The sequence below is a fragment of the Ascidia mentula genome, chromosome 8 (assembly GCF_947561715.1).
Source record: "Ascidia mentula chromosome 8, kaAscMent1.1, whole genome shotgun sequence".
In the NCBI taxonomy this organism is placed as follows: Eukaryota; Metazoa; Chordata; class Ascidiacea; order Phlebobranchia; family Ascidiidae; genus Ascidia; species Ascidia mentula.
The window spans coordinates 11,157,517-11,261,126 of record NC_138573.1 but is presented as its reverse complement, the minus strand read 5'-3'; the positions used below and the strand labels follow the sequence as shown (position 1 = coordinate 11,261,126).

At 35.0% G+C, this 103,610-nt stretch overlaps 8 protein-coding genes and 1 pseudogene across 10 annotated transcripts; 5 read left to right on the top strand and 4 right to left on the bottom strand.

Moving 5' to 3' along the window:
- The first annotated feature begins 1,926 nt into the window (after positions 1-1,926).
- LOC145910170 (uncharacterized) lies at positions 1,927-11,890 on the top strand. Its single transcript, XM_082997196.1, has 25 exons — positions 1,927-2,573; positions 2,647-2,789; positions 3,694-3,813; positions 3,902-4,039; positions 4,111-4,183; positions 4,271-4,381; positions 4,461-4,570; positions 4,645-4,671; positions 4,739-4,805; positions 4,866-5,023; positions 5,091-5,205; positions 5,926-6,132; positions 6,805-6,851; positions 6,912-7,109; positions 7,168-7,395; positions 7,458-7,618; positions 7,676-7,839; positions 7,895-8,178; positions 8,430-8,617; positions 8,745-8,924; positions 8,983-9,053; positions 9,700-9,837; positions 10,131-10,210; positions 10,447-10,580; positions 11,168-11,890. The coding sequence occupies exons 1-25, from the start codon at positions 1,962-1,964 to the stop codon at positions 11,326-11,328; spliced, it is 3,915 nt and encodes a 1,304-aa protein (XP_082853322.1). The 5' UTR covers positions 1,927-1,961; the 3' UTR covers positions 11,329-11,890.
- A 738-nt stretch (positions 11,891-12,628) lies between these two features.
- On the top strand, positions 12,629-18,173 carry LOC145912463 (glutamate--cysteine ligase catalytic subunit-like). The gene is made up of 15 exons (XM_082999930.1): positions 12,629-12,878; positions 13,175-13,287; positions 13,342-13,458; positions 13,519-13,584; positions 13,646-13,762; positions 14,061-14,119; positions 14,174-14,379; positions 14,446-14,579; positions 16,105-16,226; positions 16,292-16,404; positions 16,463-16,660; positions 16,720-16,867; positions 17,117-17,202; positions 17,362-17,482; positions 17,544-18,173. Exons 1-15 carry the CDS (start codon positions 12,726-12,728, stop codon positions 17,732-17,734), a joined length of 1,944 nt encoding a protein of 647 aa, XP_082856056.1. The 5' UTR covers positions 12,629-12,725; the 3' UTR covers positions 17,735-18,173.
- A 685-nt stretch (positions 18,174-18,858) lies between these two features.
- LOC145912750 (ankyrin repeat and FYVE domain-containing protein 1-like) lies at positions 18,859-27,882 on the bottom strand. The gene is made up of 24 exons (XM_083000332.1): positions 27,786-27,882; positions 27,112-27,331; positions 26,107-26,239; positions 25,922-26,046; positions 24,866-24,989; positions 24,333-24,482; positions 24,049-24,214; positions 23,837-23,967; positions 23,632-23,771; positions 23,137-23,330; positions 22,971-23,068; positions 22,823-22,892; positions 22,630-22,761; positions 22,418-22,571; positions 22,261-22,359; positions 22,061-22,203; positions 21,594-21,738; positions 21,101-21,254; positions 20,574-20,774; positions 20,336-20,512; positions 20,131-20,278; positions 19,592-19,816; positions 19,376-19,536; positions 18,859-19,320 (listed from the first exon to the last, which is right to left on the bottom strand). The coding sequence occupies exons 1-24, from the start codon at positions 27,808-27,810 to the stop codon at positions 19,117-19,119; spliced, it is 3,519 nt and encodes a 1,172-aa protein (XP_082856458.1). The 5' UTR covers positions 27,811-27,882; the 3' UTR covers positions 18,859-19,116.
- Positions 27,883-35,441: 7,559 nt separating this feature from the next.
- LOC145910577 (sorting nexin-17-like) lies at positions 35,442-41,193 on the bottom strand. The gene is made up of 14 exons (XM_082997758.1): positions 41,058-41,193; positions 40,384-40,458; positions 38,382-38,499; positions 38,251-38,315; positions 37,895-38,005; positions 37,094-37,184; positions 36,861-37,021; positions 36,703-36,795; positions 36,515-36,639; positions 36,265-36,448; positions 36,131-36,208; positions 35,986-36,072; positions 35,862-35,921; positions 35,442-35,803 (listed from the first exon to the last, which is right to left on the bottom strand). Exons 1-14 carry the CDS (start codon positions 41,112-41,114, stop codon positions 35,699-35,701), a joined length of 1,410 nt encoding a protein of 469 aa, XP_082853884.1. The 5' UTR covers positions 41,115-41,193; the 3' UTR covers positions 35,442-35,698.
- Positions 41,194-43,841: 2,648 nt separating this feature from the next.
- Positions 43,842-47,346, top strand: LOC145911591 (wee1-like protein kinase 1-A). 2 transcript variants are annotated; one of them, XM_082998987.1, is made up of 11 exons: positions 43,842-43,995; positions 44,289-45,117; positions 45,186-45,234; positions 45,309-45,478; positions 45,770-45,891; positions 46,068-46,214; positions 46,295-46,384; positions 46,511-46,593; positions 46,717-46,887; positions 46,949-47,094; positions 47,160-47,346. In XM_082998987.1, exons 1-11 carry the CDS (start codon positions 43,911-43,913, stop codon positions 47,335-47,337), a joined length of 2,070 nt encoding a protein of 689 aa, XP_082855113.1. In that variant the 5' UTR covers positions 43,842-43,910; the 3' UTR covers positions 47,338-47,346. The 2 variants fall into 2 exon arrangements, with proteins under 2 accessions (XP_082855113.1, XP_082855112.1); XM_082998986.1 differs by having other exon boundaries at positions 44,283-45,117.
- On the bottom strand, positions 47,346-77,794 carry LOC145911590 (uncharacterized). The gene is made up of 91 exons (XM_082998985.1): positions 77,683-77,794; positions 76,590-76,715; positions 75,995-76,383; positions 75,860-75,926; positions 75,312-75,429; positions 75,111-75,237; positions 74,739-74,916; positions 74,451-74,520; positions 74,059-74,266; positions 73,891-74,007; positions 73,380-73,524; positions 73,111-73,324; positions 72,934-73,039; positions 72,773-72,881; positions 72,206-72,386; positions 71,952-72,112; positions 71,775-71,898; positions 71,550-71,710; positions 70,477-70,652; positions 70,338-70,403; positions 70,163-70,278; positions 69,962-70,103; positions 69,789-69,903; positions 69,618-69,719; positions 69,402-69,551; positions 69,230-69,339; positions 68,955-69,133; positions 68,698-68,885; positions 68,395-68,553; positions 68,226-68,335; positions 67,981-68,153; positions 67,725-67,918; positions 67,437-67,606; positions 66,862-66,963; positions 66,686-66,810; positions 65,419-65,529; positions 65,221-65,363; positions 65,034-65,155; positions 64,385-64,457; positions 64,131-64,259; positions 63,921-64,050; positions 63,705-63,869; positions 63,488-63,616; positions 63,028-63,176; positions 62,767-62,970; positions 62,540-62,705; positions 61,970-62,167; positions 61,697-61,901; positions 61,386-61,551; positions 61,163-61,309; positions 60,193-60,363; positions 59,895-60,139; positions 59,666-59,833; positions 59,505-59,601; positions 57,367-57,449; positions 57,136-57,312; positions 56,880-57,056; positions 56,592-56,768; positions 56,354-56,524; positions 56,204-56,289; positions 56,045-56,135; positions 55,796-55,981; positions 55,646-55,739; positions 55,449-55,588; positions 55,283-55,396; positions 54,691-54,874; positions 54,451-54,623; positions 54,277-54,377; positions 54,051-54,214; positions 53,822-53,995; positions 53,600-53,751; positions 53,281-53,441; positions 53,058-53,184; positions 52,751-52,924; positions 52,517-52,690; positions 52,113-52,292; positions 51,938-52,039; positions 51,696-51,873; positions 51,537-51,637; positions 51,251-51,469; positions 50,647-50,877; positions 50,136-50,361; positions 49,943-50,070; positions 49,663-49,849; positions 49,451-49,598; positions 48,970-49,161; positions 48,697-48,911; positions 48,467-48,642; positions 48,014-48,151; positions 47,806-47,959; positions 47,346-47,749 (listed from the first exon to the last, which is right to left on the bottom strand). The coding sequence occupies exons 1-91, from the start codon at positions 77,714-77,716 to the stop codon at positions 47,523-47,525; spliced, it is 13,812 nt and encodes a 4,603-aa protein (XP_082855111.1). The 5' UTR covers positions 77,717-77,794; the 3' UTR covers positions 47,346-47,522.
- Positions 77,795-79,310: 1,516 nt separating this feature from the next.
- On the top strand, positions 79,311-83,195 carry LOC145910431 (sodium-dependent phosphate transport protein 2B-like). Its single transcript, XM_082997556.1, has 9 exons — positions 79,311-79,464; positions 80,500-80,649; positions 80,710-80,856; positions 80,912-81,023; positions 81,231-81,390; positions 81,453-81,557; positions 81,631-81,700; positions 81,761-81,967; positions 82,247-83,195. The coding sequence occupies exons 1-9, from the start codon at positions 79,407-79,409 to the stop codon at positions 82,924-82,926; spliced, it is 1,689 nt and encodes a 562-aa protein (XP_082853682.1). The 5' UTR covers positions 79,311-79,406; the 3' UTR covers positions 82,927-83,195.
- A 767-nt stretch (positions 83,196-83,962) lies between these two features.
- Positions 83,963-87,479, top strand: LOC145911943 (sodium-dependent phosphate transport protein 2A-like; annotated as a pseudogene). The gene is made up of 9 exons (XR_014403269.1): positions 83,963-84,008; positions 84,791-84,937; positions 85,000-85,105; positions 85,278-85,458; positions 85,519-85,623; positions 85,696-85,765; positions 85,826-86,032; positions 86,312-86,551; positions 87,018-87,479. The product of XR_014403269.1 is annotated as a sodium-dependent phosphate transport protein 2A-like (transcript).
- Positions 87,480-87,793: 314 nt separating this feature from the next.
- LOC145911942 (inactive peptidyl-prolyl cis-trans isomerase FKBP6-like) lies at positions 87,794-96,893 on the bottom strand. Its single transcript, XM_082999372.1, has 11 exons — positions 96,793-96,893; positions 92,435-92,553; positions 91,494-91,667; positions 90,936-91,111; positions 90,764-90,861; positions 90,588-90,648; positions 90,366-90,442; positions 90,044-90,214; positions 89,896-89,976; positions 89,345-89,587; positions 87,794-87,935 (listed from the first exon to the last, which is right to left on the bottom strand). The coding sequence occupies exons 1-11, from the start codon at positions 96,891-96,893 to the stop codon at positions 87,794-87,796; spliced, it is 1,443 nt and encodes a 480-aa protein (XP_082855498.1).
- Positions 96,894-103,610: the final 6,717 nt, after the last annotated feature.

Here is a 103,610-nt window from a genome sequence, read left to right as displayed (position 1 = left end):
AGGTGATATGGCAAGTTTCTTGTAGGTTTCGTTGTCCGAGAGCATGGTGATAACTTTATTGTCATAATCTTCTTTGTCCATGACCACAGTGCAATTTCCTTTGTCAGCCTTGGATATGATGATGTTGGTGTCGTTCCTCACACGCGTGGTTGCTTCCCATTCTTCTTTAGACAAGTTTGAAGGTGGCAATTTGGCTTCTTTCAAAATCTTAGAAATTTTGCTGCGGGCATGATCGGCTTCCGCTAGTTTATCTGTGCCGAAGCGTTGAAGAGCTGCTTCAGAGGCACTGTTCAAATCAATGGTGGGTAATGTGCGTGGAGTGATGACGAAAGTTTGTCCCTTTTTTAAAACTGTTTTTTTCTGCTTTAGTTAAGGATGTAACTTGAGCCCGTAGGTTATGCTACTGCCAAATAAACAGCGGTGCTATGACAGGAGTTTTGTTGGTTTAACGGTTTTTTTGACGGTCATTGCCAGCCTCAAAAATTAATTATGCCTACATCTTTTGTCGGGAGTGGACGAAACGACAATGCTTCAATAAATACTAATTGACGCGCTAGATATACCAATACCGGTTTGTCTTTTTCCTTCTACATGCAACTAAATACAACCTATTATGTTGAAACAATAACAATACTTTTGTTGCACTTGCACTTGTTCACTAGTTGCGATCCTGGTTAAAGCATGTTTCGCACTGCTTTCCATTCCTACACATAAGGCTCGCTGGCAGCTCCTGGTCGACTGGATCGCATTCAATGACGTCACGCAACAATTATCTCACTTTCACACAATCATGTTTGCAACGGTTCAAACGTAATTTTGATCAGCTGAATTTTGGAAACTTGTGGCTGTTTGAAGCTACTTTTTTCGCCAGAAATTGTTGAAAATTATGACCATTCTATAGTGTAATTATATTTTATTTCAAATTAGCATGTCACATATAGCACTTTATGTCAAGAAACATGTGTGCTGCAGGTTCACCTATCGCAAGTTGCGATTGGTTTGACTTGCAACAGAAAGTAGAACTCTTATTTTGAGTTTTGCACAATTTTTTTTGTATTGTTGATATATGATTAAAGTGTAAATTTTGAATATGGGCAAATATCATTTTTAAGCACTCCCAACCGTTCGTGCGCACTAGGGTCAAACCTCTTCGTTCTGGACTGACTTTTCTTTTCTTGCTGCTGTGTGTGTGTGTATCCAATGTAAACACGCCGTTTTGGGAAAACATATTTTAGTTGACAGGCCTTTTGTGACCGGTTGATTTATTAGAATGCATCGTTTTAGCAATCATGCAGCTTGAGGAACATTTTTCTATTGACTAGTATACTCGGATTACTTTAGCGTGCTGTGCAAATTTAAACGCGGATAACTCGGCCGTCGTACGAAATGGCAATGTGACTTTTGTACACTTAATAGTTGATCGGCGAAATTATGAAAAAAATACATAGGCTATTGCTATTTGAGTATGAATATGATGTCCACCACTACTCATAACTCTGTCTGTTTATTTTCGAGATTGCCTTGGTTGTTTACCCAACAAAAAGATATATATATATCACAAATCCTGAATCAAAAGGCGTAATAGTGAAATCTCTGTAGGACTACAGATTTGGTTTCATAGATTTATTGTGGCAGTTTTACAGATTAGGTCGGTTTTGTACATAAGTATGTTTGGGGGTGAAACTGCCATGAACAAAGTAGAACAAACAGCAATTTACTTTTTGGCAACAGATGTTGTTAAAGTTTTTATGTCAACATATTTGATAATCACATGGTGCAGTTGAAATAAGTTGTCATGTATATTTTTAAATCACATGTTTATCAACAAAAAAGTTTATGCCTCATTTTCTTTGATTGTATATAGGCCTATCTGTTTTTTTTTGGTAAATTTATGTGGAAACATCTATATGTCTTGCTTACAGTTAGTTTATTATGTTTAGAATTTTGGCAAAGTAATATAAATGTCTAATGAAACAAATAAAAGTGAGAAGATATCCAGTGCTGCAGGTAGTCAAATATCATTGATACCTTTAGAAAAGGAGGTTGATGAAAGCATCACAAAAACACCACATGACATAAAAGAGAAGTCTATGTTGGCCACCATAAGACACAAGCTGAGCCATGGAAAGCGTCCCTTGCCAAAAGTTGCTGATAAAAAAAAGCGAAGAAAAATTGGTGTTGTTGCTATGGCTACAACGCCTGCGGCTCAAACAGTTTCAAACAGTTTCAATGACAATACAAATATTAAAGAAACGAACACTTTGCCAAATGAAGACATTCCAAACAAAATGGATGAATTACCCCAATTTGGTACATTGGACTCAACACCCTGTGCAAGTGGAAAAATTTTGTTACAAAATGGCTTTACAGAGTTATCACCTGACAAAAATAAGGAAGTGTCTTCTCCAAGTGAACAATGGTGCTTTCATCTCCCACAAATAAATAAAAACCATGTTTTTAAAAGCAAAGGTGATGCAAACAAATTCAAGTTGTCACACCAAAGCTCTTTACAAAAGTTTGGCCACCTGAGTCTCCTTACCCCTGCTTTGGTGTTGGATCCAACTTTGCATGGTGTGAGTAAAATTTACAATAAAAAACTGGATATACTATCACAAATATTTAAATAGTTGTTTGTAAATATTTCAGAAAGATGTGTTTACAAAACAGTTTTCAAAATCACTTGATGAGGATTTTCTTCAATTAGCTGCATCCCATATACAAGATGCGATTAATGGATATGGAAAATTTGGTGAAGCTAGAGCTATATTTAAACCAAAATCAGTACAAAGGTATAATTTTTATATTACACGAAACAAAGATAATTCTAAATCTGGAATACTTTCTGTACGAACTTAACATCGAAAAGTTAATTGTTTTTCTGCTGGTAAATACATAAAAACATAAATTAAATAAAAAACAATTTACTTTACTCTTAGTGAAATTATGCCTCAATTTAAGTACAATGCAGGATTGTGAATATTACAAACATGTTTTACTGGTTTTTAGTTGGTTTATATTGTTTACACGAAACAATATGTCAGCAAAGCTAATGTGTGAAAATTTATCAAAGAGTACTAAACACAGGCACCTGTGACTATAGACGATCTTGTGACTATACAATCGCTGTCATCTTTTGGGTACTAAACTAGGTGCAAAGATCCGGAGAATTACCTTGTAACTCCCCTAACAACAAAAGAAAAACAAACCTGTAATTTTAGTATTGTATAAATGTGCAACAAAGGCCTATTGAGGGCATGATTAAGCATGTCAAGATATGTCAAAATACCCTACATAGGCAATCATTAGTTTTTTAATTTTTTGTTTCTTAAAAATGTAGTCAGCGATATTGGTATTGTAATTATGTTCAATTATCTGCTGAAGTTTGAGCATTGCAGTAAAGAAGAAGCTTTGTTTGACTAAAAAAAACAAAAGTATCATTACCTAAAAATCTATGTACCATGGGGCAAAGTGATCGCCAACAATATTTGACATTGTACAAAACAATTATAGTGTATTAAAAGTTACCGGCAGATCCTTAGAAAATCATAATTTTATTCTTTTCTGAGTGATATTTCTGTGCCTCAGAATAAAATGTTTTTTAGACTATTTATCTAACTAAAATTTATGATTATGTAATTCCAAAAACGCTTGGAAATATACAATCTTGAAATATAATATTTGGAACTAATTCAGATGCTTCAAAATTATATCTAGCAAGTTATGGGCTGCTTTATTGTACCTGACAATTGCAGTCCACAGTCTAATATTGTTTTGGGAACAGCCAACTCAGCCTGTCGGTATTGGAGAAAAATGGTGCGTACTTATGTCATCCCAACTTTGGCCGGGGTTAATGTATAATTCTGGCATGGTATACTGTTAAACTGCTTGTTGTTTTTAATAGGTCGTCATGGGCCTTGCAGCCAGTGGTTCTTTGCATTAATGGTGTGTGCTTACTAATTTACACTACAGATTTAATCTTGCATACTGTGTTTCTAACTCCGCACAATGTCTTGCATGCAAAAGAGAAGGTGTGGGTCAGGTCTGCAAGTATTTCATGTGCATTGTGTCACAACTTACAACCCATTGGTCTATCCTTGCGTTTTATTTCAGACTTGAGTTTGTATTTACTGTTTTCTTTTTGATTGATTTTTTTGTTCTTGTGATTGAGGCAGTTACTAACACAGTAAGTAATTGCTATATTTAGTTTTTAAGTTTCAATGATATTTAGTACTTGGGTTTTTATAGCAAGTGCATTTTAATTTTTTTACAGAGATTATTGTGCCCTTTTCGATGTTTTCGTGCATCAATGTTGCTTTGCAAGTCAAGGAATGTTGCTCATATATTTAACGTCCTTTTAAGCATCATTAGTAAGTTGGGCAAGGTATATACATGAATTATTTGTCTATTAACAAAATTTTGTAAGGTAAACCTATAAATTATGAATGGTGTTTCATTGATAGGTATTGTTGATTATTGCAATATTTATTGTAACATTTGCATCAATTGGATTACATATCTTTATGAATGATTACCATAATCTTCCAACAACATGTTGCAATGACACCACAAGGTAGGATCTAACTGGATTTAGATTAAAAGTCAACACATTCCAGAATTTACTTAAATACCATATTTTGTTTTCAGCTGGAATTGTACAAACATTTATTCTGGGTTAGTTTTTTTAATTTTGTTATTTTATTTATTTTATCATTATAATTTTGTTATTCTTTTTAAACAGGGCATTTGATCAAGTAGCTAGTGCAGCCATGCATATGTTTGTTTTAATGTCAACAGAAAATTACCCGGTGTGTACAAAATTTTACTACTGTTAATTTCACAATTTGATGAACTTCAATGTTTTGCAGGAGTTTATTATTCCAGCATTTAATAAGAGTTGGGCAAATTTTTTCTATTTTGGATTGTATCTCTATGCTGGTGTATTTTTTCTAACAGCCATATTGCTTGCAATTATTGTTGAAAGTTATTGGGATTATAGCAAACGCCATGTCAAACAAGAAAGAAGGCAAAAAGCATAAACTTTAACTTAACAAAATATTGTTTACATTGATGTTTATATTAATGGCATATAGGCAACAACGCGAGGAGCTGGCAAAGGCTTGGAATTTGATGGATCCACTTGGAAACGGTCAACTGTCCGTTGAAGATCCAAAATTACTGAAATTATTTAAAATTCTTAAACCACAGGTAAGTGCACAAGTAAGTAAGTATTTTGAAACTGCACTTATTGTTTCATAAATCTGCAGAAGTGACTAGGCCTTGTGTTTGGTAAGTGCTCTATACAACCAAGCTAAATCATTACCGTGTTTACCTAACACTTCTGAGTTGGATCAGGGTTTTTAAACACAACTGTATAATGTGATGCACACGACTTGCCAGTCAATCTTGGCATGAATGCATGTGAAAGCCATGATATGCAAAAACAGTTGATAAAATATTGGTGCAGATAATTTAACATTGAAATGTCAACAATTTTTGACAAACTTTTGATTAACTGCAATAAAAATTAAAATACTTTTATATATTGCTAAATGTGTTGTTTCCGTAAAAGTGTCTGCATAATACTTGGAGAAATTCATTCTATCAGAAACAGGAGAATTCATTCTAACAATAGCAAAATTTTGAAGAACATTCTTCAAAAAATGCCACTAAAACTAGGTTGAAAGGTGGCACACTAACTCATTAGCTACTTTGAACGTTCAGTACATTAAAGTGGTTGGTGATAGAATTAAGGTTGGGAACCAGTGGTGTTGGGGGTCACCTTCATTATACGAAAATCTTAATCCAGCTTGACTACAAAGCCACTGTAACTTAATGATATATTTGTTAGCTGAGATTGTTAAGCAACTGCTGCCATATAAAAGCATAATTAATTTTTGTAATATATGTTTATTGGGTTTATTTCAGAATACAGATGAAGAGAACAAAGAACTTATTAATTATGTTAGCATGTATGGTGATGGGGTAATCGATTCCTATGACTGGACAACCAAACTTATTGAAACTCTGAGTTATGTTTTCGAGGAAGAGCCAGAGTCCAAAAATAACAACAGTAAAGATAAAAACTTTGCAGTGTGGAAGTTTGTTGAACATCACAGCAAACAGATTATACATGTATGTATTATTGTTATTTTTATGTAGTCTAAAGCAGTGGTTCTCAGCCAACCTTTTACAATTGAATGTGGACTGTCGCAATTTCTAACGACTTTTACATCCTGGTGATTTTATGAAATCTAAACTAAACTGTAATGAACAGAACATAAAAAAAGAAAATTGAATAGAAATGCTCCATAAGAAATTTATTTAATGTGAAAAGAATGTATACTGGGTCATTGGTAATAACAATTAAAACAGCCTGCGGTTGAGAAACACTGGTTTAATGGTATTTTTAAACAAAATTTGCCACTGTAAACTTAAGAAGAATTTAAATAGTAGTAATCACCAACATCGATAAAGAGTTTTGACACCTCTAAGTATTCCCTTTAGTCACTATGGTTTTAAGCTGTTAGCTATTGTTGTGAAAACCATTGTTATTTGGTTTAATAGTCTCTTTTGTTGAAAACAATTAAATTTTAGTCATTTTGTAAATATTGACAATCTGGATTTGTGGTTTGTTCCAGCCATATAGTGAACTGTAAATTCTTTCAGTTTGTTTCGTATTAAATTGCAATTGTCTTTTTCTTTGAAGCAAAGTATAAGAATTTTCATGATAGACATAAATTTATTAGATTAAACTTCATTTTGGTTTATTCATTTAGTTTTTGATGAAACACTATTATTTTTTAGGCCAAAGGTTCATCAGTTGTCGTGCTCTCATTGATATTTATTCACAGGTAACCTTAACCGAGCACTTTCTATGCTTTTTCCTTACACAATTATTGTTTTTGTATTAGCATCTTGTTTTCTTTAACTTGGTATGGAATACCAGATGCTGTCCAATTAGGAATTCAGTCCACAAAGACAGCTATTGTGACAGTGTTTGTTGTGGAATTTATTTTGCGCATAATAGCAGATGGAAAAAATTTATTGAATATTTTTGATGGTTTGGATATGACCATGGTTGTATTTGCTGTAGCTGGTTCAGTTACATGGTATAACATACTTTATTTTATTGACAATCTCCAGCTGATGTGTGTTTATATTGCTTAGGCATGTACTTTTCACTATCAAACCTAAGGTTGATGAGGTATATCTGGGTGCCTGTGCTGTTGTATCTGGTCTTGCAGTTCTAATCCGTGCTGTGTTTAACTCTCAACATGCAAGAACTGCTGTTGCTGTTTTGAGAAATATATATCCTGTTATGTTTGATCTTATCTTACTTGTTATTACCATCATATTCTTTTATGCAGTCCTTGGCTTGGAAATTTTTCAAAATCAGTAAGTTTGGTTGGAAGATGGAGATGGGCTGTCTGCTACTATCACACATAATTTTTTTTTAGAACACTGGCAAACAGCAGTAGTCAAGGTTATGTTGGGAGTTATGTTGAGTATGGTTGTGGAGTAGGTTTTGAAACTTTTGGATGTTCATTGCTGATCGTTTTCCAAATCGTGACAACAAATGATTGGCATGAAATCATGTTGGGAGCAATACTTGATTCAGGTGAAAACAAAAAGCTACATTTAACAAAAATAAAAAAGTATATTTATATGTGTTTAGGATGGCCTTCAGTTTTTTATTTTATATCTTGCTATTTGATTGTTGATATGATTGTAATGAATTTATTTGTGGCTATATCCATTGAAGCTTACAAGAAACTTGCGATTGATAAAAATGGGCTTGGTAGTATAAATGGTATTGATGAGCATCAAGATGACAACAAGGTAACATGTAGCAATTGTGACAAAAATGGTGTTATTTTTACATTTTCAATGGCAGGACAATACATCATTAAAGTCTGCTGCTAAAAAAACTCTGAAGGAAATATTTGCAAGTTCAAGAAATCCAAGGCTCAGTGTCGGGTCTGGCACCCTTACTGATTTTGCAAGCAGTCCTTACTCTGTAAGAAGAGGCACACTTGGTTCTCTGGGTGCCCGTACACCAACACCTACTCCACGCTTAGAAAATGAAACAATGGGGAATGATGAATCTAAAGTCAGTGTACATGAAAACAGATTATCTCCAAGAAGAAGAAGACCCAGGTACCAAATTAGAGTAGATCAGTGAACATACCAGTTTACATACAAAAAAGGTTAACGTTATACGATGTACTTTTTGTGAAATCTTCGAATAGAAAGAACCATCTCTGTGAATTTTTTATTCAGGCTATTTTTAGGTCATGTGTATTTCGTGACTTATATTTACATTGTGAAAATTTGATGTCATAAATCAAGATTTAAGAGTCTTTCTGTCTGTGTTGTTCTTCCAATTAGTAGATTAGAGTGTAATGTTCCTATATGTTTTTTCGTTATAGCCCTACATTTGAAGATACAAATAGCAACAGTGGCATTGCTGCCATAAATATTGCTGGCCTGGACAAAAGACAAATGGCTTTAAAGAAACGACAAGACAAGCGGAGGAAAGAGCGCAGACGTACCAAGCAAGAAGAAAAAAAAATGGCAGAGGCTTTTAAAAAAGAAGAAAACAGCCTGCAAATAGATGGTAACTTAATGATTTGGTACTACACAGATGTTTGGGGTGGCAATGTGTGATAATTCAACGGTTGAAATTTACTCAATTATTTGTAGCTTGTTAACATCTAGGTTATAAAAATCATTCTCATTTCTAGGTGTTGTAAGACTAAAAAAGGCAGTTCAAGTCATAAAGGCATTTCATGCACGCAACATCCAAGAAATGAGCATTCATGAAGGTGATGTTGTTTCAGTCACAGAAGAAGCACAAGATATGTATCGTGGGCCAAATGGATGGTTTCCATCAAATCATGTGGTACCTATTACTTCCTCGAATGGTTAGTGAATTTAATAAGATTTAGGCAGAATTAGTTTGTTGTTTCATGTTATTTTCAGAACAAGAGCCATCTATTACGGCAACTGTGTCTGAGACAGATAACAACAAGCAGAATCATGTTAAGTTTAATGTAAGGTCATGTTTTGACATAGTCTATGCTTTGTAATCTATGCTTTCGCATAGCAAGGCAGGATCGCCCATTGCGCAGGTCCTTTATATTTGGCGATCACAGCTCTTATATTCTGATCATAAGGTTCACAGGCAGTGCAGCCAAGCTGGATCAGCCACTTTTCCCGACAAGTCGGAGCGAGATCTGAAAAATCAAGCTCCCGGTGAGGTTTGAACTCACGACCCTGGGCTAACCAGGCCCAACGCTCTACCAACTGAGCTACAGGAGCTCAGTGGCTTCACGGGGTATATTGTGGCCAAGTGGGGCGATCCTGCCTTGCTATGCGAAAGCATGCCATTACTTCTGCGTTGTCTGATTACGGTGGTGGAGATCCTCTACGCATGTGAAGGTCGCCTGACAAGTTGTGCGCTTGCGCACCAGTGTACTTTGGCCACAATATACCCCATGAAGCAACTGAGCTCCTGTAGCTCAGTTGGTAGAGCGTTGGGCCTGGTTGGCCCAGGGTCGTGAGTTCAAACCTCACCGGGAGCTTGATTTTTCAGATCTCGCTCCGACTTGTCGGGAAAAGTGGCTGATCCAGCTTGGCTGCAATGCCTTGACTGCGCAGCCTGTGAACTTTATAATCTATCTTGGAACTCTCAAATAGGTTGCTGCCAGTGAAATTAAAAAGCATCCACCATCTCCTCACCATAGAATTTCACAAACTAGAATGAAAAAGAGAACAGATGTTGGTGATTGGAGGCGTCAAATTCTGGGAGATATAACTATTATGAATCAAGATGAGGCAAGTAGAAGAAAAAAAGCATACATATTATTACAGTTGTCCTCAATAAACCAATTCTGTGCATTTTAACACAATTTTGTAAGTGGCAAACGGTATGAACTAATTACAAGCTCTATCAAATATAATTAACCCAAATAAAGAGCATTTTTGCATTGGTGTCACAAGTATCAGGTCTGTTTGCCAGAAAAATATACATTTTTGTGCCTACTTTTTATCCACTCAAAAATAGAAGTGGATTATTTTTATTTTCCTTAAAATTTTGCTGCTTTTTAATTTTACTGGTAACATTGCAGTTGAATGCGTTGAGTGGAAAATTTAAAGGGGGACTTGGTCGCAGACATACCCGCAATTCGACCTACCAACTTCCTAACATGTAAGTTAAACTGCAAAATAAGTTATTTGATTAAATCTTATTGCTTCCTTTTTGGATGTTTCTAAATATTGGTTTTCTGTAACTCACACTTTATTGAGGTGATACGTAGTATAATTTTTCAAAAAACATTTTACACAGAAATTGTTTAGATCTGTTAAGCACATTTGAATATGGAATTTTATATGTATTCCACAATTACCTTTTGGTAATGAGTAAAGTGTGTATTTTATTTTCAGAATTAGTGAAGAATTGTCCGAGGAAGATGAAGAAGTTCAACAATCACTTCCTAATCTTCCACAATTAACCGTATCAGAGGTTAATGAAGATGTGGAGAGTCAGTATGACGAACCTGATACTCAAACAGACACAAGTAATATAATACATTGATTGGACATTTATCATTCAAAACATGTCAAAATGATTGCAACTTACTGTTCTCTGAGATAAGCACAGGCTACTTTTAGTACACCGTAATAATTGTTTAGGCAATAAAACAGTGCATTCTAATTTTAATCTCCTTAATATAGGTTCATGGTATCTAGTGAAGTGCATATTATATGTTGTTTTTATAAAATTCCTGTCAGAAGTAATTAACTATCAATTATCACTTATATACCTGATACAATAATATTCTCAAATTGAAAATACTGAATCGAAAACAGAGAATATACTGATTGGAACTTGTAAACATTGTATAGATTGTAATTTTGTAGAAGTTACTCTCGTATAAAAAAAAAATTATCCCTATAATTAAACCTTATGTGGAAGATTTAGGTGCATATTATTTAAAAACAGTTGCTTTTGACTTTAATTCTACAAAGAATATATTTTTTACTGTGAACGCAATACTAAAATTTCTAGTTACGTCAAACAAAAAATAGCTTCGTTTTGTACATCATTGGTCAAGAGTGGCTATTCTTTAATCTGTCCTATAACAACTTCATTTTATATTTACAGATACCCTCACTCTTCCACACTCGAAACCTTTTTCATCAGTTACACCAAGAAAAACCAAATTTAGGCAAAATGGAAAGGGGCAAAATCCCCCAGACTGGGTTGAAAATTTTGCAAACAAAAACAAAGTAATTCTTGATAAGGATGTTAAATTGAAGGAGTAGATCATTAAAATGAAGGACTCGTTTGTAAATATGTAATTATTATATGTAATAGTGTTGTAAAATGCGCATCAAATACACCATTTCTATTGACTTTGTTGGGCCAACAGAAACTGCTATAATAATCATGTGTTTGAAAAGTTGCAGCGAGTCCTATTTGCACATGTGTGTGTTTTGTTCTATTTAAATTATGTATATTGCACTGGTGTTAAAAAAGTTTCATGACATTTTTTATATTGGTTTAAATCCTGACATAGTATGCACAGCTAAAATGTTTCAATTATTTTTTATGTATATTTTGTGTGTTTGAAATTCTTTTTTTAATGAATGTTTACTTTTTTTGTAAATGCAGGCAAAATTTTATTGTCTGATCTATGCTGACTTTGTCAAAGAAATTGCAGTTGCTGATTTATGGCCTGTCGTCATGGTGTTTTGTGATATCATTATGTATTAGTTTTGTCACTGTACTTTAGATTTATCACCTCACTGCACATTCCTCTCACTATGCTGTCCGTATGTTGATCAGTCTCTTAAACTTTATGCAGTAAACATGTATGAAACAGTCGTTGGGTCTTATTGTACTTTCACCAGAAATTTCAAGTCTCAGAAGTTCATTGAGTTTGCATAGTTTTAAAAGGTTAGCCATAAAATATATCCAGTAATCGATTGTTGCAACTTCATGTAGTCTCCTAACTGTCTATCACATGTAGTCGACATTTGTTAGTGTTGACATACGTCTTCGACAAACTAAAAATTCAAATTGTTTTTCTGAACGATAGGAAACCGTTACATATGTTTTATCCGTATTTTCCTAATACACAATAAATCTACTGTTCTACATAAAAAGCGAAAAGTAATTTAAAATTGGACAACATCAAAAATCGGACAGAATTCCAAAACAGTCTTCGCCACATTGAACAAAATGCGATTACTCGATGGTTGGAAGAATGGTATTGCCAGCAAGGCCTTTGCCATGTCACTCTTTAGAAGGCCATAAACTCAATCGGTTCTTTGAACACGGTGCGTGTCAATTGCCTGTGATTTGCCAATTAATGCTGAACTGTGTTTAAAAATTTGCAAAACCATTTGGCCGATTTCATAACATGAGTCCTCTGTCAGTACAACGTCATAAAAATTATAAAATTTGCTGTCGTAGTTATCTTTTACACCTTTCATAACATGAACCAAATCACCTGAAACTATTTTAATCGACGAGGTTACATAATATTTTTTTTTAAACTTTGACATGCTTGAAATTGCACAGTAACAATGACGAAGCAGTTTTGTAAAACCCACGGATCCCGCCGTGTTTTGGAACAAACTCTTTGAAGCTACTCTTGCTGCTTTTGTTAAGCTCAAGTTTAAGGGTGCACTTGATAATCCTATAAGCAATAGGTCTAATGGGTTTGCTAGACTTCGACGGCGAACCTCTTGATTGGAAAGATATTGAACCGCACGTGGAGTATGTTAAGCATCATGGAATTGTTCAGTTTCTGAACAACTATGAAAGACTAATGAAACGACCAGAGGACAGTTTAAAATGGGGCGATGAGGTGGGATATTCTTGGTACAATTTACTAAACTCTTTCAGTGCTAGTTTAAAGTAATTTCATAAAAGTTTTTTGTCATGGCCTTGGCCATACATGCATAACATTTTTGAGGTGTTGTTGAAAGGTAATTTTTCAACAAACAAATTAAAAATGTAATATTTTAACATTTGTTGTAAATCGAAGGCCATAAGTGAAAAAAATCGATTTTCTGATGAAATCTGATTTATTGTTCACGCATTTTGTGAAACTTAGTTTACCATAAATTTACTTTGTATTACTGTATAAGTATTTGATTTCAGGTGGAATATATGATTGTTCAATTTGATCATGCCAACAGACAAGTTCAACTTTCTCTCAGGGGAGAAGAAATATGCAATAAGTTGCAAGAAAAAGAACGGAATAGCATCAAAAAGTAGTTTTTGTGCATTAATAAAATCAGTACTTACTCTATTTTAAAATTGTACAGTCTTACTTCTCTATGGAGACAAGAGTATGCTAGCTACATGGTTGAAGGAACGCCTGGGGTTCCTTACCTTGGTTACATGGCACAGTTTAATGTTGTGGAGGCAAACATGAGAATGAGGTGATCTCATGCAAATATTACATTACTTCTGGTTTCAACAAAGTTAATTTTTTTTTTTAGACGAAAAGAGGTGCAAGAACATCTGAAACCTAATGAACAAATAATGAGCTTGACTGTATTTCCAAGGTTTCTGAGTTTGGTAGATAACTTATTCTGTCAACAATTCTTAAAAACTTGGATATTGTAGATTAGGATGCTTTGATTTTACAAACCCAAAATACAACATAGCCGGTCCCAACTCCAATCCTGTTTCAAGATCCCTATTTTTTCCAGACCAGGCAATTGGAAGCCACCCAAGATTTCCGTAAGTTTACAGGAATGTGTTTAATAAAGTATTTACTTTCCCAGTTTCGTTGGTATGAAATTATTTTTAGTAATGTCTGTGTGTATATGTACCTGCAGTTATTTTGTGCTTGACAAAATAATGCCCAATTCTGGGCTAATCCTTGACTTGCCTAATTGGGTTACATTATCAAAACACTCCAATGCATAATTTGTGTTTATTTAGCCACCAAAACAGTCAATGTATTTCTCAAAAAAGAAGATATTGGGACACCCCTAGATATGTTCGTATATCTAACCAGCCTGCTGTTTCTACTTAGATTTTTGACCCAGAACATTCGAAAGAGAAAGGGTGAAAAGGTTGCCATTAATGTCCCAAGTAAGTAGATTTACTTAAAAGTAAGCTTCCACATTTGCAACTGGTTATTTTTAGTTTTCAGAGATAGCAAAACACCATCTCCTTTTCTTGAAACCTTTGATGACCCAGAAGCTAATGCTGCTGCGAAACCAGACCACATATATATGGATTGTATGGGTTTTGGAATGGGAAACTGTTGTCTGCAAATGACTTTCCAAGCATGCAATATTGAAGAAGCTAAATTGTTGTATGATCAACTGGCTCCTGTTTGTCCCATTATGGTAATAATGCATTCAATGGTGATTCTTTAAAAAGAACTAATTCAGCAAAAATTGTATGTATTGTAGCTTGCTTTAAGTGCAGCTTCTCCAATATATCGTGGCTACCTTTCTGATATTGACACTAGATGGCAGGTGATTGCTGGTAGTGTAGATGATAGAACTGAAGAGGAACGGGGCCTCAAGCCATTGCACAAAAACAAGCAAGTGTTTTTCTATTTATTTAACCAGTAACAGAAGTGTGACTTATCACTACGGCAAGAATGAAAATGGCTTTTTTAAATTGCCCATTTTTACCAAAACCTACAAAACTAAAAGATTTTTGAAGTTCCTTGTACTTTTTGAAACAATTTCCTAAATTAATTGGTGTTTTACAACATAACACACCTAATATCTAATATATTAATATCTAAAAAAAAATTACAGAATGTTTTTAGTACGAAAATCAAATCTAGTGTATTTTGCATAAAAAAGAATTAAATGGTTATTTACAAATGTTTTTTCCTTCCTATTTCTTTACTAAGGAATGCTGATAAGAGGAAATAGGTCTATTACAGGGTTTCCCAAACTTTTTCACTCTCAAGCATTCTTAACAGGTTAAAATTCACCACCACCCCTTCTGTTTAACAGTAATATTTGGGTATTTTATTACAACAGTTCATTGTGATACTATAGGTGTATCAAGGGGGGGAGGGGGGGGGGCGGATTGTGAAATATTTTTGTCTGTTCTAAATAAAAGCACTGTACAGTTTTTGTCAAAATCCCGTGAAAACGAGAAACTTTCTTCAACGTAAACAACGCATCGTGCTTGCACTAGCAATTGTTTCCAAACAGAGAGCGTTGTTACGGATCACTGGTCATCCTTTAAAAACATGTTGCATTGTTACGAAACAAGTGTCATTTTTCGTCAGTCTAAGGACGAAATGTCTTTTTTTAGTGGTCATGTTGTTGCAATGACAAACGGTTTTCCTTTGTGTCAAGCCAATTAGTTTAGCTGTTTCACACGTTGCCAATATTATGCATGTTGAAAAAACTGTTAGCGCTCGCTAATATGCAAGGAGAAATATAAGGCCACCGCATACAAAATAGTTTTTATTTTCATGATTTTTTGATAACGAAAGTCCACATTTGATCCCTTTTGGTTACAAATACATTCAAGCCTTAAAGTAATAGTAACAAAACTACGACTCAAGATCTCGCATGGAGTGTTCCATAGCGTTGCGCAATTGCGCAAGCCAGGAAGCCACCGTTTATGTGACGATTTGCGCCAACACGAGCGTTCGTATTTTGCAATGCTTGACCACAATTAACCTTAGATTACAGCGAAAAATCGGGGAATTTCCCCAAAAAATCAACTAAAATGTTGACATAAACATGAAGGTAACAACATTTAATATTTTCTTCCTGAACCCAACTTTTTCCAATGCCATTTGTTGTGCATGACACAGGTAGAAACTCCACATTTCAAATTATAACATGACCTGGTGTTAAAACGCAATTCTATTTCAAAGAAAACATGTTTCGCTAAACAGCATCATCAGTGCTAATATAAATTCGGAAAAGTAAAGATTGCATGAAATGTTGCTGTGTTACCAATAGTGGTGCCACAAAGTGGAAATCTGTGTGCCTGCTACTTTAAAAGCTAGTCCGTCTATGAGACCTTATAGGTGAAAACAGTGTGCACACCTGCCTACTGCTCTCAATGACTTGTCTGCATTTTGAATTTAGACTAAGAATTCGAAAATCAAGGTATGATTCAATTGACAGCTACCTATCCAAAAATTCAGAAGTATTTAATGATGTACAGTTGGAGATTGATGAAGGTGCAAAGAAAATGCTTATAGAAGCAGGTAAGTTGTACTGTTCTATATATCATCTTGGCACAATTGTGCTATTATATTTTTGGGAAAACTAGGACTTGATGAGCTTTTATCAAACCACATTGCTCATCTGTGGATCAGAGATCCTTTGTCATTGTTTTCAAGGAAGATTGAGCTTAATGATGAAATTGAGACAGATCACTTTGAAGTTGGTTTGTGTTTAATTTTGGAGAAACTAGTAAAATCTAACTTTAAAATCTTTCAAGAACATACAGTCAACAAACTGGCAATCTATGCGATTCAAACCTCCCCCACCAGGATCATCAATAGGTTGGAGGGTGGAATTTCGGGTCATGGAAGCACAGCTTACAGATTTCGAAAATGCTGCATTTGTCGTTTTCATTGTCTTGCTGACAAGAGTGATTCTTACATACAAGTTAGATTTTCTAATGCCTATATCACATGTAGGTACTGCAATTGTTACATCAGATAGCTTTTATGGTCAACCACTGTTCATTTGTAGGTTGACCAAAACATGGCTTGGGCACAGGAAAACAATGCTGTTAAAAAGCAAAACTTCTTCTTTCGAAAAAATGTAATAACCAGTGGAACACCATCCTGTTGCACACAGTTATGCTCTAACAATATTGAATGTTCTGAAAATGGTGAAGGTAAACCTTTAGGGAGTAGCATATTGTTTCATACCACATATATAAAAAAAAACTACATATAATATTGTGACCGTATTTAAAAAAAATACACATTTTTTAAAACTACGTAAAGTGGTGGTTATGACCCTGAGATAAACATTTTGATTTATGGAAAGGGGGTGGAAAGAGCAAAAAAGTTTGGGAATGCTGTTAAGGCTTTGGACAATAATTATTATGAAATAAACTTTAAATTACTTCAAAACAATTCAGATTTTTTATCTCAACCTGCTGAAAATGTGGAAACTAAACCGGCTATATGCGAAAAAATGTCAATTGACACCATCATCAATGGCAAGGTAAAGCGCTGAGTGTTAAATTTTGTTTATTTATTCATGTGTAAATAGTTTGTTTTTACACAATCCATAAATTGCAAAAGTTGGTTGTATTACAGCTAGTGTCATTTTACATAGCCCATTTTAAAAGTAGAAACTACCATTGGTTTATGTTTGGATCAGGCAAATGTGTTTCCTGGATTTATTCCACTTATTCGTCGCTATTTGGACAGTGTTGAGATTGAAGTTAATGCTCGTTGTAGTATCACTGAATACCTGAATTTAATCAGCAAGCGTGCTGCAGGTTAGTTTGAATACTTCCATAGGATTTATGTTTGTTGTATTAAAATATATTCTTTCATAAGGTGAGTACATGACTGCGGCACAGTGGATGAGACACTTTGTATTATCTCACCCTGACTATCAACAAGACTCCAGAGTTAACGACTCAATAGCATATGACTTGCTAGTGAGGTGTGACCAAATTGAGAAGGGGGTTGTCAAATGCCATCAACTATTTGGTATTCCTCAACACAAAAGTGAATATGTCAATTGAAGATGAACGACAGTGTTCCTATTTTATTGCTGGAAATTTTACATTAAAAATGTTCATAGTTGCTTTAATGTTTTGCATAGGCTAATCTTTTGCTACATTTACTGCAGTCAAAGAATGCTAAAAATATAGTATATTTCTTTGCATTAGCACTTAACAGGTTTTATTCTGTGTTTAACAGTAAAAGTAAATTGAGCATGCAATTTTGAAATAGGAGGTAATTGGGGAATTGAAATGAGGCATGACTAACATGTGTTTTAATTGTTTACTGACTTGCAATTTGTGATTCAACAACCGTGTGATTTAATCTCATTTTGGGTTATTTGTCAGCATTTAAGTATAAAAGCTTTTGACAAATTTAATGGTGTAAAATTTCCAGAACACTTCATCATTACTGCTTGTAACAGTTGTGCCATTCTCACTAAGAGTCCAAATACAATGCAATTTTATGTATGTGCATATAATCTTTTTGTTTAATTAGACTAGCATGACTTCTAGCTCTATTTAAAGAAGATGTTGGTAAATAACTGCTTTAGACAGGTTTTGTTGAGTCTGTTTGAAAATAGACATAAAATTAAAGGTTCAACTAAAGTAATTATTCCATTGTACAGAGAAAAGATGGACCTATCAATACATTGTGCACTGCCTGCAGATCACAAATGAGTGTGCATTTTAATAATTCCTTTTTTTAGAATATCAGCTGGAAATCTATATTAATTTGAAATGGGTGTAACAGAACTAGTTTGCTTTTTTTTCTGCGAAATCATTTTCAACACATTTTGTTTCCCTGGGATAATGTTTCGCTGAAAAAACATGTGTATCACAAGGTCCTAAACTTCCAATTCCAGTTTAAAAAAAACGGTGATGGATCCTGTTTCTAAGGTTGCAATAATGCACCTGATGGCTGCTTTGCTTGTTTGCCAATAACCATTGTTGCACTGGGGTCTTATATAGGGACCTAATATTCTTCAAAGTTAAAAAAATATTGCATCTGGATGGGGCAGTGCATAGCAAGGATTTGTAGAGCCTCCTGGAAGATCTTGTGACCAATAAAACTTACTTTAATAGACATACATATGTGGCGTGAAGGTAGACTCTGTAACTGACCAATAAAAAAAGTTGGCAAATAACAGTATCACAAATGTATTTTAAAATTGCATGCAGTTTAGACCCATTGTTGGATATTGCACAAAACCATAGATGTAACAATTGCAAATGAAAAATTATGACAAATCATTGAAAAGCAACTAGTAATACTAGCTTTAAAATCGACTGGTAATACTTTGTGTTGGTTTGTATGGACACAGTACATAAAAGATGTTATTATTACAGTGATTGCAATCACAGTCTATAAAAAAATAATTCTGATTATACTTGTGAAGATGTTAGCCACCAAGAGTTAATACATCGTAGCATAAATTACATACTCTGGTTGGTTTGGCAATATCAAACTTAATTATTGGCATGACTTTTGCTGAACATTTGGAACAAAGGAGTCTGCCACAATGTCTACAATGATGCCTTCTAGTTGCCACACCAAACTTAACATCGCATTCCAAGCAGTTGGTACCTTCAACCCATGGGGGTTCCTGCATTAAAAACCCTTAATCAGAAAATGAAGCCTAACACAAAAATTATCAAAACCTGATTTAATGTATCCAAAATTCGGAAAAGCAGTTGTTTCGTGGCAACTGGATAATTAAAAATGTTCACTCCATTGTGATTTGAGGTAGCAAGGGTTGCACCGGAACGCACAAGTGATCGACACAAGGCACCATGCCCATTCATATATGCCAGCAAAAGCCCTATTTTAAAAACCAAATTATCTTGCAGCAAATAAAACTTTAAATTTGGACAAACCAGTGTTTCCATTTTCATCCTGCATATCTAAAGGGTAGTCTGGTACAGCAGCAAAAAGGCATTCAAACATAGATGCTGCATTGTTTTTTGCATTAGTTGCTAGTAAATGAAAAGGGTTTTGTGTTTTGTTGTTGTTAGCAGTTGAGGTTTTCTGGATGCTTGGCACCATTTGGGAGAGCATTTGCATGCATTCCAAACAGGCATGAAGAGCAGCAAGGTGGAACACTAGGATGGAAAAACTCATATAATAACGACATTTCCATAAACATGTAGAACATATCACAGTAAACTGAATTTTTCCAGGACATTTCGGCCATACCGTTTCTTTGTTTCGGACACAACAGTGTGGACTTTAAATAAAAGTACAGAGATTATCACAAATCACTTAATAATGCCCCAGTAACCCCAATAGTACAACATTTTTAAGGTACTACTGCGGTTGGCCAAATAGTAAAATGCGACTATGGTTTAAATAAGGATCTACTAAAGCAAATAGCAACAAAATATTAAAAAACACATTTCATAATAGTTATCGTTACCATTGTTTCCTGCACCATCAACTGCATGTACTTCAGCACCATTTTCCAACAACACAGATACAATTGAAGCTTCATTTCTAATTACCGCAATGTGCAGAGGTGTTTGTTGATGTTTGTTTATTGCATTTATGTTGCTTCCAGCTAAAAGCTAACAACAAATTATTTTGTTCAAAAATAATAGTTTTTGCGTAAAAGCCAAACATACTAAGTTTCGCAAAATGAGTACGTCGCTGACTTCAACTGCTAGATGCAGTGGGGAAGACAAGTTACTGTCATTAGTTATGGAATTAATATCTGACCCAACCGAAATCAAAAATAAAACACTGTCTAAATCTTTTGATAGTATCGCTGAATGTAAGAAATTTTTTCCATTCTTGTCTTTCTGAAAAAAAAAAGGATATGCACTTACACTAACAGTTAAACAATCAGCTGATAAACAATACCTGTTCAGCTGTACCAGGTTCCCGAGATAATATCACTTCAGCACATTTGTTATACTTATATTGCATGGCACTGGCAAATGGTGATTTTCCTAATTTATCACACAAGGTCAAGTTTATTGATGGATCTTGCAATAAAACTTTTACAATTTCAAGCCTGTCTTCCTTCACAGCAATATGAAGGGGAGTATTTAGTTCATGATCCTACAAACCATCAGTCAGCTTTTTATTCCCAGTAAGTATTTTTGAAAAGTAAACTATTTTCATAAATTCAACAGCAAACACCAAAAAGCATATTTACACAGTGGGTATCCATAGAAATTAGGCAAAAGTGAAGTACTACTTTGAAATTGTTACTGATCAAACACTCCTAAACAATATGCAACTGATTTCAAATTATGGTAGCATTATTTTAGAAGACAAATACTTTTCTGTTTTAAGTTTCCAAGAATCATAGAACCACAAGAACAATACAATAAATGCCTGGCAGCATCAGTAATTGGTTATATCATAAAACTTCTTTCATTTACCTGTATATTTATGGAAGCATTTTGTTTAAGCAAAGCTTTAACAACCTTGACAAGTCCATGTGAGGCAGCCATGTGCAAAGGAGTTTGCCCATCAATAATAGGTGTGGCAATTTTGGAAGGACCAACTTTTCTTGGACTGTTGCAATCACAACCACTAAAACAATAGTTATAAAAACACATTTTTTTGCAGTACTAAATTTCAACACCTATAAGGCCAACCAAATAAATTGCATTTATAGGCAAAAGATAGATGGACAAAACAACAACTATTTTATGTAATTGTCGGCAGTTTTTGTGAAGAAACATATCCGAAATTGATTTTACAAAAGGCCAACAAGCTAATTTTGACATTAAACGAAGGGTTATTAGAAACGAACCAATTTTACTGTCTGTGTTTTTAATCTGTTACCTGTACTGCAATGTGATTATGTCTGATAACCTTCACATTGACTTAGAATAATCAACATTGTTGTTTCATAAATTGATTTCATACCTTTTGATAATATAGCATGCAATATTTTCTTTATTTTCACTCAAGGCTTGATGAAGTAATGTTTGCATACAATTTTCTGGACCTGGAGACCAAAATGTTGTATCACATCCATATCGGACCAATGCAGAAGCAATTTCATCATCACCTTCACAAACACTATTTTTGTACCAAATATTAAAAAAACTTTAAACCACAACAAAACAAGTATGCAACTTTTTTAATATTGGATGAATATTTTAAACTCTACACATGATTTCTGTTTTTATTTTACCACCCATCACATTAGTACAAGTGTACAGTCCTGCCAATTATTTGACAATATGTTCTTTTTTCATATTCTTTATTTTTGTTTTGCTGCAGTGTATTAGGTGATAAGCGAAAAGTAGTCGAACACCCAGCATAGTTTTTTAAAATACTTATTTACAAAGTCAGTTTATTAAAACTATTTATCAATATGCTTTATGTACCTGCAGTTAATGCATGCCACAATGCACATTCACCATTGCTAAAAGGAATATTCATATTAGCACCACGGAGACATACTGCATCAACAATTACAGACAAGCTGTTTTCAACAGCAAGGTGAAGCGCAGTTATTCCAATATCAGTTCTAAAATAAAACATTCGTATCTTAAAACAGTTGAAGATTCCACTCACTTTCTTTTACAGAATGTTAATATCAGCTTGATGCTCCAGAAGAAATAAAGTTGATGATATATCTTTCTTCTCAATGGCCATATGTAGTAAAGTTCTGCCACCATTTCCTCTAAAATTTATGTATTTCAATGTTTTTGAAAAAAATGATAGGTTTGACCAAAACTCACTGATAATTTATATCTGCTCCAGAACTAAGTAACTGTCCAGCAATCTTGTAAAACCCTGACCAAACTGCCAAAGCAAGAACTGTCTGATTTTTGCTATCTTTCATGTTAAAATCAGGTACACATTCTGTGGCATTTTGAACATGATACAAATCAGCTGGAACATTTTAAACAATGATTTATTTCTTAGTTTAGCACAACAAAAACAAATCCACCTCTTCTTTCCAAAAAAAGCTGAACAACATCGTAGTGCTGACATCTGATTGCTACATGTAATGGTGTTTCCATGAAAATGTTGTGAGTTGAATCATTGTCTAATTTTCCAGATTGGACATTAGGGTCAGCACCTGACGACAAACATTTCACAAACAACCATCAAGAAAAACTTAACATTCATTAAAGTTTTACCATGAGTCAACAAATATTCTGTTAGAAAAACAAGCCCTTGCTTTGAAGAACTGTGCAAACAAGATATTCCCTGAAAAGCATTGGCTTGCATTAAAATGTTTTGTAATCCAAGGATTATAAACTTTTATTAAGCACATGAATTGCTTACAAAGTTATTGACATGATTGAGATTTGCCCCATTTTTTGCAAGAAATAATCCACCAACCTCATCCATGTTCTCCATACACAATTGCAACAAACTGTTACCTGGCAAAAATACTTGGTTATAGCTTACTATAGTGTTGTTAGAGAGACAAAATGCAAATCCAGTTGACCTGTCTTTGTTTCCACTGCATTAATATTACATCCTTTCTGCAACAACAGGCCAGCCATGGAAAAGTCATTGTATACAGAGTCCATAATGGACTGTGTTCCAAGTCCATTTGATAATTTTGAAACAGATGCTAATTCCTTTAATGCAAGCCACAAAGCAGTATCACCTTCCCTGGTACGGATTTCCAAATCACACCTTATTTAAATAAAATACAATTGGATCAAAGTTTTTTTGTCATGGTGTTATGATGTTTAACTTGGTCTATTACCATGTATAAAAAAATCAACTCTTACGTAACATGTTATGTAACTATTACGTTAATTGGAGGAATCTATCAATTCAAATAGCTTAAGTTTTCTTGCTACTACATACGTGGTTGTCAAATGCACAAAGACACAACACAGTAAAACATGATTGGGGAAAAAACTTGCACTGCTCTTCAGGGTTAAGGATTAAAAGGATATAATGCAGCAGCACAACATAAACACCTACTTACAAATTACTCTGCAAAAGAACTTTTAGAACAGGTATATTTTGTGACATTATCGACAGATGCAAAGAAGTTCTTCCATATGCATCAGAAATATTTGGACTGGCTCCTTTTTTTAACAAAAGTGAAGCAACTCGGACGATGCTCTAAAAGGAAGAATCAAATACTTTTATCAGTTTCTTTGCTGTTTCAGTTTAATTTTGTCACTAACCTCCATGTTATAATTACAATCATCAACCTTCATTTTTGAAATAACATGTAATGGAGTTAATCCTTCTTTTCTGGTCATACAGTTAACTGAACAATTATTGTTCAACAAAAACATTGCAGAAAACTCATCACCTAAAAAGTGCTCAAGATTACGCATCATGATCTCCCATACATAAATAGAGTCAACAGTTGAGGAAAAAAGTTCATACAAACCTAAAATAATTGCATGATGCAAATGTGTTTTTCCATCATCGTCAGTGCCATTAACATCAACACCATGAGAAATGAGCGAAGCAGCAATAGATTCTTGACCACTATCTAAAGCTAAGTGCAATGGCCGATCCCCATTTTCATCGCAGAGATTAAGAGCTTGTGGCAACTGCCATGAACATTACTTTTACCAAGTGCTTAAATCACTTTTTAAAAACACAGTTTTAAAGGTTTTAAGTTTGTTTTGGCAGTAAATATAGCAAATGTTTAAAGAGTCCATTACATACCTGTCCAGTGTGTTCAATTAGAAACAGGAAGACAACGTCTTCACGTTTTGCTCGAATTGCTTTGTGCAATGGAAATGATGATTTACTTTTAAACATGGTGTACAAACTGGAGGCAGCCATGGACACAAAATCTTTTGCAGTCAGGTCATTCTAACATGATCATATTAAGTCATATAAATGGTAATTTAAAGAATATTTTTGCAAAATTCGGCCGAAACTAAAACTTTTTTACTGCATGCAACACTGATACGCAAATATTAGTATAGTTTAGAATCATTGTTCAAACTGTACTAATGTGTTTTATTTGTTAATTGTCATCGAAATCAACTTTAAGAAGTTGGTACAGCATTCTTTTAAGTGCCAATAAAAAGCTGTATGATAGGATCAGATCCATTCAAGCACATGTTTTGTTTAAATTTATTGCGATTTTAAAGAGATGGACACCAAAATTAGTTTCGGTTTCGGCCGAATAAAAAAATTGCTGTTTCGGTGCATCACTACAAAAAATAGTTGTAAATATAATAAAATAATACCCAGTGCATTGATATCAGAGTGGAGCAATATTCTTTTAAAGATGTGGCGCTGACCTCTTCTGAAAGTTCATAAAATTGAATACAGTTTCTTACGTTGATTGTTGAAAGTATCGCATGTTCACATCTATCAAACAAATTTTCTTACCAGTCTGTTGATGTGCAAGTATGAAAAAATTTAAAAAAAATTAATTTTAAGAGTCAACTATTTAAGTGAGGCATTGATATTTTTAGGTTTAGTTACCTATTGTATTATAAGGTTACTTTAATTTTGTTAAGTTTTATTGATAAATCGTTGTAAAAAATATGTAACTGCGTCAAAGCAAACAGTAATTTAATAATCATGGCTACCATCACCATGTGCCTTCATCAAAAATTATATATATATATATGCTGCTTTGTGATGACACAATAGATTACCAATCAATACAAATTCTTCATGGCAAGTAGGGATCCCAATCATAAACTATCCAAATCCAAATAAATAATAGGATTTGGTTTAAACTTTACTTTCTAGCTTTATCATTTCTTGTTATTTGCCATGTATTCTCTTTTCATAAACATGACGTTAAAAGCACACAATGTTTGTAAAATTATCACACATATACATTCACTCTTTTTGTATGACTCAAGAGTAAGAATGAGTTGCTTTTTCAACTTGTTAGTTAGTAAGTTGCTACATTGCACACTGAGCCAGACCTTGCAACTGTCATGACTCACAACAAAATTTTTTATCAAAAGCAACAAGCTTGCACTAATCTCCAAAAATGCACATTTCTGCAACAAAAGCATGGTAGCATGGAAGTCAAAACTGATAACAAAAATGTGGTCAACAAACTATACAACAATTTTCAAAAGATCATCCAGAGGTTGTACAAATATTATACTATAGTAACATATATATAGTTTGCATAAAAGTAATCTAAGTACACAAACCAAAATAAGTACATTTCTTGAAAAAGCATGCTGGTCTAAGACTACATTCTTCAAAATAAGCTAAAATCTAGATTAAAAATAACATTTAATATACAAAAATTTAACACTGTCTGTTTTCATTACCTTGTCTGCAACCCTTTAAGTGAGTATGTGCTAGCAGTTTTCATCAACTGTATGATAAATTCATCATCACACTTGGCAAGTTCAATTTCATCTGTATATAACCACTTAAGGATAGCTTCCCCTGCCTGAAGGTCCACAACAATTGTTGAAATAAACAACAAAAACATATTATTTGATAAACATACTTTAAAATCAAGTGTTCTTAAATCAAGCTGTGTCATCTTATCGATACCGTCTGCTTGCCATTTTTCACTCCTTGCTGCAAGAACAAATTTGTGTCCAGGGTATACTTTGTGTTGCATTTGGATTTCAATGTCACTACATGAAAAAATAACCTTTTAATATCACTATTATGAACGTTTTTTTTTGCAAAAAACAATGGCACAAACTTAATGCTTGTCAAACTTTATGAAGGCCTGGCACACTTTCAAAGATTTGTAGGGTGCCTGCAAACATTTAATAATATGTCTACATGTTAGACAGCTAATACTAACTCAATCAAATTGTTTACAGAGGAGTGCAATAGATTTGGATTACAAATCTTGTACCAACTTCAATCCTTGTAAACTATTTAATGGTTCGAATTAGCGGTAAAAATTGTATCGCAATAACGTTACAACCTAAATTCCAATACTTAAATTTTGTTTAGTACGCACTTGTGCACTTAAACTCGTTGATTCAATATTTGTTTTGTAATACATCGCCATCATTTATCCATAAGTATTTATTGCACAATAGAGGCTTGACAAAATACGAGAATTGAAAGAAAATAGTCGTTGACATTACCAAGAAAAGTTAACAACGTTGTTTGCATCAGCGCTTGTTACATGTACGAATGAATTCCAAAAAACGGCCGCAACAACTCCAAAAACAGTTTGCTAATTGGAACCCTGCATTAATTACATGTTTGGGTTTGGTGATCAGGTGTCAGCATATCTTACCCCAGCCAGCATTTTGTCATGGTGTGTGTGAGGAAAATGGCATTAATTTCTTTGTAAAGTGTTTGTCTCTGCATGTGCTATGTTAATGTGTACCATTGCACAACCCTACCTTATGCAATTAAATCACAACACCCATAATTTTTTACAGACCTTCTAATGTTACACAAAACATCCACTGTTAGATCTCAACAATTAAATTCTTGCAGAACACAATTAAAAAATATGGATCTAAATGTAAAGTACTTTTACCTGTATGTAGGTGTACCATACAGTTTGGTAGCCAACTTAAGGAGTCCAGCAGCCAATCCATAGTCAGCAAGGTCATGTGACCTAACATTATCATCATTTTTTATATTGTGAGTTGCCTTTAAGTTTGAATACTTTCTCTGTACTTCTGAAAATTGCTCCTGAAGTTTTACATACTGGGCACGAAGTAAGGCAAGGTGTTTTCGACTTTTGTCCAGTTCATCTGCAAGAAACACATATAATATATACAGATAAATTCATGGCAAACCAAATTAAAGGGAGTCTACATTTTCATCAATAACCATTCTGTATTGATCAGACTCCTGTATGACAAAGAATTAATTTGTTGTCACTTACTGGAGTCTAATTTATAGGCTTTTATCATGGGGCCTAATCGAACCAGTGAAGTTTGACTGAGTGGATTTAAGGGTTCAACTCAGGTGCTCTGTATCACACAAAAATGTATCATCCCACAAAGTACAACAAATTACTCAGCATATATTAGCAAACATGTCTGGCCATATTTTTAACAGCTCTCTAATAAGCAATTTTCTGTTTTCAGAGCAGTTCTCTATGACACTTATCAGACCTATAATGTTGGGCATTGCTTTATTTATTCAGATAATTAACACAAGTCATTATCAATTCAGCATGCCATCGGAATATCCATTCCTTACCTTCTTTGCAACTTTCAGAGAACATTCTTTCAAGTTATTTTTAATGTAACATTATAATTTCCTATTCTACAAGATAGTAAATCCTTTTAAAGAAAAAAATAAAATAAAAATCATGCAAACTTGATTAGGTTTTTAGATAGTATGAGGCAGGAGCCCGCATCACTGATCTCTAATTCTCTATTACACATCAGTGGTCCGCATGGGGTAACGTAACACTAAAAGCAGGAAAAACAGGAAAAGCGGGAAAAGGGAAATTTTGTACATTTCTAAATGAGGGAAATGCAGAATTCAAGAAAAACGGGAAAAGCGGGAAATTTGTAAATATTGAGATGTCGAAATACAGAAAAACAGGAAAGACGGGAAATGTTTCTTTGTTTGTGTATTATGCCGTTTTAACTTGTACAAATCATGCCAAGGCGACCTTTATTGCGCTTTTCATCGCTTTTGTCAAAATACAGAAAAACAGGAAAGACGGAAAATGTTTCTTTGTTTGTGTTCTATGCCGTTATTACTTGCACAAATCATGCTAAGGAGACCTTTATTGCGCTTTTCATCGTTTTTGTCAAAATACAAAAAAAAACAGGATAGACGGGAAATGTTTCTTTATTTGTGTACTATGCCGTTTTAACTTGTACAAATCATGCCGAGGCGACCTTTATTGCGCTTTTCATCGTTTTTGTCGAAACACAGAAAAACAGGAAAGACGGGAAATGTTTCTTTGTTTGTGTATTGTGCCATTTTAACTTGTACAAATCATGCCAAGGCGACCTTTATTGCGCTTTTCATTGTTTTTGTCGAAATACAGGAAAGACGGGAAATGATACTTTGTTTGTGTATTACTCGAAAACAAGGCGACTGAAAGATGTCGCGGCGAAAATAAGAATGCAAACAGTTATACTGACGAACAATTGAAATACGTTCCATCCGAGCGAACTCTTCCCGGTAATAAAACTCGGTGGAACCACTCTCTGCATGAGATGCAGAAAACCTGTGTGTGATTTGGTTTGTTGCCTGAGCAACCTATAGCCTCGCATTTTTCCCATGCATCAGTAGAATTCTTTGCATGTATATTAAAAATTTGTTGGTACCGTCGTTTTTCAACGGACAGTGATAAGATCCTGGGTGACGTTCCTTGTCTCAAATTTTATTAACTGCCCGTTTAGCTTCGTCTAGCTTTTGTTTGGGCTTACTGGGTAAGTTGTCGATTGTTGGTTTGATATTTTTTGCTTTATCCAGTTTCTTGCCTGGGTAGAATCCACACTTTTAGGGAGAGGGAGATTGTTGAGAACACAGAAAATGTTAACGACACATAAAACTCCACAGTCATTTGAATTTTTCTGTTGCGGAACATCTTCGCACTTTACAAATTTCCATTCTGCGTAGGCTATGTAATTTTTATACCGGCAACGGCGTAACAAGCGGTGATTATTTGAAAAGCCTTTGTCATAAAAGAGTTAAGTTTGGATGCTGTTAACGTTTCCAAGGTGTCAATTGAAGCAATAGTTTTTTCTTTGAGATTTGCCACTACGACAAACCAATGACCTCCAGGGTTACACACAAAGCAAAAATGGTCAAAGTTGATTACTTCTTTCTCGCAGGCAAATGTACCAATCACATCGTGCATGTTCCGTTCCGCACACTCTAAATGAAATGAACCGAATAAAAGAAATCTTTGCCTTGTGGTATCGTTTATGAGGCACTGTATTGAAAATTCCAGTGTTTCCTCTGTCAACCATCGGGTTCCATCCAAACATTCCAATAGAAAGGTTTTGCTCCATCCTTCGTCAATTTTAATTTCCGAATTATAGTTAAGCCATGGAAAAAGCTGAACTTCGGCTGATTGTTTGAACTCACAGTCATCAAAATAATGGATGGAAAATTCGTCCCCTACTGTTGTATCATTTAACCCACTAGTGAAAAATCATCTTGTGTGTCAACCGTTTTTTTTCTCCTGATTCCTGTATGGCCATTTGTACCGCCAGAATATGGAAACATAACCCGGTACTTGAACAAGAGCACTTCGAGGGCCTCGGGTTTAAAACAACGCCTTGTACGTTGTTACAGCGAGAAATGACTTGTATGTGCTTTATTTCCCTGTTTCTAGTTCATGTCAGTAATCTGACTTCATTGACTATGACGTAACAAGGTATTTACCATGATTGGTTAAAATTCCAAAAACGTAACAATGCGTGTGATGTCATTAGTGTCTCAATCTTGTGCTGACTACGTTTTACAGTTTCTTTCTGTGCTGTAAGCAGTAGTTTCAGTTGTCGCAGTTCATAGTTGATCCAATTTAGTTTTGGAAATGTTTGTTCTAACATTAGTGTTTGTGTGTAGCTATAAAAACTGGAGTTAATTTAACTGAAATGCTGAAACGTGTTAGTCCGTAAAAGTGCCTGTAATTCAGTCCTGGACTCCTAACAAGTTGGTACGTTAGTGAATGTGAAATTGTGTTATTTGAATGTGCGTATTATTGCCGATTGTGACACGTTTCTGTTCGTTTAACAGAGAACCAATGCTGTTGTGCAAACAAGGAGGAATTCGTACCAAAAAGGCCTGCAGTGTTGCGTTTAAACACATTAGGAAACCCCCTAGTGCGGCGGTCGGTGCAGATCCAGGCTGCACAGATTTCGAGTTAATTACGGCCGCTACATACGTTATTTACGAATGGATTCATTTCCGAAAATGATGATGTTGCAGCAGAAAAACCAACGAGTCCACGATTAATTGATATCTTCCAAAACCAGTTACTGCGCGCAAAAAGTCGTAGACCTATATCCTAAACTTGTTTCAAAATCATGATCATCAGGTCTACTGGAAACAGTGTTCTGTTACTGCCTTTAGCACGTGGCTCATACTCTCCGCAATATTGTTGGTCACAGCACCTTGTTAAAATGCTGCAAACGATTCTGTCACAAACTTGCAGTGCTGAATGAGATCATTTTGCAAATTTATGTCAAAATACTTTTTGAACGATAGGGACCTACTACTTCAAAGCACTATGTAAGCGTCTTCGAAATCAGTTTTTGACGCACAATCAATGAGACGCGTATTGTCGTATTTTAAGACCTTTTCATCATCTTTTTCACCACCATGCCATGCTTTTTAATCAACCTCTCGACATCCTTCAATATATGATTCGTACAGAAAACATTTACAAGTCTAGGAAAATGGGTCTTGAGGCACTTGGTCATTCCTTTTACCCTGTCAGTAACTATTGGGATGGTTTTCGCTTTTGTCATGGCAATTGCGGGGAAGATATCACGTAAAAATTCACGGTGGTACTATAAAAAATTTCTTTCGTGTAACGTGAACGCCACTGAAAAAATGGGTTCATCCTGCATTTTGGTATTCCGAGCCACAAGCACTGACACGTAGAAGTCCCCCAAACAAAACGTGGTGTCATAGGAAACGACTTGCTTAAGATTCATGTTTGCGTTTGAAAGACTGACTAAATTTTTCATTTCTTTCATAATTTGTTCTGCTGCAAGGTGAACTACTAAATCTGGATAGATTGTCAATTGGCTTACGAAGGTCACCGTTTGATTTGCCACTTCAACAGTGCAAAACTTTTTGTTTGGCGATGCATTGTACTGAGTGTTTTCGCATTGCTTAATATCTCTTGGTCTGTCCACTGGCATTCGAAGCTGTTCATTTCCATTGCCTGTTTCTGTTTGCATTTGGTCATATGCTTTTTTGGGCTTCTGTGTTTTTGTTTTGGACGAAATTGTTTTCATCACTGTTTTAAGCGTTGGTAGATAAACTCCAGTTTTCGTTTTTGCGTTTCCATGTGGAGTATCAACATGAGTCTCCTCATTTCCAAAGTAGTGCACCAGACATACAGGTGGATCATTCAAGCTTTCCGACAAAAATGTAAACACGTGCCTCTGAAAAGCTGCCGATGTTTCGCACTTGCTGCCACTGGGAACTTTTATTTTGTAATACCTCCAAATGAATCCCAACTTGTCATTCTTAGGACGACCTTCTCCAATACATTTTATTTTACGTTTTATTTGCCAGAAGAACAGACTATTAATTTACAATATGCCTGGCAGCAACAGAAACATTATATTCGCCAATAAACCTGCATTGGTCGCATTTAAAATAATTTCGAGACTCCCAATTTCCCCCCTTGAAAAAGTAGGCACTTCCGCCACATGGTTTAACAGCAGGAACATGTGAGATGTCAACGGGATTTTCCAGAAGATGTTTTGCATCCAACAAACTCCATGGCTTGTTTTCTAATTCTAGTGGTTTGATTTCAATTTTTAAATGCTTGCTAATAGAGAAATTTTCTGTTAATTCAAAAACACATCATGTTTTTCCATAAAATGAAAAAAGGGCCTTAAAACTAATCGTGCACTTATTTTTAAAATATACCACTCAACTTACATGCAAACACCTTCGCTCACAACGAAAACAATCAATTGCATTCCTAAAAAATCTTTCAGTTTCGCAAAAACTGAACCAAAGCTCGAGAAAACTAGTACTATGTCACTTTTTCTAATTTAGAAATTATTTCGCGAATGTGTCATCTGTTGCAAAATATCTATCTCTTATCTGCAGATGGAAATATAGTTCCTTATCCTTATTGTAGCCTTACTGTTACGCCACGCAGTCAAAATGTAGGGGCCGCTGCTGGCGTAATACAAACTATATTGCGGTTTACGTTAAATTAGCAACGCGTTTTTTGCACAAAAAACACCACACATTTAGTCAATCAACAATAATTGGAGGTTTACGTTAGCACAGCAGACACTGCAAACGTAAAATATCACATAAATAGCAACACATCCGGTTCAAGCAATTTCTGAAACAAATGCCAGTTTGCTGGGGCAATTTTGAACCGTAAAATATGACACAAACGAATTGTTCGACCGTTTAGGCGAAAGCAACACAATAACGAATCAGTTCGAAATTGGTTCGGCTTCCATTTAAGTTCGGTCCCGGTTTGTTTTTTTTTCAGATTTTTTATTACCGGTTCGGGTTAAGCTCTGGTTCACAAAAATAAACCGCTCAAGCCTATAGATTCGGATTCAGATCCGGTTCGACTTCCTGGTTTAAAGACACACAGCACACTTCTCAAAAAAATCGAAACTTAAATGCTAGCATGCGGTACTGATTTCGAAACAATGGACATGACGTACTTAGGGCATTATTACGCATTTACAAAAGTTTGGTCACCATGGCAGTACATAGCAGCAGCACCAGCGATAATCACACTTAATTACTGTACCGGTATTCAAAATATATTAATAACAATGGCCAAGCACAGCTAAACATGCCTACTGCTCTTACCTTCAATCTCCTAATCGCCATCAGCAGTGACAACACAGATAGTAAACATCTTTCTTTACGTCTGACCAGGGCGTCGATTTTTTTCTGCATGTCGAACATCCTGAGAAAAATTGTCGTGCGTGTCGAATGGTAAAAATGTCGTATCTGGTAACTAACGCATATGAACGACCAAGCTTATTTCGATTACAGGATTCTTGTACTTGCATAAGTTTGGAGTCCACGTTGAAATAACGACAAAACAATTAAATCCTTACATGTTGTAGGCTGCTATGTCTCTTTTAAAGTCTGATTGAACGAAAAATGGTACTTTCGTAACAATGCCACATGTTCGGTAACAATGCTCCATGTTTGGAAACAATGGTTAGTTTTAGGTTTAACGCGCTTATTCACTGAACATTAAGCAGGTTTTAGCTGGTTTTTGCATGGATTTTGTCCAAAAAATTATTGTGATTGCGTTTATTTAGCAATCTAAACAGACAAATTTATTTTGGGTGGGGATCCAAAGCGATGATGACATTAAGTTTTCAACACTCAGTAACCGTTCAGTTAAAAGCTGTTGTTTGATAGAGATTCGAAATACAAATATCTCCCCAAAAAATTGTTTGCGTTTTGAAATTAAACGACTTATACTGGCACCAACGTCTTCGAACCACTTTTGCCACCAGCATGTACGGCAAAAAATTGACAAATAGATGTCATTAGGAAAATCGTTGGCGTCCAATCTTCGAAAAAAGAAAACTAGTAAGATCGATGTGAACAGTGTTGCCAGGTAAAATTTTCTAAAACCGCCCAACGCCTTGTCAAAACTAGCCCAAAAACCGCCCAAACAAGAAATTTCTACAACAAGCCAAAAACCAGCCCAATCTTACTCAGACTTAGCTTGAAATCGACAACTGTTAGTGAATTGTCGCACTCAGTAGCTTTAACCTACCGCGGTTACGTTTTTTCACAATTGGTTCTGACCATGGCGCTACCTATTACGTTTTCTTTAATTGCAAGGAGCATTAATACATAGCAAAAACATTGCAATATTAGATGAATTTGGGACATAATATAACTGAAACTAACAACTTTAAAAAACGCAATCAATTAAAACATGTATTTTTACAACTACAAAATCTCGTACATCTGTATTCCGTATAGTTTCGTCATACGCGTGCGTAAAGCGATCAAACGTGGAAGCTGTAAGCATTATGGCAAAAAAATGTACACGCTACGAAAGACCTCTTGACTGCATTGTTTCCTCAAGCAATCCTTAGTTCATTGGTTACTATATTTTTTAAATTTGTTTTCAAAAATAACATTTTCTCCGCACCATTGCTGCTTTGCAAAAACGACTCCAGTTGCATGGTTCAAGTTTCTGTCGCACCCACCCACCCACTGCGTGTTTCTCTGAACGCATTATTACTCGCTGCGCCGTACGATTGTTTCGTTTGTCGGGAAATGAACGCATTGGTTTACTCTTGGTATGAGACATCAGTGCCAGAATGCGTGATGATAGGGGTTGAAAATGTCATTGGCGAACCCGCCCAATAAACCGCAACCCGCAACTCGATGTTGAAAACCAGCCCAATTGGGCGGGAATACCGCCACCCTGGCAACCCTGGATGTGAAGGTTGCAAGTTTGGCGATACGTTAGGCTAAATTGAGTAATTATATGTAATTCAATTTATGGACTTTGGTAGATAACAATAGCGTTGATCTGTTCGAGGTACTGTATACTGGTTACTTAAAATTTATTCACGCCGCCCGTGTCGAACAGTGGCAAAAAGGCATAAATCGACACCCTGCGTCTGACTATCCGAAAATTGGCCAACGGTCATGCGAAAATTGAATTGGACCATGTGCTACGCAATCATATATGACTGCGCCAGTATCTTCTCAAGGGGAGTGGATAGACATCCAGTTATTGGCTCCATGTAGCTTATATGTAGATTCTACTGTGACGCGGCACCTGACAGCACTATTGGTTTAGCTCTTGCTTGGCACTAGTTTGGTGCCCAACTGATGACGGTGATTGAAAAGTCGAGTCTTTGTCTGGCCAAGTGACCAGCATTTGGTGCGCAAAATTGTCCACAATAGTCTCCAAGGACCGCATTAATTTTTACAATCTCAACTGTTCAGAAAACCTGGCCTTGAGCAACGATATAACACTTGTGATCAATTCATAATCCGCCTTACACCAAAACCTCCCGTTCTTTAACCAGAGTGATCGCACTCTTCAAGCACTAGCGTATTTTTTGGGGAGGGGGCGTAGAACCGCACATGTTTTATGACTTATTTTCTCACCCATCTGGAAGGTGGTTTTTCCCACAACAAGTAGTATTTCCTACAATTCTTGCCTACTCATATCGACCATAAGATAATCAACACTTTTATTGTGAAATGTATAGCAAACACATTATGTAAAGTTATCTGGCAACAGAATACAATACAGTCACCAAAGGGAATGCATCAACAAACGATTGTCATAAAATATAATCTAACAAAAAATAATAATTGCACTTGTATACAATACAGTTGAGTGACAACATTGCACCACGAGATATAGACCTCATAAATACAAAATGTGTATGACATAAATACAGTGACCAATTTGTATTCAACCAAGGTGTCTAAAGATCATCGTCACCTATACTAGTTTGTATTGGGGTTACAACAGCAGGTATTTGTGTGTCTTGAGATGTCTTTGAGATATATTGTTGGCCAGAAAATTTACCCTGTCAAAAATCAACAGCTCTAACCACTTTTTATAATTTTGGTTTTGTGAAAACTTACAGTTAATTTTGTAAAAGACTCTTTGGCCTTATGCAGTGATCCTACTTCTCCATCAATGTCCTTCAATGGTGGTAGAAAATATAAAGGCATGTTTTGAATAGTGTGAAATTTTCATTGTATTTACCTGTATTTCTGATGGGTCAAATAGACCCTCTGTAGACTTGTCTCTAGGTTTGAATGCAAGTTTGTCCTCAGAAACTAGGGAAACAGGCTAAAAACATTTCTTATTGGTTACAAGCAGACTGATGTTTGAACAAGTCATACAATACCTTCTTAATCTTTTCACCTCTTCTTTTTCGGAGCAGCTCTGTAACCATTGATTTTATGCTCATGCTCATCATAATTGCCTATTGCAAACATAACGTAGTCAATGAATGTGGTTTTGTAAACTACAAAACTATACCTGATTGCTAATAAGACAAATCCATTTCAAGTTCCCTTTGCTCACTAAATATTCAAAGCTTAATTGCAACGGGGGATTTTTTGAAGTTTCATTTGTGTTTTCATTGCTACCATATGAAGATACTTTCCAACACTTGATTCGAGTCACAGAAAATGTCTCTTCCCCTTTTTCCGAGTCCTCACATCTATGCAAGTAAGACCTTATTATTCAAAAGTCTAGCAACACAATATAATTTCAAAACAAAACCAACTTAAACTTCATTTCATAATTTCCAATGCTGACAACCACCTCAGACTTATTATCTGGGTAATTGGCAATACATGGCTTGAACTGAATATATCCATATCCTGGTAGTGTTTGACAAAACTGGACATACTACATAACAAAATGGGTAAATTAAATAATATTAGAATATTAGAATAGCCAAATTTACCACACCTCAAGTTTTGAACCCCTTTTCAACAATTGACCTAATCTTTGTGTTGAATCTTTGTCACAGTTAATCCACTTCATTGCTACTTCAGTTTCTGCCTGAAAACAAGAAAAAGGAAAATGTGATCATCTGTGAAGGTAACTATAACATCATAAAGACCTACTTGAACCTGGAGAAGATTGAGACCAATACGATGGTTCATTACAACTTTGTCCAAACTCTGATCCCAGTAGGATTTTCTTAGCATAATTTTATACAAACGACGATCATCAAGTGATTTTAAGGAAATATATGGGCATTCAAACTCTTGAAGTGCTCTGACAACTAAATACAGTTTTGGAAATATACAATTATAATTAGTTCTTGCTTGTATCGCCTTTCAAAAGGTTAACAAACCTGAAAATAAATTTTCCTTGTCATGGCGCATTAGGAAGAGACCAAAGTAATATATCAATTCTTCTGGAAGATTGAGTTTTCTCAAAAATATCTAAATATACACGTGCAATATTGAATTGTTAAGTAATAGCAGTAAGTTTGGGCAAACTTGGACAATTAGATAAGTTGCCCAATTTAACAAATTAGTAGCTCTATTTTTATTATCTCTGTTGCCCATATTTCAATATGTTATATCATTACTCACATCTGATGAAGTGGGGAGTGCACCATTAAATCTTATTTTGTGAAAGTGCCACTACACTATAAAAGTGCAGTTAGGCATCAGGAGGATAATATGGATTTTTGTGTTATCTAGTCTAATTTCTGGTTGTACTAAAAATGTCATTTATTCAATGGTAATTTTTTGTCTGGACAAGTTTAGCAGGAATACAAATTGTACAGTATAATATGTGCCAATCTTGGAATTTAATAGTCGCTATTCTCATTTTAATGATAATGAATCCAATGTTACATAAACTGAACTTCAGTTTAAACTGAAACTGAACTTATTCTAATGCGAAGTTTGTGAAGGAATAACTGTGTTTAAGCTAAATGGTGTTTATTACAAATGATTTAAACTTTGAAAGACTTCCTCAGCATTAAAAAAAATGCATGATGAACGTTGGTCAAATACTCGGGTATGCTGCGTATCCAAGAGTTTCGCCCAAGTATGCCAGGTATACCTGTCTTTGGCGCCTATGTTTTTTCTATAATATATAAGTATATACTTGTGCTACATACATAATATGTACTTGTTCTTACCTCCAATATATCATTGGTTTTGTCTGTAGTGTAAACATCAAGATCAAGTTTTGATCCATTTAGAAGATATATAGACAACGAGACAGGCAACCTTTCCTCTCTTCTAGTTTCCTGGAAGTTTTCATAATTCACATGGTTAATAAAGCTATTCAGAATTTGAATTGTTCATACATTGGATGGTTATATAACAGATCTGGATATAACATCTCTTACCAAACCAACTATTCAACATACAGTATGTATAATGTTCCACCTTGCATAGAAAACAACTGAATTAAAATTTGGAACACAGTTTAAAACTTTATTTTTTGGAAGAAATGTGTAAGATGGAACATTGTTAATTGTCTAAAACAAACCTGTTGGGCTTTCCTTAGAAAAGTGTTAAAAATTTCACTTGCAGATACACTTGTATCATGACTAACTGTTGAAAACAAGTTATTTGGTTATTGTTAATTTAAGAAACAAACTTTTTTACAAAATCAATTACTTTCTTGGATGTATTGTTCCAATTGTGTTTTTCTCTCCTCCAAATCTTCACCTTTCAAAGAAAAAATGCGTTTCGGTGGAAATGGTGGAAGACTCTCTGCACCAAATTCTTTTTTAAGCTGTAGACAACATACATTCTCATGAAATCAAGGATATTACTGTGTTGGTGCAGTGGAACAATAATTTTACCCCAATGAGCTGCAAAGTTGGCCTACACTAGGGGTTTCAAACTCAAATGTCTCTGAGGGCAAAAAGAAAACTTGCTAGAAAACTAGAGGGCTGCATTATGAGAACTTTTGTTACAATGATAACATTTCAACAAGAATAATGCACAATACGGTATATAACTAATTATATTCATGCTACCAATGAAACCTGTAATGTAAATTTATATAAAATTGTATTAATGGCATATTATTAAATAAGTGTAGTGTAATAGATGAATGTTGATGGCATTATGACACAGTTTTACTTGGACTGCACATTATTTGCTTAAAGATTATTAATATTAGGCTTAAACTCTTTTTGCTGACACATGACACACAAATTATAATGCTGACATTTTGAGACCACTGTATACACATATTAAATTGCTGAAAAAAATCACCACTTTTGAGCGCATAGCTGCAAAATTGCAGTTGGTTTTAAAAATATCATCACTTTTAATTACTGCAAGCAGAATAAATAAAAATACGTATGTGCACAAACACTTTTTAGGACTTATTATTGACACAGCATGTAACACAAATTTACTAAATTACTTTACATTCTCCATGATAAAATGTGTACCTTCATGCTCGAGTTTTGCGGCAAAATTCTGTGACAGATTAATACTGTCTACCTCATAAGCAAAAAATATGTAATTTGCAACATTTCTGTTAATTTTCATAACATATCCCCTTGGACCCCCCATTTTTGTTTTTTTTGATAGATAAATAAACGCAACTGTATATTTTTTGTCAAAATCCCTGTGAAAATCAGAAACTTTCTTTAATGTTGACCTAATAAACGTGTCATGTCCAAACTAGCAATTTTTTCACACAAGGAGCATTGTTACCAAACATTAGCAAAACAAGTGCCATTAGTTGTTGAAAACTGGCAGATAATACACATGTACTTCTTAAAGTTTGAGACTGTTAGCGCATGCAAATGAAACAAGAGGAATGGCAGGCCAAGTTTTTATTTGTATGTTTTCTTGAATACGTTAATCTACATTTAATCCCTCTTTTAGCCAAAAATACATTCAAAGCCTTACTTTTAAAATAAAAGTAATAAAACTATGGCACAAACACTACTGCAAATACTCTCATCTGGATGTTCAAAACATCATGAATTGTGCAATCATGAAATGAATTGACGTTTATGTGAAGATTAGTAATTACGCAGGCATTCTTATTTTGTAATGCTCGACCACAATTAACTTTCATTTACAACAGTAAATTGAAGAATTCCACAAAATTTTCGACCCCCATTTAAAAAGGATATGCCTATGTATGTAGGTGACATACACATAACCTGTTGAACCATGTTGTATTAGTGGACTAAAGTGACCTGTTGTAGAATAGAGAAACACAATCAGAAAACAAACCTATGGGTTGCAGAATTAAAACATTTTTTTTTTCAATAACCAGTAAAACGTAGCACAACTTATCATAACCAATTTTACCAATTTATTTCATCTGGCCCGAATGTTTAAATAGTTATCTTGTCCTAGCCATAACAGAAAGTGGACCAAATCGGGATTTGTAAAACTGTGCATTGTTTTCTTGGCACAAAAAACGTTTTTCAAAAAAATTTTGTTACCAAACATGTTGTTTTACATAAAGTGTCTTTTGTAAACTGGTGGTAAAATAAATCCATTGATTTTTTTTTTTTAATTTAAAATTTAAATGTATGTCATAGATAACTAGCAATTTGAATCTAACAGAAAAGTTCACAAAAAATATAAAAGAAAAACATATATTTTGTAAAATTGCAAGCTTGGGTAAGTTAAAAATAAAAACCTTTTCATTCAAATCATAGAGTTGGCTGTATCTCACAGAACATTGCAAAACTCCATTTACGTGTATGTTGAATACCTAAAAAGAACTTTGTAATTACCAAACCTTAATCGTAAATTCGTAAACCATATGTTAAAATGTATCATCAGCCACCCTCATTTGAAATTGGCATGCAAAGGTTAAAACTAAATAATATATTAATTTAATAGTCTGTTCTTATGGCACATTAAAACGTAACTTCTATTCACCGATATTTCGCCTGCTATCCAACAAAGCTTCCTCAGGGTAACCTTCGGTGAATAGAAGTTACATTTTAATGTGCCAGAAGAACAGACTATTGAATTATAATATGTCTGGCAGCAACAAAAACATAATATTTGTAAAAAATATATAGTTATGTACACAGAAATCCGTTGTTCAAATATGTAGGGCAGGATGAACAATTATTACACATAAAAGTATCTGTTCATATAATCAATACAATTCCAAAGTCAATGAAACACTGATCGACTGACAAAACAAAGGTATTACTATGAAAATTGTCTTAAGCTGCAACTTACAAATGAATAAATAAAATATTTCTGTCAGAATTTAACAACTATGGTAAAGCTGCATGTGCTTTTTTGAGGTCGAAAACTGAAATTCATACAAATATAATTCTTTGTGCAAGTAGGTACCTCATAAGAAGATGAAGATCCCTGAATGTGTTCAGTGTCAGGAATGGAAAAATGCATTTTTAAAAACCATTTATTTACATTTGTTCTACAAAACAATAAATTTCAAAGAAGTTTTTTTTTATATATTACAGTTTATAACTGCAGTAGCAGTGTCTCAGGAGTACATTTTTTATTATAAATCATACAATCAATACACAACTTAGCGGACTAATATTGAGTAATCTTTTTTCTCTCATGTTGAGGCCATTAGGTCAAGTCAAATTTCACTCCAATATAGTTGGACAGACCACATTGGAAAGATCACAGAAAACAATTTGTGTGCGTCACTTTTTCAATCTGGCAGACCAGACCCTATAATATACATATTATGTCATGGTCCATGACCAACGAGAACCAACTTGACAAAATCGAACCTAATTTCGCCGTTTATATTCCAATTTCTACGACAGCCTGTGTCTGTTGTCTTTCACGTTCTTGCGTGAGATGACAAAAAAGAAGACAGAAACAAAACTTTTAAAATGGGCGATATAACTTTTTTCCTGTAGAAAAAACTTCAAACGCACATTACTTCGCCGTTTCTGAATAAATTTCCATGTTTCACAAATTAAGATTGACACAAACTTTCTAAAAACTAAAGAACTAAACATTTTCATGAGACGAATTTTAATATGCAGCAAAATTGTCACAACTTTGTCCACAGTTCCGCGGCCCCAATGACGTGAGTTTAGGAGGTCAAATGGGCCGCAACGTATTCTTTGCATTTGTTCATGTATGCGTATTTTCAGGCGTCTCAATTTGCCCTAGGGCGAGAGTCTTGTCCACAATTTCAACTGGTACATTAGCCTACAAGACGTTGCTTTATCAATATTCACATGCACTTCACAAGTTGTTTCTTCATCTTGATGAAGCACAATGGCAGGCTAATCAATATCAGCACCATAATTCTTATGTAAGAAGGGGGACACAACGACCAGTTGTTTTCGAACTTTTGGTGGTCAAGTCACACTTTGATCCTCAGCATTGGGTCGCGGCACACCAAATTTTAGTGTCATACATCCCTTTTTTGGAACAACACCTACAATGTTAACTTTTGGGTTGACTATTTCAAAAATAGCACTACAGTAATAATTGGTGGTAAAATCCAAACACTTGTAAGCTATAGGCCTATAATACGTTTTTATATTTGTGACTTTACACAACGCATACCGAAATATTTCATAACTTATTGTTAATTTACGAAACTTTCGCAGCATAACTGAAGCCGTTTCAAGGCACATCAGTGTAACGCGGCACACTGGTTAAAAATTAAATGACATTAGGATATGTAGCATGTTGTTGCCCGAAAACTCATAAAAATATCCTTCGTAGCTTTTAGTGAAAGTATCAACAATACATATCTTGTGTTATGTCTAGTTTTTAGCACAGAACTAGGCAGCGGAACACTATAATTGGCCGTAATTCTTTACCTGAAAGCACGTAAGCTCGCGAAAGTCGATATAGGTATCCTTTCTAAAAGAGTTTCGTATAGTGTATAATTATACTGAATGAAATGGAAAATATCGCCCACGGTATAGCACACAGCGAAATTGTTGTCCCACGAAAGCACTCTTGATGTCGAAACAAAAACACCCAATAGCGCCAGCAGGACAACGGGTGGTCTTTTACACGATAACATCTGTTATCGGAAGACTTTCACACTTCTTGACGCACGAGATTGGGCGGTGTTTCTAAGGGGTGCAATGAAACGCACGTGTGTCAGTTTGCTGCCACAGGAAGTGGCAAACATTTTTTCACGCCGAAGCAAACAACGCGGGAAACATAAAATAGTCAAGGAAGCCAACAGATCGGATATTTTCTGTATTTGTATATAAACTTATTTTTGACAGCAATTGAAAATAGCATACTACCGCAAATAAAACACCAATGTTGTTTGTTAGGGTTGTGTGAAGAAAGAAAATATTGGATTATCTGGACCGAATCCGAATATTTCATGGAGTCATATAGCCTACTTTCGTATTGGTCTTAAAAATAACACTCACTGTTTGTAAGTCAAGGCCTATGCAGGCCTATATTTTAGTGTCCCAATATGCGCTAGTGTTTGTTTTGTGCAATTCCATTTTTTCTCTTTCCCTGAAAAAGCACGATTTAAGGGGTAGTTGTTCAAATTTGTGTTGGCCACATTATAGTAATATTCGTAGTTCATATTCGGAATTAAAATATAGCCTAGGGCTAGGCCTACGTAATATTCGGTCCGGGACAAAATCGAAATGTGTTGGAGGGTAACTGCAACGCGATATCAAACATAGTTATATTTTTTTTATGAAAAAAATAGAAAAAACATGTTTGCAGGGGAAACTTTACACAAAAGGCAGGTGCCTTTATCGGTCGCCAACGATTTGCTTAAGGAAGTGCTTGTATATATCTCTAACTTAGCATAGTTAATTGTTGTGTTCTATGATTGATGGCATTTCCCAACAAATGCCTGAACACCTGCTGTGAAAATCACCTTTCCCGGTACAGACAAGAGTGAAGTCAACAAAAGCCAGCATGCCTCGCTCAGTGGTTAAACAAAAATGAGGGAAAAAGGGTGTGACGTCATGTATAAGCACAGTTAGTCATGCGTATAGTTCGCGCGCTTTTTGCATCCTTCATTTAAGCCTGGTTTCAAGACATTACAAAACGTAATTGTGAAAGCCAGGTTAGGAGAGCATGGACAGAGTTTGCAAATTGTGGAGAATTTTGTTTCTTTGGAACTCATGTGAATTACGTTTTCTTTCAGTAGCTCAGTGTAGCATTGCAAAATAGGTTATATACACTAATCCATCTTTGAATAAAGGTTGCTGTTGTGTTGAAATGGACTGTGAATGTACCTCCCCAACTTTGCGAAAAATCAAAGTTGCTCTTGATTTTAGCGATGAAGCTCTTACACCAGAAAAAGGTAGGGTGCATTTTGTGGTTACTGTATACAAACTAGTTCGGGTATACATAAGTGTTAATGTTGGTTATCCAATAATATAAATCTCCTTGTTTTGGTATTATTTACTATATCTGCTTTGATGGTTTACAGTTTTTTAATCCTAGCACTTAATCCTCATTATAGAGAAATCAAGGTTTCAAAATCCCACAATATGGTGCTTTGGATATTGTGTTAACATCCATTCAATTTTAAAACCCAACATGAGAAATCTTACAATGCTGAGCTTAAATTAAATCTGTTACTTTTAGATGAAGAAAACCTGTCAAGTCCCTCCAAAAGTGAGCTGTGCTGGAGAAAACCTGTATCAACATGCCTCCTTTCACCTATTAAACGAACACTGTTTTCGAAAGAAGGATTTGACAATAAAGTGAATTTATCACCCACCAACCTTTTCATGGATAGAGTCAATCAGACTACGACAAAGTTTGAAAGCAGTTCTAGCCGTGAAGTTCCCTTTCAAAGATACAAAGAAAATTGTAGTTTTAATGAAAAGTGCTGTCCACTACGACAAGACCGTTTGTATGGAACATGTGGCAGGATTGAATGTTCCGCTAGTAGCGGTGATGAAAACAATTCGGACAGCTGTTTTTCCTCACCATTACGCACAGCTATGTATAATCGACAAAGTCCTTTGCGACAAGACATGGAAAGTATTTCAGTTTCCCCTACATCATCTTCTGGTGTTTCTTGTTCCTCACCTGTAAGAACCCCTCCAGAAACTCCTCCACACACGCGGAAATTACGGGCCCTAACTCTTTTTGACACTCCACGTACGCCGAAAACATTAATGAGGAAATTGAAACCCAACTTGGAGGAAACTAACATGAGTGATACTGCAGCTGAAGGAACTTTTGAAGTTTTGCGTAAACCATTGGCATTCAAACGTTCAAGGGTTCAGTTTCCCAGAGATTCTGCTGGTGAAACTACAAATTTCATGAATGCATCTGTTGGAACACCTTTAACCCAAATTCCCCCTATTCATCAAATTCCAGTTGCACCATCATCAAGACAAGTAAACATAAACCCATTTACACCTGATAATAGAACAGTCAGATCCAAAAGAACTAGGATTCAAAGACCAAGGTATATATTGTTTATTACTATTAATGTTAATGAAATTATGTGACTCTAAATAAATGTTACATTTCTAGGCAAGATGACCAAGTTGACATGGATGAAGAAAATGAAAGACCTGCCAAGGTAAAACAAAATCCTTATTTTAGAAAAAAATTGGCTTTAATTAAATTCTTATGTTATTCCTTTTATTGTTTCAGAGAATTCATTTGAAAGAAAATAATATTTCAAGATATACTCAAGAGTTTCATGAAGTTTGCAAAATTGGTGATGGGGAGTTTGGTTCAGTTTTCAAGTGTGTGAATCGTCTTGATGGATGCCCATATGCAATTAAGAGGTCAAAGAAACCGTTGGCAGGATCCATAGATGAGTATGTTACACAAATTGCAGTTACTAACCTACTATTTCATTCAATTTTTATTTTTCCAGGAATTATGTGCCCAATCTTGTCTTATATTTTCACTTTCATGAAATCTAAATATCTAACTTGGATTTAAAAAGCTTTAAGTTATCACTTGTTGGGAATGTTTGTTGGATGTTGCTGTTACCTCAGACAGCCATAAATTGTTGCCAATGTAAAATATGTTTTCAAATCAAACATGCTGATTATTTTGTAGTGCAATAGTGTGATTTGATTTTAGAAACAATTTATTTGTTTTAGGGCAAATGCCATCCGTGAAGTATGTGCCCATGCAGTCCTTGGAAAACATCGACATGTGGTTCGCTACTACTCTGCCTGGGCAGAAGACGATCATATGGTTATACAAAATGAGTATTGTAATGGTAGGTGATTTTTTTCAGTTTTTACAACGTTTTGTGTCAAAAGTCCAATGAGCGCAAAACCACTCTTCTGGCAAATATTGTCCTCGGACCAGGAGTAGTTATTTTTTTCCACTAAAACAGACACAAACTTAGATTTTGAAAGCAAATGTAGGCAAAGTAACTGTTTGATTTTAAAGGTGGAAGCCTGGCAGATGTACTGGAAGAAAACAGAAAAATGGGCAAAACTATCAATGAAAGAGATGCACAAGATATTTTGATGCAAATTACTAAGGGTCTTAAATACATACATTCCCAAAACCTAGTACATTTGGATATAAAACCAGGTATATTCATTTTCAATAAATATAGTTTATAATTTCCATGATTTTGATTATTATAACAAAAGATTGTGTTGTGTTTGTAGGAAACATTTTTATCTGCAAAGAAAATAAATCTCTTGACAGTCCTGGTGAGGATGAGAAACCCTTTTTGGAGGAAACACTTTATAAAATAGGTATGAAACTGCTAACAATCCAATTCAAATAACTTTGTTTGTAGGATTTTGAAGCATGTGTTTGAATAGTTTTGGTCGATTTCGATAACTTGATGCCACAAAGCCCTGTTTTATTTTATTTAATAGGAGATCTTGGTCATGTAACGTGCATGGAGGATCCACAAGTCGAAGAAGGAGATTGTCGCTATCTTGCCAACGAAGTTTTGCAGGTGATTGGTTTGTGTTGTATTGCATTATAAAGTCGATTTGTTAATTTTTTATAAGCATAAAACAGAAGTTTCTATCAGTATGAAAATATTTTGATATTTTATTTTTGAAATTTGATGTTGCAGGAAGAGTATGCGAATCTGGACAAAGCAGATATTTTTGCTCTTGGATTGACAATATATGAACTGACCAGTGGTAATTTTTTGCCTAAAAATGGTCCAGAATGGCACAATATAAGAGAAGGTCGTTTACCATACCTTTCACAATTTTCTGATGAATTTAACAAGTTGTTAAAGGTTTGTGATTTCACATTGGTTTGTACTGTGAAGGTCCTAATACATCTTTCTTTATCTTTAGAACTTGACAAATCCTGTAGCATCTTTGAGACCATGTGCTAGTGCTTTACTTCAGCATCCGCTGATGTCTAAATGTTGCAAAAAGAGCAAACAACAATTACAGAAAGAGCTAAATGAACAGAAATTCCAAATACAAATTCTGACAAGGTAACATTTACAATGATTGTATTTTGTGTTACATTAACTAACTGATGTACAACATACATTTACAGAGAATTAGAAAATGCACGGAAGACAAGCTGTGACAGTCATTACCAACCCATCTGGGCTTCTAAACGAGGTGGAATGTTGAGTGCAACAAGAAAGCAGCATAACACTATGAGGGGAGGAAAATCGGCACGACTTGTGGGAAGAAAATGCAGTCGCAGCATGAGCTCAAACATATGTTAGTTTCATTTTTTATACTGCCACACTTATGTGCCTTTTGTTCAATCAATCATTTCCACTTTGTACATAATCATGCTTTGGTGTTTTTCAATGATGTTCCACGAATTTTTTAACTGTAACTTGTTGCTGCATTGTGGTTTCATTGTTTCTTTTGTTTAATAAAGATTAACTATTTGCAAGTTCTGATTTCATTCAATAGTCTGTATAGATGAAATATACTCTGGGCAGTCACTTGGATTTATACATCTACCATGATGCTCTACTTTGCCTGCTGGGCATTGGCATCCAGACACACATGGCATGTAGCATTGCTCAGCTATAATATTTGGTGGTAGGTTCTTATTTGCACATGTTCTTTTGCATGGTGACCCACATTCATCAAAGATATAACCTCTTTCTGTTGGACATTGTATAACTAGGAAAAGACAATCTTTTACCTGTAATGCACTTAATTTTTATGTATGAGCTTACAACATATTCTTGATCTCCAGTGGATAATTACTCCTGCTTTACGACATTGTGCAGCATAAGCTTCTATAGCACCACATGAGCATAAGTGGTCATTTTGTCCACAGGCACAAACATCATGAACGCAGGCACCAAAATATATATCAGGACTGACAACCTAAAAAAGTGTTTGTTCTGACATATTTCAGCTGAAACTTAAATAAATACAAACCTGGTGGCAAGCAGCAAAATGTTCAGAATTAATGAGTTTACAAATTCTGTTAGCATACTTTCTCTGGGCATAGGTTCGCATAGCACATGGATCAAATGCTACAGCATCAGGACACAATGAGGAATTCCTTGTATTAACCTGGATGATGATAAAAATACTTGTAGATATACACTTTCAAAAACAATGCTGTTTACATTCTCATGGTTTGTTGTAATAGTAATACACATGTTTTGTTGTCATGCAGTTAAAAACTTTTACTATTCACTGCACCATACCAGTTACAGCATGTTTGCATGTGCAGCTAAGATTAAAATTTTACCTTGACTTTAAATTTACCTTTTTTGACCTTTATCATACAACGTATCCCACAGCCAGTTTACTACCACAGATATACTTTCATTTTAATTGCACTATCTGGATACTATGAAACATATTATATATTATACCACTGACCTTCCAGTTATTTCCAAATTTTACATCATCTGTTGCAATCCTACTGTTCTGCATGCGTAGATCATCTTGGGGATAATTGTTGAAATTACCACACAAACCACAAGTTTTTCTTTTGTAAACACTGGGAACATTTACTTGTAAATGTCTTTCATTGGAATCCCACATTACAAGCACGCCTAGTAAATACATTTTTTAAAAACCTAGAAAGGACCTTTGTGTACACCACAAACCTATTTCAGTGTTTAGAAGTATGTGGCTTCCTGATTTATCAATAAACAAATGCGGTTTTAACAGAAAAGGCAAATGTGGAATAGTGGTTCCATTAATACTGACACCATAATGATTATTTAAAACTATTCTGTGGCCAAAGACTGTAATATAAACTTTATCTATCCAGGAAACCCGACCAAATTCTCCTCCACGGTCTGTGTTTTTTACCTCCACTCTAAAAAAACGTTTAATATTTTAAAATTATATATTCCACAATTACCCGACCAGAGTACCTGAAATCTCCAAACATACAATCTGCTGTTAATAGGTATTTGCATGTGCCTTGAAATGTAACCAATCTGCCATCAAAGGTTCTAAAATGTGGATCACCAAAAGCAACGCAAGTCCCTGGGTTTGCTATGCATGTTGGACAGCATTCACCGGGAACAACTGTGGCAACTTCGTCAGCATTGCACATCAGCATTCTTCAAAACAATTATTTTTCAAGCATAAGGACTACATAGGGCATAGGGCAAAACAAAAAGTTTTCCACCAGGTGGAACAAGCACAGGAAAATGTGGAGAATATTCTCCCCATGAACCAATTGTATATATTTGAAGACAAATAACACCAAATTTTACACACAAAAAATAAAAAACAAAAAATTTTCTGTTTTGTGTTTCAGAACTGATGATGTTGCTTTACCGAAACATGTATTCTTAAAGTAAACTGATTTTGGACACTAGGTGTTTACTTCTATGTAAATAGTAATACCTGCATATTTTTGTGTAACAATTAACTTTGCCAGCAAAGCAATGACATGTGGTACATTTATCCACCAGCCATTGGTGTCTGGATACAACCGAATGTCCTTCATACATACAGCCCTGGTCAGGATCAACACATTCTTCACAGCATTTACCTGCAATGCAAAAAAATTAGTTGTCATTTTTCAATTTTTTTATGTATGGGACAAATAAAACAACCTGCTTGTTTATATGGAACCCTTGGTGGAGCACAATGGTGCTTTGGGCATACTTTGTCTTCACAAACTATTGTCCCATCTGTGCACCGACAAGAGGTACATTCATTGACATACCACCTTTCCCCATTTGCTACTTTTGTATTTTCAACAGAAAGGTAGCACTTGTCACATACTTGACAGCAGGAATTCTGGATATTCATAAATTATTAAAACAAATTTCACAAATACAAGGTATATATTGACAAAAAGTTTTTCCTACAATGTATCACTGCATGTTTTACCTTTGGTGTGTATCGATCGCTTGCAGGGCAATCAAGATTGGGACATTCCAAAGAGCTGCATACCCATGTGTCATTGTGATTACACTTACAATTTAAACAAACGTCTTCTGGTGAGGCTATTCGCAAGTCTACATGCAAAACTGTAAGTTGAACTTCATTGACCACAATATCCGCTGTATAAAGTTGCTTTTACCTCTTATACCTTGGTTGCAATTTCCAAATGAACATTCATCAGCACAATGTGGACAACATGTACCTGTTGGTGGCTGCCTTACACAGGAACGAGGGCAATCAGCCAAAGATGGACACAATGCTTGATGGCAAACCATGGCTGGCAAACCATTCTCCCCTAAAATGCACTGACACATTTCACAGGGGTTCATCGGACTCCGCTCAAAAGTGTCACCAATTTCATAAACCTGACAAATATGTTTTACTCTGTAAAATTTTTAGGCATGTGATACTTTCAGCAAAAATATTTTTAGGGCACACCCAATATATTTTTATATTCTATTTCGTTAATCAAAAACATCTCTTGGGATAACCCGTTATATTTTTGAAAAAATATATGGATAATTTTGGCCAAAACAAAGAAGTTAACTCATATCTGAATTGAAAAAGTTGTAAATACAACAAAATAAGTATAATTTCATCTTCACTTTTCAAAATGTCCACTGCTATAAAATTTCGAGGAACTTGCATACCTGATGATTGTGAACGCAACCAGCACATGCAGGACAACATACATTTGGAATTTGAATAGTGGATTGACAAACAGTCAAGCAGGTTTCTGTGCGACATGTGATAACACCATTATGGCATTGACAAGATGAACAAGGATTGTTAGACACTGTCCACACTTGTCCATCAAAATACAAATTTCCGCCATCAATGCAACTTGCACATTTTGGACAACAGGTATTGCTAACATGAACCTGTTTATAAATTAAAGTTCAAAAAGCAAAAAAGGTTTGGAAAAGTGTTAGGTGTTAAAAAAAATTTTGCAAACTTTGGTAAAAATAATAGGATAACCTATTCAAAGGAAAGGACTGGACAGCAGCAAAAATCCATCATAAACATAAACTTCTTCAAAAAATACTACAACAAAATTGTGACTTGGGACAATTGTTAGAATAAAGTTTAAGTCATAATTCAATTGGTTAGAAGGACATAATAATAGTTATATTTAAGGAAATATGTATAAAATCACAGCAAATTTACTGTAGATACAAACACCTACATGATTAAACACACAAGTTTGAGTGACTGCAAACATAAAATACACAGGAAGTTATTGTGGTTATCCACCTGAATGTTTTGCGGGCAATTTATTGGCCTGCATGCTTTTATCACACAATGGACACTGCCTTGATTGCAAATACAGTCACGACAAGGGTCTGGATGAAACAACTGTCCAGCTGGATATGTTTGGTTGTTATAAAAACAAGATTCACATGATGGGCAACAGCGGTCAAGAACTGGTACTGGATGAGAGCAGGTGGAATCACATGTCATTGTGATACATTGCTGATACACAAAAATATTATGATTATAATGGTCTACCACAAAAAAATGGTGTTTGGAAAATGCTCACCGTTTGTCCACTAGAAGTACAGACACATTCTTTGCAAATGCTGGCATCTCTCATTATCCACTGAGTACCTGATTCCTTAGTTTGTCCATTGTGATAACAACCTTGACAAATTGATACACAATTAACTGGACTCATCAGAACATCATTCAAAATACTAACCACTGGTTAATGCCTGTGGACACTTGGGACAACACTGACCATGAACTGGTTGTGAATTTGTACATGATAGTAAAGGACATTGCATTTCATGACAGACAACATTTCCCTGTGTACACGAGCACTGCAGACAGTTGTTGTTTTGTGGAACAAAAACTTGACCATTTTCATACCTTTGGTTCTGATAATAAGAAACAGTTTTTTTTGTTTTAGAAGGTGTTAGTTTATGTTCTATGTTGTTTTACTTTTGAATAACATCCTGAACAATCTTGACAGCAGTCACTTCCAGGTATTGGATGAGTGCAAGATTTTCCACATTGTTGTTGCACACATGTCATCGAACCAAACTACAAAGTTAAAAAAAAAACAATTACATGAAAAAAAAAAAAAACCTGAAAACTCCCCAATTAAATCACATACCGAGCATGTGCACTGATTGCAGGGGTTGGTCGGGAAAGTGTAATCAGCTCCATTTTCTATTGTCTCGCCATTCACAACACATGTGCCAACACACCTGGGACAACATTCACCAATTGGCATAACAGGTTCTGAACATGGCACAGATGGACATCTGACATGAACACAATGAACTGTTCCCATCTACAGCACAAAACTGATATAAACAAAATGCATGTATGTAATGATGGAATCCAGCAGTCCAAAAATGTATTGTAGGATTAGGTAAGATTACAGAACTTTCAAGAAACCCCAAAAAAAATTTAGCTACTAAATCTACGTGTTGAATTTTTTTCATTGAATAATACTTTAAAATAAAAACCTTGAAATGTTACACAAAAACGGGAACCTTTACTGTACACACTAACATGACAAGTGCACTGATTGCATTTATTCATTGAATCAACAAATTGTTCATTGTTATCATATTCTATTCCCATGTAGCTGCAATGCAAACAAAATGGACATCCACACCCATCGTCACCGGGGTTATTGCATCTGACTTCTTTACATTGCTTACTAATACATTCTACATTACCATCCTGCAAAAATAAAATAAAAGTTATATATTCCAATTCATATATCATTATATAAAAGTGAACCTCGCAATGACACAGATTGCATGTGTTTTCTATGTCTGGAAACTGACTAGTGTTGTTGTATATTTCATCAAAGTATGAGCAGCTATCACACAAGGGACAACCACAAACATCAAGTGTTGGGTGTGTGCATGTGGATGAATGACATGGTCGCTTGCCACACAATACATTGCCATCCTGTTGAAAGAAACAACTAAAATATAAACTAAACCACTGGTTACAAATCAACTGAAACTTGGTTAACCAAGGTCTACTGTGTATATTTTTAAAATAACATTTAATATTATATTATCTGTAAAGGATCACTAACCTGGCAGTAGCAATCAGAGCATTTTTCATCCTCAGGATTAGTAAACGTTTCATGGTTTCTTCTAACAGCACCATCATAAATGCACTCATTACAAACAGAACAATTACATGTTCCCATAGCAGGATTTCTATAAAACCAGTGCAGGTAAGTCTACTCTGTTTATGTGTTTTTTGCTTATGGTTTTAAATTAGTAGTTTGTCTTATTAAAAGGAAATTGCAAAACCTGCAAGATATTTCCAAGCATGTCTTATGGTGGCATTGAATTGAACCTTTTGAGCAAACACATGTTCTACAACTGCTTGTTGGATCAGTAAAAGAGTACCCTTCCTCATACCTCACACCACTGAGTAAACAAGCACTTCCACATACAGGACAACAAGAGTCCTAAATTAAACAAATTGCCATTTAAATGGTATGCCGTTTGCCAACTGTACACAACAATGACAACAATTGTATAAAATGAACAACAAATCGAACAGACATGTGACAAACAACTGTATGGTTTAAGGTAATACTTTTGAATATTAATTTGGTAAAATTACCTGATTTGTAATAGGGTGGCTGCACGCTACATTAAGACACAGTTCCCGCTGGCATGAAACTGAACCTTTATGACAAATACATTCCTGGCAGTTATCATTCCTTGGTCTGAATTGCATTCCATCAGTATATTCCACACCCAAATAAAGACATCCTGAATGTTGAAAAACATTTCATAATAACTTCATAAGGTTTAAGACATCATAGATCTTTATATTATGTACCTAAGCATTGTGGGCAACATTCTCCATTGACAGGATTTAAGCAATCAATTGATGGGCAAACAAGAGGTTGACATGCTACATTGCCCCCAGAACATCGGCATGATGTGCACGCATTTGTCGAATAGCCTGGAAGTTCTTCTTCATTTTGATATTCAATTTTATTTACTACACAGCCTGAAAAAACAGTCATATTTTCTAAAAACTTTAATATCATTTTTTGGGTATCTACCATCACATCGTCGACAACAACTTCTAGTTTGTGGATGAGTGCATTGAAATGATGGACAGATTTTAGGTTGACATGATACTTCACCACTAATACATGTACACAGATTGCAGCCATCATTAAACTGTTCCATGTTTGAATATGTTGCATTGTTATAATTGCACCAACTGTATATTATCAGGTAATTAACAATAAACATCGCAAAAAAGAATGAAACTTTTACACTGACGTCTGTGAATCATGGCATACAGGACAGCACTGTCCCTCCAACAGTTGTGGTACTTTACAAGAAATATTGCACCTTTTGCGAAAGCATCTCACATTTCCATTCTAAATGCAACACAAAATGGTTAAACGCGATTTCTGTTTGGTTCAAAAAACAAAAAAGGTGAATTTAACATACATTGCACTGACACATTCTGCAGGGGTTTAGCGCATGATGGAAATTTTGTCCATTTTCATATTGGTGACCTCTATAGAAACATCCATCACAACTATCTCGACAACACAGGCCATGAGTTGGATGGGAACATGGTGCAGGTGTTATACAACGACGACTGCACGTTGTTTTCCCATCTACAGGAAAAAGTTTCAAAACTAACTGTGAAACCAGCAACTGAATTTAGACCAAAAGTTGCTATACCTGTGCAGCTGCAAGACATGCACTTGTCGTCTGGATGTAAAACAACTTGCCCAGATGGAATAGATAAAGTCTCTGTAATTGTGCAGACTGCTGGGCATGAAGGGCAACATTCTCCATCTTTAACAAGAGCTTGGTCACATTCAACAGGGGGACAAGTTTGTTGGTTACAAATAACTGAGCCATCCTGTGGCAAAAATAGCTACATTATATTTAAGTAAAAGAAAATGATATATAGATTGTTGCCTGTTACATGTGTATGGACATACTGTATAAAACTACTAGTGTAGGTTTGGGTGCAAAAGTGTGGTAATGTAATGAACGAATGCAGATATAGATGACAAAATGCAAATAACTTTTCCTTCAACTTGACATGTTTTCATACTGCAAAAGTTGCATTCCAGTTAGCAAAACAACAAAACTAATTTAACAATTTAATTTAATGTTGGTGATATATTTATAGTAAAAATGTTTTGAATCACATTGCCTCCAATTAGGATCTTCACTTCACGTGTTTTATTACTTCCATAAAATATCCACCAGGCTTGTCAAGTAACTAGTTGTTTGAGCCAAATTATAAACCAACAAAACTTACTTTACAATTACATTGTTCACATGGGTTTTCTGGATGAATAAACTGTTGATGGTTTTCGAAGATCCGATTTAGAAAAGAACACTGTTGACATGCAGGACAGCAGTAACCTGGAACCTGCAAATAATAAAATTACCAACAATTTCTTACAAAAAAATCTTTAGCTTACTTGAGATGGATGAGTGCAATTTGGAGTAGGACAGTCATTTAGTTGACACACAATCTCACCGTCTTTACACACACAACTTGTACAGGCATCTGGAGACCATGTACTACCAGTGTCATATAATACTCCATTAACTTCACACACTAAACAAAAAAATAGCAGGTGGTATATACACTTAGGCTGTATTATTTAATGTTTACCAAGACATGTTGGACAGCATTTCCCCGGTTTAGTGCTTGGGTTGGAACATGATATAGCTTTGCATGTTTCCATGTTACAAGTAACAGAACCATCCTAAACCAAACAATGTAATATAATCTTAAAATTTACTCTTATGTAGCATTTCCTACAATGCATGTGCATGATAAGCAAGCAGATGAATGTGGAGGATTAAATGTTTCTCCATTTCGGTAATTCCTTCTTTCATATTCACACATATTGCATTGCCGGCAACACTGATTTTGAACACGACCAGGATGTGAACAAGAAAGAATAGGACACTGAGAATCTATTCTGTTGCAAATTGTTTCACCCATCTGATCCAATATATAATACAAACAGTAAAGTAAACAAAGTTTGTCCACATTTAAATAAAATACCTGGCAAACACATTTCAAACATGGGTTTCTCATAGAAAAGTATTCGGAACCTTCACCGAATTGTTTTCCCTCATAAGTGCAATTCATACAACTGTAAGTGATAATATAAAGTGACACACAAAAACAAATTTTACCATTGGTAGAAAGATAACACATTACCTTGGACAACAATCTCCCTGCAATGTCACTTGCGATGGGCAGGTAATTGTTTCACATTGTTTAGGTTCACATGACACAGTTCCTTCCTGACAAAATCATTCAGTTATTCCAATATATTTTTGATTTTTCTAGACTGAAGTATTAACTTACTTCACAAATGCAAACATCACATTTCCCGGACATTACAATGTCACCGCTTAAATAGTGACCACCTTCAAATGAACAACCATCACAAGATTGGCAACATGAATCTGGTATGGTTAATGGATTATCACAAGTGGCATGGGGACACCTTTCAGTTTGGCACTGAAGTTGGCCATTCTAAAAAACAACATGTTACATAACCTACATTTTTAAATATGAACTATGTAGATACACAAAAACTTACACTACACAAGCAAGATGTGCAGGGATTGTCAGGAAGCCTCCATGATTCACCTTCAAGATGTTGTTTACCATCATAGAAGCAAGGTTGACACCGAGGACAACATTCTCCAGCCATATCTTGCTGATATTGACAACTAAGTGCTGAGCATTGTTTGGTTATACAAGTTATATTTCCACCCTGAAACAAATGTAAAAATTTAAACCTTTAGAAATGTTTTTTTACTGATCTGAAAAAAAAACATTTGCAATAACCCAGCTAAAGGCCTAACATTTTACACAGATTATTTACCTGGCAAGTACATTTTTGACATGCATCATTATTATCTGCAAACTCTTCCCCATCAAGATATATTCTTGATTTGTACAGGCATCTTGAACAATCTTTACAGCATTGTCCTTTGATTGTAAGACCATTAGTACAACGATTTCTACAAGGCATTGTAGGGCTACATTCAATGTTTCCTTGCTGTACAAATTTTTTTCAAAGACATTTTTTAACTTTAAAAAATATGTGCAGCCAAACCTGTAAAAGCTATTTCACTTACTCTGCAAATGCAACTATGGCAACTATCTTCTGATCGCCATGCTTGATAATTTCGATAAAAATGACCATCATAAGTGCACCCACTGCAGGTTGGACAACAGCCATCTTCACTACGTGTCGGACGTGGGCAGTTTCCAACAGAAAAACAAGCAGTTCCTCGGCATTGGATTTCATTTTCCTGATGCAATATATATTTTTCATATGATATGACCAATTATCTTTGAATAATTACCACACAAGTGCAGTTTCTACATCTTGACCCCAAAGGATGAAACGATTCTCCATTTAAATAAAACCTGTTTTCATGCTCGCAACCTGTACACAATTCACACATGAAAAAAATGTATATATATATATATATAGTGAATATAGATTTAAGAAAATAATTACTCACATCTTCAACATAAATACATGTAAATAAGGCACAGACATGCTTTGTTGCTCATGCCTATTTTATAAAAATACATGCAATGCCACTATTACCAAGCAGTAAAAAAGCAAATTCATACCTGTTATTAATTATTATAAAACTCCATGTTTTGGTGTGCAAGCAATTCATCACAGTATAAAAAAAACCATCACAATATAAAAAGTTTATTAAGGTGACCTTGTGCAATACAGTTTTACACTTTGGCAAGGAAAAACAAACAGAACACTCAAATATAACAACAGATATATTATAAGGCAAACTAATACTGTAATATAAAAAAACAAAACATTCATGCTATCATATCCAGGCAAAAACAAACTTTTGGCTTTAGATAATACTGCATATCAACTATTTTTGTTTATACTTAGAACTTTTCTACAAATCTCACTAATTATTGCAACATATCTTCTTCATTTATCAAATAATCATAGGTATCACGATAATGATCAGTCAAAGGAAACTCTTCGCCTTGTATGTCTTCAAATGTGCTTTCAGCAAAACTGTCTTCCATATTCTCAATATCTATGTTAAGGTATGCCAAAGAATCTTCAATTTTCTTATCTTGAGAAGCATCTGTGTCAAAACTATAATCATTCATTAACATGTTATTTATGTTGCTTTCTTTGTCTTCTACAGAATAACTATCAGAGTATTCTTCAGAAAAGTATCCAAAGTCCAATGATTCGGAGATGTCATCTAACTCATAGTCTTCACTTAAAAATTTAGGAGCATCAGTTCTTAGCTTTTTTTTGACTTCTAAAGACTCATTAATAGTTTTGCTGTAGGTTTCATTGCTATTTGTGGAAGAGTTTGCATGAGTTTCTTGCAACAGATTTCCTGCTGAAGTAGATGTTATTTTTTCTTTGGGTTCAGCCTTGGTCAAATTTTTCTGTGATCCCCCAGTTTTATTTAATCTAGGAGATGTCTGAATAAGAATTTGATTCCTTTTATAGTTTAGGTATCTTTCATACACATCCAAAAAGTGGTCCTGTTTGACTGCAGTTTTTGGATGTTTAGGTTGCGCATGATGAAAATTGGCTAGTGTTAATGGTGATGATTCATTCCCACTTTTTCCAAGTGTGGTTTTAGAAAAATTCGCCTCGTAAGTATCTGCAACTTGCAAAATCATACAATAAAATTCAGTTTTAAAGAGACAATATCTTCTCAGGTTTATAACTTAATTTTGGAAATAGGGTATAACATCAGGAAGAATGAATTCTTCAAAATAGTATTAAGTGTGATAGGTATCATAAATATACTTTTTCAGTTTTACAATAAACTATTTGATTTGTATTGAATATTTTTCAAATATTTGATTTGTATTGAAATATCTGATTTAATGAATTAACGCATATTTTGCAAAACATAAATATTGCATTACTTACTGTTTGGTTTCAAATCAGTAAGTGGCATTCTTTCAAAAAGCTTTTATATAATCACATCATATTTCCAAACATTAATAGTAAGCATGACTAAAGATGACTGCCAAAGAGAAGCATGTTGTGTGGCTTTTTTAATCCGGGATTTATATTGAAAATAAATTAATCTTCTCTTCATTTTTTTAAATTTGTTTAAAACTTGAAATTGCAATCCTTTTAACACTAATATCTCGTTCATTTTTTGACAAACTTTAACATTATATGCATGACATTTTAGTCAACCAACAATTTTGTTCAAATGGTAAAGCAAACATAAACTAAAACTAGTATATGGTAAAAGTTAATATTGTAATAAGTATTAAAACAGTTTTCAAATCTAAAGTTTTACAATGTATGCAAAACAGCCATTCAAATACATTAGGTGTTGTATCATTGCAACAATTAGTTTGGTGAACATTACGCAAGCACGTGGTGGTAGTAAAATGGATTATATGTGACTTCACAAACCATGCAAATAAAAAAAAATTAAGTTAGTTACGGAAAACATCACATAACAGTTACCTTCTTCACACACAGGACAACAGCTACCATGGGGCTTTGTTTGTCTTTGACAACTTAATGGTGGACATTGTTGAGCTACACAGTTGACGTTACCTAACTAACAAGGAAGTCTAAATGAACCATAACATTTTCACACAAAAATGCAAACTTAGTTAACTTACACTACATAAACATCTTAAACATCCATTTGTAAACTGTTGACCATTTCTTAAAACTCTACCATGGAAATTGCAACCAGTACATGTTGGACAACATTGAGATTGCAGGACAAGTGGATGTGAACATTCAACTTGTGGGCATGTAATTTTAGAGCAGTTCATAAAATTATCCTGTATTAAGTGAAGTTTTAACCATATTCAAATATGAAACACATGTTTTTACCACACTTACAGTACAGGTACATAATTGGCAATCATCTGACATCCATTTCTGACCTTCACCGTGTTCACCACAACTTGTTGGACAGGAAGGACAACATTCACCAGGTAATTTTATGGGATTTCTGCATGGAGTGGGAGGACAATTATTGTTTGTAGTTCTGCAAGTTACTGATCCTCGCAGACATTGGCACATATCACAATTTCCATGCCTAAAGTGTTCCCCATTGTTGTATTTTGTTCCATTGAAAAAGCATTCTGAAAAAGGGTCCTTTTTAACAAAAGTTTTGCTACAAGTAAGGATAACATACTTGAACAAGATTCACAACATTCTCCTGTCTCTACAACAGGGTGGGAGCAGGAGATGCTTGCGCACGATTTTCTATTGCAGGAAATCATTCCACCCTGACATACACATGATTCACAGAGTTTTTGCCATATTGCCCCTTCAGGGTATACTTTGTGCATTTTATCAATACACCCTGAAATATAATCAAATTTATAGAGACAGAACAGCAACAAATATCAAAATTGCACATAAAAATATATGTTGACATAAGATGACTAATCATATAAACTAGATATAAACTAAAACACTAATTAAATAAGAGGAAGTATATATTTTGTTGAAACAAGAAAAACATTTTTGTAGGCAGTTGTTTTATGCATGAAAGGCCAGGGTTGTGAAGTCATGTGAAGATTACTTGACTTGAATCCGACTCAGCGAAAATATTTTTGTTCAACTCCAAATCCTTTCGTATAAATGTTGATAACTTGGTTGCAATTATGACATTACTAATATTCAGAGTATAAATAGACTGGCCCATATTGTTATTAACACTGTCATGTTAAAATAAGACGTTTCGACATGATGACATAAGTTTTTGTCGAAACGTCTTATTTTAACATGACAGTGTTAATAACAATATGGGCCAGTCTATTTATACTCATAATTATGAGAAAACCCGTGAGTTGTGTTACTAATATTCAGATTTGATATTTAAATCCGAATCATTTTATTTTGCAACCTCACTACAAATTTGATGTTACCTAAGTCGCTGGCCATAATTACAACAGGTAAATGTTTTTGGGGTTATTTTTTCTGACCCTACACAAAAATCAACAACTCCGTCTCAACTCCACATTCCTGATGAAGATTACACATGTTACACAAAAATATAAAACTTATTTATAAGTCTACCGCAAACCACTTTGGGTGTACAGTACACCTCCTACATCTGGTAAGTTGCCGCCTATGTCAAAAAACAAAACAGTACTTACCAAAACACACAATACTCTCCCCAGTGCTTCCATTAAAAAATTGTGGATAGCATGTCCCGCATCTTTTTGTCTTACACTGAGCTTGGGGGTTACTTGCACACTGGGATTCCCCACAATAATCTTTGTCACACTCAACTAGTGGTGTTCCTGAATTGAATTATTTTTAATTATTGCTGACTACTCTATGTTGTGTAATTTTGCTTGAAACAGTTTAAAAACCAACCTAGAGGACATCCACTGTACCACTGAAGGTCAAAACAAAATTGTTTATCTGGCGTTAAGGGCTTCCACAAGTTCTCCTCAGTGACCGAACTGTTGCGGGTGTTCCAATTCAGATTATAAGCACGCTTCTCTAACCATGCATTTTGATAGGACTGGACAAGCTTCCACTGAAATATGCGTTAATATTGCTATTTAAACAAGAATAAAACATTCCCTACTCAACCTCATATAAATTATTCAACCATTTATGTCCAGTTATTTTTAAAAATTCTGCATTAGCTTTTACACAGAATAATAAAATTATAAACTGACATTGCCAAGCCAACTCTGAGAAATCCATTTTGGTAAGACGGTCACAGGTTGACAAATTCGCTTGATATGGTACAAATGATTAGGCTGGAGATTTTTGAATTGTATTTGAGCAAAATAAAAGTATCGCATGTAATAAGGACCTATCGAGTAGTAGTTACATCTGTCATTGTCATATCCTTGTATATTGTACCCAAATGGTGTGTAACTATAAAAAAATGCCTAAGTTACAAGAAAACAAAATAAAATGACTGTTACAAATTGTGTAACACTGACCCATTATGGTCCAGACCATACTTGTCATATCCATATTTATTATACCCATACTCATCAAACAATGATGCTATCTGTCCTATATCAACACCAACATCGTATGTTCCATTTTTAAACATCCCAAATGCTGATTTGTAATTTCTATCAAATCCAAACTGGTCAAAACCAGACTGATCATAGCCCTCAATATCAATGCCATCTCTAAAAATATTGTTGAAGTAAATAATTGTAATTCCAAATCAGTGAAATCCTTTTTTCAGAAATCCCAGATGTTGTGGTAAAAAATGAAGCTAAATTCAAAAGGGGGACCAGTGTTTGATATACTCTGGTCTTTAGGCCCAGTATTATGCAGTGGAACAATCTATTTCAGCATCTTCTAATTTTCAGTGCTGATGCTGCCAGACATGTTACTTAAACTTCCACCTGATCTTCATCGAGGAAATTGCATGCAACTACAACTTATCTTGGCAAAAATTCATTCAAGCACAAAAACCCAAAAAAATGCTAGTTTTAGATAAAGTTACTTTAAAACTATACAAAAAGGCAATCCAAATGTAATAAAGTTGACTAAACCTGTTGAAGTCAGACTTCAAAAAACCAAATCTGTCCCATCCCTGTGGATCAAAACCAGATCTGTCATACCCATCTGACAAATAACCTGAACTGTCATAAATATTTCTTTCATCAACATTTCCCAAATGGTCTAGACCCTGTGCATTGAAACCTTCTACATCATATCCTGAAATAAACCACAGTTGTCACAACACATGAAAACTTTTTTTTAGCAAATTGTGAGATACCATTGACATCAAAACCATGTCTATCAAAACCGTCCATGTTTCTAGCAAGTGAGTGTCTGGTGTTAGTTAAGTTGCATGGGGACCCAATGGTAGGAGGGACGTAGTATACACAAATTTGCTTGCGAGTGGAAAGAACATCATCAGGAGTAACATCAAATGGCTCCAACATTTGGTATCGGTGCAAAATTGGATACCTTGATATTCCTTATGACAAAAAAATATAAATTACAGAATTTAATACAATTTTATAAATCATTAAACCTTCAGGATTTTTCGTTTGCCACTCTGTCCAAAGCAAATCCATAAATGCCCAATGTGACAAAAACAGTGGATCATAGGGACTAAATGGGGAAATCATGTGACCACCAACCCAGAGGTGAAACAGGGCAGAAAATGTTTCTAGTTGGATTCTAGTAATAAACAGCATACTTTTGGTAGATAAAATCAACTAGCTTTGTTACCATGACACAATTTATTTCTTTTACATGTTCAGCAAATTTAGGGAGTTAAAAAGATATTAAAAAATGCCACCTGGTGTTACAAAAGCATAATATTTACTATTTTCTATATATCACTTCTTTTTGCATAAGTTGCTTTACAAAAGCATGTTTTTCGTAAAATTGTCATCTTGCATGCCTTTACTGTACATGTTAATTTACTGCCATTTGCATCTCCAGTTGTAAGGTTTGAGCTGAACGTATGCAGAATATAGGTTATATACCTAAATGACTCATAGCTTGGTTCATGTAAAAGAATTTGTATATCAACAGCATCTGGAAGAGAGACTGATGCATTGAACTGTCGTCGAATACAAGGTTGCCAAATTTTTGAACCTCCAAATGAGTGGTATCTGGTAAATATCATCCAATTGGATAAATATTACTGCTCAATTGGATAAAACAATATTTAGTTACAGTTTTTAGTAATATTATGTATACCTCACACAGTTAGTGCCTTTTTCACCATTACCACCAAAATATTTTACACTCCAAACATAGGATGCATTTAAAGACCCCACATCAATAGTCCAGTCGAAGTATGGTATAGAAACATCACAATCAGATTGTTTTCTAAGCTCTCTTTCCACACTTGCCAAGTAATGCCTAAAAAAGTCTTTCATTTGACAAAAGCAAGTTGATAGCTTATGTTTGTACCTATGCCAAGGCAAGGAAGTACTTCCGCCATTTGCTGATTTCATGTGTTGGGAATGAATGCTGACATAATAATCCCACTCTCCCGACAAATAAACTTTTTGTAAAGCCAATGAATACTTTTGCAGTTCACCTATCAAAAGCAATATTGTAGAATTAAGTGAATATAATACAGAAACAAAACATGTTATAGCCAACAGAAAAACATTCTACCATTTGTTAAATCTCTAATCTCCTTGCGCATTGCAAGTTTTCTGCAGACACAGTTCATGCTTCCTGCTAGTGTACATTTACAAGTTTGACATTCAAAAGTGACGGTTTCACCAATTTGGTAAGTATTTCCTAAAAATAAGTTTTTTTAGCGATATTAACATGTTTACATGTATAATCTATATTCAATGATATCTATATTCTACATTGATCTTCAGTTATAAGCCTCATCTTACACAGAGTAACACCAAAATTACCATTGAGCTCGCAACCACATCGACTACCACAGCTCACTTCATTACAAGACAATCCAGCAGAAAATGCAACAACCTAAAAAAGCATGATTGAGCAAAAAGTTTTGTGATGTTCTATTACATGTAATAGCTATTTTCTTTATTTTTTAGAAGAATTTAATTTGAATACAGGAAAAAGATTGAAACAAAACATAATGTTTCGCAAACTTGGTGCTGCTTAACAAATTAAATGTTTTCAAGAACAATACAATAGCTTATGACAACTTGCTGCAAAAAAAATTTGCTACAAAATGTAAGGTAATGCTCCATAAAAAAATATCAGAGAATAACTTCAGATAGATAGTAACTACACCTCAGAAATATTGGTCAACATAGGAAAAACTATCAATCAGTACTACACTAATCATGTAATATAGGCCAGTGCAGCAAAAAATGAAAAACTTGGGTTATCAAGTCGAACATTTTTATATAGACAAAGAAATGGGGGGGGGGTAACTTTTTACTTGTGATAGATAAACAAAAAAAACACAATCAGTCTAAAAATGTATGGTTAATGCTAAAACAACATAAAATTTTGTAAAATATATTCTCTGAGTAAACTCATTCAATGAGTAAACTTTTATCCTCACCAGCACACAACTACACAAATTACCTCAAATGGGTGTGACATAGATTGACAGTCATCAAGGGCCATTGAGCGGCATTCATATGAATAACTATGGTAAAGTCCCATTCGGTTATATCCATTTAAGTCCAAACCATTGCAATTATGACCTATATTTTGTATACAAACAGAACATTCAACGTGATTCTTCCACTATAAAGCGAAAACCCATTACCAGATCTGTCAAATCCATTATGATCATAACCACTTTCATCATACTCAGTCAACTGATCATATTCTCCCAGTCTATTAAATCCTGTTCTATTATATCCAGTTATTCTATGATAACCATCCCAGTCATACCCCTGTCTATCCAACCTGTAAGAAAAAAAAATTAACCATAGCTAAAATAATACAATGATAATTTACTTACCCATTTTCGTTGTACCCATAAATATTGAAGCCATCGGGTCCAAAGCCTTTGTGACCTAATATTTGATTGCCATATGGCATAGAGTTGTGAGGTGATCGTTTTTGTCCAGCTCTGAAAAATGTATTTTTTTCTTGTAAAACAATTTACAGAGTGCAAAGTATCTGGAGTTAAGTAGTCTAAATAAAAAAGCCAAAGCTAGAATGCTGTTCATCATAATGCTGGTAAACATTTTGAACTCATACATGGTTTATCATCAGTACTCAAATTATTTAGACAACTTCCAGAATTATCTAAATTTCTTCCAAATGGGTATTCCAGTGTTTTTATTGGTTTGTGAGAAAATAACCGTTAGTAAAACACAGGTGTTGGCAAACTTTTGAATGTCACATGTCAGGTGACAAATTATGTCATCAACATTTTAATGATGTCGGGTGCCTATATGTGCTTCCAAAAATATATTGACCTTATTTTAGTCACCACTGCGCCACAACCTCCCTACTACGTGAATGTATGAAATTTATTGGTAAATTCATCCAATTCCCAAATATTAGGGCACATTTTGGCCTTTCTTTCTAATGCAACACTATCCAGGAATTATGTAATAAAGTATGAACTCATAAATCAATTGAAGTTTCATAAATATTCCTAACCAGGGGTTGCCAACCAGTATAAAACATGGTAAAATTTATCAAGCATAAACAAAGCTATCGTAAAAATTAAAAAAATGTTATCAACTGTCAATGCTTTTAATCGCTCAAACAAGAACAAATTAGTCCCAGTGTGTGTTAATAATATCTTTAGCCTGTGCAAGTATTTTTTATACAGTGTAAATATTCAGAAGAAGAAACAGCAAGTAAAATCGTGACATATAAAAACAGTATTCTAAAACAATACAAACTTTGCCATAGCAAAAACAAATACGTGTTTAGTTGATCGTAAGCCGAGTTTATGAAGATTTTTAGCTCACAATTTGGAGCAGTTTACAACCACGGGTGGCTTAAAATTTTTTGTATGGGTTCTGTGTTTACTAAAATTCACCTTTACCAAACTCTTACACACCAATTTATTTGTTGTACACGGTTTCCAGCCAACTTACAATTTCTAGGAACAGATTTAGTGAAGATACATTACTTTTAAAATTTATGTGCAGCTTACATTAGAGGGTGGCTATTAGGGAGGCTACAGCTTACAAGCAAATTTGGAACCTTTAAAATAACAACCAATTTTCAAAGTAATGAGATTTGAAGAGAAAAAAAAATTGCAATACCTGTTGTATCCTTGGGTGTTAAATCCATATTTGTCAAAACCATGTGAATCAAATCCAATCAGTTGTGACACATTGGATATTTTTTTGTAACAGCATGCTCCAACAGAACAACGTAAATCACATGCCTAGATAGTTTACGTTACCAAATACAATTTGTAAAGATGTGTAAAAACTACCTGTTTGTTTGGAAAGTTGTTTGCATTTCCATTGCAGCCAGAGTATTGAAATGAAATACACTTGCTAGACTCAAAACTAAAATACCATCTCTCTGCGAAATTCTATGCACAAAGAGGAAATACATAAGATGATATGAAAAATGAAAATTTTTACTATCGCTGTTTTTCAAAAACTTTTAGCCTAATAACTGTAATTGAATTTAAGCAAGTATAATACGAGCAAAACCGGATCAAGTTAAACCAAGGTAACCTTGCAGACTGTTGATCACACACCACATAGCATCTACAGAGTTGACTGTTATGTTTTGAACAATTCATAGAAATGCTATTGCTGTGATTGAATAAAAAATTCGCTTTAGTTTCAACACCTTAACCCAAATGTTTTAAGCCTTTTCATTTGACATGACATGAAGTTTCTATCCCATTTTACCAGGTGAGGTGGTGTCATAATTTGTTTGTGTAACTGCCATTTATGAATTAAATCTTTTCTGTAGTACTTCTAAAGCAAATGCATCTAATGCATTGCTGTGAGCATAAAAAAACATACAACACTAGACCAAAAAGAAATTTCTTACATTGCAATTTCCAGTAAATTTTGGGAGTGTGCAAGTATCTGCAGCCTGCTGCTCACAAAGTGAACCTGCATACTGTGGAAGACAATCACATGAAAAACGCTCAGCAGCTGATGAGTATGGTGATGGATGACATGTACCACCATTTAAACAAGGATTTGATATGCAAGGGTCTGTAACCAAATAAACAAAATCATGCATGTTTATACAACCAACATCTAACGTAAACAGCTAAAAATGTAAATAACAATATTTAAATTTAGATGTTGGGAACAAAAAATATATGCATACTTTCACAATTAACACGCCTGCCATCTAAATAAAATTCTGAAGTGCAGGCATCCCCACACACATTGATGTGACATTTTGCTGTTGGGTGCAAAGGACAATCAAGATTGTAACAAGGGTTTGTTTGGCAAGTTGCTGGGTAAGTTCCTTCCAAGCAAGGACACCATGTCAACAAAGCATCAACATCCATACAAAATCTTTAATTGGTATAAAATCATGTAGTTGCAAATAAAAACAAATTATCTTGAAGATAGGTTACCGTTGTGAAAAAGTTGTGTTGCCACTTGACTGTGTTTTTAACCTGGTATGTGAACCCAAAGGTACAACCCAGTTGTTTTTGATGTAGGAAGAAGGTAACATTTGTAGCTTTCCACAATTCCTGGATAATGTCATAAGAAAGCGTACAGGTTGTACTGAAAGAATTTTCCATAACTACAATTAAAGAACATTTTGTATATTTTGGATGTATATCGATAAGAAAATAACGCACAAGCTTGCTCTCACCTTATGTCTGTAATACAAAACATGAGGTCCATTAAAAAAGTTATTGCAAGCATCTAGGTTATAACCAGATGCTGTAAAACCAAACCGATCAATACCAGCCACAGTAAAACCTAGTAATACAGGACATGAACACAAAAAGAAATACACATCATCCTATAAAATGTACTACCATCTCTTGTAAAGCAACAATCACTAAATCCAGTTTCTTGATCAAAAAAATCAGAGTGGTCAATTCTGCCAGTTGGTGAAACACCATAAATATCAAATCCATTTTTATCAAAACCATTTGTATCCAAACCATATCTATTCACACCTTGATGGTTAAATCCTAAAAATGCATGGAGCAAATGTAAGTAGTGATTAACACTACAGAAAAACTAATAGGTTGTACTATGTAAGCATAAAACGTTCAAGAATAACTACTTAGTGGAATTTCATTATTTACTTTAAAATTAATAAAACAGACACCAACCGTATGTATCAGATCCATCACGATTGTACCCATTCTTAAATCCAAACCGGTTATAACCCATACGATCAACTCCAGATCTGTTGTAACCTTCAGCATTGTAACCATTGTACTGGTAGATGTTTCGATAATCTTGTCTGCCATATCGATCCAATCCCAACACATTAAATCCATCATGGTCAAACCCTTGTCTAATACAATAGATCAATTATATGAAATAACAGTTGTCAATTTACGCTGTTCAACTATAGGTTACAAACCTATTAAAACCATCAGCATTGAATCCATACATATTGAAGCCATCAGGGCCAAAGTTGCTTGATAAATCTGACATGTTGCATGGGTGTGTTTCTTCGCTATAGATATATGATGTGCATGCTCCAGACTTTATAAACTGATTTGTAAAACCAATTGGAGCATTATTCAAAATTCCTGACAGCTAGGGGAAAAGAGGCACTTGTAAAGATGTGCAAGATAATTATTTTGTTATTTCATTGATGTAAAAAGAAAACAATTTAACCAAACATTGTCGAACCTCAGTTGAATTATTGCGCTTTTGCCATTCCATATATAAGTAGTCAATGTAGGCATGAATGGAGTAAAATATAGGGTCATATGCACTACTGGTCCTACTCATATCCCCACCTGCATTGCAGACAGTGTTAATAAAATGGTGTATCAATTTATGTATTGTAAAACAGTTTTACCAATAAAAGCTTTTACATGAGAAATTACATTCAAAAGATTGTTGCTTAGCTGAAGGTCGCTGGTAGTTGACATTGCCATTGCAACATCCACAATGTTTGGAATTGTTACTGATCTATTAAAATGACGAGACAGACAAGGTTCCCATGCAACTGCAAAAAAAGTTGGAGCCCCATTGATTTCAAGTATTTACCACAAATCAATAAATGTTAACATACTTGCTGTATTCTGATGGAAGACTCTAAAGGGATTATCAGGTATGCAACTGCCCTCACCACCAAAATAATTGGGTTGCCATACTACTGAATCATCAAGTTTGCCTGAACGGAATGTTTTATGTGAACAATGTGACAACATAATATATAAACGCCCATTATTACAGCAATTACCTGCATCAATGGTAAAGTCAAAGAAAGGAATAACAACATCACAATGTGATTTTTGCAACATCATTTCAACTTTTTTTAAAAATGCTCTATTCCATAGAAGAAAATATTGCCCAGACTACAAAATGCACAGTGTTATAGGTTATAAACCTTACACATATCTGTAATTTTAAGACCTGAGCAAGTGGTGACATGTTTGCATATTCATCTCTAAAAACATCCCAAATATTTCCACCACCCTCGAGTTCAGTCATTTTCAAATTTCGGACAGCAGAGTGAAATTTTTGCATATCCAAGGATGTCATCTGCCTTATTTCCCTGTAAAGTAAAACGTTTTATGATTTGCAATACAAATAGGGCTTGCAAACTGTAGTTACCTTCGAATAGTTGGATTTGTACAGGAACATGACACAACACCCCCAGTACTACAAGTGCAGTCATTTCCACATTCAAGTGAAATGGCAGATCCAGTTTCATATTCAGTCCCACCAAACTATAAAACACATACTTAAATATTTATAATAAAAGTTTTTGCACAAATTATGAACGTACCATACAAGTTTCAGCAACCCCACACGATGTTTGTGAGCACTGGTCTCCAGTTTTGAATGAAATCACCTGCATTGTTTTTACACAAAGAACAAAATACCCAAAATAATGAATCATGTGCAAAATTCATTCATTAATATACCTGAAATTCAGTGTGCCTTTCAATGTTTGTTCTTTTGCATTGACTAATTGACCTTTTCCTACAAACAGTTTCAAGTGCGCGGAAATTAGACTTTCTCAGCAGACAACAAGCTCCAACCATACATCTCTGTCTGCATTCTTGACGAGAATTGAAGTTGTTTGCATTTCCCCCACACCCTAAATTTGTAAAAATAATATAAATTGAAAGTAAAGTGGAAGCCAATAATGACCAGTGAGCTACAGACAGTGCACGTTATCAGGTGATGGACAAGTTTTAAAACCATCAATAAAGAAGGTAGATAGAATAAGTAGTGTTTAGGATGTCTAGCACAAGGTCTTCATTTTATCCATACTATGCCCTAGCCAATAAAACAGGCTGGAATTGAAGGGTCTAAAACAGGGCAACGTTAAAAAACATATTTGTTATGTTTAATGCATTTGTGCATATCTATGAGAGATTCAGTTGGTCTGCGCTTCTCCTCCTATGATTACTGGTATAATATTTCACAACATAGTTTTTTTTATGACTTTCCAGATTTTGTGAGTCAATTGATACAGCAAAGGTTTTTAAGGAAGTTATAAGTTGTACAAAAAGTTAAAAAGGCAATTTGGAAGCTTGTTCATGTAAAGTGCAAGTTGTTATTTACACCACAGCATATGGGTATATAATGAATGGAAACATAGGCGTCCCAACGATAAACACACAAGATCTGTCTACGACACAACAAATAAGTACCTGTTGGCATATCGTACTGCGAGACTGACGATGCAACAACCTATGTAAGCGAAATTAGGTCAACATATTTCGTGTGCGTCGTGTAAGAAACACATTTTTTTTAGGTCTTTTTTCTTGGAACGTTGCAAATGCGACGCGTTACATGGTGCGGACAGACGCGCGTAATAGCCACTTGTTTTTTTGAAAAACCTGGGGGGGGGGCGTCCCCTGATTAAACGCCTATGGTTGGAAATCTTATTTATATTAATGAATCAATAAACACGTCATTTTGCTAATTGCTTCTAAAATAAAAACATATTCCAAATAATAATCATGGAAAAGCAAATGCGTAACCATACCCTTGTAGGAAAACTGCTTGCAATTTTGTGTATGTTGATCAAAATACCATCTTTGAATATTGGAAGCAGAGGGATTGCTACATCTTGATCCAGTAACTACCGAGTATAAGCAGATATTACATGAAAATTGACATCGGTTACCACGATGAGTTGATGGGCATCTTCACCAAATATAAACATATTTAAAAGGTTTGACAAAATCCTTTGACAAAATATGTTATTTACAAGCAAGATGCAGTGCCATTTACAGATTGACAACTTCCTCCATTTTCACAAGACACTGAGCTGCACCAATTTGTAATAGAACATGTCTTGCCGTAAAACCCCACAGTGCACTGACAAGTAAAGTCTATCAAACAAAGTTATTTTGTTTGTTTCAGCTACTTGAAAAAAGTATCAGACCTTCATTAACTCTTAAGCATGTCCCTCCATTTAGACATGGGTTGGTGTAACATCCATTCACTAACTGACATTCAGTTCCATAATGTGTTGGTGGGCATTGACATGTGTAACTTCTGAATCTTGTAGATGAACATATACCACCATTGAGACATGGATTATTCCTGCACAACAATGCTTTCCACAATGACAATTTTTAATTTAAATAATATATTCATGCAGTAGTTAGCAGTAGCTCAAATGAAGAATTATATAACCTGCAAGAATTAAACTTCTCACATCTTCTCCCATAATGTGAAGGTAAACAGCGACATTCAAACCCATTGTCAAGACTTACACACACTCCACCATTCAAACATGGGTTTTGTACACAATAATCAATAACTTCACATCTATGACCAATGTATGGTTGCTGACATTTGCAGACAAAACTTGTGCCTGAAAGAAAAAAACTTTCTGAAACAAATTTTTAAGTTAACATGTTTCAAATATTTATACATTTGAAATGTTTTGCATTGTATTTCACTACAATCTAAAGACAAAACACAAAATTACCATGCAAACAAAACAAACGAAGATGCAACACAAACGACAAATTAAAAACATCATGTTATTGTACCTGTTGTTGTATTCATTCAACCTATCAAAGATTAAACGTGATACAGCTAGTAAAATGAATAAAAACTTTGCAAATATGTTGTCTCGTAAATATCAATGTTTTTTTGTTCCTAATAGGTGACAAGGAGGAAAATGACAATTGCAGTGGTAGATAATAACAATTTAAACATTTTTTGTTGTGGATAACTTGGATAAATTTTTTTTACCATTATTAGAGCAAGTTCCACTGTTTAGGCAGGGATCAGATGCACAAAGGTCCATAATTTCACAACGTGATCCACTGTATGCATTCTTGCATGTGCATGTAAAGGGTTGCTAAAAACAATCTAGTTACAATATGCTTTAACCCAAACTAAAAACACACTACATTTTCATTTAATGGAGTGTTAGAACACATCCCCTCATTGTAGCAAGGCTTTGCTCGGCAATAATTTGCATGCTCGCACCTGTCCCCATAGTGTGTTCCTCGACATCTACATGTATATTATAAAACATATTTGTCGAAAGAATAATAACCCTATTCAACAAATTTGTATGTACAAACCGACAAGAAAAGCCCAATTCCAAGTTAGTACAAAGACCATTGTTCATGCAAGGCTCAGAGATGCAATGATTGATTGATTCACATGATAAACCAATATGTGTGGTAGGACAAGTGCATCGATACCCATTTCCATTCAGACGATCAGATAACTCACACAGGCCACCGTTAAAACATGGTGAGGAATGACAAGCATCAGAAGTTTCACAGAGTTGACCTACATTTGTTCGTAGTACAAACTACATTTTAGTTTCAATGTATGCAAAATGTACCAGAGTAAGGTGAAGTGCAGGAACAATGAAATCCAGTTGCAGTGTTTTTACACAAGGCACCATTCATGCATGGCTCATCAGCACAACTATCTGGTAATTCACATCTTTTTCCAACATATCCACTAAGACATAAGCATTGAAATTCCTGTAAATACCAGAAATGCCAAGATATAAAACACCTAAATTTATTTCTTATTGCATATTGTATTCAATAAAGTTTTGGTTTACAATTCATGGTGAACAATCGCTGTTGTTTAATGTAATTCAAAAAGACCCTTTCTAAAAACTATACAAAAATGCTATGATTTAGTTAGCAACGTTTTAAAACATATCAGTTTATTTCTTTCAATTAATCAGAACAGTAGCTAATTTGTATAAAAGTACTCCTTGTCAAACTTTGTTTACTGAAACTAATATCATAATTTGCAAAGGTAAAAAATAGCAACAATAAATTATAATTCTGCTTCAACAAAACACAGCAAATGCTGGCATGTACCGCTTGTAAACTTACATTTTTGTTTGTCATTCTTTCACATATTCCTTTGTTTTCACAGGGTGATGGAAGGCACATGTCTTTGAACTCGCAATTATTGCCTGTGAACCCTAGGTGACATTGACAACTATGACCCTGAATATAAAAACAATAATTTGCGTGCACATTCCAAACAAAGTAACTTACGTTGCTGTTATTTATGCACATTCCACCATTTTGACAAGGTTGTAAAGAACACCAATCCCGTAGTTCACAATGTCTGCCAGTATATCCTAAAAGGCATTCACATCTATACTGTGTACGGTGAGCAATACATGTACCTCCATTTTGGCAAATATTAGAATAACAATGATCAATAAATTGACATAAATTCCCATGAAAACCACCTACACACCTAAAAGTAGAATACAGTTGATGGATAAGACCAAAAAAATATATATATTTTTATAAATATATTATGAAAAAATAAGCTTTAGATCTCTGCTAGACATATCAAAAGAGCAAAAAGTTAGCATCCTGGTAAATGTTTAAAAATACAAATATAAATTTGAATCTACAGTTATACTGTGAAAACTTACTGACAAACAAATCCATTATTTGTTTCTGTGCATATACCTCCATTTTTACATGTTGATTGATCACAAAATCCTAGAAAATCAATAAAATGAGGCTAGTAAGCTCTACGAGGAAAAGCATTTTTAACTTATTAAGTATATCACCACAAAACCCAAAACAAGAAGTGCAACATGTTTGATAAATATCATAAAATATAAATATAAATAACTTTCTATGGATAGTGTGTGTAATTTCAGTTAAAGTCTACATTTGAACACAATATGAGGTTAATCAAAATAACAAGAACACACTGCTGTTTCCACAGTTTTCAGAATGATTGCAAGACATTATTCCTCCAATGCATGTACATGTTAGACACCCTTCTTCTTCCCATTCATCACCACTCGTGTAATATTGCCCATTTCTACCTTGACATTTCCGTGTGCACTCACATGATTCCAGCAAAAGAACTCGTTGTTCCATTAGGAGCTACAACAATATGTATTCAAACGTGCTTACTTTTGGTTTATTAGTGTTTGGTAACTAATAAAGAATCATTGTTTTTAAAAGTTAAGCTAAACTATTTTTTCAACAAACAAATATTTTCAAAATAAAAGGTACATTATACAACACACAAAATAGAGGTATTGAAGTAAGGTAAATTTAAAAATTAATAAACACACTAATGACTGTTGAAGAGCTGATAACAAGTGCTCAACAGAAGTGGTTTTCATTCGACAAGCTTGAACATCACTTTCTAATTGTTCAATAGTTTGGGCAATATTTTGTGTTAAATGAGGATGTGAGGGTCTGAAAAGATATTCATGTCATACTCAAAAACGCACAATATAATTAACTAAACTATACAAAAGGTGGACACTTACTCCATAATTGTGGTGTTTGGCATGACATGGTTGAAAACAGTTGAATGGCTTCTTGTCTGAGATAATTCACCTGGTTTCCTAGTGGCACCCCTTTTTTTTAAAATTGTCTTGTTTTTGTCTGAAACCAAACAATGATGTTTTATTCAGGTGCTGTAACTTGTCCTGCTTTTGAATAAAATGTATAAAAGATTGAACTATCATTTTACATTTCAAAGCTTGAAACAACTCAACAGATATTAGTCTTCAGTGCCTCCAGGCTATAAATTATAAACTTCAAGTGGGCAAAGGAAACACACACCCATATATTCACACAAGCAGGAAATCACACTTTGAATAACTTCCTAAGTAGCATTATCAACATCCCCTATCAACTTTATGGTCAGGATAAAGAAAAAATGAAAATTACAATTAAAGACAGTGGGTTAAAGAATGTAAATATGATTTAGTCATAAACCTTTGTGTATCTATGTACATTAAAACTAATTTTCTTTGCTGTTATTACCTATACACAGTCACATATTTTGTACAATGAAACATTTTGAACTGACCTCCAAAATATAAGTTTGAAAAGGTGACCATACCAGGTACAATGATATCCAACTGTTTTATAAGACCCTTGAAATGTAGACATGACAGACAAAATTATTTTTGCAAACTACTTTTTAAGCTACACCAGTTCCTACCACAAAACTTTGAGAATACCCGAATGGAGATCCTCCAACTTGAACCACCATATTACTAGGAAACTGTAGATTAATTCCTTGCATCAAAACAGCACCAAATGTATTTCCCCCAGCATCGCTTATGCCAACTGAACGTTTGTTTATATCAATATGGATCATCAACTTTAACCATTTCTTTCCGATGTTCATTTGGGGTTGCCATTGCAATCGTTCACTTTGAAGATTTGTATTTTGCAAGTGAATATAAACTGTGGATTTGCGAGGGTGAACTAAAACTTCCAACCAGACAACAGTCTGATCTTGTGTGAATGATGTAATGCTTATGATCGAAACTTTTCCTCTTTTACTGTGCTTTGTTTGTGTATGAATTGTAAGGGACCCATTCACAGCTATGAAACAAAATTTTTTTATCAAATGGTGACTACTTTTTATAGAAAATTTTGTTGTCAAATTCACTAATTATAAAATTTCTCGAAAAATGTACATAAAATTGTTAAAATAGTAAATGCATATGTATTCAAAATTATGACTAAATATAGAGGACTACACACAATAAACAAAATGTTTATTATAATGACAAAAAAAACATCCATACCATTTCTAATTTTTTGTGCTACAGGTGGTGCTACAATTGCCTGACTTCCAGAAGTAAAACTCCATACATGCTTAGAGTGCTTCAAAACATTTGTTGTTTCCTCCAGTCCAGACAAAATGTCAGCAGCTAAAGATCACAACAGTTTATGGGAAGCAAGCGTATTTTTACAAAAAAATACTAATATTAATAAAATAATGTTCAAAAACCTTTAAAAAAACTGTAGTGATGCAAATAGAAACCAGGGACGAACAGTTCAAAATAACAATCTTTGATTTCAAAAATCTAAACTATCCAAATCCAAATTTAATAATACAATTCTGTTTAAACTTGTTAGCAAACTTTACCACATGAATTTTTTTTTCATATCCATTGCACATGCAAAAATACACTCATGCATACAATCTTTTCTATGGACTCGGAGATATCAATCATTCTTAGTATATTCATTTAATGCATTAGTAAGTTGTTATTTTCACAAACAAACAAATTATTGTTCGAAGACCAAGAACTCATGATTGAAAATAAGCAACTCAACGAATGCAATTTCTGCAATAAAGCCATGGAATAAAACATTGTTGAAACCCATACAATTAAATAGGACTAGCCATCATATGGTCTTGGCAGGCCAAACTAAAATATGGTCAACCAACAGAGCTTGCAGCAATTGTGAAAAACTTGTCAACATGCAACAGTACATACTGCGTATTGTTTTCTATTGCAAATGTTTTCAATTGTAACATTGGTAAGATTAAAAAAAAATTTTAATCTAAGCATATAGTGCGTATCACAGTTATGCATGGTTTAAATCAGAGGTGACATTCGAAAATGTTTCAGATGAGGTTTTATCTGAAATGGGATCAAAAACATGAAACCAATATGCAGGGTTGCTTTGTTTAATAACCAGTTCTTAATTCTGAGGAGGTTTCCATTGTATCGGTTACACATGGACCTTTAAGAACCAACAAGTCTCCAATGGTTAAATGTAGTTCTATCAAATTAAAATAATGATGTACTTGAAACAAACTGATTTGTCTAATTGCCACAGATATACTGTAACAGTAAAAACATAGCATACTTTATTGCAAATTATCACCTAAAAGTGTTTGATTGTTTACTTCATATTCCATAGGCAGCAACCTTTTTCTTTTGCGACATGAAGATACACAGAAAAACAGGAAGAGAATGGCACCTACTATATAAAACTTCATCCTGTGTCAGTATTTGTTTTTAATATTTGATAAACAAGAACATTAGTGCTGACTAGGTCCACACAAACTTTCACAAATTTCGTATTTAATCTGGTTTTGCATACCTTTTTGTATTTATAAGACCACTCAACTAAAAAAATATCACAACTTACCAAACTAAACGAGATTTTTGCACGCACTAACAAAAACAGTCGATTCCTTCACGCTTGGCAAAAAAAATAGTAATGAAATTGGGATAATCCCCTGTTGACGGTATTCCCTCCATTTTCTTGTTGCTATTTTTGCACTGTTTTGCATTTTTCGACATTTATAACTTCATTCGACAGAAAATCAATCTTCACGCTTTCCTGTTACGACGATTTTTACCACCTTTTTATCTTATCTGTAACTACAATTTAATTTGTCTTCTTTTAATTTCTATTACGTCGTATTCCGCTGACAGGATCTAATCGGGGCCCGCAGTTAACCTTTTATAGGCAAATCAGTGGTATCAGTCCCTGATATTAATATATGCTGTAGGATAGCACCATACGGATACGAGGAGACACTTCAATTACCAATAAATGTCCATTGGAAAAATTTGTTGAAAAATTTTACGCACAACGACACATCGCCTACAAAACGTAAAAAAAAACTTTTTGCATGAAACAAAGCACAACTAAGTTATATAAAAAGTCGAAGAACCTATTTCAAGTTTGTAGGGGTAACTTTATAACCAAATAAGTTTATTGCTAATGGTTTTATACTGTTGTAACTTTGGATAGGCTATTGACCAAGATGTAACCAGCCGTTACTGACGCTTAGCCTACTTGCGAAGATTGTCAATAAATAACTGTTCCTATGGAACATTGTAAAGTTTGCTTGTTTTTCATGGTGGTTTGTTTCCTAGGTCGTGGTTTCGAATTGGAAAACACGTCTTACAACAGTTTTCTCGAAGTCTTAAACAAAGGCAACAATTGTTTGAAGCAGTAAGTTCATGTGATTAACGATAGCGAGCTTGAGTTCGTTTTTTCATTCTACACGTGGAATCACAATGCAGGTCGGTAATAGATTATATGAATCAGTTTTTGTTTGAAATGAATTGATAAATTTTTGAAAAAGATCCAAAATTTCTACGAATAAAGCATCAAGTTTTTTAATCTTTGTGTCTTACGTCTGTCCAAGATTAATTATTCGTGTGAGCAAACAACTCAACAATGAAGTTGTTATAAATGTATTTAATTCCTCGTCTTGGAAACTAACAGCAAGTAACAAAATGTTTTAGCTTTTGGACCCTGTATCTGCAAAACGGCATTGCAGCATCCACACCGGTTTTCGCCAGTCAGCGAAATGACTAACAATGCAAAAAACTTGCCAGGCGAGCAAAATCTTCAACCCGTGAAGTCGACGTAGAACAGAATTTGTGCTAAAGTTCCTATAAATATTCACGAAATCCAGGGGAAGGGGACATATGTTTTACTGAAAGTAGGGCCTACAGCTTACATATAACTTACATTTAAATTACCAGGTTTTTTATACGACAAAGTCTTGTTATTTGTTACAGCAAAACTGTTTTATTTTGACGCAGAATACTGCAGAGATATTAGCATATATAGTCTGCTCGAACAAAATGGAAACACAGGAGAACAAAAAAAAGAAAAGCTCGGAAGAAGAAGCTTGGGACGACGGTAAATATATAATTTTATTTTATCTTCAAAGGTAATTACATGAATTTTTTAATATTAAATTACAAAATAAACATAATTTCTGAGTTAACTGGTGTAATTACGTTACTCAAGGTTTGTGATTTCTTATCCTTTCGGATTAGTGGCCAATGTAAATTAAGCAACATGTACAAATGTTCCTGCTGTGACTCTCAATTATTTAGGGTAGTCTTTATGTCTAATCAAATGGAAAACAACATAGAGTTACACAATTTAATGAGGATGCGTTCCAAAATATTTTATACCAAGTAGCTGCGAGTATTTTGAAAACCCGCTGTTTTACACGTTAACAACTTCCAACAAAGCAAGCGATTATGACGGAACAGAATATACGCTAAACATAGCGTTTGAAAAAAACAACTACTGACGCTTTGGTTACCTTTTGTCTGTAATTCTGTTTCATCGGTTGATACAAAATGCATAACTTATAACTTAAAAAATCATACATTACAAAAGGTAAGTAAATGGATTGACGCACAACTGCGCAGATTTTTTTTTTTATTGATAGTTCGACGATCAGTCGTTGCACTGCCGTTACGTGCCCAAATCGCCTAGTTTCAATGTGCAAAGACATAATTTTTTGCTGCAAAAAACATAAAGCTAATAACTATATTGGTTGTAAAATTTAATAGAAAGTCACTTTTGTTGAAAACCATTGGAAAAATGTAATTTGTTTAAAAAAGGTAAAACTTGCCGATGTCACTTGTTTTTAGGCTGTTTTTGGGTGAAAAAGGGTGATTTTCGCAACGCTGCACATTTACTTCATGGCTTGTAGGTTTTATGCGTGCTTGAACAACCAAATTCAGCACAATTTTCTGCCAGCGTACGCGTTTTTTACAAACGTATACGGTAATCGTTCTTTTTACCTTTTTCCCCCAAAGTATATGGTTCATTGCTTGCCCTGACGACAGCAGTTTTATTTTGCCTTGTCCTGATCGCAGGTCACGTTTAGCCGTTGCTTTTGATTTGCTAACAAACTACGACAAACCTGCATTGTAGATGATTCGTCAACACCATGGAGAGATCAAACAACTTCCGAAAGAGTGAAGACGGTTGTCGTGGGTATAGTGAAAACCCTACTTCTTCTTTTCTGTCTTTATTTATTCATATGTTCGTTGAAACTGATGACGAAGGCACTGAATCTCTTGGGTTAGTCCTCGTTGAAATGAAACCGCTCGATATTGTCCAATAAAACAAATTTTTACGCAGCTGGAAGAGTTGCTGTTGACATATTTACAAGCAATTTTTTTCTAAGCAACCCAATCACCGGATTAATACTCGGAGTTCTCGTAACCGTTGTCATACAAAGTTCCTCAACCTCAATATCCATAATGGTTGCCATGGTTGCTGCCGGAGGTTTGCTACTCAATCTTTATGTGCTTACGTTTGTTCTAACTGCGGTGTGTTTTAGTTATAAGCGTTGAAAAATCAATTCCAATCGTTATGGGTGCCAACATTGGAACTTCTGTAACCAACACTGCAGTGGCATTAACACTTTCGGCAAACAACGAAGTGTTCAGAAAGTAAGAAAAAAAACATCAGAAACAATTACTGTTGTTCCGCTACCTTATTTAAAGTAACCCCGCTTAGCAATTTACTGCTTTGTGGCACAACCTACAAAAGCAGTAATAAAATGAATTGTAAAATATGTAGCACGTGCTATTTCCACATAAATAAATGCAAAAACACGGTTATAATCGCACTGGTTTATTTTCCTTTGATCTTAAAAGAGCCTTTGCTGGAGCAACAGTCCACGATTGTTTCAATATTCTCTCCGTCATCATTCTTCTGACACTTGAAGTTATTTCCGGTTACCTTGAAGCATTTTCCGCTGCCATCATAAGATCGTTAGGTGACTTTGAAGGATCAGCGGCACCGATGATACTTGCGGTAACGTTTCTTAAGCATCACTGCATAAAAAAAAATTTGACATCTTACTCGCTTTCATTTAGACTTTAACCTATCCAATTGTCGGAAATATCATTCATTATAACGTCTCAGTCCAACAAATAATTGCAGCGAACAAAACTATTGAAGAGGACAACAGCCTTATATGGGTACAGTTGCAAAAGTTACTTCATATTTTTAATTGCATAAACATTTTTTTGAAAATTTTTGTTTTAACTTCAGATCTGGTGTGAACGGGAAAAGAGGACACTAAACGGCACCAACACGACTGTGTTTGTTGGCATTAGAAAATGTAACATTGGTCATAAAATTAATAAGAACACAAGAAAAAACAATATTGCTTTTTCAACAGGCGATAGTAGTGATTTCCTTCTTGCCAATACTGGTTGGTCAGAAAATGCCATAGGAGGAGTTCTATTTGCAATTACCATTATTGTATTGATTGGAAGTCTTCTTGGAATGGTTAAAATCTTGACATCATCACTAAAAGGAGGTTTAAAGACTGCTATACGCAAGGCTATTAACACCAATTTTCCATCGCCGTTTGGTTGGCTTTCAGGTGCGTATTTTAGATGCATATAGGGCACATAACTGAAACGTCTCTAAAGTTAACTCGTTGGAGATATTTGAATGTTGACACAAACACTTGAAAAATTTTTTTTTGGTAGTAATTTACAAGAAAATTCATTTCTTTAGTCGAAACGTCAGTTGCAATATAAAATCGTAACTTATATGTCAGAAAGATCGTTCTTTAAATTACTTTTTTAGTTGACCTTTCTGCTGTAAAACCTACATAATCTACCCTATATTCATTCACAACATGCAATGTTTTAAACAGGATATGTGGCTGTGTTCGTCGGTTGTGGAGTTACCATGGTAATTCAAAGTAGTTCGGTGGTGACATCTACCTTAACGCCGCTGGTTGGACTCGGAGTAGTCAAACTAAAGCGAATGTTTGCGGTGACAATTGGTGCCAATATGGGAACAACTCTAACTGCCGTTTTAGCTGCTTTAGCAACTGGAAATGCAAAAGCATTTCAGCTTGCCTTTTGCCACATGCTATTTAACATCACTGGATTTTTTATCTGGTATCCTTTACCCTTTATGAGAAAAATACCTTTGGCAGCAGCAACGGGTCTCGGCGATACAACAGCGAAATATCGTTGGTTTTCGGTATTTTACGTAATTTGTGTCTTCATCATAGTTCCTCTAGTCATCCTCGGTCTATCCTTTGCTCCAGTTTGGTTTTTATCAACTGTCATTGTTCTGACTTTGTTAATAATATTAACAATTGTTATCATCAATGTTTTGCAAACAAAACGTCCGAACTGGCTCCCACTAAAACTAAGAAACTGGGACTTTCTGCCACTTTGGATGCATTCCCTAAAACCGTTGGATAGGGTGGTAACCCGGCTATGTGGCTGTTGCAAATGTTGCAAAAGGGCGGACACGGATTCTAGCCCAAACCCCGTCACATACGAAAACACTGGATTCGAAAAAGATGTATCAAAAGTGTAATTAGGGTGTTGCACTTCTAGTACCAATCATGTCACAACATTAAATGTAATATTGCCTACCTTTGGGAACGCGGTTGTTTAAAGAACGAAAAATAAAATGTTGGAACAGTATGTATATTAAAACAAAACGCTTTGATTGTAAAAAACAACTATTTGATTCTAACCATTTATTCCTAACATTCTTTCTTGACCAACTTACATTCCCTGTATCGTGTATGTATTTTTTTGTGTGAAATACTGTACAATAACCAACATGATTTGTCAAACACAGTTGGAGCATTGGTAGACACAGAAAAGGCAACGAAACTGAATAGAAAGCGAAGTAGGGAACAATTCGTTTATTACTGACAGCTTTTAAACATTTTTTGGCACATTGTTTTTTCCACATGCATAAACCTCATCTGCAGCTGATCAAGTTTTCGAAATTCAAATGCAATATCCTTCGAAGAGGGCTTTTGCTTTAACGCACGTACCAAGTAAGACCTGTGCAAGTATTGAAATTGCAATATAAATATCCTCGTGTCGAACGCAGTTTATAGCAAAGAAAACATGTTTCGCTAAAAAGCATCATCAGTTCTAAAGTAAAACGGAAAAAAATAAAATGCTGAAAATAAAATGTTAAAACCTGCGATCACGTTATACGCCCATTATTTCAGAAACTATCGTTTGAGAGTATTGGTCTAACTATAGCAATCAACAAACTCGGAGAACATAAATTTTGGAATAGTTAACGTGTTTCAAAGTAGGAGAAAAAATCAACGTGTAGACTAGAACAAAAATTAACTTGTGCAAGCTGCAGACAGATGCCCACTGTTTCGACCTAGAAGGTCTCATCAGTGCAGCTGGTGACGGTGATTGTATAGTCACCACAAAGTGGAAGTCTTTGCTTGGCCGTTTGGTCAGCAAAGTCGTCTGTAAGTCACACCAGCTGTACTGATGAGACCTTTTAGGTCGAAACAGTGGCCATCTGTCTGCAGCTTACACAATTCATATTATTGGCTCCACTTTGCTTAAAAATTAACTTGCTTAACATACCTATGCGACTGCAACTGCCAGGTATAGTGCATATTGCTGCTCCTGGAAGTAAGTTTAACGAAGATATTTTTTTGAACCGAATGATCAGGTTTTTACATGATTATGGAAACGATTCAAACACTTTTTTTTTCTGAATGAGCTTGTCGTCTGAAAAAGCTCGGAACCAGCGAGGTTAGGTTTTACCATCCAAAAAGGTTGATGGTGGGCTAAGAAAAGGAAGGTCCATTTTATATATTAGACTGCATAGAACAATTTGTAGCCAAATTTTGAGTGCTCGATATTTACAAAAACTGTCTGTTCGTTTTTCAGGACTTTCTAGAGGGGGGTTACATTTTTTGGGAAATTTCCAGATTTTTCGTTGAAAACTAGGGTTAATTGTGGTCGAGCATTGCAAAATACGCGCGACAGTGTTAGCGCGAATTGACACATAAACGGTGGCTTCCTGACTTGCGTAACGCTATGGAACACTCCCATCAAGTTTTTGCGGTGGTGCCTGCGCCGTGGTTTTATATTAAAAAAACGCTTGAATATTTTTGTAACCACAAGGGATCAAATGTGGTCTTACTTTATTAGGAAAACATACAAATAAAAACTATTTTGCATGATGTGGCCTAATATTCCTCTTTGCACCTTTGCGAGCGATAACAGTTTTTTTCAAAATGCGAAATATTGGCAACGTGTTCAACAACCAAACTAATTGAATTGACATACAGGAAAACCGCTTAACATTGCAACAAAGTGACCACTAAAAAAACGTTTCGTCCTTGGACTGGCGAAAAATGACACTTGTCTCGTAACAATATTGTCAAATGAAACAAATTTTTACGCAGCTGGAAGAGTTGCTGTTGACATATTTACAAGCAATATATTTCTAAGCAACCCAATCACCGGATTAATACTCGGAGTTCTCGTAACCGTTGTCATGCAAAGTTCCTCAACCTCATTATCCATAATGGTTGCCATGGTTGCTGCCGGAGGTTTGCTACTTAAAGTTTATAAGCTTACGTTTGTTCTAACTGCGGCGTGTTTTAGTTATAAGCGTTGAAAAAATCAATTCCAATCGTTATGGGTGCCAACATTGGAACTCCTGAAACCAACACTGCAGTGGCATTAACACTTTCAGCAAACAACGAAGTGTTCAGAAAGTAAGAAAAAAAACATCAGAAACAATTACTGTTGTTCCGCGACCTTATTTAAAGTACCCCCGCTTAATTAGCAATTTACTGCGTTGTGGCACAACCTACAAAAGCATTAATAATATGAATTGTAAAATATGTAGCACGTGCTATTTCCACATAAATAAATGCAAAAAAACAGTTATAATCGCACTGGTTTATTTTCCTTTGATGGAGCAACAGTCCACGATTGTTTCAATATTCTCCCGGTCATCATTCTTCTGACACTTGAAGTTATTTCCGGTTACCTTAAAGCATTTTCCGCTGCCATCATAAGATCGCTAGGTGACTTTGAAGGATCAGCGGCACCGATGATACTTGCGGTAACGTTTGTTAAGCATCACTGCATTAAAAAAACTGTCATCTTACTCGCTTTCATTTAGACTTTAACCTATCCGATTGTCGGAAATATCATTCATTATAACGTCACAGTCCAAAAAATAATTGCAGCCAACAAAACTATTGAAGAGGACAACAGCCTTATATGGGTATAGTTGCAAAAGTGACTTCATTTTTTTATTGTATAAACATTTTTTTGAAAAATTTTGTTTTAACTTCAGATCTGGTGTGAACGGGAAAAGAGGACACTAAACGGCACCAACACGACTGTGTTTGTTGGCATTAGAAAATGTAACATTGGTCATAAAATTAATCAGAACACAAGAAAAAACAATATTGCTTTTTAAACAGGCGATAGTAGTGATTTCCTTCTTGCCCTTACTGGTTGGTCAGAAAATGCCATAGGAGGAGTTCTATTTGCAATTACCATTATTGTATTGATTGGAAGTCTTCTTGGAATGGTTAAAATCTTGACATCATCACTAAAAGGAGGTTTAAAGACTGCTATACGCAAGGCTATTAACACCAATTTTCCATCGCCGTTTGGTTGGCTTTCAGGTGCGTATTTTAGGTGCATATAGGGCACATAACTGAAACGCCTCTAAAGTTAACTCGTTGAAGATATTTGAATGTTGACACAAACACTTAAAAAAATTGTTTTGGTAGTAGTTTACAAGAACATTCATTTTGTTAGTCGAAACGTCGGTTGCAATACAATATCGTAACTTATGTGTCAGAAAGACCGTTCATTAAATTAATTTTTTAAGTTGGCCTTTCAGCTGTAAAACCTACATAATCTACCCTATATTCATTCACAACATGCAATGTTTTAAACAGGATCTGTGGCTGTGTTCGTCAGTTGTGGAGTTACTATGGTAATTCAAAGTAGTTCGGTGGTGACATCTACCTTAACGCCGCTGGTTGGATCGGAGTAGTCAAACCAAAGCGAATGTTTGCGGTGACAATCGGTGCCAATATGGGAACAACTCTAACTGCCGTTATAGCTGCTTTAGTAACTGGAAATGCAAAAGCATTTCAGCTTGCGTTTTGCCACATGCTATTTAACTGTAACATTTCATAATCAGGCATACTATGTTTCCATGTCGCGAGTTTTTAAGTGACATAACAATGCTATTAGAACTGCATTTCTTTCGGCCATGCTTGGTAACTTAGTTGTTAAGGTGTGTGTTGTATAGCATAGGGTGCTCTGAAGTTATAGGTATATTGTACTGCAGTAAAAGTTAATCGATTCTATTTGAATAAGACAATATAGAAAATAAATAATTTAACAAAAAGAACTGAATCTGGTTTACTGATGTCTTCCTGGCTCAAAACTTCGGTGAGCATATTTTTTCGCTTTTAATTGTAGCATACGGGTAACACGGTTTATCAATGCTTTACAGAAAACCGTGTTCGTCCATGTGCAGTGTGTGGTAAAAATACTCGCGTTTTTTGAAATTGAGACAGAGTACAACTTTCCAACCTTGGTGTGACGGCCTCGCGGTGCCAGGCGCGGAAAATTGTGCCGTTACATTAACATCACTGGATTTTTTATCTGGTATCCTTTACCTTTCATGAGAAAAATATCTTTTTGGCAGCAGCAACGGGTCTCGGCGATACAACAGCGAAATATCGTTGGTTTTCGGTATTTTACGTAATTTGTGTCTTCTTCATAGTTCCTCCAGTCATCCTCGGTCTATCCTTTGCTCCAGTTTGGTTTTATCGACTGTCATTGTTCTTACTTTGTTAATAATATTAACAATTGTTATCATCAATGTTTTGCAAACAAAACGTCCGAACTGGCTCCCACTAAAACTAAGAAACTGGGACTTTCTGCCACTTTGGATGCATTCCCTAAAACCGTTGGATAGGGTGGTAACCCGGCTATGTGGCTGTTGCAAAAGGGCGGACACGGATTCTAGCCCAAACCCCGTCACATACGAAAACACTGGATTCGAAAAAGATGTATCAAAAGTGTAATTAGGGTGTTGCACTTCTAGTACCAATCATGTCACAACTTTAAATGTAATATTGCCCAGCTTTGGGAACGCGGTTGTTTAAAAAACGAAAAATAAAATGTTGGAACAGTATGTATATTAAAACAAAACGCTTTGATTGTAAAAAACAACTATTTGATTCTAACCATTTATTCCTAACATTCTTTCTTGACCAACTTACATTTCCTGTATCGTGTATGTATTTTTTTTGTGAAATACTGTACAATAACCAACATGATTTGTCAAACACAGTTGGAGCATTGGTAGACACAGAAAAGGCAACGAAACTGAATAGAAAGCGAAGTAGGGAACAATTCGTTTATTACTGACAGCTTTTAAACATTTTTTGGCACATTGTTTTTTCCACATGCATAAACCTCATCTGCAGCTGATCAAGTTTTTGAAATTCAAATGCAATATCCTTCGAAGAGGGCTTTTGCTTTAACGCACGTACCAAGTAAGACCTGTGCAAGTATTGAAATTGCAATATAAATATCCTCGTGTCGAACGCAGTTTATAGCAAAGAAAACACATTTCGCGAGAAAGCATCATCAGTTCTAAAGTAAAACGGAAAACAAAAATAAAATGCTGAAAACAAAATGTTAAAACCTGCGATCACGTTATACGCCCATTATCTCAGAAACTATCGTTTGAGAGTATTGGTCTAACTATAGCAATCAACAAACTAGGAGAACATAAATTTTGTAATAATTAACATCCTTTAAAGTAGGAGAAAAAATCAACGTGTAGACTAGAACAAAAATTAACTTGCTTAACCAACCTATGCGACTCCGTCTGCCAGGTATAGTGCATATTGCTGCCCCTGGCAGTAAGTTTAACGAAGATATTTTTTGAACCGAATGATCAGGTTTTTACATGATTATGGAAACGATTCAAACACTTTTTTTTTTCTGAATGAGCTTGCCGTCTGAAAAAGCTCGGAACTACCGAGGTTAGGTTTTACCATCCAAAAAGGTTTACGGTGGGCTAAGAAAAGGAAGGAACATTCTATATATTAGACTACATAGAACAATTTGTAGCCAAATTTTGAGTGCTCGATATTTACAAAAACTGTCTGTTCGTTATTCAGGACTTTCTAAAGGGGGTTGAATTTTTTGGGAAATTTCCAGATTTTTTGTTGAAAACTAAGGTTAATTGTGGTCGAGCATTGCAAAATACGGGCGACAGTGTTAGCGCGAATCGACACATAAACGGTGGCTTCCTGACTTGCGTAACGCTATGGAACACTTCCATCAAGTTTTTGCGGTGGTGCCTGCCCTGTGGTTTTTGTTTAAAAAAACGCTTGAATATATTTGTAACCACAAGGGATCAAATGTGGTCTTACTTTATTAAGAAATTATACAAATAAAAACTATTTTGCATGAGGTGGCCTAATATTCCTCTTTGCACATTTGCGAGCGATAACAGTGTTTTTCAAAATGCGAAATATTGGCAACGTGTTTAACAACCAAACTAATTGACTTGACATACAGGAAAACCGCTTAACATTGCTACAAATTGACCACTAACGTTTCGTCCTTGGACTGGCGAAAAATGACACTTACCCCGTAACAATGCAACATGTTTGATAACAATGCCACGTGTTCGGTAACAATGCTCCCTGTGGCTGGTGCAAGAGAGATGTAGTTTTTAGGTCAACGTTAAAGAACGTTCTGGTTTTAACAGGGATTTTGACAAAAAGTACAGTAGCGTTTGTTTTGCAAAACAGGCAAAAATATTTTACAAAAGGGGGCCCTCCTGGTTGTGATTCTCCAGCAGTATACAACAATTTGTCCTATTGTCCCATAGAGTTCTTTGTTGAACTTATTGCCAGAAAACCGCAACTAGGATTTAAATATTTAATTTTATGTACCTTGCATTTAGGAATTCTCCCATATGACGCAGTGATTTGCCACATATATAAAGTGCTTTCACATGGTCTTTGTTCCAGCCCAAAACCTTCTTCCCAGCACAAATTGCTTTGCCAAAATTTCCCAATTTGAGATTACACAAAGCCATATTTACATAGGCTTTCAAGCACATTTGAACCGAATCTTCTTCTTGCTTTTCATTTGACATGTGAACAGTTTCCATTATGTTAATCAACTTCATGTACCTAAACAATTTTTTTTTTTTTAATACTGTTTGTTAATACACAAAAATATTTCAAGCTCTTGGACACTTTGGTTACTTCAAATAACGTTTGTTTCAGTCAAATTGTTACATGACGTACAAGTATTACCATTGGCATTTGCATATCCAGCACATTTCATGGGTTTAGAATTTCCCTCTATTGGCATCGGTAACCAAATTAACACATTACATTTTTACAGCATTTCACGGTTTTGCATTGTAAAACAAAGCTACAAATATTATTTAGGCCCTCTGGAACAGAAAATGTGCAAAACAGTGTAAAAAACTCACCTTTTAATGGCCTTGCCAAAATTTTGCTGTGCAAACAATTGATTTCCCTCCATTTTGATATTGTTTGCCAAAACCAAAACCCTGATTAATTAAACAACAAAAATCCTCACTGCAATGCACTAAAAACTTAACAAACTCAAAAATAAACCTTTCAAATGACAAGTTTTTTCTATCTTCCATTGTCATTTCATCTAAGTTTTCTAAAATGGTACAGTTTGAGAAATTTAGTAATTCCACTTGAAACATAATAGGAGCATTCGGGGGAATTCTAGGTGGGCATCCAAATTTTCCATACCCATATGATGGTTCAATGAAAAACCTACAAAACAAATAAAAAAATCGTTTATGGCAATGCCATTTTTGGACATATAGAAACCAACTTTAACACTATCATGTCTTTGACTGTGTTGTTTATCATTAACTCGCAATTGCACTACTTTTTACTTTTGGGCATAACGCAAATTTAAAACCTGGCAATTTCATGTTTTCTCATAGTAGAAATTCCTATATCTAATCCAGCAATAACTTCACCTTTGCCAAGTGTAACCTGAAATATAACAGGAAACTTGTGTCACCAAACAGAATATAATACAAAGGACTAATATGCCAAACAAGTGAAAAAATAATAGTTGTAGTTGATTGCCAAACAATGCACAAAAAACTAGGAACATTTGGAAAAGTGTTAGCAGTACTTGTAATGCTGTGTTACGTAGCTGACTGGAGTCAAATGGTTCATCTAGATCCTCTAAAAACCTAAAGTTTCACATACATTACCACAAAACTGATAATTCCAGTTTACATGAAAAGTATTCAATAAAATGTAAAAAAATGCCAAAAAAATAATAATACTGAAATCAGCATAACATACCCACTATAATGAATAGAAACTCTGGAGTTTGGTGTTACTGTTGCTCCAACACCCTCCTTCTTTATTGACTTTCGTACACCACCATCATCTCTTATGTTCTGAAGCATATGTTTAACAATTATCAGAAGTATGTCTGCCCCACCCAAACAACTTTATATACATATATATCAACCTTCATTGATGAACAAATTCGCCAAAACCAAGAAATTTCATTTCCATCATCTTTGTCCTCTTCATCACAGTCAAGTAAAAAAGAAAACTTTGAAGCATTATCTGGATTTAGAGCAAAAATGCTTGCAATAAGAAAATTTGTCATTTTTGTCAGCACTAATTGAATGCTTGGTAGTTCTGCGGCAATGGTGATTAATATGCTCATAATTACTGTATTGTTGTATCCCGAGAAATTTAGACACCCTTTTTCAGACATGGAATTTAGGTAGGCTGTTTTTTTACAAGTTACATAAAAAAATATTTACCTTACCACCATCAACAAAAAATCAGCTTGAAAGGCCTTCAACTATATCTGATGTTCAAGGGTGCCAAGGTGAAAAAACATGATTAGTCATTTTTTTAAATTAAATGAACAACATTTATCGTGTAGAAGGCTAGGTTATTGGTTGTTGAAAATTTATTACAATGTCTTTGTACAAATCGACTGTCTGGAATGATTTTATTGTTTTTCTGCAAAACAATAGCAGCTTAAGCAACATATGTCCAAGGATGACACAACCATTCATGTGAATAAGGTTTCTTGTTTTTTTTATGTCTGCACAAGTCAGAATCCCTAAACCACACTTGTTGTTGAGCATACATTCAAACAGAAACATACCAAAATATGTTTTGTTGTTGCACATATGCACATCATCGTAGTGGTCATCAAGGTCATCCATACAAAGTTCAAGTTCTAGATTGGACAAAATTATACTCATAAAGTTTAATATCATTCATCATTACCAGGGTTGAATTATCCGAACTATTAATCCAGGAATTTTTGTTAATATCCGATCATAGTTTATAAATAAGTACCACCTAGTCTTTACATGTTTTTTTTTTATTAGGCACAGCTGTTGTCTGATAGGGTCTCGCAATGTCTGGTGCTTTTTCAAGATGAAAATGTAAGAGACATTTTATATTTAGGTCTGTGGTTTGATTGTCACATGCATAAAGACTGACAGTAAGCACATGAATAGGAGTATTACTGGAGAAACTTTATTATCGAACATTGCATATGGTGTGGTTTGTGATTGGCCTATTTCCAGGAAATTTTTTAAAAAAACTGGGAGGGCGATGCTGATCCAGTTTAGACATTGAGTTTGCATATTTATATTGGTAAAATAATGAAATGTTAGGCCTTAATGAAAGAAAAGTAAATCAACCTATCAAGATGTAACTATAAGAATACATATGAGCTTTTTTATCAGGTATATGAATACACAGTATATGAATGAGAAAGCCAAAGCTTATATGCTGATCAGTAAGGCTAGCCTAAGCCTAAGTTAATTTAACATTTTTCATGTATTTATTTTTCATTTTTTTTTTATTTTATTTTATTTATTTTTTTTATTTATTTTTCACATACATATTTCATTTTTTTATATTATGTGACAGATATAAAGGTAAATTCTGAATGTTAAATGATATTTTAAACGGCCATATAAAAACATAATTTACCTTGTGGTAGTTCTTTCATTAATTCATTGACATTTATTCCATCTTTCAAAGGAAGTGTACAACCAGCAGATTGTTCTGTGAGTTTTTGCTTATACATTGTGCAGCCACTGTTAAGAATACTACATAGGCAACAGTAGAAATCATTTTAGAGAGAATATTGTTAAATCTACATTGTTGAAACTTATTATTTAACAAACAAAGTATCATATTTAAATGTATCTGGACAATGTCCAACATATTAGTGAATTGTCATATATGTCGCCCAATGCGTTTTGGGTAATCTGTGTGTTGTTAGAAATATATATGTTGCCATTCTTTCTTGGGGCAGCCCTAGTCACATGCCTGTTTAAAATCTCTGATGTACAACTCAGATTCAATTAATTTGTAACTTCACAAAATTTATTTGTAAAAGGAAATCTTTGTCTTAACAAAAAGCTTCTTTATGTGTCTTGTAGTCCGAATTAGAGTGGATTTTCTGCTTTTGCATGTTTCAGTTGCATACATTAATTTGTAAAAACTCATACTTCTAGTTAGATCCCTGATTGACTGCATTGTCCTCTAAAACAGAGCTTGACTGTGCAATTGGATTTTTTTATGCCAAAAAAATTAAATAAGCTTGTATTTTTGCAAACTTTTGACATCAAGATAATCAGTACTATTTGCTTAGGATAATCCAAACTCTAGCTACACCCAAGGTAGTAATTTTGCCTTTTTCACCATTATAAGTGATCGACAGGGGGGACAAACAGACAAATGATATTGTTATCAACCGAAGTCCATAAATTAAATTACTACTGTACAATAATACTTCTTTTATAACTTGTTTTGCCTAACATATCAGTCACGCAAATTCACAAATTTGACACTGATCTTTGGTTTTCTTTTTCAATCAGCTGTCAATTTTTGGACATAGACTCTGGTAGCAAAAGACCCCCCCCCCATCCCATTTTGTCTAACATGTTTTGCCTGTTAGCTAAATAAATGCAACCACAATAATTTTTTTGTCAAAATCCATGAAAACCAACACTTTCTTTAGCATTTAGCTAAAAAAACATATTGTCCTTAAACTCATTATTACCTACTTCGTTGCAGTTAATATCAGTGGATTTTATCACTTCAGGATTTAGGTTCAGTTTTTAGAGGCACATTGCCCACAGGCACTTTGGAGCAAGGTTTCTCAAACTGAATGCCAAGAAACAGGCTCAGGTGTTTTGCCAAAATGTTTCATTACTTAACAAAAATATATGCTAAGGTATGATATGTGAGTGCCTAGGGTTTTCTTCCTTGCTATCAATTAAAACAATGTTTAAAACTAAATGTCCAGAAACTAAAGCAATTTGTCAACGCCAAGGCTACTGGAGTTAAAAGCTGTTGCATACCTGTGATAGTTAGTGTTTCAATATATATAGCTTAATAACAAAATTTAAAAAAAAAAATTGGTGTGCCGCAAACCAACCCAGAGGATACAATGGTGCCACATCCACCGAAAGGTTGGGAACCACTGCTTTACACAGGCTCTTTAATCAGCAGTTCCTTAGGGTTAGAAACACTATCATCAGCCAGATTGGAAAAATTGGCGTGCGCGGAGGATTACAGATAATCCGCGCAATATTTATTAGCTAATGTATTAACGTACGAAAAAAACGTTGTGATCGTCCACGCAATTAACAATCGCCGAAACAAAATCCTCCGCGCATAAAACAAACTTTACAATCTGGACCATCAGTGCTTTTTTTTACATTTTTCAGGTAACAAAGATGTGTTACAAACATTTACAAAGCTTGTGTTAAAAAAAGCGTTGTTATACTTGTGGATGATTACACACAAGTAAACACTACTCTACAACAAAACTATTTTAAAGGTCAGCTACCAGAAAACATTTTATTTCAGCAATAATCGAATTAGCCTACATACATTGCATTTTTTTGCTTTCAAACAAGCAAGGATTGTATTATGTACATTTCAAGGATTTTTTGACTCCAAACAAATATGATTACTCAAAACCCAACACTTCCTCATAGCAGCAAGGTTCCCAGACTACAATGAAGGTTCAAGCTAAATTTTCAGAAAAAAAGGCCAATAAGAGAAGTTTTCTGAAAATAAAGGTCAAATTGAAAGCTTTCCATGATATTCAATGATGTAAAATGCGTTCAAAAAAGGGTTCGTACATTTCCGACTACACAAATAGTATGCTTTGCTGTTACGACCACATATATAGCAAAAATATCAAATATACGTTATGTACAATATTTGAAAAGACCAGAATAAAAACAAACACAATTTTGTAAGGCCAAACTATGTCCGAAAAGGCCAGATTAGCGAAATTTGGCCTTGAATGGGCCAATCTGGTAAGTGGTACATGGTAACCCTTTCCTCAGTCAGTAAACCCAGAAACCGCGGCAACTTCAGCGCACAAAAGCGCACCACGAGGTTTTGTTTCGACTGAAATGCCGGATTTTGGCGCTAAGCTACTACTAATTCTATGGAAAATACTGCTACACCCACTGATCTCTATTGTAGGGATTTTGGCTTGTCGTAATTTGAATATTTATTGATATTTTGTTTTAAACTTGGTCTTTCTACTCTTTTACATTTACACCCGTCTTTCTGACGCCATAGCTAGTTATCTCACTTGCGTTACGTCTTTCAACTTGCGCTACTTCATGTAAGTCTTCTTTGTCGCGTAATCGCAGCAATTATCTCTTTGTTTCTGCCTCGTCTTTGATATCGCCCTATATATTTACGACTCTTTCCACAAATAAATGGATCATAGTTTTCGGTCTCCCGGATCATCATTTTCGGTCTGAGCTCACGTGTTTGGTCTCAGATCATGGTTTTTGGTCTCATCGACTATCACAGATCTCGGTTTGGTTCGGACAGGACCTGCAGGCAGTACGTTGTCTCACCGGGATTTTCTGGGCAGGTTTGATGTTGGGCTCGCGGTGATGCAATTCCTGCAATATCTTTCGACAAACCAACTGCGACCCTTCACTATAAACCCCAGCAGGTCGCGAAGTTTTCGCCAAACTCGATCCACATATTAGTCGGTGTAAAATAGAAATTTGTGCGAATTTTAGTGGTTAGGTGTTGTAAATGCGTGTTTTTTATTCAGAATACTCCGTATCGATCTGACACCAATCAGATATAAACAATCTTTTATTAAGATGGCAAAACTTGACAGACATCAAATAGCAAATCCAAGAGTTGAGTTATCGCTCAATGTCATTTGTACAGCTGTCTAACCTTTAGCTGTAAAGCCCGTAGCACATTTTTGGTGGCAGCTTTACTTCCAATTTGGCTAATCGCGTAATTCAGTGTGACATAAAATGTTATTTAAAGTCTGTTAGACTGGAACGGTAAATAATCGGGAAGAGATAACGTACTTTAATTTGTTTTGCGCGTTGCATTGCAAGACAAAACGTTAATTTGTTGATTGTTTCGCTGACATTGATTTTAATTACATTTTGCAAAAGTTATTTTTTGATTGAAGTTTGCTTGGCAGTTTATAGAGTCAGCTACACGGCGGTGTTTCTTATTGTACGCGTTTTAACAGAAGTCGCTGCAGTGCGTCGTCTTTTAAAACTGCTGAATAATGTTTAATTTTCCCGCCAGGGTTAAAGGTTAACTTGACAAAGCGCGCCAAACTGGTCAGAATGAACAAGTTAAATAAGCAATTTTTTTAGCTTTTTGAAAGAATATTAGAGAATTTTTTCTACCCAAGAGTTAATTAACACTGCATTCGGTTTACTCATCCTTTAAAAATACAGGGGTTGACATATTGATTTATTGGTGCCCATGCCATTTTATTATTCATGTTTATTGTTCATGTGCGTAATAAAAATGTTTTGATTTGCTTGCTAGACTTCTTTTATATGACTACTTTTAGTTATATTATGACATCGCCCACTCCCAGATTTACCCTTGCCTATCAGACAGGGTGCGAAAGTCTTTTAGTTTAAATCAGAGGCCAACGGTCTAAGAACCAAAGTTGCGGTTGTGTTTTTTTGGGTTTTTTTGGCCGACACTCTGGGTTCGCTACAAAATATATTTCCCGATATGGTTTTATAGTTACATGTGGCTCTTTATCCCGCTGTTATGGCTCCATAGACAAGGCATAAACATGTAGGAACGTTAATTAAAAACGTCTACAGAAGTATAACACTGACGTAAATCTGACTCCTGAAAAAAGGCTACTAACAAACCCAAAGTCAATCGATCAGTTTAATACATAATTAACAATCGCGCGAGGACTAGTAATAAAACTTCACAAATTACCATACGAATATCTGACACGTTACTGTTTCTTGTCTAGCCCAAGTCGCTTTGACTTATCTCTGATTGTCTTCTGATGTGTTTACCTGATCAACTCCGTTGTACTCGTATGGAGGTCGTAGTTGGATGATTGACTCTCACACGTGTAAGACCCGTGGTAATCGTTGAAATGTGAAGGTCCTTTCATGATCGTGATCGTACGTTTAAAACCAAAGCGGTGTTGTCTAATCGCACATATTAAGATGCCTGTACTGTGAACACTCGGACTTAAGCATCAATGTCGAAGGATCAGAACGTATATATAGAAAGAATAAAGAAAACTCGAACTTCCTGCAGTTACAACTATTAGGCTTAATGTTATTTTAATGCAATACACAACTCATAAAAGTTATAATACACATGCAAGGATATATCAAAGTAGGCGATCATTTGCTTTTGCTTTCATAGCGCAAGGGGCAATTAATAAAACGACGTTAAATTGCTCGTGTTTTCAGAGTCGCAAAACGGACAAAATTTCTGCCGTGTGAGGTCACTATAGCGCTAATATCATAACAGCGAAAAAAATCAACGCGATTATCGTTTAACTTGTGAGTCGTCGCAAAGTTGCAAAACAACTAAAATAGTGCATGGTTGTCAGCCGTTTCTTGTCTAGCCAAACAGCTACTGTAAATAAATAAGAAACATTTATAAAGTTATAGTGCACTTGGCTGTTGCTGTATAAGTTTTGCAAGTTTATTGAAAACGTATAGTGACGCTTATTATGTTTCACGTGCGTTGGAAGGTCGAAATAATCCCCACCAATTTGCTACCCCTACCCAAAAGCGTATGAATCATAAATATGTTGTCCCCCTTCCCTTGATGCCCTAAACAGATGGTTATTCTGCTTCCCGATAAATTTAGACCTTCGATATTTAGACAGTTGTGAAAGAGTGTATAAAGTGTTAATATTGGTCTCTTTGCGTCGGGGCAGGGCAGATCAGACAGTTACCTAAATTTCTTTACATTTGGCGAGCACGCAAGGACTCTCTGTTACTGCTATATTTACATGTTATTGTTTTTATAAACCGGGTTTCGCTGTTATAGCTGCACCTTAAAGTGCTGCCTTAATGAGGGCGGGTATTGCAACTTACTTTATGTAACTTTCAACGAACGTCGCACATGAACGCCACACTTAGAAATACACAATGAAATGAATAGTAGAAAAAGAACATTGAATGCAGCTGCAAGAGACTCTCGTAACAGACGCAAACGGAAAATATAAACCTAAATTCGAATGTATGCGGATTCGACCCAATAGCACGGATATTTTAATATTTGGCCGAATCCGAATATTGACACGAATCCCATGTGCAATGAGCTTGAATCAAATCTAAACAACGGTGCTTGGAATCGTGCATTTTATCGTTAGGATTATTACACAAAGTCTTTCGACCAATTTAATAATTTATGACGCCAATCACAGTATCTAGATTCGATAGAATAGTGACTGAAGGTATTTGGAGTCGACCGAATCCGAATCTTTAGTGTTTAGGCAGTCCCAAATAGCAACACTGGAGACCATAAGTTTAGGCTAAGTTGTTTTTTGAGACGAAGATCTTGTTATCTACGTCGTTGTCACAGAAAAACAAGCGGCTTATATTAAGTAACGCTCTACGCGCCTAAAGAATTAAATCCAACAAAAACTGTCGCCTAAACAGTTTAAAATAATAATTTTGTTTTCTTTCAGAAATCAACTTTTTGATTTCTGGCTGTCAGAACAATGTTTTGGTGATTTAATGGTGGGTAATCAAAAAACGATAATTAAGGTGAAGGGACGCGAATGGATGTTGCATTGAGAGGCTTCCTTCGCCGAAGACCCAACATCAACACTATCGAGAAAGTCTCAGTCTGACACAACGATGGCTGTAGGACTTGTCACCGATGGTCTGTTCTTGGACGTAAGTTCGGTCTGAGACCCAAGTCTCGAGGTATTTTTATAATGTGATTTGCACAACACAAAACCTGTGGAGACAGTGTGTATAGTTGACGCACCTTCAATATTTCGTCATACAAACTATAGCAACGTCACTAAACTTGTTCAACAACATCAAATGTTAGTCCTGCTTACCCTACAAAATATAGTGCCAACTGTTACTACAACAAGTTAAAGACACTGCCCCATCATTGCCATTTAGTAATTTTTAGAGTTGTCAGAGCTTTTCCTATATCTTAGACAGAATACACTTCCAGAATAAAAGGTAGTTTTGCTTATTCTGTAGTGCAGGTTGTGTGAAAACTTTGTGGACGTTTTTTTTGTTATCAGCGGGGCTGTAGTTCATTTTTTCCTTGACTTGGGTTGGGATATATCCTTGTAGTCGCAGAACTGGCAAAAGAAAATGGAGTGGGCCCTGTCACATTTTATCCGCACACGTCTCAGCCAATGTGGATCTAACAGTGTTTGATCCTTTCAAACGCTTTTATAGAAACGCACTTGTAAATTGGATGCTTGAACATCCTTCCACTAGTTTTAATATCTACAACGTACCTGCCATCGCCAAAATGGCCTTTGATATTGCGTTTACACGGACTAATATTTTATCAGGATTTTGATGCTGTGGAATATGCCCCTTGAATCCGGACGATTTTACAGATAAGGACTTGCTTCCAAGGTCCGACAGACCACTTCAGCTTACCACCCGCGACAACCATGCTGAAGAACGTTTTACGAAAGGTCCAGAACATCACGACAACTGTGAAACGATTGATGCTACAGATTAAGGGACAGAAAATGCAGAAGCGACAAAATATGTTTCTCCCTGCAACATAATTTCTATATCATAAACAGTAGTTCTAAAAAAAAAATGCGCCAACTAAGCTGGCTCTCCACTCCACAGTCACAAACAAATTGCAAGCTTGGCATACAGATTTTAAAACAAAGGCCATAACGCACATGGCGCATTGTTACGCACTTGCAATAACGTGGTCATGATAGCAGTTCACAGCAGCGCTACTACCGAGAATCTACACATAGGATGCAACGACGATTAGGCGAGAGCGGATCCAGAAATTTTCTCGACTCATTGCGATGTATAATAGCAATATTGGACACCAGACAACAGCAGGCTACAGTGATAGCAAAACACGATTTGTTAGACAACCGTTTTGTCTTATGGGTTAACCGGCGCCCATTGCATTTTATTTCTGGTGTTTATTGTTCTTCCGTGTAATCCTATTATTGGTGCAATTGGTGCATATAACTACATAAACTGCCAAGCAACATCAAGCCGTAATAACGTTTTTAATTAAAATCAAAACGACAAATAAAATAACGGCACACGCTTTTTGCGAAATACGGAAAATCAAGAAGCAATTTCCAACCAAAAAACAATTTGCAAAAAGATGTAACGATCAGTCACAAGGACACAATAAATCAATTAGCGAACGAAACAAGAAAATGAGGTCGTTAAACTTGATAGTGCAAAACACAAATGACTTGATTTGTTATTAGAGGGGTTTTGAATAATGACTTCGCCGTTTCGGATTTCAAAGAATATTTTGCATATTGCACGGATTGTCTCCGTTGAAGATGTAGCAAGAATGAACGAGAATCACATGACGTAATGGGTTGAAATTGCATCATGTGCATCGGTGCTCATTTGCAGTTTGAAGTGTCTTTTTAAACAAACAGTAAATAGTGCACTAAGTGTTTTAGGATTGTTTTAATGCTCACTACTGGCGAAGAATGTTTCAAGTTTATGTAAAAAAAAAATTGTTCCTTATTTTTTATGATATTTATAGCAAATTTTCAATGATTCATGTGTGATTAGTGAACATCTGTTATATCAAAAAACAATTATCATAATAACATGAAATTTTAGTAGTCAATATATGTAAGAGTAAATATGTACAAGATGTTAGCATGTAGCAGCAGTATTTTATCAAAAGTGCTTTTAATACAGTCATTCACCAGAGGGATGTTAGTTGACAAAAAAAAACGCCAGTTAACAAAAGTTTGAACGCGGGTTACTCGGCCACCTTACGAGGTAGCGGCATCATTTTTTCACACGATACAGATCATAGGCTGACCTTTCCAACGATATCAAAATTATTAAACATATTCATATTCGGTTATTAATATCATATGCGTATTATGACATAAGTCGCGAAAACGAGATTCGCTTCGCTAAATTTTAAAACATAACATTCTACGCGCTAAACCCTTTCAAACGATATCAAAACTTTTGAAACATTCGCTTGGGCTTGTGCAGAAAAATGAATTTATATTTTTGAAACATGAAAAAATATCGATTTTTCCTTAATAACTTTTTTTATCGTTATGGCCCAAGTTTCAATTTACAACCATACGAAAGCTCAAAAATCAAGCTTTCCAAAAATGTTAAAGATGTCTAAAAACACATTGAGTTGCCGCTGTACGAGCCGAATACACTTCAACCCTACACACCCCATTGTAAACACGGTTTAGGGGTGCTCTGGTGCATACTTTCGCCGATAAATATTGCTACAAAGCGAGTCCCGAGCTTTTCTTTTGCACAAACAACCTTATACCACCCCACTATCGAATGAAATCAAAGTTAAATCAATTCAGTCGGAGATGCTATGCTAAATCCAACGATTACTTACTCCAACCCGACCGTCGCCCGCCGCTCTTTTAAGCCGCCAAGCCATATGTATGGGCGTCACGTACTTTCGCCGATAAATGTTGCTACAAACCGAGTCCCGAGCTTTTCTTTTGTACAAACAACCTTATACCATCCCACTATCGAATGAAATCAAAGTTGAATCAATTCAGTCGGAGATGCTATGCTAAATCCAACGATTACTTACTCCAACCCGACCGATTACTATGAAAACTAACATTATTAGATGTTCATATTATATAAAATTGTGTTTGCAACATTCGTTTTTATAGTTCATTACTACAAAGGAATGTTATTATCAGTTGTTTTCGCAACATTATTTTTGCGTTGGACCCCATTAGGCGGGGGATATCTGATAAGCATAAATTGATTGATTATGGATTCCTCAATATAAGCAAACACAAACAGAAAGTCTTTCATTCTCATTGAGAAACCAATTGCAAACGGCGAAGCTACGATATACATTGTTACGAAATAAGCTATGGAGAAGTCGACTATTCGAAACTGGTTGAATGTTTCTACCAAGCCAAAGGTAAGAACTCTTTTTCGAGCATTGTTTATTGTTAATGTATATAAATTAAACTTCGTTTACTTTTTTTGCAGTCTACAAGAGTGGAGAAGTATGGCCTTGGGATATCTGGGAAGCAGACAATGTGGCGGGTTCCCGTCAAAAGCAGCCGGAAACGGTTGCTGTATATTTTCCGACAGCAATGCGTTTTGCCTTGTGAAGTAAAACCATCTAATTCTTTTTCTTTTGATTTTGCAGCTTTAAGCATGCCTGGTGGTGCCATCTGGCATGCAATACAGGATTTTTCACACTGGAATATTGCCTTCGACCAAGAAGCCACGTTTGGTTACATCCCTTAACAAAGAGTTGAGGAAGTCAGCAGAAGAAGTGGAACTTCGGTTTATCGAGGGTGGCATCCCATCGCAGTTACTTAGTAACGATGGGATCCATCTTTCAGATGAAGGGCTACAACTTCTGCTGACACACGTGGAAAGGACTGTCCAATCACGGGAGGTGGCGGTCAAGGCTTCTATCCAGGATTTCCCCGAATTAAATGCGGGAACAGCGATAACGCCGGGTCCACTGTTGGTGAGTACACATGTGTTTACAACAAAACTATAACAATAACGACATTATGTTACACTGGGAGTCCATTGAGCAGATGGAACCAGTGGAATCAAGGCCAACATTTCTCGATATTGTTCAGGAAAGGACGCAGCAGGTAAATTATTATATAATATATCATAACCCACTGTATCGTAGCATAACTTGCAGTTAAACAAACTACATTTGTATTTGCTAGGTTGACAAACCGTCATATGTACGGTTAGAGTTCCAGCCCAACCCAACACCAGAGGACATCGAGATGACTAACCCAACACCAGAGGACACCGAGATGACCAACACCCCACTGAAGAAGTGTATGAAGAGGAAGAAGAAGACGAGTCCTAACGCCAAGAAGACCGCGTCACCGCAGATGAAGTGCGCTCGAAGGGAAATTCCCGACAACAAGAACATCGCGTCACCACCGATGAAATGCGCTCGACGGGAAATTCCCCACGAGACCGTCTCGCCAACGTCTTGTAAGGAAAAGAAGAAACAAGGTAAGTTAACAATATATATATTGTAAGAGCAATAACTACGTTCTCAACATTTGACCCTCACACCCTCTCGTCGTGGCATGCTTTGGTCAGTTTTTTTTTTCTAAAAGAAGAATGTCAAACGCAGAACGTCGTAACAAAGTTCGTAAACTTTAAAGATTTTGGGAACGCAATAGAATTGAGATAACAACGTCTCTTCGCGAATCATCATGTAGTTGTAATGTTGTTGAAAATGATAACGCCGAAGAACCTTTATGCGCTGCTAGTCCATCCAATGTCGAATTTAATGTAGTCGACTCTAGTGCCGATGACAATCTTGGTTTAATGATCGCAAAGATAATTGACGCTTTAAAACAATTTCACACTTTTGACCCAAATAATAACGATAACTGGCACACGCTTTACTGTTCAATATATCAAGGAAAACACAATAAACTTTATATTCGAAACAAGATCCGGTCACTTAAATCAACTTGGGAGCGCAACCGGGATGAAATTGTAAAACACTGCGCGAACGAATGCGAGATTTTTGAAGAGGGTAAAGAAGTAATCCGGTGCGCTATTAGGGGCGACGAGAGTGATGGGGGTCAAAATAACGTGGATGTTGCTGATGTGTGTGATGAGGATTTGGTTGATGTTGTGGAATGTTTGAACAAATC

What these genes read in the sequence shown, in the direction of transcription:
- LOC145911942 (XM_082999372.1), bottom strand. Translation starts at nt 96,893, where the DNA reads ATGAAAGGACCTTCACATTTCAACGATTACCACGGGTCTTACACGTGT. An exon ending in GAATTTGTTCATCAATGAAG is followed by an intron (nt 90,862 to 90,935) that starts GTTGATATATAT and finishes CATATGCTTCAG; the next exon opens with AACATAAGAGATGATGGTGG. An exon ending in TACGTAACACAGCATTACAA is followed by an intron (nt 90,443 to 90,587) that starts GTACTGCTAACA and finishes GTTATATTTCAG; the next exon opens with GTTACACTTGGCAAAGGTGA.
- LOC145910170 (XM_082997196.1), top strand. Translation starts at nt 1,962, where the DNA reads ATGTCTAATGAAACAAATAAAAGTGAGAAGATATCCAGTGCTGCAGGT. An exon ending in TTGAGGCAGTTACTAACACA is followed by an intron (nt 4,184 to 4,270) that starts GTAAGTAATTGC and finishes ATTTTTTTACAG; the next exon opens with AGATTATTGTGCCCTTTTCG. An exon ending in AGCATCAAGATGACAACAAG is followed by an intron (nt 7,840 to 7,894) that starts GTAACATGTAGC and finishes TTTCAATGGCAG; the next exon opens with GACAATACATCATTAAAGTC.
- LOC145912750 (XM_083000332.1), bottom strand. Translation starts at nt 27,810, where the DNA reads ATGTTCTCTGAAAGTTGCAAAGAAG. An exon ending in TGCAGTGGAAACAAAGACAG is followed by an intron (nt 23,069 to 23,136) that starts GTCAACTGGATT and finishes TATTTTTGCCAG; the next exon opens with GTAACAGTTTGTTGCAATTG. An exon ending in TGATGGTGCAGGAAACAATG is followed by an intron (nt 19,817 to 20,130) that starts GTAACGATAACT and finishes TTTCCATCCTAG; the next exon opens with TGTTCCACCTTGCTGCTCTT.
- LOC145910577 (XM_082997758.1), bottom strand. Translation starts at nt 41,114, where the DNA reads ATGCATTTTTCCATTCCTGACACTGAACACATTCAGGGATCTTCATCT. An exon ending in AAAGGGGTTCAAAACTTGAG is followed by an intron (nt 36,640 to 36,702) that starts GTGTGGTAAATT and finishes TTTGTTATGTAG; the next exon opens with TATGTCCAGTTTTGTCAAAC. An exon ending in TTTGTCTTATTAGCAATCAG is followed by an intron (nt 36,209 to 36,264) that starts GTATAGTTTTGT and finishes TGTTTGCAATAG; the next exon opens with GCAATTATGATGAGCATGAG.
- LOC145912463 (XM_082999930.1), top strand. Translation starts at nt 12,726, where the DNA reads ATGGGTTTGCTAGACTTCGACGGCGAACCTCTTGATTGGAAAGATATT. An exon ending in AAGCCATTGCACAAAAACAA is followed by an intron (nt 14,580 to 16,104) that starts GCAAGTGTTTTT and finishes TTTTGAATTTAG; the next exon opens with ACTAAGAATTCGAAAATCAA. An exon ending in TTCTAATGCCTATATCACAT is followed by an intron (nt 16,661 to 16,719) that starts GTAGGTACTGCA and finishes GTTCATTTGTAG; the next exon opens with GTTGACCAAAACATGGCTTG.
- LOC145911591 (XM_082998986.1), top strand. Translation starts at nt 43,911, where the DNA reads ATGGACTGTGAATGTACCTCCCCAACTTTGCGAAAAATCAAAGTTGCT. An exon ending in AGCTCTTACACCAGAAAAAG is followed by an intron (nt 43,996 to 44,282) that starts GTAGGGTGCATT and finishes TGTTACTTTTAG; the next exon opens with ATGAAGAAAACCTGTCAAGT. An exon ending in ACTAGGATTCAAAGACCAAG is followed by an intron (nt 45,118 to 45,185) that starts GTATATATTGTT and finishes TTACATTTCTAG; the next exon opens with GCAAGATGACCAAGTTGACA.
- LOC145911590 (XM_082998985.1), bottom strand. Translation starts at nt 77,716, where the DNA reads ATGGAATATGAAGTAAACAATCAAACACTTTTAG. An exon ending in GTAGAAACTGCACTTGTGTG is followed by an intron (nt 57,313 to 57,366) that starts GTAATTATTCAA and finishes ATATTGCATCAG; the next exon opens with GAAAATGAAATCCAATGCCG. An exon ending in GCGATCGATACACACCAAAG is followed by an intron (nt 49,850 to 49,942) that starts GTAAAACATGCA and finishes ATGAATATCCAG; the next exon opens with AATTCCTGCTGTCAAGTATG.
- LOC145910431 (XM_082997556.1), top strand. Translation starts at nt 79,407, where the DNA reads ATGGAAACACAGGAGAACAAAAAAAAGAAAAGCTCGGAAGAAGAAGCT. An exon ending in TGCCATGGTTGCTGCCGGAG is followed by an intron (nt 80,857 to 80,911) that starts GTTTGCTACTCA and finishes GGTGTGTTTTAG; the next exon opens with TTATAAGCGTTGAAAAATCA. An exon ending in GTTTGTTGGCATTAGAAAAT is followed by an intron (nt 81,701 to 81,760) that starts GTAACATTGGTC and finishes CTTTTTCAACAG; the next exon opens with GCGATAGTAGTGATTTCCTT.